This window comes from Elgaria multicarinata, chromosome 2 (assembly GCF_023053635.1).
Source record: "Elgaria multicarinata webbii isolate HBS135686 ecotype San Diego chromosome 2, rElgMul1.1.pri, whole genome shotgun sequence".
NCBI classification, from domain to species: domain Eukaryota; kingdom Metazoa; phylum Chordata; class Lepidosauria; order Squamata; family Anguidae; genus Elgaria; species Elgaria multicarinata.
The window spans coordinates 131,805,420-131,949,598 of record NC_086172.1 but is presented as its reverse complement, the minus strand read 5'-3'; the positions used below and the strand labels follow the sequence as shown (position 1 = coordinate 131,949,598).

General features: G+C 43.5%; 1 protein-coding gene across 1 annotated transcript; it reads left to right on the top strand.

The window, feature by feature from the left end:
- The first annotated feature begins 34,897 nt into the window (after positions 1–34,897).
- BAHD1 (bromo adjacent homology domain containing 1) lies at positions 34,898–107,902 on the top strand. Its single transcript, XM_063117727.1, has 7 exons — positions 34,898–35,056; positions 79,492–81,138; positions 93,378–93,739; positions 97,912–98,071; positions 100,235–100,311; positions 102,554–102,645; positions 104,619–107,902. Exons 2-7 carry the CDS (start codon positions 79,509–79,511, stop codon positions 104,806–104,808), a joined length of 2,511 nt encoding a protein of 836 aa, XP_062973797.1. The 5' UTR covers positions 34,898–35,056; positions 79,492–79,508; the 3' UTR covers positions 104,809–107,902.
- The last annotated feature ends 36,277 nt before the right edge of the window (positions 107,903–144,179 follow it).

Below are 144,179 nucleotides of genomic sequence, written 5' to 3'. Positions count from 1 at the left end.
GGCAACCGGCCCATGCATTTTGTATTACTCTGTGAGTTGGTTGCATATAAAATGCACAAATCAATGCAAGTGGGTTATGTGCACGGTGTTGGAAGTACAGTGAGGGGATCTACACAGCGTACTGAAGGCGCTTGTGTGCGCCTCCAGTGCGCCCCAAAAACGATTGTGTAGATCCTGCCCTGGAAGAGGCGGAGGAAGAGGCGGCTGGGGATCTGGCCACGTCCTTGCCGCCGCCGCCACCCACCTCCCCGCCAGCCTCCTGCTGCCGGAAGAAATGGTGCAAAGCCCAGCGGCCCTCATTCTCTCCCCTCCAGGTCCGAGGTGCCTGTCTCCTTTCGCCTTCAAAGAGCGAAGAAGGAGCGAAGGCCCGGGAGAGAGCCCTCCACCCTTCAGCGAGGACTGAGCCCTCTCGTCAAAGCAGGCGCGGTTAACACAGGGCTGAGGAAGGCTGCTGGTACAGAGGGCGTGAGCCAAACCTCCCCTCGGAGCCGGTCTCTGCCGGACCAGATCCTGGCTTCTGCGGATTTCTCCATAGAAGCAGCTTCTGCCGAGGGAGCGGGCTTCGGCTGCAAGGCACCTCCTCCTCCGTCTCTTCTGGCCAGGTAGGCAAGGATCTACACAATCGTTTTCGGGGCGCACTGGAGGCGCACACAAGCGCCTTCAGTACGCTGTGTAGATCCGCCCCATATCTCTTCTTAACTGCTGTATTGTTCCTCTAAGTACATCGTATGGCAGGAAAGTTTATCCCAAGACGTTACTGTCACAGCTGTGAGTACCAATGCAACTGAAAGGGCCCACCCGGTCCATTTGCTTGCCCCCCTCCCTGTGAAAGCAGATGTACAGGACGACTGAGAGCTCTGAAAAAATCAAGTGGAGAGGAGCAAGTTGAGGCAAAACGGCTTTCATTTGCACAGATACAGTGAATTAATGCGGGAAAAGGGGCCAGTAAGCATTTTCTTTGTGTACCTACAGACACTCTTTCATAAGAATTGCAGGTGTCAGAAGCGATGGCGTGCTTCTGTGGTGTTAAAGAGCCAGTTGTCTTCATATGGGCCTTTAGCTTTAGAGTTTTTAGAGCCAAAGGCAACCTGAAGTGCTAAAGAGTCTCATTAGAAGCGCCATCCGACGAGCGTTTTATTGCACGCTTGACGTTACTGGGCACTCACGGAGTTTGCCCAGGTCCCTCACATGATGTAGTCTGCCTCTCGCACCCTTCCACCCCTTCTGGCCTTCTTCTGCCACACACAAAAACCCTCATTAAGTCCGATTTTTTTTTAAAACTCAGAATTGCTGCTCTCTCCTGCTTTGTGCAGGAGAAGCAGCACCATTAGAACTAGGGGTGTGCTCCGCTCCATTTCAGATCCCTGAATCCAAAGCGGAGCGGGCCAACCTCGACCTCCTAAACCCGGTTCTGGAGCAGATCAGGAGAGGTCCGGATCGACCCGAAATGGTTCGGAACGGTCCAAATTGATTCAGACTGTTCCGAAGCTTCGGAGCCAGGGAAGGGAAGGGGGGGCTTACCTGCAGCAGCTTCGAGTGCAGCAGCTCTGCTGCCATCGCTGCACGCTGAATATCACCGCCGCCATCGAGTGCCGCTGATGTCTAAGGCCGGAAGTAGGCCACAGCCTATTTCTGGCCTTAGGCGTTGGCGGCAGTGGAAGCTGCTGCATAGACCGCAGCGGCGACTGCGGCGGAGCCAGGTAAGTGGGGGAGGGGGGCTTACCTGGCTCTGCCATCTGCTGCCACCACGGTCCGCGCAGCGATGGCGGCAGAGCCAGGGAGGGGGGCGGGGGGCTTACCTGGCTCTGCTGTCCGCCATCACCGCGGTCCGTGCGGTGGCGGATGGCGGAGCTAGGTAAGGGGACGAGAGGGGCTTGTTCAGACCATTTTGTCCCCTCTTCCCGACTTACCTGTCTCTGCCATCCGCCACGAAGGCAGGTAAGTGGGGGCAAAATGGCGTCCAAATATCGATCCAGACCTCCGGATCTCGCTGCGGTTCTGGAACAGGTCAGGGGGTGTCCAGATTGGGATCCAAAGCGGTTCGGGGGGGGGGGCGTGCACAGCCCTAATTAGAACAGCAGACTCAATGAGCCTCGTGCTTGTTCTGAACTTCCTCTTTTGAAAAGAGGAAGTAACTGAGGGACAAAAACACGAAGGTAGGGAGCGTGTTAACCCCTGGTGTGACAGAGCTTTAGATGTGAAATGTTTAAAGCAGTACTGGTTAGCAAGGTTGGCAGATTTCCCCTCCTTAAATGGCAAAAGCACCGTTTAGATCTATATTGATTTAGATTGATATCCTGGTTCTACCCCAAGGCCTGGTGAATATTGCTGAAGGGAGACCCCGCCTTACCTGTCCCCAGCTCCTTCATACCTACCTTTTTAATCCAGTTTTCATCCGTGGTTTCCCCCTCCATTTCCTTAGCGAGTCGAGCGCTGGGCATTTTCACGTCTGTGTGTTGTTGCGCTCTATCAGCTCATGTATCTTTTCACTTGTATTGCTATTCTGCTGGTGAAATATCCTGCCCCACTCCTGCAGTGTGTGTGTGTGTGTGTGTGTATAAATTTTGCATGCAAATACAATAGTATGGCAGCCTGAAACTGCACAATTATGGTAAAACAACACGTTATGCTTGCCCCTAAGATCATATTAGGGGCAAGTATAAACCACCAGAGAGCTTCGGCTGTGGGGCGGGATTTAAATGTAAATAACAATAACAATAATAATAATAATAATAATAATAATAATAATAATCAATATAAGTGAAGAGAAAGTATTACAACTAGTTTTTGGAGAAGTTTGCGATCAGCATTGGCATGGCAAGGGGAAGCCGACATTGTTCTGGTCAGGAAACCTAGACATGACTACTCAGGAGTAAGTACCATAGACTTGAATGGGATTGAGGCACGGGCACGGGCAGCTATGGCTTTGTTCGCCTTCTCCACGGGGTGTTCAGGCGGCCGCTCTCCCTCCCGCTTCACGGTTGAGCAGTTGAGTGGACAACCACCCTGCCCTCCTCTTTCGTCAACGACACCGTCCTTCAACATAAACGCCCCCAACAAAAAATGGGATGGTCCAATATAGCGCAAGGACAGCAATACATGGGACTAAGGAGCAGCTTTATTGCACACAGAGGGGAAAAACAGACTTTCTCCGCTCCAAAATAAGATGGAAAATGGAGGGGGAGAGGCGAGATGAGCTCAGGACAGGGATGACATCTACTGCATATCTCCAATCCTTTACATTCTGCCTTTGGAGTACAACCCTTTTCTCCCTCAGCATACCTTAGTGTATGTTCTAAAGATACACTGATGTGTAACACTGAGGAAGGGATGGCAAGGACAGGCAAGAGGAGGAGGAGGCTTAACCCTTTCCACCCCCCAACAGATTCCCCCCTGGGCTATTTTAATTATTATTATTATTATTATTATTATTATTATTATTATTATTATTATTTCTGTACCACCCCATAGCCAAAGCTCTCTGGGTGGTTTACAAAAAAATAAAATATTAAAAATCGATATACAAAATTTAAAACCATAAAATGTAAAACAGACAAAGACAACATACATTTTTTAAAAAAATGATGAGCTCTCAGCCAAACCCATTAATCACCTTAGCTGAGCTCCTAGTCCACAAATGATTGGTGGAGGGGGGAGTGACCTCAGTGGGGCATGTGGGAGGACTTAAGCTCCTCTCCCCATCACAGATTCTCTCCTGCAAGCTCCTCCCTTTGCTTTGCAAGATAACATCTAGTTCTGCCCTTATTAAAATTGGCAAAGCATTATCAAACCAGTTCCTCTGTGCAATTTTCAGACAACGACCAGGCTACATCTCAGTGATTCATATATTTTGCCTTTAAATTCACTAATGAAGCAGCCATGGCATCTTCTGCAAATTCCTTTCATCCACCCACCTTCTTAAATGCTTCTTAAACTAAAAAGCTGCTTGGCAGTTTTGTGAGAGTAGCTACTACTAAGAGGGAACTATTAGGGAGGGGGGAAGTCTGCTGAGGATGTGTCCCTTTGGATGCTAGATTGTCTGCATCTCCATATGGTAGGGTGACCATATGGAAAGGAGGACAGGGCTCCTATATCTTTAACAGTTGTATAGAAAAGGGAATTTCAGCAGGTGTCATGCAGCACCTGTTGAAATTCCCTCTTCATCACAACAGTTAAAGCTGCAGGAGCTATACTAGAGTGACCAGATACAAAAGAGGGTAGGACTCCTGCAGCTTTAACTGCTGTGATAAAAAGGGAATTTCGCTGGGTGCTGCATGCATACAAATGACACCTGCTGAAATTCCCTTTTCTATACAACTGTTAAAGATACAGGAGCCCTGTCCTCCTTTCCATATGGTCACCCTACATATGGTTATGCCCTTGGACACATTTGTTTTTCAAACCTCACCAATAAAGGTAATGCTGAAGTTCTCTTATTTATTTTTTTAAAGTCTAGCTATTGCTTTGCAGATGTGCTGTTACAGATCCTGATTGCTCACTACAATTTACTTTGCTCCGACTCTTGCATTTGTGCGGAGATATCTTAAAATGTTATACCGAACCAACACACAAATATCTCTGTGCCTGGGTGTAACTTCATTCTAAATGGTAGCGACAATAGAATAAATGCAAGAATTGATTTGCCTTCAGAAATTGCTTTCTTTCTCTGGAAAAAAAAGATCTATAGCTCCATCCAACGAGCGTTTTATTGCACACTCATTACCGGGCACTCACGGAGTTTGCTCAGGTCCCTCACATGATGTCGTCTGCCTCCCGTGCGCCTTCCACCCCTTCTGGCCTTCCTTGCGCGCCAAAAAAATCCCTCTTTATGTCCAATGCTTTTTTAAACTCAGAATCGCTGCTCTCTTCTGCTGTGTGCAGGAGAAGCAGCACCGTTAGAGCAGCAGACTCAATGGGCCTCACGCTCATTCTGTACTTCCTCTTTTGAAAGAGGAGGTAACTGAGGCACGAAAACACAAAGGTAGGGAGCATGGTAACCCCCAGTGTGTTGGATCTTACAGACTCTGTTCCCTTAAGCATAATCTGGCTACAAATAACTTCTGTGCTGAGGCAGCTTGGGTGGGGCAGAGCACTTCTGACAAATCTGTCTTTTGTATTTTTGTGGTCATCATTACTCTGCTATTTAAAAAAAGGGCAGAGGGATCAAATTTTTCCCCACTGTACCTAATTGTAGCTATTTGATGCTAGCCAGAGTTCTGGCCTAGATGATCCTTTGGTCTCTAATCCAGCAAAGCAGTTCATAAGATTATATAGCATTATAAGAAAAGGAATTGAGAATAAAATGGCCAGTATCGTACTGCCCTTATACAAATCGATGGTGCGACCACACTTAGAATACTGTGTACAATTCTGGTCACCACACCTAAAAAAGGATATTAAGAGCTGGAAAAAGTGCAGAAAAGGGCACCTAAAATGTTTAAGGGGCTGGAGCATCTCCCCTACGAGGGAAGGTTACATCAGCTGGGATTGTTTAGCTTGGTAAAAAGGAGGCTAAGGGGAGACATGATAGAGGTGTACAAAATTATGCATGGTGTGGAGAATGTAGATAGGGAGACATTTTTCTCCCTCTCTCAAAATACTAGAACCCGGGGTCATCCCATGAAGCTGGTTGGTGGGAGATCCAGGACAAATAAGAGGAAGTACTTCTTCACACAGCGCATAGTTAAATGATGGAATTCACTTCCACAAGATGTAGTGATGGCCATCAATCTGGATGGCTTTAAAAGGGGGTTGGATAAATTCCTGGAGGCGAAGGCTATCAGCGGCTACTAGCCCTGATGGTTGTGTGCTATCTCCAGTTTTCGAGGCAGTCAGCCCGTGTGCATCACTTGCTGGAGAACATGGGTGGGAGGGTGCTGTTGCACCATGTCCTGCTTGTTCATCCCTGGCTGACGGCTGGTTAGCCACTATGTGAACAGAGTGCTGTACTAGACGGACCCTTGGTCTGATCCAGCATGAAACTTCTTATGTTCTTATGTTCTTAAGAAGTTTGTGTGTTTTCAGAGGGATGCACATACTGATGCTTTGATTTTGGGAAGGCATTGCATGCGTAGCAGTCTGGCTGAAAATGAGACCTTTTGTCTCATTCGACAACATTGAAGTCCTCCTCCCCTGCTACCTACAGTTCATGCCACTAGATTCCAGACCAGGGTTTATAATGATTGCTGAATGGTTTGGTTTCTCTTTCAGAGTGTGTTTGCATTAACCCTATGCCTTCGGATGGTGGAATGAACGATGCGCTGCCAGATTCTTCTGGCCTGGAACGAACAGGTCAATTTATTTTACAAGTTGCAAGTCTGTGCAAAAAATCTGGGTTAAGTAGGGACACTGGGCATTGAAAACTACGAATGCATTTGTAGACGAAGGGAGGAAACTCCACTGTGGGCTTGGTTGCTTTTTTTCCTTCAGGGAAGGGAGGAACCTGCCAATTTATTCCTCACTTCACTTTGACAACTTTTGAAATTTACAAATCTAAAAGTCAAGATGACATAACCCTGGCTTCTTCTTTTAATGACAGACAGAAACTAGGACAGAAACTGGCTAATAAAAAAGTGCCAGTGCTGTGTCCCTGCCAGCCACGCCTCCACGACGCCATTGCTGCCAATTCCATACAAAGTGTGTGTTTGGGGGAGTTAAAACCACTGGAGGTAAAGCACCTTGGATTGCTCTTTTAGAGGTCTGACCAGTTCTGACTGAAACCAAGAGTGGATTTACCGCTCCACTGGCATCGGAGCCACCAGCTTCCCCTGGTTAAAGCAGAGCAAGTGGATGGTAGAAGCTGAATCTTACCCTTTCCTCACCCATGCCAACACATTTCCAATCATATTTCATGGAATCCTAGAATCATAGTTGGAAGGGGCCTATAATAGGGTGACCATATGAAAAGGAGGACAGGGCTCCTGGATCTTTAACAGTTGTACTGAAAGGGAAATTTCAGCAGGTGTCATTTGCATATATGGGGAACCTGGTGAAATTTCCTCTTCATCACAACAGTTAAAGCTGCAGGTGCCCTGCCTTCTTTTAAATCTGGTCACTCTAGTGTAGCTGCACCTTTAACTGTTGTGTTGAAGACAGAATTTCCCCAGGTTTTCTCCATATATACAAATGACACCTGCTGAAATTCCTTTTTCTATGCAACTGTTAAAGATACAGGAGCGCTGTCCTCCTTTTCATATGGTCACCCTATATAATGCCATCAAGTCCAACCCCCTGCTCAATGGAGGAATCCACCCTAAAGCATCCCTGACAGATGGCTGTCCAGCTGCCTCTTGAAGGCCTCCAGTGTAGGAGGGTCCACACATCCCTAGGTAACTGGTTCCATTGTCGTACTTCTCTAAAGCCTATTTTTCTCCTGACAAGGATTGCTTCCAGACTTGGAACTCCACTTGGGTAAAGCGCAGCTAAAACGGCCTTTTCAGGAGGCCATTGTGGTTGTGCACTTTCAGGCAATGCAGATCTAGTAGTACTAGTATATGCATGTGTGTGATTTAAACTGCATAGGAACTGCAGGCGGTTCATGATCCCACTTGTGCCTTAGAAAGCAGCCTATCATAGAGCTGCCAATGACCACCGCCAGCCGAGAGGCCCTGGATTACTCTTTCCCTGGAGTCCACTAAAGAAGTCTGAATGAGTGGCCCGAGCAGGGCTCTTAAGACCAGGCACAGTTGCATTTGGGGAACACACTCCAGATTGTCTAATGCAAGTTAATTGCCTTCTTACACACTTCAGCTGCTCTTTTCTGTAGATGATCAGGGTGGTCAAAAGGTGGGTTTCCTTGCCTGTTCTTCAGAAGTTTGCATGCAGAATAGCCATTCTAATTCCTTTCAATGGTGGTGAATCATCACCCTGGGGATAGCGGTTAATCCAGATCTATCTTGAGTGCAAGGGGTCTCTTTATATGTGCCTTTATGGTTGGAAACAATTTTTTTTTAAAAAAAAAAAGTCTGGCTCTTTAAATACATTTCATAAATAGATGATGATGATGATGATCTTGACCAGGATTTTTGGGCGCCCAGGCAATTATGAGCAAGATCAGCAATACTTGCCCTAGTCTGCTTAGAATTTCTGGTTCAGCCTTGGTTCATTTTGATTCCAATAGATGGGAAGCCTTGCCACTCCCCGCCCCCAATTAGAGTGGCTTTATGCAAAGAGGAAGAAGTTCCTTGTACCTTTAATAATTCTGTGCAGAAGAAGGAAATTCAGCAGGCATCTTTTTCCACAATGCTCCGTGAAAAGCTGTACTTGGTGAAATCCCTCTTCTGCACAACTCGGAACTCTTCTATGTGAGTACTAAAGGCTGAGGGGCCCTGTTTTCCTTTGCATCTGGTCACCATACCTTTCTCATACTCCAAAATAAGTTTGCCAGTTCAAGGGCTACTTTGATTCTAAAAGTAGCATAGCTTAGAATGGCCTTGGCGTTGACTTCACGTTTAAAATTAATTGCTCCTGTTGTATTTTTAGCCATATCCATAAGCCGGTTCACGTCTGGAAGCCAGTGATGGAGATGTACTGACAAACCGTTGATTATTAAACGAAATGGGTCGGTTGGAGCCTCGGTTGCACTTAATTGAAAGCTGCCAGCTGACTTGGGCGGCAGGCAGGGGAACCAGCTTCTTCTGCTCTTGTGTCTTTAACGGTAGTTTGATAGGCAGAAATCAGCCAGTGAAACTTTGCACCAGATGGAGACAAACATGACCAGCTGCTAATTTCTGTACATTAAAAAGGCACCTCCCTTTAAAAAAAAAAAAGCAGCTGATAAATTCAGAGAATTTTCCTTGGCTAACTGGATATTGAGAAACACATTGCTTGTATTCTCCGAACCTTTCCAATTTCTTCTGAGCTTCTCACAGAATTGGAGGCCAAGGCTAGACCTACTGGTCTAGCGCGAAGGAGGAGGGAGGATCTCACAAGATCTCCCCCTATATCTACACCTGGTGTGCGACGTCCTAGGAGGGAGAAGACATTGTGCCCAGAGTTTCTGTTACTTTTCTTAAAGGAGAAGGAGTGCAGGAGCACTCAATCGCAAAATGTAAGATTTTTTTTAAAAAAAACCAAACCTTCCCCCTGACCCCACCCTACCCTTGATGGGCACAGAGCTTCAGGTCCCAGCTCCTCACGGTTACTCACAAGGAGCCGGGACAACCCACGATGCCTGCCCACATGTCCTGTGGTCTCGGGATGTTCCCGAGACCGCGGAAAAAGTGGGGGGAAAGGCTATGCCAATAGCCAGGGGAAAGGGAGGGATCATCCCTCCTTGCTCCCGGGATCCCCTGTGCATCATGTGAACACACAGGGATGATCCTGGGGCGATCCCTGGGATATCGGCAGGTCTAGTCATAGCCATAGAGTTGGAAGGGTCCTAGGTCATCTAGATATAGTGGGTATTACGGAAACCTGGTGGAATGGAGAGGACCATATGGTCATCTCTGGATATAAACTCTATAGGAAGAAGCAATATAAACTCTATAGAAAGTCTCTCTGTATGTTAGAGAGGGCATAGTATTGCATAGACTAGAAAACCTAAAAGGGGCTGATTACTCCACTCAGAAGCATTCTGGTTGACTCCACACAGAAGCGCTCTGGTTGATAATACCGGGCTCCAAAAGTAATTTAGTACTAGGAACATGCTATCATCCCCTAGAACAGAATGCTCAGGGTGTTCTTGAGATGGAAAATGAAACCAGGGAGGCATCCAGATGAAGGAAGTAATGTAATAATAGGTGACTTCAATTGCCCCCCCACATTGACAGGATAAATGCATGTTCCAGTTACAATGAAGAGGTTGAATTTCTCTATGCCCTAAACAACTGTGCCCTAGAACAGTTGGTTATGGAAACAACCAGAGGGGAGGCAACCCTGGATTTAATCCTAAGTGGCGTCACCCAAGACCTGAGATATGAATGTTGTCGAACAAACAGGAAACAGTGACCACATTGCTATCAGATTTAATATATGTTTAAGTGGGAAATTGCCAAAGAAGTTCAACACAGTCACATTTGACTTCAAAAGAGAAAGCTTCTATAAAACAAGGGAACTGGTAAAAGGGAAGTTGAAAGGGGGAGTCAAGAGGACTAAATCCCTTCAAAATGTTTGGAGGTTACTCAAACCCACTACAAGAGAAGCTCAGCTCAAATGTATATCACAGGTTAGGAAAGGTAGTACCAAGTCCAAGAGGTCACCAGCATGGTTAACGAACAGTGTCAAGGCAGCTATTGTAGAAAAGAGGGCTCCCTTCAGAAAATGGAAGTCTTGCCCAAGTGAGGAAAACAAACGGGAGCACAAGCTTGCACAAAGTAGATGCAAACAGCCAATAAGAGGTGCAAAAAAAAGCATCTTAATTTTTAATTATAATTTTCAACAAAACAAAAATAAAACAATGAAAACTGCAAGTGCAACTATATGCTTTAAATGCATTTGTTTCAAATATTACAACATTCTAAAAAGGGGAAAAGGAATAAATTACACATAAACTTCAGTAAAAGCAGTCCAGATATCTAATATAAGTCCATTTGTCAGTGGCACTTATATACCACTCTTTCAAATATTGCTAGTGTTGTTAGATCTTCAATCCATTGCATTATAAGCAGTAAGCTTTTACCCTTCCAGTATTGCAATATCAGCCTTTTAGTTATCAAGAAGGTGCAAAAAAATAATAATCCATTTATACTGATCATATGTTACATTCCAAGAAACAGGTAAATAATTTAAGAGAACATGTAAAATTAGTAAATATTAAATAGCTTTCCAATATGAAGTTTATCCATATGATAACTTCCTCCCAAAAGGAGACAACTATTGGGCATTTCCAAAAGAAGCATTCATTGTATTATTTTTATTTACTTATTTATTTGTAACATTTATATGCCACTGAATATAATATAATCTCTCAGTTGTTCACAAAATAATTACAATTAACTGAGTTAGACAAACCTCAATTAAAGAGACAGTGGCCATGGCTAGACCAGGCCTATATTCTGGGATTGTCCCTGTGCATCCAAATGACACACGGGGGATCCCAGGAGCAGGCAGGGATGACCCCTCCATTTGCCTGGGATAATCCTTAGGTCTAGCTAAGGCCATTGTGGCATCCAATAAACCTGAAACAAAGAGTTTTGCTGAATAAGATGTAACCAGAGGTCCATAGACATATCAGATACTGACACCAAAATGGCAGTCCATAAATTAGACAAAATAAGACATTCCACTTCCCTGTTCCATTCCTGCTGAAGACTCCATGTATCATATTTATTCATGGATAATAACAATTTATAAACATGAATTATGGGTCCAAATACCTGCTCAGCTTAAAGTGTTTCCAATAGCAAAGGGGACTCTGAAGCAGTAAAAGTAGCGAGATAAAATCTAGCTTCTAACAAAGATTGCAATTGCAAATACTGCCACTCAGCTGTAGCAGGCAAATCAAATTTAACTCGTAAAGCTGAAATGGCAAAAACTTATCATCAACACCCAATAATTGATCCAGGGTAAAAAATAACTTTATCCATCCAGGTCTGCCACAAAAACACTTTCTTTCCAATTTTTAAATCTTGATTTCTCCATCAAACCAATTTAGCATGGGAAAATGGCTCAAACTGTAATTGATGTGACATTATAAGCCACGCATCTCGCCAAGATTGTGGGAGGAGCTCTGTCCGCCTTAATAACATGCTGAGAACCTAATGCCATTCATTTGAAGGAATTGGAAAAGGAATTGAAAATAAAACTGCCAATATCATACTGCCTGGATACAAATCTGTGTTGTGACCACACTTAGCATGCTGTGTACAGTTCTGGTCACTGCACCTAAAAAACGGTATTGTAGAGTTGGGAAAACTGTAGAAAAGGGCAGCTACAATGATCAAGGGGCCGGAGCAATTCACCTTTGAGGGAGGGTTGCAGCAGTTGGGATTGTTTAACTTAGAAAAAAGTTGAGTAAGGGAGGAAATGATAGAGGTGTACAAAATTATGCATGGTGTGGAGAACATGGATGAGGAGACATTTTTCTCCCTCTGTCATAATACTAGAACCCAGGGTCATCACTATGAAGCTGTTTGGTGGGAGACTGAGGACAGATAAAAGGAAGTACTTCACACAGCCCATAGTTAAGCTGTGGAATTTACTTCCACAAGATGTAGTGATGGCCACCAATTTGGATGGCTTTAAGAGGGGGTTAAACAAATTCATGGAGGAGAAGGCTATCAATGGTTACTAGTTCCGATGGCTGTATGCTACCTCTAGTATCAGAGGCAGTATGCCTGTGTACACCAGTTGCTGGAGAATATGGGTGGCCGGGTGGTGTTGCACTCATGTCCTGCTTGTGGGTTTCCCATGGGCAGCTAGTTGGCCACTTGTGAGCAGAATGCTGGACTAGATGGACCTTTGGTCTGATCCAACATTGCTCTTATGTTCATCCCACCCTCTGGAGCAAGTCTCTGTTGCTCCAGAGGGTGTAGTAGTCCAACTTAATATGGCAAAGACTGAGTTGCTTGTTTTTCCTCCTAAACCTTCTCCTCATCTCTCATTCTCTCTTACTGTCATTGATGTTACACTTACTCCAGTCAAGGAAGCTCGTAGTCTTCGCTTTATATTTGACTCCTCGCTCTCCTTTATTCCTCATATTGAGGCAGTTGCTAAATCCTGTGGTTTTTTCTGTATAGTATTGCCAGGATTTGATCATTTTTGTCTGTCTCTTCTGCCAAGACTCTTGTTCATGCATTGGTTATTTCTCGGTTGGACTACTGCAGCCTTCTTCTCACTGGCCTTCCTTCTTCTCACATCAGTTCGTTTGTTTCTGTTCACCACTCTGCTGCTAAAATCATCTTCTTGGCTCGCTGCTCTGACCATGTTACTCCACTTCTGAAATCTTTTCATTGGCTTCCAATTCACCTCAGAATCCAATATAAACTTCTCCTGTTGACCTACAAAGCTTTTCACAGTCTAGCTCCTTCCTATCTTTCCTCTCTCACCTCACACTATTGCCCCGCTCATGCTCTTCGCTCCTCAGATGCCATGTTTCTTACCTGCCCAAGGGTCTCTACTTCCCTTGCTCGGCTTCGTCCATTTTCTTCCGCTGCCCCTTACGCCTGGAACGCTCTTCCAGAACATTTGCGAACTACAAGTTCAATCGCAGTTTTTAAAGCTCAGCTAAAAACTTTTCTTTTTTCTAAAGCTTTTAAAACTTGATTTTGATCTGACTTTTATACTGTTAGTTTTACTCTACCCTGTGCCTGTTTGGTGCATTCTCTTCCCCTTCTTATTGTTTTATTATGATTTTATTGGAATGTAAGCCTATGCGGCATGGTTTTGCGCTTTATTGTTTTACTCTGTACAGCACCATGTACACTGATGGTGCTATATAAATAAATAAATAAATAAATAAATAATAAGTCTGCTTCCTGTCCTGCATGTCAGCCCTTCATCTATTTGAAGACCGCTATCGTGTCTCCCCCTGATCTTCTCATACCCAGTTTCTTTCAACCATTTCTCATAGAACTGGGTTTCCAGAGACCTTCCCATCCTGATTGCCCTCCTCTGTATGCACTCAGTTTTGTCAACATTCTCCTTAAAATGTGACACCCAGAATTGGACCCAGCAGAGCCATAGCTGAGTGGTAGAGCACATGCTTGGCGAGCAGAAGGTCAAAGGTTCAATCTTCGGCTTCTCTAAATAGGGTTAGGAAAGTCTGAAATCCTGAAAGCTGCTGCCAATCAGTGCAGACAATATTGGGCTATTATTATTATTATTTATTTATTTATTTATATAGCACCATCAATGTACATGGTGCTGTACAGAGTAAAACAGTAAATAGCAAGGCCCTGCCGCATAGGCTTACAATCTAATAAATTCATAGTAAAACAATAAGGAGGGGAAGAGAATGCCAACAGGCACAGGGTAGGGTAAGCAGGCACAGGGTAGGGTAAAACTAACAGTATAAAGTCCGAACAACATCAAGTTTTAAAAGCTTTAGGAAAAAGAAAAGTTTTTAGTTGAGCTTTAAAAGCTGCGATTGAACTTGTAGTTCTCAAATGTTCTGGAAGAGCGTTCCAGGCGTAAGGGGCAGCAGAAGAAAATGGACGAAGCCGAGCAAGGGAAGTAGAGGCCCTTGGGCAGGCGAGAAACATGGCATCAGAGGAGCGAAGAGCACGAGCGGGGCAATAGTGTGAGATGAGAGAGGAGAGATAGGAAGGAGCTAGACCGTGAAAAGCTTTGAAGGTTAACAGGAGAAGTTTATATTGGATTCTGAAGTGAATTGGAAGCCAATGAAGAGATTTCAGAAGCGGAGTAACATGGTCAGAGCGGCAAGCCAAGAAGATGATCTTTGCGGCACAGTGGTGAACAGAAACCAACGGACTGATGTGAGAAGAAGGAAGGCCAGAGAGAAGAAGGTTGCAGTAGTCCAACCGTGAAATAACCAGCGCATGAACAAGCGTCTTGGCAGAAGAGACAGACAAAAATGATCGAATCCTGGCAATATTATACAGGAAAAAAACGACAAGATTTAGCTACTGCCTCAATATGAGGAATAAAGGAGAGCGAGGAGTCAAATATAAAGCCAAGGCTACGAGCTTCCTTGACCGGAGTAAGCGTAACATCATTGACAGTAAGAGAGAATGAGAGATGAGGAGAAGGTTTAGGAGGAAAAACAAGCAATTCAGTCTTTGCCATATTAAGTTTCAAACGACGATGAAGCAGCCAAGCTGAGATATCTGAAAGACATGCCGAGATACGATCGTGAACATCAGGAGAAAGTTCCGGAGATGACAGATATAGTTGTGTATCATCGGCGTACAGATGATATTGGAGGCCATGAGATTGAATAAGCTTGCCCAAGGGCAACATGTATAAGGAAAACAACAACGGGCCAAGCACCGAGCCTTGCGGAACCCCTACTGAAAGGGGAAAGGAGGAAGACGAGCTGCCATTAGCCAACACGCTGAAAGAGCGACCCGCTAGATAGGAGGCAAACCAGTTATAGACAGAGCCACAAAATCCAAGGTCATGAAGGGAATCTAAGAGAAGATCATGATCAACCGTGTCAAAGGCTGCAGTTAGATCAAGGAGAATAAGAACGGAATAATGGCCTTTAGACTTGGCAGTAAGGAGATCATTGGTAATCTTAGTAAGGGCTGTTTCGGTGGAATGCAGAGGACGGAATCCAGATTGAAAAGGATCCAAAGCAGAGTTACTAGAAAGAAAGTCAAGACAGCGAGAGTAGACCGCACGCTCCAGGATCTTTGAAACAAACGGCAACAAAGAGACAGGTCGGTAGTTAGACAGAGATAGCCTATCAAGAGTAGGTTTCTTGAGAATGGGAGAGACTGTAGCATGTTTAAAAGCAGAAGGAAATGAACCAGAGGACAGAGAAAGATTAATAATATGAAGCAAGGAAGGGAGAATAGCAGGAATAAGATTAATAAAGACGTGATAAGGAATCGGATCACGAGAACAAGTGGAGGGCTTCGAAGAGCACAGTATTGTAGACAGTTCATCCGCTGAGACCGAAGGAAACGCAGAGAAATTTGCAGGAGGAACTGACAGATGAGGAACAGGAACTGGAAGAGGAGCAGAGCTGGCCAGATCAGAGCGGATAGTTTGGATTTTAGCATTGAAAAAAGAGGCAAAGTTATTAGCAGACAGAGAGGCGGGGAGAAATGGCAGATTAGGCTTCAGAAGAGAATTGAAGGACGCAAAGAGCCGCTGAGGATGCCTAGCATTTGACTGGATCAGCGTTGAGTAGTACTGCTGTTTGGCCAATGAAATGGCAGAAGAGAAAGAGGAGAGTACAAATTTGTAATGGACAAAGTCCGCCCAGTCCCTGGTCTTACGCCAAAGGCGTTCAGCTGCCCGGGAACAAGAGCGAAGGTAGCGGAGGGAAGAGGTGAGCCACGGTTGGGGTTGAGAAGGGCGAACTATCCGAGTTGTAGATGGGGCAAGATTATCAAGAGTTGAAGATAAGGAGGAATTAAAGAAGGAGACAGCTGAGTCCAAGGAGACAGCCGAAAAGACAGAAGGAAGGGAGGAGGCTAGAGACTGGGAAAAAGCCTCATAATTGATAGATTGCAAGTCACGACAAGAGCGAGAAGCGGGATGTGAAGGAGGAGGATTATGAGTAATATTGAAAGAAACTAGGTGATGATCTGACAACGGAAAGTGAGCAGTAGAAAAGTCCAACACAGAGCAATTCCGAGTGAGAACAAGATCCAGACAGTGTCCAAGAGAATGTGTGGGTGCATCAGACCAAAGTTTAAGATCATAAGAGGAAGATAATGAGCGAAATCGTAGAGCTGCAGCATCTTGAGGGTCATCCACATGAATATTGAAATCACCCAAAATAAGAGTAGGACAGTTATCAGAGAGGAAAAAGGACAGCCACGAATCAAAATCAGAGATAAATTTTGAGGACGAGCCTGGGGGGGCGGTACAGAACTGCAATCCGCAGTCGCAATGGAGCGAAGAGCCTCACCACATGTACCTCAAAGGAGGAGAAGCAATGTGAAGATGGAATGGAAAGAGGCTGGAACTGGCACAAACTAGATAATAAAAGACCCACACCACCACCCCGACCCTCTGGGCGACTAGTGTGAGAGAAAGAGAGTCCTCCAAGAGAGAGGGCAGCAGAGATGGCAGTATCATGGGCAGGAAGCCAGGTTTCAGTAAGAGCAAGGAGGTGGAGAGACCTAGAGATAAACAAGTCCTGGATGACAGGGGCCTTAGAAGCAACAGAGCGACAGTTCCATAAGGAACACGAAAAAGGCAGCTGAGAAGAGGGGAGACACTGAATAGGAACTAAGTTAGGAGAGACGAGATTAGAACGAGCCATAAGGAACAGATATGAGAAGAAAAGAATTGAGAGGAGACAATGAGAAGATCGTGTCCTGAATCAGAAAGTGGCAGCGACCGGAATGTGGCTGGGGTTTTTCCTCCGGAGTAGAAGTTCCGCCTGACCGGCTTCGCGCCCACGGCAGAGAGCCACAGGCCGAGAGCCCTTGTGCTCTTGCCCTTCGGCTCGCGCCTCCAGCAGACTGGAGGCTGAAGTACCTGAAAAAAGGGAGGAGCAGATGCTGAAATTCAAACAGACCAATCCCTGTTAGCTAGATCAGTGGTTCTTAACCGTTTTGGTGTCACACCTCCCTTGTGAAAAATCGTATGACCCACGCCTCCCATGTGTTAACGGCCCAAAATTTAGGCTTAGGCAGGACAAGTTTGCATTTTTTAGTTCTGTCTCTGGACTTAAAAATGTGTATTCAATAAAAAGCAATGAACACAAACACAAGCAATGAACAGTTTTGTGGAAATTTAGAGAGAGTATTTCTAATAACTACACACATAAAAGGATAATTTCAAAATAACGTCAATGTGATCGCTGTTGCCGTTTGTGCTCAGCAAGAGTAGTTATTCGAGGGACAATGTAAGGCAATGCTAGGCACATATCATCTCTGGCATCCAACCAATTTCTAGCTTTGGTTTTTATGCTGACAAGAGTTGAAAATCCAGATTCACACAGATAGGTGGTTGGAAATGGAATTAATGATGAAATAGCTTTCTTTGCCAAAACAGGATATGCAGCCATTTGAGAGCACCAAAATTCATCAAGATTTTGATTGAAGAAATTTTGCTAGACCAAGGCTTTGCTCTGGAACTCAATAAGGTCATCTTTTTGCATATCAGAATCATCCATAGAGTCAAAATTAAATGTGAAAGGATTTTGAACCCACAATAGATTTGGCTATTGGGCGGTATAGAAATGCAAAAAAACCCCAAAAAACTTTTTGCAATAAACAGGAAAAAAAGTGACTTAGAACAAAGCAATCACTTACCTTGAAAGATTTATTGTTCTTCACGAACGCTAACGCACGTGTAGCAGGTAACGATAACTACTATAACGCACGTGGTGTACAAATGAGCTACGTCGTAGCTCCCAAGATTAGTAGAAAGGAATAAGGTTGGGCCAAGCTGCGCTGCTATGTACTTGTAAAATAAACAATTTATAGTTGAGAGGCTACTCACACCTCCCATGGAGTCGGTCCAAACCTCCCCTGGGGAGGCGTACCCCACCAGTTAAGAACCCCTGGACTAGATGGACCAAGGCTCTGACTCAGTATAAGGCAGGTTCCTATGTTACACAATTCTCTAGAAGTGTTCTGACCAGCACAGAATAGAATGGAGCTCTTACTTGCAACCTGAACACAGCCTAAGATTGCATTCACTTTTTTTTTTAGCAGCTGCCTCACACTGCTATAGAAAAACTTTTCTACTCAAAAAGAAACCACCTGAGCCTCACCAGGAAGCACAGCTGGCAACATCCACTCTCCTCCTACTTAGCCTGTTAGCTTGCAGATCAAACGAAAAGGGAGGGATTCAACTGGTGTAGTTCTGAATTGCACTTTAAAGCTTCACAAGAGAAAGAGCCCAGGAAAGCCAATATCTATTAAAAAAAAGTTGTAGTCTCTATGCATTAGAGGTACGCAACATGGTGCCCATGGGCACCAGTATAACCTTGGATACCTTTCTTGCTGCCCATCAAAGGGACCTAAAAAACAACAACACCCAGAGAGCTTCAGCTATGGGGCAATATAGAAATAATAATAATAATAATGATAATAATAATAATAATGATAATAATAATAATAATAATAATAGTTTTATTACTGGCAGCTAGGATCACCTCAAAGCAAATGGAGGGTCTCTACCTGCTCCCATTTTCTTTCCCCATGAATTGCCCTGGACCTGATGCGGAGCTCAAAAACTTTTGAGGAAATGAAGATGGCAAGTGGCTGCAGGACAGTGCTTTCATCTGCAGCACACCCATTTTGTGGTGGTGCCTGGGAGTTTCTCCAATTGCCAAATATGCCCACTGGCCCGAAAAGGTTGTTCTACCCCTACCTACATGGCCAACCAATGCAGCAGACGGGGAGGGGAAAATAGTCCACAATATTATCAGCTTTGCACAGACTGGGTGAGTTAGTTGATACGTGATGTCCTTACCCAGTGGATTCCAGCTAGAAGCACAGAAGCAGTGAGTTGCCTGGAGAGGGAGTCTGCCAAGAAGGTTTCACTCCAAACAAAGCACACAAGATGTAGTAGTTGATCATTGAGCGTAAGGGAGTTCTTGGAATAAATCTATCTCTGCACTCCATTAATAGGTCTTGTGCTTCACCTCCTTTGGGAGGCAAGCTTCCTGTTTTAAGCATGTCACATCTTTCCTTAATTGCAGTGGCATAACTAGGCATTTGTGGCTGGCTCCCACTTCTATGCCCACCCACCAGAAATGAGCACCAGAGCCAGTTTAGAATGGCCATGGAAAATAACGGATACAGCAGCAGAAATCCAGTGTTTTCACATTTCTGATATGTATTGTGCAAGTAAATAAAATCTGCTGGCAGTTATGGTCCAGTGCCTTATGTCATGGGTTTTCTCCCCACACTCCAGTAGTATCAGTGGCTGAATGTGTTTATTGTGTTAAGCTAGAGGCATAGGGGCAATGAGAAGTCAAATCTGTTCCACTCTGCCAGGACTGCTACCCCTTTTACCACTTCAGTTTTAAAAAATTGTGTTCATGCATTTTTAGATCTTTGCACTGATGCCAGACCACGGGAAGGCTAGATCAGCGCTGGGGGGCTGGGGCTGGAGGGCGCATTCCCGGAAGTCTGGGAGCACATCCTCCAGCCCTTCCAGGGCCAATTCAGGCCTTCTCCTGGGCCAGCACAATCGTGCCGGCCCAGGAGAAGGCTAGATCAGCACTACGTGGGGGGAGCTGGAGGATGCATTCCCGGAAGTCTGGGAGCACATCCTCCAGCCCTTCCAGGGCCAATTCAGGCCTTCTCCTGGGCCGGCACAATCATGCCAGCCCAGGAGAAGGCTAGATCAGCACTACGTGGGGGGAGCTGGAGGATGCATTCCCGGAAGTCTGGGAACACATCCTCCAGCCCTCCCAGGGCCAATCCAGGAGAAGGCTAGATCAGCGCTGAGGGGAGGGTCTGGAGGATGCATTCCCAGAAGTCTGGGAACACGTCCTCCAGCCCTCCCAGGGCCAGTGCAGGCCTTCTCCTGCACTGGCACAATCACGCCAGCCCAGGAGATGGCTAGATCAGTGCTGGGGGCAGGGGCTGGAGGACGCATTCCCGGAAGTCCAGGCCTTTTCCCCAGTAAAGTGCTGGTTGCTCTGGAGATCCCCATTTTTCCAGAGGTCTCCGGGGTTTTCCAGGTCATCTGGTCACCCTAGCTAAATCAACTAGTTCTAACATTGCATGTTTCTTTGAAACTCAGTTTCATTGAACTGCCAGATTTTCCCTTTTTTCTTGTAAAAGTGAGTGACAAATTCTGGGTTGTAGTGAAACGTAGTCCTTCTTAGAGTAGACCAATTGTAATCAAGGGGATTTAAGTTTGACTGACGTTGGATACAACCCTCTTTGTAGCACTTCGCAGTCACATAGTATAAGCTGCAGTGATTGCTCAAGAAGGAGGTGTTTAGTCTCTATGGTGTCCTCCTGGATTGCAGAACGTGCTCTAACTCTCCCTGAACTGCCCCATCCTGTTCTTTCTGCTGCAGAGGTTGTTAGTGGGCGATTAAGGCCAGGCCTGCATTGTCTATGTGTGGTTGTGGTTGCTGGTAGGCAAGGCTATGATGCTCTTTACCCTATTGACCTATTTTAGCTGGGAAGAACAGACACTTTTGTTTTCCCTCTCCAGATCATCTAGGGTGACCATATGAAAAAGAGTTGCATAGAAAAGGGAATTTCAGCAGGTGTCATTTGTATGCATTCAGCACCTGGTGAAATTCCCTCTTCATCACAACAGTTAAAGCTGCAGGAGCCCTGCCCTCTTAACCAGATTAAAAAAAGGGCAGGGTTCCTGTGGCTTTAACTGTTGTAATGAAGAGGGGATTTCACCAGGTGCTTCATGTATACAAATGACACCTGCTGAAATTCCCTTTTCTATGCAACTGTTAAAGATACAGGAACCCTGTCCTTCTTTCCATATGGTCACCCTAGATAGCAAATGAAATGAAATGTGTGTCCTTTTTACATGGGAAGGACTAGAAATTTCAAATAGGAAAGTTTGTAGAAAATAGTTTGATGGCTGGTCAAAAAAAAAAAAAAATTCAGAGAAGTTAATCCAGGTGATTGTTTTACTGTTTCCCAGTGTTTGTCCTAAAACAAAAATATTGTAGAATATTGAGGGAAATGTGATAAAGATACTATGCATTCTTTTTTAAATGTCTTGCTAGAAAGTTGTTGATTGCTTCCTTACTGAAGCTGAACATGGGTGTTGCAAATGAGAACCATTGGGTGGGGGATAAATGGGATTCTTTCTACAGTGAATAGTGTTCACTGTTTTTAACCTTTGTAAACCACCCAGAGAGCTTCGGCTATGGAGCGGGATATAAATGTAATGTAATAAATAAATAAATAATACTGGTGCCCCCACCAGGCAAGGCACAATGGGTGGCTACTAAGGAAAAGGCCTTTTCAGTGGTGGCACCCCATCTTTTGAATACCATACCCAGAGATGCTTGCCTGACATCTACCTTGATCTCATTTCATGATCAGGCAAAGACCTCTGATTTCCCCAGGCCTTTTCATCTGTTTCAGGCAGTGGGGGAGGAGCATGCCTTCTGTTGTCACACTCTCTCACTTGAGTCCTCTGGAGCTGCTTGCTCCTGCATCTGGGTTGTAATATACTGTGACCTGAAGAATTGTGGGGTTGTTGATGAATGCATGATTCTACTTTCAGGTGGCAACAGAATTGTTGCCCTTGGTGGCTTCTGAATCCTTCTCAGTTCAAGGATCGGATCCTATCCAGTAGATAAGAGTAGAATTGCAGAGTGGGACTTAGAGGCATTATTCCATTCCAGCCCCCCCTTTTAATTAAAAACCTTGAATCCCGCTTTTTGGCAAGGAGACTCCAAAGCAAATGATCCCTGTAACATGGTGGGCAAGTGTTTTCCAAAACAAACCTTCGTAGAGATGGGTACTCCTTTCTTCAGATTGCCTACCACCAAAATCACTTGCTAGCTTGAATGAAACAGCAAGCACACTTGTATGAAAAGCAACTACAAAGTACCAGCACTCTATTGGATTCATAAAACATCAAATGTACAGTGAATAAATCCTGACCTTATTGCCCCACCCTTCCCCATGGATCTGCCTGCATTAAAAGTATGAACATGGAGTTTCTTAACTAAGGCTGCTTCCAGATGAGGCATGTATTGTGCAATCACACTGCTTCATTCACGGAATTGTACAGGAGGGGGGGGGTTAGACAGCACCCCCTGTTCTTCCCCTGCATCTTCAGCCTTTTTTCTTACTACAAAAAATCTGTTAAGGATACATGTTCTACAACTTCTAGCAATCCCCAGTCAGCCATACTGGCTGGGGAATGCTGGGAGTTGTAAGACTTTCCCCCCCACCCCGTCTATTTCATTTCATTTCTATACTGTGCAATAGCTGAAGCTCTCTGGGCGGTTCACAAAAACATGTATAGCATTGCACTTCAAGAACGAAAGATGGAATCACTGCACAAAACCTTTTAGTACCAGCAACCCTCTCGCTGGAATTTCCCAAATTTGCATCTCTCTGCACACTTATTGGATGTCACCCTGTTGAACATAGTAGGAGATACTTTCAAATAAATACATGTAGGATCAGGCTGCAGAAATGAGCCTGGTATTATTATATATCAACAACCACGATTAGCAATAAACTTAAAGTTTGTTTATATTTATCTACTGGCCTTTCCTGGTCCTAAATGTTATGCTTAACTGTGTAAGAGGAGAGGATCCCAATGATACAAGGTGGGAAACAAATGTTTTAATTGATTGATTAACAAATAAATAACAAGTTCCTGTATTTCACAGTGTGATTAAAAACGTAAGAAGAGCCATGCTGGACCCGGCCAAGGATTGATTTAGTCCAGGATTCTGTTCCCCCAGTGGCCAACCAGCTACATGTGGGAAGTCCACAAGTAGGACATGAGTGCAACAGCACCACCACCCCTGTCCATCTTTCCCAACAACTGGTATACTGAGCCATACTGATACTGCAAGTAGTATATCGCCACCATGACTAGTAGCCATTGATAAACTAAAGACACAGTTCTATGCATGTTTAAATGGAAAAAAAGTCCTACAGTATTCTCTAGCCAGCCGTGCTGGGAATTATAGGACATTTTTCTGCCTAAGCATGCATAGGATTGTGCTGTTATCCTCCATGAATTTGTCTATGTTCCTTTTAAAGCCATCCAAACAGATGGCCATCTCGACATCTTGCGCTAGCATATTGTATGGTTTACCTATGTGCTGCGTAAAGAAAGACTTCCTTTGATCTGTTCCGAATCTCCCAACATTCAGCTTCATAGTATGACCCCGGGCTCTGGTATTATGAGAGAATGAGTAAAATGTCTCCCTATTCACTTTCTCCACATCATTCTGAATTTTGTACACCTCTGTCATGTATCCTGTTACTTGCTAAACAGTCTCAAACGTAACTTTCCTCAATGGGAGGTAGTACTGACCTTGAAGATTCTGGTCGTCTTTTCTCCACTTTTTCCAGCTCTGTCTTCTTCTCCTTCTCCTTCGATGGAGTGGCCAGAACTGTACACAGTATTCCAACTGTGGTCTCACTATAGATTTGTTAAGGGCTGTATGATATTGGCAGTTTCATTTTTTATTCCTCTCCTAATTATGCCCAACATGGCATTTACCTCTTTCCAAAGAGTTATGTTTTTTTGTATATGTTTCAGTTGAAAATTCTGTCAAGTGTCATAACTTCATCAATATATATATATATATTTATATATATATATATATATATATATATATATATATATATTCTACATCTGGCTCATCCATTACAAGTATGTAAGTTGGAGACATGCATGTTGGTGGCAAGAGTGAGCTATGTATGAAAGTACAGCTTTTAATTTTTATTTTCTTGCAGGAAAAGTTGAAAAGAATAAGACGCTGTTATAAGCTGAATGCTGTTCAGGACATCCCTAATGCGTTGGTCTCTGTTTGTTCCCATCACCTTGGTTTGTGGCACAAAGTAAGCCAAATCAAGATCTAAGTAGTACTTGATCAGAAGAGATGATATTGCTAGCATCATGCTGATCTGTGGTGCTGAGCTGTGATATGGATCAAGGTGGAGGCTGGAGGGCAGAATTCATGCATGAACTCATCAGCACCACATCATGCTGTATTGCCCAATTCGTATTCCATGGAAGTCTCCTAAATACCGACAAGAATTGAACCCATGCACTCTTTCAGGAGCACAGTCCAAGGGAGATAAATAATTATGATGTTTCTGGAGATAAAAGTGAATACCTGAAAGCTTACACCATTCTCAGGCACTGTCCACTGGGAGAATGTTGTTGGATGCTTGCCTAATATATAGGGCTGTATAATTCAAGACAATCATAGTCCCGGATAGCTTCAATTTGGTTTCAGAATGTGAGCACAAATGGTCAGTTCCTTCCTGGGAAGATTAAGAAATGACTTTCCTCTATGAGGATGTTGGTGAATATGTTTCTTCCATGCTGAGACAAACTCGGATCAAGAGTGAGGTCCAGATGTCCTCCAGTAACACCAATAACCACATGTGACTTACAGGGATACTTCAGAAATGGCTCCCAAAGGGCAGTATCCAAGTCTACACTAGCACTAATGTACCTGTTGTTGCGCTAAAGTAAGTGACTCCAGTGCAACTCCATTAGCATTAGCTGGCATGATGGACTTCCTAAGAAAACAGCCCAAAGTCTCCCATGTTCAGCATATGGAGCTCCTGCTCAACTGCCTGTCCATCTGTCAGGCTCTCTAGTTGAATCCCCTGATCAATATATCCGTTCTGCCTCTTTTCCCATTGCTTTAAGCAACTGCCATGTTCTTGTTTGGTTTTTTCTTTTTCTGTTTTGCACATTGTGCAAGTGAAACGAACTAAAGCTGACCCCTGAATCCGGTTTGTTTTTGTTGTGTCCCTGATCAATACTCCTCTTCCTGTTTTTTTTTAATATATATATCTTTTGAGCTGAATGTGCACATGTCTGCCTATTTGCCATAGAAAACTCTTTATTTTTCTGCAAAAACAACAAAAAGTACTTCCAGAGGAGCCTTTTATTGTGCAACCAACCTGCCACATTCACGAAATTTTATAGGGCGGGAGGTGTACGTGCGTTGGGCGGGGGGTGTCCAGACGTTGTCGACTTTCATTTGTAACCCTCCTGTGGTTTTCCACAGCCTTTCCTGTCTTTTTTTCTACCACAAAAAAGAATTAAAGAGAGGAAGCTTGAGTAGCTGCACAATGTCTTGTGATTAGTAGTGCTTCGAGTTCTTTGTCTGGAAGGACTCAAAAGCTCTTACAGCACTTGCAACAGACTAATACAGCTATTCCTCTGATCTTATGTTTTGTGGGTCTGGAAAGGGTGGTCAGGGGACTGTCCAGCTCTGGCGCAAGCTCTCTTGCTGCCTGAGGCAAGAGAGAACATGAGTCGCTGCAGCGTTGTGTGCCCCTTTCCCCAACATGGGCACCCCCTTCCCCTTCCCTCTGCAGCTGATAGGTCAGCTCTATAGAAGAGCCAGAAGAAGCAACTGCGAGGCTCCCATGAGAGGCTCATAGCTGCTGCTTCTGGCTGCAGGCTCTCCATAGAGCTGATATAGCAGCAGAAAAGGTAAGAGCTTGATAAGAGGAACGGCGGGTGGGGAAGTTTGCCCTTCTGGCCACTCTCTCATTGCGGAAAATGTGATCGGAGAGCAATTCTTAAGAGCACCTGCTGGAGGCAATGACGGGCCCTCTTCGTGAGGGCAGGGGAAAATAGTGAAATTCCCTGCTTCTTCCACTCTGCTGCCTGATGCAGGCAGCTCACCCGTTTACATGGAAGGGCCAGCCCTGACCTGACCTTTCACAGCTTTGCAAGGTCAGGTCAGAGCGATCAGGACAGAGAGGTCTCAGGGATTCCCCCTCTCCTCTTTATTTGTACGTGAAATCAAAATTGTTTTATCTGAGTGGGTACAGAAGTGTAATTGCCCACATTCCACATTATTTTGTAAAAACAAAATAACTTGGTATCATATTCTGGGGAGGTGAAAGCCCATATCTATTTTAAAAAAACACCCACAAGGGTTTGAACTGAAATAACATGGGATAAAAAAAGAGGAGGAAAAATGAAATGAAGTCTGGCAAGGGTGTGCTGGTGCAGAGAAATTCCCTCTCCCTGCAAACTTGTCAAGCAATTGGTGGACTTCCCAGGCACAAGAGGTAAAGAGGAAGGTGTGCAGTGTTTTTTTTTAAAATACCACTGCATAGTTGTAAGGTTAGCCTATATACAGGGCCAGCCCTAAGATAAATTGCGCCCAGGGCTGGCTGTTGGTGCCCCCCCTCAGCTCAGCGCCCCAGGCCACCACCCAGCTCACCCACCCCTACGGCTGGGCCTGCCCCAACCTGATGCTCTCCAGATGTTTTGGACTACAACTTCTATCATCCATGACTGTTGGTCGTAACACCAGCTTGGGGAAGGCTGCCATACAACATGTACCCTGAGCTTTCCTGCTCCTATATCTGTGATGACACTGAAGGCTCTTTTGTGAGTTTCTTTGCATATGTGGGAACCACTCAGTGCATCTAAAACCAACACACACACACAAGAGTATTATTTATGAATGGTATTTGTACACATTGCAGGCATAAGGATCAGGCTCCTAGTTGAGTGTATTTAAGTAGTGAAAGACACATGCAGGGCTGGTTTGCATGCATTTTGTCTCTGGAATTATTCCACCACCAACAAAACAAAACACAAAAACCAGAAGTTGTCCTGAATTGATGTGAATACTGTTAAAGTGGATAGTGAGATTCAGGGGACCTTAAATCGGTCCCCAGAGGTGAAATCTAGGAGGCACGAGCTCTGCACTTTCCGTGTTGGCAACCGGGAAAGGGATCGCTGCCTGAATCTCAGTGCATGCGGAGCATTATGGCAGAAACTGGCATTGTTTGTTTTTCAATTTCATTCTATAAATCCGCTCCTTATCAGGCTCTCACTCCAGCTCCCCAGGAAAGCGTTAACCATTTCCCCTGGGGTGCGGAAATACCTTCTTCTCTGCAAAGAGTGAACTGGGGGTGGCAGGGATTGCGTAGTAACTTGATTATTAAGACTAGCAGTACTGCAATGCCTTTTTACTATCCCTTGGACCGACAATCATAAGACGCCGGGAAAGAGAGCCGCAGGGGCCTTGAAGTTGCCCATCAACACTTAGCACCTGGACAGCAGACTGAGCAGGCCCACGGGTCACCTGGTCACAGTCTGCCTCACTCTGGTGAGGTGTATTGTGTTGCTCTTTATAGTAATTATATCTAAATTGCAACTACACATATAAATCAGCGCGTGCAAATTTGTGTCCTCTTTTGTCCTCTCTCTCTGGAGGTGAGGTGCTGCCTTTCCTCTCTCTTTTAGCAACATGTAAGCGGCCGTCCTTATTTCCGTTCGTAGCCCTTTGGTCAATGAAGTGACTGAACAAGCATCTTCTGCTTTCTATCAACTAAGAGGAAAAACAAGACTCTCATGATAGAGTAGCAGTGTAGAAATCCCTGAAAATAAATGAATTACCGCAGCATTTTCAGTAAAACATGTAAGTCCCATTCGGACATAGCACATTTTATTTCTTTTGCTGAAGACCTAGAGAGCTGCTTCATGTTGATAGTATGCTAGTATGTCATTGATCTCTTTCAACTCTGCATAAGGCTGTGTGGTGTAGTGGCTAGAGTGTTGGACTGGGAGTCGGGAGATCCGGGTTCTAGTCCCCACTCAGCCATGGAAACCAACTGGGTGACTTTGGGCCAGACACAGTTTCTCAGCCAAACCTACCTCACAGGTTTGTTGTTGTGAGGATAGAAATGGAGAGGAGGAGGAGGATTATGTACGCCGCCTTGAGTTCCTTAGAGGAAAAAAGGTGGGATATAAATGCAATAATAAAAGAAAGAAAGAAAGAAAGAAAGAAAGAAAGACTGAAATTGGTTACTAGTTCCCAGTTCCTTATTCCTACATGAGCAGGCCTGAAAAAAGGAATTGGATTCTATACACTTCTACACTCCAAAATAAGCTTTAGGATATTCCAGTTATCATACATGGACATGACTGGGAGACACTCCTGCAAGGAGAACAATCATTGGGTTATATCCTATATTAGTCCTACTACACCCATTTAAATTAATTCGACTTAAGTTAGAATAAAATTAGATACAACCCATTCACTCCAAGCAAAAGTGTTTTTAATGATGAGCCCAGGCCACACTTTTGAGTACAAAGCTTATTTTGGAGTTTTATATAAAGTTCAGTTCCTTATTCAGGCTGCTCATGCAGCTCTATTTTGAGCTGCCCTACCCTTTTTGGAGAAAAGTGTAACAAATGCATCAGGCAATGAGACATGTCTAATCTATAAAATGTGAGGATTGTTGTGAGAATAAATGAGTACAAATGGGATAAAGACTTGAGACACTTTTTTCTATGTTGAAAAAGTGCTACAGAAATAATAGGAATCAGCCAACAGCTTCAGACTGTGACCCCGTTAGGATATAATGGCAGCATGCAGTGGCAATTTGTGGGTTAATTAACCCACAAATTGCAGGGATGTGCATTGTGTGTGAGCCATACATGAACCACTTCCAGTTTCTTGGTACAACCTACACATGTGGCATTCGTAGGTTGTTTCTGTGACATCCGAAAAGGGGTACTTGGGTTGTTCATGGGTTAACCCCAAATTAACCCAAGAATAAACCATGGGTTTAAACTGGGGTTGTTTAGCCCATGAACAACTCCATGTGCCCTGTCCAGATGTCATGGAAACAATCCTTGAATGCCACATTCATAGGTTGCTCCAGGAAACCAGAAGCAGCTCATGTGTCTCTGCAATTTGCCTGAGATCCAAACAGGGCCGGTGTGTAGAAGGCAGAATATGGAGGCCCCATAAACACAAACAGTTTGGGGTTGGAGGGCAGTAACACCAGTACAATGTGTGTGGAATTTCCATCATTTCAAGTGAGGCATGGTCTTGGGCAGTAGGCCAGTACAGGCTTCAAAAATGTCACCTAGTAGGTCATGTTGCTGGATTTGCCTCAGATTACTGACAAGCACGGATGTCTCCTGCTCATAGCACAGGTATGAGGATCCAGGTACAGCAAGGATGAATCTTTTGCAAGAGCCCACTAGAAAAAGGATGAAGGAAAAAACTCTGCTGGTTTTTTGGATGTTGTTTCGAAGTTTGATTTCAGATGATGACCAGTTCTTATTTGGAGGGGAAATGTGTACCAGAGTCATCCTGAGCTATCCTAGTGGTACCAGCCACTTAACTCCCTTCTATTTAGGATTTGTGTGTTCAGTTGGTATCCAAAGTCAGTTTCGATATGACCAGACATTTTATCAACCCACCAGAATATCTTTATGAAAACTACCTGTTCCCAGGACTTGGGAATGTGGTACAGGCATTGTACAGTCTATATGTGCAAAGTCAGGCCCCAGTTCTAATTGTATTGAGTTGTGTGAAACCACCAAAGATGAGCTTTCTGAATTGCTGTCTGGTTTACTCTAAACTGAAAGTGCAGGGAGCAGTGTTTGGAGGGGGGAAATGCAACATTGTCTGGCATTTTAAACAACACTTTTCAGACAATAGGCCCATTCAGAAGACACCTTAAACCATGGCTTTAACCATGGTGGTTAAGCCAGAAAGCCAGGCTGTATTCAGAAGACACCTTAAACCATGTCTTTAACCATGGTGAATAAGTCCTTTTGCTTTATTCACCATGGTTAAAGCCATGGTTTAAGGTGTATTCTGAACACAGCCCGGCTTTCTGGCTTAACCACCATGGTTAAAGCCCATGGAAGTGAGGCAGGTGGCTACCAGGAGGAGGGCCTTCTCTGCTGTGGCACCCCGGCTGTGGAATGAGCTCCCTAAGGAGGTTCGCTTGGCACCTACATAAGAATAAAGACCTTTTTATTCTCCCAGCATTTTAACAATCTATAAATACATTTTAACTTGGTGTTTTAAATTTGTAATTTTGCATTGCTGCTGTTTTTATCTGGTTGAGCTTTTATATTGTATTTTATATTATGGTTTTATATTGTTGTTTTATACTTTGAATGGTTTTAATTTTTGTGAACTGCCCAGAGAGCTCTGGCTATTGGGCGGTATAGAAATGTAATAAATAAATAAATAATAAATAAATGGTTTAAGGTGTCTTCTGAACGGGGCCAATACCTTGCTTGGAATCTGCCAATGCCACCCTTGCTGACCTGCTAGCCCATCTGGAAACGTCTTTCGGTGTAAATTGACAGCAAGATTGTTGATCCAGGATCGCTACCTTGGAATCCCTAGGAGTTGTAAACCAGCCCTCGGTGATACAGAAATTGTTTCCTTGCATCACCATTCAGCGGTCTTGTATCTTAAACAGTTGAACAGATAGCAATTTCACAAAGCTATTTTAAGAGGCAGAGGGAGTTGAGGGGAGGAGAAATGATGCATCTGTAAGAATTCTGAAGCAGAAGATGCCCTCGTTTAAAGAAATCATTCTTAAAGAATCCAGCAGTGTCAGCTGCTTCATTTTAAGATGAGTCAGAGAATGTGCTGTAATTTAAGAACACTTTCCTAAGAAACAAAGCAAAAATTACTTAGGAAAAACTAGCTTTGATGCTGCTGTAGACATATGAAATATAATTCCAGACAAGGACCTCACATTTTATGCATGTTTCCCTGCTAAACAAGTATTGCAAAGAACTGTTCTTCTCCCAGTTTGAGGACTGCAGCTTCAGTTTTCACCACCTTGTTCTAAGGATGTGCTCAAGATCACTTGATATGGATGGAATTACCTCCTTTCACTCTCCCAACATGTATTCACAATCAAGGCAATATATAATAGCAAACAGCAAGGAACCCATCAGATTTTCTGAACTCCTCCCCCTGTTATCATAAGTCACGTGCAGTACTGCCATTTACCGGATGGGGGGATTTTTGAAAATTGAAATATGAATACAGACTTCAACAATGTAATTTTGTTAGTATCTAAGAGATTATAATGACAATAATGTTACAGAATGACATCCCAAAAATGAGAATGAACTATAAGCACATCTTTCAGGAAATACTAGGCCTGTAGATATTAGAACCTTGGATAACTTACATGTAAAGTTGCAATGGCTGAATGCAGGGGGACATTTTTGGTCCCAAAGAACTATCATAGAAGTTGCCTTCTGCTTGATCATGTGAATGAACTAAGAAGCATATAAATTGAAGGATCAGTAGTAGTGGATGCATGAGAAACTAAAGATGAATACATTGCATTCAGGAAGTTCAATAACAGTTTTACAAGAAGAATCCAAGGCGGATGTAGATGTAGCTAACTTTAAGTTCTGTGATGTTAAAACTGAAGTTAAACTGAATAAATTGCTCATGCCTGTGAACCAGTATGATTGTTTACTATTATGCCATACATCTTAAGCCCAGATTTGCCCAACCACATTTATTTCAGTTCCTGGGGAAAACACTAGTAAAAGTGTATGTTTCCAAGTCTTCCACTGGTGTGCAGTCGATAGGGAATTCTAATCTATGTTAGTCTTTGTGAATATAAACCAGGGAACCTTAGTTAACTATTCCAAAATAATTAATGAGGAGTACAAAGGTATAAAGTTACGTATATAGCACTAAGGCTAGTACTGTGGAACTAGTGAATTACTGACTGATTTACTGTTCGTAGTTGTAGCCTGAAGAGCAATATGGATTGTGCATGTGTTCACATGGCCATTGTAATTATCAAGTAATGACCAAGCAATTATGCTGATTTTCTCTGTGAGTCCATGGACTTGTTCAGATGACACTTTGGGCAATGTGGCTAGGTTATGCTAACTACGGTTAAGGTGGTTATCGCTAACCACGCCTAGCGCTGCTGTCACATGACCACGGAACCATCCCCTGCTGTGTGGTTTGCCTAACCACACCTTAACCAGATACCTGTCCACTATTCCCCCATAAGATTGGTCCAGTCTGCATCCCAGCACCCCTGGGGCATGCACAGCCCTGAGCAGCCATTTCCTGGCTGTTGCTGACAGCCATGTTGAGGTTATGGCACCAGCAGGCATCCATTGCAAGACCCGCCACAGCTCCTGATGGCCATTACGAGAGCTGTGTGCTCTGGCCCCACCTTGTGATACATCCATCCTTGTGGCCCCAGCACAGGTGTGCTGTGTGTGTGGATTTCAGGTGAGAATGTGAAATGGCGGCTGACTTATTCAGAGCTGCTATGCAAATCTCGGCAATGGAGCTCCTGCTGGCTGAACAGAGAGGCCTGGCCAATTTCGGCTATTCTTGCCACAGAGCTCTGTGGTAGCCTTGATTTAACTATGGGGCCATACATATGACACGCTAACCCTGTTTCAACATATGGTTAGTGAAGGTGGTTAAACTGTGGTAATGTAGCAACCATGGTTAGGGAAAATGCCCTACACAAGACATGCTAAGCCTTCATGGTTAGCTCAAAATGCTTAACCACCATGGCTTAGCATGTCATTTGAACAGGGTCCATAACTGCTCTTCATCAGGTCAATCTATCACTCTTGAGGACTTGATCTACTTACATCAGAAACTTTTTCACCCAGCTAAGAAGTGTAGCATGTAGCTTGAGTATAGCAGTACAAGGAATTGAGACCACAACACAAGCCTGCCATCCTAGCACTTGAAGCTTGATTTTATGCTTGTTTACTTATAAGTAAATCTCACCATGGGATATCATAGAATCATAGAATAATAGAGCTGGAAGAGGCCTATAAGGCCATAGAGTCCAACCTCCTGCTCAATGCAGGAATCCACATTAATGCATATCTGACAGGTAGCTGTCCAGCTGCATCTTGAATGCCTCTAGTGTGGGAGAGTTCACTACCTTCCTAGGTAATTGGTTCCCTAGGTAGTTGGGGTATCTTCCCAAGTAAGTATTCATAGGATTGTAGCCCCAAATCCCACTTTAGTCACTTGGGTAAATCAGTCAATATGGTAAATATTGTTAGAATTTATGGTGGCAGAGAGGTTGTATGATTAAGTGGATAGTGTGTGGCAGTTGGACCCAGAATATTTCAATTGAACTCACAAAGGTTGTGATCCACAAACCATCTAAGGGGAGCCCATAGACTGCAGGAGATTATTCTGCAGTAAACAGGCTTGGCTGCTCACAACTGAGTGTCTTGCAGTCCTGAGCAAACAACTACCTCCATGTTGGTTGTCCATCAGTAAAACTGCAAAAACAAGAATAAACGTCAATCTGCTGTCTCTCATCGCATGCTTGATACTGTGTTTAGCATCGGTTCAAGATTCAGTGCAACGCAAACTTGTATTTGCATAACATACAGCTGAGGTGTACAGTTGCCCTGTGGTTGCAACTGTAGACAAGGGAAAGGACAGTCAGTTTCCCACCACACAGAGGAAGAAGAGCTACTAGGGCAATTTTTCCCCACAGCAAGATGATGATGACCATTTAGGGAAACCTTTCATGTTAATAAAACCCTAAATATCTGTATAAGCCTTTCCAAGCTTTATTGATTGAATGGGATGAAAATCAAATAATAGTGTGACCACATCCGTGACTACTCAGAAGATCCACTTAGTTCAATGGGACTTATCCCAGAGAAGTGTCTGTCGAATGGCAGGATCAGGAGTCTAAGTTCCCAACGCTGTCTAAACCTGACGAACCCCGGATTCTTTAGAATTCCACTTCCACCCGCCGCCACCCTTGGAGCTTCACAGGGAAGAAGAGTGGGTGGGTCGTCGGCAGAGGGACTCGGCCTGTTGTGGGCTGGATCTGCTGGAGGGTGACTGACAAGTGGAGTCGGTGACCTGAATAGGGAAGCTCTCCAGAGGGGCGTGCGGTACAACAAAGGGACTCGCGTGGAAGACGAAGGTGACCGGGGAACGGCCAGCTCGGTCGCGAGGTGAATGGCAGCGGGAAAGCGGATCGCGTGGGGACAGGAGGCGCGGGGAACCAGTTGGCAGAAGCGGAGCTGAATAAACTTCGCCGAGGCTTTTCTCCTGCGATGGGAACGAGGAGGAGGAAGATGCAGCACGTGGGGGCAGGAGCGTGGGTAAGCACGCGGGAGGAGAAAGAGGTGGTAGCGAAGGGGGAGGTAGGGGGGAAAGGCGGCAAGGCGTCCCCTCCCCACTCATGTCCAGGGGAGGCTGGGGGAAGCAGCAGATGGGGACTCCAGCGGGGGATGGGAGAGAGAGGCGCGCACACACACACGCACACAACGGGGCTGAGGAGACAGGTTAGGCGGTGGGGGCGGGGCGGGCGCAGAGGATGCTGCTGCTGGCGTGGGGACGCCCCTCCCCCGCGCTGGGCGGCCGTGGCCATGCCGTGTCCGCCGGGAGCCGCCTGCCTGCCTGCCTGCCTGCCTGCGCTGGGACCTGACTGGGGCGGGTGGCTGGTGCGGAGATTGGTTAGCGGGGGCGGGCAAGGTGCCGCGTGATTGGCGGGCGCGGCCGAGCGGACGGCGGTGGGGAGGGCGCTGATTGGCTGCCGACGAGGAAGCAGGAAGGGAGGACTGAGCGGAGCCGAGCAGGGGCTCGATGCTGCCGCTGCTGCTTTCGGGGAGTTAGAGCAGCTCGGCGGCGAGGAGGGAGACGACGACGACGACGGAGGCGACGCAGTAACAGCAGCATCGGAGGCGGCGGCGGGAGCAGAGCGAGAGGACACCAGCCTTCGCGCCACCGCGGGAGCAGCAGCCGCAGCCGCGGGAGCCGCCGACGCCGCGACCGCCCCCTCCGGCCTTGCGCGCGCGGGCCCCAGAAGGGGGCGCGCCTGCCTGCCTGCCTGCCGTCCCCATCCCGCAGCCGGGCGGCGACGCGGCGGGAGGCGGCGGCGGCGGCGGTGCTGACGCAGCAGCGTGGAGCCCGGGACTCGGGCGCCCCGGGGCGTTCCAGCCGCCGGATTCCAGCCCGGCCGGGGCCTCCGCCTGCCCTGGGTGGGCCCCGCTAAGCCAGGCGGCGGCGGCGGCGACGACGGAGCGGCCCGCGAGCGCCTCGGTGAGCGAGCGAGGGGGGAGGGAGTTCTCCAGCCCGTCAGGCTGTACCGGCCGGCGAGGCGATGGGGCTCCGCCCGCTGCCGGCCTCGGCAGCCCGCAAGGTGCCCTGCGACGGTGCTGGGAGGACGACAGCGTCCAGGAACTTGTCGGGCGCGGACGGGTGATGGGAACAGGTGCCGCCTCCGCCGGTTAACCGGGTGTGGAGAGGTGACTGGTGGCTGTGCGAAGGGGGCGCGGCTGTCGCGGGACACCCCTACGACGAGTCGGCTCGCTGGTTTCATCCGGGGGCCACCGGGAACTTTCTGCCGGGATCCGGCTCGTGCCGTCACGGGGGCCTGGAGAAAGGGCGGGCGGGCCGGGAGCCGAGCTCTGGGGTCCCCCAGGGGGGCGCCTCGGGCGCCCTCGCCCTCCGCCAGCGTAGCCGCGGTCGCCTCTCCTCGTGTCATGGTGGGTGGGTGGCTCGGCTGACTGGCTTGCTCGCTGCGATTCCAGCTGCAGCCGCTTCTCTGCTCTCTCTTTCTCCGGGGCTGGTGTCGCTGGGGGCCTGCTTTGGCCGTTGGGGGGCGGCGACCCCCCCCCCTTTCCGAAGGGCACCGTGGTCCTCGGGCAGATCCTCTGCCTGAGCTGAAGGACACTGCGCGCTGCGCCCATTCCACCCCGAGAGCCCCGAGGAAATGGCCCCCGGTGGCAGGTGGGCTGAGCCCTGTCTACGACGGCTCCCCGGTGGCCCACTTGGATCGTCGTGAGGGCCAGCCTGCTGCTTGGCTTCCTGGGATTAGCTTTAGGTCTAAAAGTTACGTAACTAAACCATTAACTTTTACAACAACAACACCCCACCCCCCCAAAAAAAATCCTTTTCCGAGCGATCTGGCGAAAGGCAGCGGCCGAATCTATGGGAGGCCACGTGAATGGCGCTTGTACTGGCTCTGTGGCTGTCTCTGCTGCCCCCCTCCCCTTCTCTTCAGACGGGTCGTCACACAGACCTATTTCCCACTTCTGAGAGGGCTGCCCTGTCTAGGGGAGACGCCTTTCTGGATAAACCAGACACGGAGACAGATGTCCTGTTTAAAACGGGCCGTAAGGGACAAAAGGCAAACAGAACACTCTCTATTCCTAGTTAGTGGTCTATTGGAACAGGAACTTGGAACCAAGCACCAGAGCAGAAGTGATCAAACCTTAGACTGTTAAAAAAAAAAAAAGTGGAGGGGAATGTGTGTGGAAAGAGGCTTTGAAAACTGTATCTTGATGGATTTTCTCTAGAAAGAGCAAGACACATAATAACTTGACAGTGACTCAAGATAAATGTTTCAGTGAGATAAAATAAAGCTACAGAATCACTGTCATGTTTGAAAGTAGTTTATAAAACATGAAGGTGGTTGTGGGGCGGGGGGGGGGGGGAGGATGATAGCAGGAAAGATCCAAGTAGAAGGCTGTATGATTTCTTTTCTCTAGGTAATAATTTTGCAGGTGGTAATAGTTTCAGGGGAGATGATGCATTCTCTGCTTGGTATTTCTCGCGTTGTTACAACGTGGATGTGTAATGCCTGCATAGGCCAACAATCGCATGCTCTTTTCAAAGTGCTTTAGTTATCAACTGTGGAATCTTCCTCCTTTCCAATTAATGTGCTTTAGGACAGTTCACAGGTTTATGCTTTTCCTGCTTTAAATGATCCCACATACCCCTCTAGTGCCTTTGGACCACCAAAGAAAAGGGGTACACTAGTGACACCTCCCTCACACCTTTTCAGTTTCACCAGATTGCACAGAAAAGATACTTGAATGAAATCGGTATCATTGCAACTGGGAAGGTGTCCCTTTATCCCTATATCTTTTCCGTACAGGGAGGAGAGGTTAAGATATGAAAGACCTGTTCCAAAATGTGTACAATGCAGTAAGTGGCATGTGTGACATTTGTTTTAGGGATTCTATTAGAAGTTCATGAGTGTTTTTTTTGGGGGGAAGTAATTGGGGAAAGTGTTCATTGAACCTTCTATTCAAATTGAAGCAAACAAATATTATAGGAGACACAGCTGTTTTGTGAAAAGTGTGTATAATTTTCGTTTTGCTTGTATGTCAGTCAATCCTGTATCTGAGCCAGAAATTTCACTAACTACTGTGTGAAACATCAGACATTCTGTTTCATTATGTAGACCACATGTTAACAGATCTGACTTGAGCTTATACAATCTGGAAACTGCTTGCATTGAAGAATACTGTTGGAGAAGTACTTACTGTATTTATCACTAAATTTCTGCTTTTCGACTTCCATGACATTTTGCCTATAGATCATATGGTAAAAGGAAAAATGCATTTCTTTCGGAAGTAACATCTAAGAGATCAGCTTGTTCCTTTCTGGATGTTTTTGAAAGGAGCAGGCACTAGTATTAATGAGATCAAGCAATTCTAGATAGATCATTCCTTTAGTTATTTAGATTTTGTGGCCTGGCTAATCCACAAAAGCATTTAACATTTCCTTATTGCAGAGATAGGCAACCTGGTGCTGTTCTGATGTTTTGGATGTCAGTTCCCATGAACTTGTAATCATTCACCATGCTGGCAGAAGATGATGGGCATTGTAGTCCAAAACATCTGGGGAACGCTACAGTGCCTACCCCGCCTTATTGGATGTTGTTCTTTCACAGTTGTTTGTGAAGGGTCTTTATTCCCCCTTTTATAACCAAAGGAGATAAGGTATGCTTGTCCAAGTTTGCTTTGCTAAACTATGTATTTAAGCCTAGATTTCACTGTCTGCCCATCCCCTGCACATTGTCCAATGTGCCTCTTACAGGGCACTGCAGGAATGCTAGCCGTGCTCTGCACATTGGAGTGAGAGACCTAGAATTCTAATTGAAAATAAATGGTACAATGCTAAAATCTCCTTGTGACGTTCCAATATGACTTTTATGGAGCACTTGTGGAATTCTGGCACTTGAAAAAATCTCTAGTAGCATACTAAATCAGAATATATGCTGGTCCAAGAATTTTGATTTGTTATTGTTTGTAATCTGATCTCATAGAAACTTCTCTTTAAGAATATATTCATTTATTTAAGATGTGTTTTAGTTCCATCGTCTGCATTTTATCCATCCAACGTTTTGTGACTAAATATGCACCCCCTTGCCACATTAGATCAGATAGCGTAATCACCATGGGCTAAACAAGCCACAGTGAATGCGAGCTGCCATTTGCCTAATCATTTACCCAGACACAGCTTTTCATGTCATCCGAACCCAGGTGGCATGGCTTGTTGGAGGGGGACACAAACCTCAAATAACCCTACAACAAGCCACGGGTTAATTGAGGGTTTCTTCCCCCTCCAGTAAGCTGTGCCTGAGCAGGTAATTAGGGAAATTGTGGCCAGCATGAACTGCCAATTCAAATAAGCCACCTTGGCTTATTATGATCGTGTGAACCAGGTCAATGATTGAGTTGCAGATTAAAAGGTGCTTGGCAAATCTATGCTTTTTTTTCCCATGGGAAAAATATCTCATCGTTGTAAGGAAATTTTCTAATGCTGATAACTCAACAGATTTTTTTTAGTATTAACAGTGCTATAGCTTCTGTACTAGGTACTGAAGTAGAATTGGCTATGCTTGCCTAGACTCTGTTATATGAACCTGGACAAAGGTGAAAGAAGACGATAGGGCTTTGAGATAGTAGTGAAGATGAGGCAGAGGAGCATTAACTGTAAACCTACCAAATGAAGTATGGTGAAAATTGCAGTAAAGTCAGAACTGTCCCTATCTCTCTGTCAAATCAGCTTCTCATGATGTCTGAGCTCTTGATATCGAATATGATGATTTCAGTGACAAGCAGACAAGAAATTCTGTAATTAATGTATTATTTATACCCTGATACATTGAATGAGTGTGAAATACTTGAACTTGTATAGTGTGCAGTGTTGAGTAAAAGATCGCAAGTATAACATGATAGGATCTGAGCTAGCAGTGACCGACCAAGAAAGAGATCTTGAGGTTGTGGTGGATAGCTCAATGAAAGTGTTGACCCAATGTATGGCTGCTGTAAAAAAGACAAACTCCGTATTAAGCATAATTGGAAACGAAATTGAGAATAAAACTGCCAATATCATAATGCCTTTATACAAATCTGTGGAGTGACCATACTTGGAGTACTGTGTACAGTTCTGGTCACCATACTTACAAACGATATTGTAGAGCTTGAAAAGGTACAGAAAAGGGAAACTAAAATGATTAAGGGGCTAGAACATCTCCCCTATTCGTGAAGATTACAATAGCTGGGATTGTTTGGCTTGAAAAAAGGAGGCTCAGGAATAGAGGTGTACAAAATTATATGCATGGTGTGGAGAATGTGGGTAGGGAAACATTTTTCTTCCTCTCTCAAAATGCTAGCATGCGGGGTCATCATAGGAAGCTGATTGGCAGGGGATTCCGGACAGATAAAAGGAAGTACTTCTTCAGACAGCACATAGTTAAACTATGGAATTCGCTACAACAAGATTTAGTAATTGCCACCAATTTGAATGGCTTTATAAGGGGACTAGATAAATTCCGGAGGAGAAGGCGATCAATAGCTACTAGTCTTGAAAGCTATGTGCTATCTCCAGTATCAGAGGCAGTAAGCCTAGTGCACCAGTTGATAGGGAACATGGGTAAGAAAGTGCTGTTGCACTCATGTCCTGGTGTGGGTTCCTGGTCAACAGCTGGTTGGCCACTGTGTGAATGGAATGCTGGACCTGTGGTCTAATCCAGCATGGCTCTTATGTTTCTTAATTAAATTTAAGCCACACTAAAGAATTGTGCTTTGTGCCAACCTGCTGTCCTCCAGATGTTTTGGACTTCCAACTTCCATCAGTTCCAGTCAGCATGGCCAATGGTCAGGAATGCTGGGAGTTGTAGTCCAAATCACCTGGTTGGAAAAGGCTGGTCTAGCACTTTACAACTTCCTACTTTAGTTTCGGAGCATAGGAAGATGCCTTATATACCATGGTCCATCTACTGTCTACTCTGATTAGCAGCTACTATCCAGTGATGGGGTGGAGGTCACTTTTACAGTTCAACTTGGAGAGGCCAGGGATTGAACCTAGGGCAAAGCATGAGCTCTTCCACTGAACTATGGCTCTTGCAATTACACACATTCTTTGCCTGTTTATGCCTGCCTCCACTTTCTGTGTCTCCCTTGTGTTGAATTATAGATGGTATGCTTTCTTGTACTTAACTTGTCGTGCACATTGATGGTGCTATATAAATAATGGCTAAGAAGCCAAATTCCACATAGGTGTTTTAGGCTAATATTTAGTGGATGGTGGCTGCTGAATAAATCTCTGAACTGGGCAAACATCTTTGGCGTTCCTTTTTTCTCTTGCATAAAGTTGATTTAAAAGTTGTTTGATTTGATATATGTCTTGGATAAAGGCATGGAGGAGCCAGCCTTGGGGCAAAAAAGTTAGTTTGATTTGGTCTCTCCCAGCCTCATGATTCTTTTTCTTTAGCTTTTGGTGCCACTTACACTGCACTTGAAACTTTTATTGAAATGGAAATAGATGACTGGGAACTCTCAGTCTTCAAACGCTGCATATTTCAATATTGTAACTTTGCTCCTAGCAATACATATATACGAAACAAAAGGCTGAAATAATTGGTCAACTTATAGGCAGACTTGCCTTATCAATTGGTACTACAAACAGCATAACAACCCCAATTAATATTTGTTAATTAAAGAAAACAGCCCACCTTTATAATCAAGTAGAGCAAATTGTGCTTTCTACAGAATGCATATTTTGCCTTCCCCAGCAACTTAGTAGCTGTAGTGATCCAGACAAAGAAATATTGTGGAGAGGCTACCATAGGAACAGATTGTAGTTTTCAGATAATCAATTGAATTAATTGAAAGTCATAACTATAGTCCTATGTGTAACTGTAATTCAAATATATTATGCTGAACAAAATAGAAAAAAGAAATAAAATTCCACAGTTAACATGTATGTTGCCTAAGAAGTGTTTCACCATGTGCTGTATGTGCATTTACAGAATGTAAATTCCATGGAATAAAACAGATTGTTCTGGTTTTCTCATATCACTTTTAGTGACTTGCATCCTTTGTGCATAATATTGGCAACTTTTTTTTAAAAAACGATCTTCCTATAATTGGTTAGGAAGCTGATTTTATAAATGCAGATAACAAAATGCTTAAATTGTTTGGGCTGGAGTTGTCCTGCTGTGTTGTTGAGCTTCAGAGGGCTCAGTGCAGGAACAGTGAAGATTTCTTCCTCCCAGCCCTCCTTCATCTCCAAGCTAGAGAGGAAGGGTAGGGTACCCAACATCTCAACCATTCACTGCCAAAACAAGTCCTAGCTTTTCCATCTAGGTCCAGAAGGGAAAGTTGTGGCTGGCCATTTGGGCACTGGGTAGCTGAGATGCTCAGAACACCTCAGTTGCACAGTGCCAAGGTGAGCTCCTGCTCATCTCCCCAAGATCTGAAATTTTTGAGCTGGAAAGGGGAATGGAGATTGTCGCTGACCTCCAGCAGGGCTATAGCATGAGGTCATGAATTAAAGGTGCAATTCTATGCACATCTTCGAGAAAAACCCACGTTGAACACAATAGGGCCACCTTCTCTAGCTGGATGATCTCCAGATGTTTTGGATTTAAAATTGTCATCTGCCCCATCCAGCACAGCCAATGGCCAGGAGTTCTCATCCAGAACATCTCGGGGGTACCATGTTAGGGAAGGCTATAATAGGACTTCTACTAAGCATGCATAGGATTGAACTGAAAGGGAGGGGCAGAATCTTGACAACCCAAAAAACTGGTGTAGCAACTAAAGTTGGCCAAAAATCGTGGAAGTATGATTAGTAGTAAAGAATAGCTGCTCCTTGCAGTTATTCTTTATCTTAATAATATCTTCCAGAATGTTGCAGATGTCCTGAGAGTTTTAACTTGTATTTCATACTTGTGCCTAGAAATGTTGTTTGGATGGTAACTGTTTTCAAAAGGGTGAGCGTGAATACCTACTGGAGAACTGTGTTGTCAAATTTCTTGGCGCTCCTGAAGTTCTCAAAGAAATAGGCTAATTTTCATTATTGCTCATCATACTTGCTAGCTGGTTTTACTTGCTCTGTAAAATATACTTTTGTATTGCGGTCAAACTGTATGAAACCTCATATAAGAAATTGTTGATCCTACTACTTGTGTTGTTATTTGATGCGTCTATACAAGGGCATTGTGCGGGGGCCCGTTTGTATATTCTGGCATGAAATGGTAGCATTAGTTAGTATTATTAGGGCTGTGGCCAGGTGATCAGGTAGTTACTGTTGGTTAGTGGGATGGCAAAACATCACATCTTTGGTCAATGTAGTGCTTGTGTTCAGGGGAAATGGTAAATTCCCAGCACTCAAAAAGGAGTATTTGACAGTCAGGGAAATGTGATATTTCCCCAAGCTGCAATTTGCAGTGGAATGTGCTTGCAAGCATCATGAGACGCTTACTGCCTAGTACTCATGGCATTATGCAGGACAGGCGTATTTTGCATTTTAAACTTTTTTTCAAGTTACCTTTACTAATTTAGGTGCTAAGTATCCCCGTGTATCATGAGGCGGCATTCATAGTTACCTGAAAAGCCTCTTCTGAAGGTTGGGGATCTAACCTTGGGAAAGGAGTATTAATGGGTATGGGGGGGACATAAGCTGCAGCAGACATGGTGGGGTTTGCCTTTCATGAGCAGAAGTGCCTTTCTGCTTGCACAAAGAACCCCATGGATGCCATCCAAGCAATTTTTCAAAACAACAAAATTGGACACCGCTCTCCTCTTGGCTGTGCTGTGCTATTTCATGGCCAGGTTCCCTGTTTAACCATAGTTCTTTCAAGACTTTGTCCGGCTCTTTCCAGTGCTTCAGGCAGACTTAAACCGTGGCAGACAGGCTATCATCCTCCAGCATGGCTCCCCTTCTTCAGTGCCATTAAGTGGTCTATTGCACCATTAGAGCTAGATGAGAGCTAATAAAATGGATCTTATTTCGTTATCTGAAAATGCCCTGAAACCAGTTTTCTGTGGGAAAGTGAATTGTGTATGTTGGTCTCACAAATGAGGCTGTGTTTGTGTGGTGTGCCTTAGAGGATTTGGAAAGTGTACTGCGTGATCTAGCCACCTGCCCTCCCCACAGCCTTTCTTGAAGTTGTTGCATGTAGATTTCTGAAAGCAGGCATTCTGAGAAATTGCCCATGCTGTCAGAAAGTGCTTTAAGGGTAATTCAAGAGTGTCCTACCCAATGAGGAGAGGAAGGTGGCTGCTAAGGAGAGGGCCTTTTCAGTGGTGGCACCTGGTTGTGGAAAGCCCTCCCTAGAGAGGCTCGCTGGCATGTACATTGTGGTCTTTTCAGCACTTTGTGTTCGTGTGTGGTTGCTGCTGGCTTTTATCTTGGTTCCTCTTTTGAATTTATTCCATTTTAAACTTATGGTTTTTATATTATGTTTCACTATGATATTGTATTTTATGATTTTAAGTTTTGTTTTGTGCACTGCCCAGAGAACTTTGGCTATTGGGCAGTATATAAATATAATAAGTAAATAAAATTCAACTGGACTCACCTCACTTAAGTTGGTACACAACTTGCTTTCCCCAGTCATAGCTTTACCTCTCATCTTTCCCCCTTTGAGATTTGAAAAGAGATTTTATGGACTTCTTGTGTGTAATTTATATTTATAACCATTGAAGAAAGTGTAATAAAGTGAAATACTACAGGGGCTTACATAATTTCTTCTTTAGCAAATCTATTTTGGGATGGGGGAATAAGAATGAAATAGTGGCAAAGAAGGGCCCCCTATCCAATTCACCTGATATTTACAAATGTTACCACTATTTACTCATATTAAATTATTTTGTGTAGTAACCTCATAGTATTGAAATATCTCCTTATATAAGCAAAAACAACAAAGAGTCTTGGTACACCTTAAAGACTAACAAATTTATTCTGGCATAAACTTTCGTGCACACTGTCCATTTTATCAGATGCATGAAGTGATAAGCTCAAATTGGCAGAGTGTGAGATGGGATGTAAACTGTGATCAGAGGGAATTGAAATGGAAAAAGTACAGATAGTGATAATTACCATAACAGCTTATATAAGCAGTTTCCCCATAATTTCAGCAAATAACAAAATTAAGAATAATGGGCAAGGGACAAAAATCCATATAAGCTAGTGATATGAAAACGATAATTCTAGACAATAATTTGCTTCACGTGACATGGCAGTCCACCATGGCTTAATTTGCCTGTGGGAGCTCTTATGTTGTCCTGGGCACCTGTGGGCGTCATTTTTGCATTACATCCAGCTTGCCATGTTGTGTGAACGTTGGCAGCAGGGGTTCTTTGAGGGTTAGACAACTGCGAAATAACCCAGGGATTTTTTTAGGTTTATTTGAGTGTTGTCTAGCCCTCAAACAACTCCTGCTCTCTGGGTTCGCACAAAACAGCAAGCTGGGTGCCCACAAGCACCCTGCAAAAATGGTGCCCGTGGGCACCTGGCACAATGTGACACCCCCCCCTTGGGTAAATTAAGCTATGATGGGCTGTCATGTTTATTTAAACATTTATATTCAAGGTGGCTAACAATGGGTTATTAAAATGCTTCAAATTTTAGCATTAACATACATAATGGCTTGGTTTGCTCAAAACACTAAGCCAGGATTCTGGAGAATCTTAGGCCACAGCTAGACCTAAGGTTTATCCTGGGATCATCCAGGGTTCGCCCCTGCTTGAGCACTGGATCCCCTGTGTGTCACCTAGATAAACAGGTTTGACCCCTGGACGATCCAGGGATAAACCTTAGGTCTAGCTATGGCCTCAGTTTGTCATTCATCAACAGCATGCTGGTGTGCACTACTGGATCACTTCTGCTTGGCTACTCGTGACAAATAAATATTAAAAAGCAAAGCAAAAAATTGATTCAAAATAGGAGTGTGCAAGCTGTGTTGTGAAGGAGGTCAGATCAATAATGCACTCTACAAGGTAGGAGGAATTCTGAAGTGTTTGGCCAGTTCTTGTGCTATTTGGGGCCAAGAGATCTTTTTAGAGAATTATAAGCAGTTTAAAAGAGGGATCACTGCTCTTGGTATATATACTCATTCTGCTGTTGTTTCTGGTCAAACAAGGTTTTGCATTTTAAAACCTGCACAATCTGTTTGATCAAAGGCAATAGTGAGTTAAAAGAAATGTGTGTGCATGGGAAGTGATGTCTGTCTCAAGCCACTTTCATTTCTTAAAAACAATTCCCTGACACCAGACAAAGTTTGGAGAAAAGGAAAATAATTGCTTTCACTTACAGTCCAGTCCTTTGCATATTTACTCCAAAATCCCACTGGGTACCATAGAAATTTTTTCGTATATGTGTGCATGGGATTGCTCACTAGAGAGTCTGAAACAAAAGTTGGTCATATTCTGTAGAGGCAATATAAGATATTGATCAATGGTTAGTCGCTCATTTTTTAAAAAAATAAAGTATTTTATTTTGGGTACTATCATGCCTTTTTGTGTTCTGTGACATTTGGTTGATGATCTTGAGTAGCAACACCAGTGAGGGCAAGAAATTGATATTATACAGGCAGCATTGAAAAGATGCATGCAGAGAACACAGTAGTACAATTTCCATGGAATCAGCATATGAACCTAATTCATATCTTAAATATTTTTGTGTAGAGCTAATAAATTAAATTGATAGCCTTGCAAAAGGATTTTTAAAAGTGCAATTATCAGTTCAACTCCAGACAGATGCAATGCCATCACGGGGAGAATTAAACGGCTGCAGGAGCAAAATATCTGGACGTCACAAAATCTATGTGCAAGATTATTCTTTCTATTCAGGAATTATTTGTTCTTCTACATTTTTTTTGTTTCCTTCATTCTCACTATAACACAACTAGTTGGTTATGTTATTGGGACAAAAGTATAAGTAGACCATGTGCCAGTTATGGTTTAGTGGGCAATGGGGAAGACTTTTTCTAATTGATTATCTTGGAAGGGGAAGTATTCTTACTAAAAGTCTTATGATTGATTCATACAGTAGAGACTTAGGCTTTCAAAACAAACAAAAACTCCAGAACTAATGAGTAACTGTTTATCTGGAAACAGCAAAACAAAAGAGGGATGTAATGTAAAAATATATTCTCATACCTTTGTATTGATTTTTTACTTTAGATCAATTAGAACCACATGTCCTTCTTCCATATAGTATTTGTATCCTATTACAATCCCTCCCATGGCTATCTCATAAGGTAACAGCATAATTGTTAAGAACATGTTAGTTCTGAATTGTTACTATTAGTCTCGGTTTTTAATGATAGATGTTTTAATTAGTCAGTTTTCAAATATGGGAGTCATTTGTACTTTCAGGAATGTGATCTTATTTAATATTTAATACAAAGGTGAACAAAAATGCAGTGGATGCATTTCCATGCATTTCAGTTTTTCCAGTTAATGCCTTATCTTTAATATGTGATAAATATCAATACTTTTTGCTCATTGAGTAAATCTTGTTTAAAGAGCAAATACTAATAGAAAGGTTATTAATATCTGTGTTTAAGTTTGTAATTGAATGTGGTAGTTTACAAGAAACTGGGGAAAGATATTTAGATATTATACAACAGCTGAGGAAGTTACATTATTAAAAACAAATAGTTCCAAATATCAGTTATCTGGTAGTCAAAAAGAAAACACTGTAAAGTAATGTACAGATAGCATCTGATAGATATATAATATTCCAGGCAATATTTTGGATTGGTAGGGGCAGATTTTAAGTATTATTGGTATTGTGAGATGTTTTCAGATTTTTGGATCCAAGCAGTTTCAGTAATTGACGGGCTGGTGAGATATCCCTTATGTATAGACCAATTCATTACTCTTTTTGGATATTTAGATGTTTAATCTGGCCTCTTAAATTGCTTTTAATGTGTTTAATGGTTTGAAATGATTTTACTGCTTTTTATGTTTTATGTGTACTGTTATATTTTGATTTGCTGTATACCGCCTTGGTAACACTTTTGGAAAGGAGATGAAAATATTATCAGCAAAGAGGATTATAAACTGATTGTTAACTTAATGGCAGCACAAATAGAGACAGTGAAATGGTAAATGCATCTACTATAGAAGACTGAGAAATGAATTTGGGGAAACAATTGAAATGGTTAAGGAAACAGTGAAATTGAGTGAAGGAAGACAAATAATTCTTTTTATGATAATTGGCTTAAGTGTATTGCAAGAATATAGGTAATGGATTTGATTGTGTTATCGTCATAACATTTGTTTGGTATGATTATAGTTATAATTTGTATGAAATACATAACATTACTTTCGTTATAAGATTAATACCTATAAACCAAACACTTCTCAAAAGGGTGAGGAACAGGAAGCTAACTTACAAAACTGCTAATAGTTCAAACTATTAAGTGTCCATACTACTTTAATAAAAAAAAATCCATTGGGGGGAAAATGCATGTAGATGTGGGGGAAGGATTGAAGCTCAGTTTAAACCAGACTTGACAAAGTGAAGCTGTCTGAGTAAAGATCCTTGATGCCTTTTAAACTTCCTTACTGAGTTATTTGAGAAGGACCAGGCAACAATTAAAGGAAGTAAAAGTTTGCTAAATGGTGATAGGTTGGAGACAAGAAAAGGTTTGATAAGGATATTGGCAACTGGGCAAAAGGGTTGCAGCCACTGGTATAAAGCAAGGCAATGATATATGGAAAAGTGAAGCAAATTCCTCCCATTTGTTGGTAAAGGAGAGATGATGATGATGATGATGATGATGATGATGATGATGATGGCTTTAAGAGAACAAGGATTACCAACATTACTAAGAATGAGTAGAAATCAGACCCTGCTGCAGCTGGAGGCATCTGTACAAAGTGTGACACTTCCAGCTTTCCTAGGGGATATAGAGATGTGTGTATAATCTTCTCATGGGTCAGGGGTTGGTTTATTATAACTCTCACCATGGGAGAGTTCTATAGTAGTTGGAGAAAACGTAAGTGCATAAGAGATGCTTTTTTCAATACAGTAGTTGAAGTACTGGGCTGCTGTGTAGTCTGCACTGCTAGCTAAGCAAGATACTTTGAAGCTTTCTGCATTTTTGTACTGCATCAGCTCTCCTGTTGGAGGTGTTAATATTAAGTGAAGAACTTTCTTGACCTTTGTTAGGGCAGCATGTGTACAGACACTAAAGCTGGATCTTTCCATGAGATTTCCTTGTACCAGAATCCCTGCACCAGAATTTCAACAAGTTAGAACAGAGCTTTTTATGGTAAAAATATGGTAAAAAATAGCTCCGGCTATTGGGCGGTATAGAAATGTAATAAATAAATAAATAAAATTATTTGAGACCCCTAAACCTGGCCCAAATACTGATTTGGGGGCAGTTTTTCATAAAATAACTACCACTAGGGTTATTTCTTAGTAGATTGGTATGTGCATGCATACAGTGTCCAAGCTCTGTGGGTGCACTGTCTGTAAAACTGCATATCATACACGTAGTTGATGTTGGGCTTTGATGATAAGCAATGGCAAAGTAGCCCTGTTTGCTCTTCAGTGGTGTGTGGGTTTGTTTGTGCTTGACAGTATATATTGCAAGACTTAGTTGGATGTGTCAGTGTGTGGTAAGAAATGGGGTAAGTGCATGCCACTTAATCTCTTGTTTGTCAAGACCTTGTGGTGTCCATGGGCAATTGCCAGGCCCTAGTATCCCAGCAGGACTTACCCTTACGCCTTAAAAAATCCACCCCCTCCTACTGGCAGCAGCCAACTCAAGGCCACTATCTTTTCTTCCGACATTATCCTGAAAGCTGAGTTTTAGGGTATTGCGGGAGGGGACATGGCAGCTGTCACATTTTTGTGGTGTCAACTGTATCCCCCCCATGATTCCCTGGAATGACTCAAGTTTCAGGGCATTGTCAGAAACAAAGATGGTGTCTGCAACTTGCCTGCTGTTCTCTGCCATTAAGATAAGCTGGTGGCGTGGGCACACATGGCAAATTGTTAAGGGCTTCTTCAACCCTGGAACCAGCCATGCTCATGTCTATTAAAACTTTTGGTCCCTTCCTCAGCGGACATATGCCCAGTTTCAGCATGAATCTGCTACTAAGTTGATATGTGCTGGCACCGAACAAGGGGTTGAAACATTTTATTAGCTCAAGTAAAATACAATTAAAATGTTAGACTGTTTAGAAAGACATGCCTTTTTTTTTTTAAGTGGTAGAATTATTTCACCCTTTAGATGGATAAAACATTTTGAAGTCTGTAAGGACCCTTACTCAGTTGGTGTGATTGAACCATTGCATTTTCCACTCAGTGTGGAAAAGCACTCTTCGCTCTTTTGGTTGAAAAGGAGCAGCTTCCAAACAGTTTCATGGAATTTTTACAATGAGAGGTGCAAACAGGACAAAATAAAAAATGGAGAGCAGTTCTTCTTAAACTATGTAAGAAGCAACTTTCAGGGAGCTGGTTTTCTTCATGCAGGACATGAACAGCCTTTTGTACACGATTGTCTCCAAGAATTTGGAATCAGGGGTGTCAACAACAGCTGAATCTCTCTGAGAGAATAACTTCCCTTATTCAACCCAGACCTTCATGGGGACAGAGTTGTCTAAGAAATTCTGTTTGTTTTTGTAGGAGATCTTAAAAGGACTATGGGCGTTGCTAGACGGGGCTGGAGCACGTGTTACATACCGCCGGCGGCCTTACAGGTCCATATGACGTTCACCAGGATCCGTGTCCATCCTGTGTTGAAACCTCTGTTGTCCCATGTTTTATGAATTGGCTTTAATCCCTGTTTTTCTTGTCGGCGCGTGCTAATTTGGATGCGGGCGGTGGTGGTGTGGGAAGAAATGAGGTCAGCACGGTTTCTGGCGAGTTCAGCAATGGTCAGGAAGAAGGCATGCTAAGGGGAGTGACCAGTGGCTTCGGCCAAACCTCATCCTCCATTTGCGCCCCGTGTGCAGCTGTGGCAGCGGCGCGGCGCCTTTTTTTTACACTAAACGGGTCCGCTTTCCGCACAAACAGACGACCGAAAAACTGTCTGGTGAGTGGTTGGGGGGGTGTTGTGGATGTGTGGGTTATGTGCAGCTTGGTACCTCTGTGTGGGTAACTTTTTGGGAAGGCGGGCATCCAACTTTAATGGGAAGTTGGTGGCCTGTCGCGGTGGACAGCCGCAGGTACCATCCTAATGCCGATGGTTTAGGCTGCGCGGATGATGTAAAGGCGAGTGGGGGAATGACAGGCATGGTAGAGGCAGGCAGGGCTGTGTGCCTATTGGTGTGGGTGCGCGGCAGCTGGGTGTAAGGGGGCAACAGGCAAGGGTGGGCGGCCATCTTCCATCGGCCACTCGGCAGCAGGCGGAAGGTCAGGGAAGCATCAGCCGAGGGGCATGTGCCCTGGGGCCCCTTTGCGCTGTGTCAATACACTCCCCTATCCTTCTGACTGCATTTGCTGGGTGAGTGGATGGGGTGTGTGTGGAGTGACGGTGGCAGGTTGCTGACACCAGTTTCGTACCTCCGCTGGTGCAGAAACTGACGAGCCCCCCTTTCTGCTTGGCCAGTGTGTAGGTATCAGGAATGGCTCCGCAGGGGAGGGCTGGCAGGGGGCAGGTGGTGGGGGGAGAAGCATAGCATACCATGCTAGAGGTCATCCTGCGTTTTCCTCGCAAGCTGCGTGGATCTGGTGGGGGGGAGTGCAACAAAAGCAGCAGCGGCACTTCAGCCGCCAACCACCGCGGATTGCGCTCTTTCGCACTTGCACAAATCGCGCCGCGGACAAACCCACCCCCCTTGGAAAATCAGGCCGGTGTGGCTCCGCATCCCCTGCTCGACCCGACAGCACCACAACCGGAACAAACTCCTGCAACCACCCCCCTCCAATACCGGGATAACCCACACAACGTGTGGGCCATGAGGCATCACACCTATGCAGGAAAACCCGCTTTCACCCCTCATCAAGCACGGAACACCTGTAGGTCTAGCAAGGCCCTATATTTGATGCCAGGGGAAATAATGTGATCTGTGTAACCTGTGCAGTGAAGATTCCTTGGGAAGATACGTTTAGGTCTTTAACTATAAAGACATCCTGTGCAGATTTACTTGTTCTTAGGTCCCCTTGTCCTCAGGATATCCTATCATACAGTGCAGCTTCCATGGTAGCCAGAGGACCAAATGTTTTTTGAGTTTTATTTATTTATTGCATTTCCATACCACTGAATAGCTGAAGCGTTTGCAAGCTTTCATGAACAACTTTCATGGTTGATAAAACTTAAGAGACTGACCAAATACTGGCAGTGGTACAGTAAACAATCAAATGGAGGTGACTTTTTTTGTCATATGCATTTTCTATACTTAATTCCTCTGATCATTAGATATATTAGAATAAGCACCTGTAGAATGAGAGGATTGTTAATGTTGTAGTGCTGCTGCTGCTGTAGTTCTTAGCAGTGTAAGTACAAATAGCGAAAACTTAACACTGGCGGTATTAATAAAAGTTAAAAATATGGCTGAGTATTCAAGACCTTTGTAGCCCTTGCTGTGTCTCTAAAATGTGGCAAAACCTGTTGTTGACCTATAGGGAATGTTGCTTGAGTGTGCTTTTTTCAGGGATGGGGTTTAGGGAGGGAGGCCATAGGCTGGAAAGAAAACTTCCCTTTCTAGTATGGTTTATTTATTTATTTACAGCATTTGTATACTGTTCCACATCTAAACAGGTTCCAGGGTGGTGAACAAGAGTTAAAATGATACAAAGATAATAATAATAATAATAATATAATACTATATCATAATTACTGATTTTAAAAACAGAGTGCTAGTTAAACCGTGGCTGTTGAACCAAGGAAAGCTTCCTGGAAAAGAGCTATTTTCAGGAGGCGCTGAAAGCCAGGGAGTTCCTTAGGAAAAGGGGGGGGGGGCAGCACATTGAGAGATGAAGGCTGCCACAAGTGGGAGAGGTGGCTGCCAGCCAACCTGTATTTGTAGGCTAATTGTGGAGGACCCTCGTGTGGAATGGAGACTTATTTACATGGGTTTATTTTTGTACTGTGATTTATTTTCTCCTCTGTTTAGTGAGGTTTATAGTTAAGTTTATTTGTACTATTTTATTATTTTCTACTATGTATTTATCTGGCAACACTATGGTTGTTGTAGTTTATAAATATTGTTGTATTTATTGCTGTTTGACATCTTGTAAATTGTATTTCTTGTTGTTCATTTGTTATGTTGTGAGCTGCTTTGGGCACAATTTTGTGGAAAGCAGCATACAAATAAAAAGATAGATAGATAGCTCTTCTCTGAGGTGGGCTCTGTGGCGTTATACCCCACAAGTCAGTTCCCTAATGTATGTCTAGGATTTGTAAGTCTATTGTGTTTAGAATGTTGACCTGAGTGGGTGGAGATTGAATATCTTAGGATGGGGGAGGAGGATATATAAGGGAATGACTGGGGTGATAAGGGGGTGTTTTTAAAGTACTTGAGTTCGAGGGAGAATTAGAAGATCAGGGTAAAGAGGGTTGTCTTTTGAGTGTAGTGTGCAGATAGTCAGTTGGTGTATATTAAACAATCCTGATAAGTTCAAGAGTGAAGGTGTGAGAGAAAGGAAAGCGTGTATGAGAAGAGAGAAAGGATTGGATGAGAGGTTTTAACAAAAGTCTGAAAAGTTTTATTATGAAACAAAGTTTGTGGACATTGAAATAAATTTTTATTCAGTTTGTTTTACTACCACAAAAATCCCACTTGTCTTCTTGGCATTTATCATCTGCAGTTATATACATATAACACCCATTCTGTCATTAATTCACCATCAGCACATATAATTCACAGTGCATTATTTTATTCCTGGATTATTCCTGTTTAACCCCTTTCTCCACATAGTTTGTAGGAAAGTGGTGTTTGTCCCTCACCTCAGGTTCATAAAGTGGTGGCACTTAGCTTGAGCAGGGAGTGTCCGCAGACAGACCTTATTATTATTATTATTATTATTATTATTATTATTATTATTATTAATTTATATAGCACCATCAATGTACATGGTGCTGTACAGAGTAAAACTGTAAATAGCAAGGCCCTGCCGCATAGGCTTACAATCTGTTGTAAAGAGCCTGTGTCATGGCACAGACTCCAGTCGGGAAAATAGGTCTATGTGGAACCACCAGGAACATGCCCTCAGTGACTGGGCACGTTGGTAAGGGAGAAGGTGCTCTCTCAGGTTTAGTGAAGCTTTTGTCTTAAGAGAATTAGATCTTCTCTGCAGTGTTAGAGATGCAAAAACTCTTCATCTGTGACTTCAAGGATTCAGTTTTGTGCACACTTAGTAATATCCAACTGAACTTTGTAGAATTTACTCTTGAATACATACATAGGATCAGATTGTGGCTGTAACTTACTCTTCAATCGTATTGGTTTAGGAGATATAGAACCCATTCTTTCTATTGTGTGACAAATCTGTATGCAACATTGGAATTTGGCCTGACAAATATACCTTATTTGGCAGGTGCAATATTGCGTACTCTACTTGGGACGGGATTTACAGCTTTGCTCATACACGCAAAACTTCTAAATGTTAATATTCCAGGAGTGAAATGCTGCTGTGTGATTGTTAGAACTTTCACGTTTTATAATAGGTGTGTAAATATGTGCTCTCTAGTGCAAATTGTGACATTTTTAGAAAAATTAAAAAAAAATCTCTAGAATGGCTTGCTCGATGCCACAATTTCCTTGTTTACTTAATGGAAGACACACTGGAGGGTATGATGTACCTGGAGTTAGTGAAAAGGAAAACAACTAGAGGTGGTGGCTAGCTGGAATAGCTACATGGAGGTTGTAGAAGTAATGATTCCACTTTTCCTTCATAGTTGGCAGATTTGACTGCAAGATGTCTTTTGCTCTTCATGGCTGCTTGGCCTGTAGTCAGGATAGAACTGCCTATCTTGGGATTTCTCTCATCTTTCCTCCAGCGAGGAAATTACTAATTACCAATTACTAATAAGGCAAAGACCCCTTCTTTCTCATGCTGGGATGGGTATATTCCAGTTAGGCTAGGAGCAGAAGCAGTAGGTTCTTTTGCAAATATAAGAGGCTTGCAAGTAGGAAGTGGGCTCTGCATGGCTTTCTGCTTGACAAACTGATGCTTTGAGCAAATTTTCACCACATGTCAATAGTGTGACAATCTGGGCTGGCAAGACGGGTGTTATTTGAAGGGTTTGGTTAATCTTTAATTAAAATACATTCATGAATTCTGCCATGGTTTCTTTTCAAGCCTTCTATTCAGGTGATACATTTTTAATGTATGTTCTAAACTGCTTTCAGCATAGTTTCATGGGGAAGTGGTATGCACATCTTATAAATATAAATGTATCAGTAGCGTAATCAGCGCCCAAATTGCACAGGGCTATTCTTGAATAATCCTGTTGAAAACCTTATCTGAGTTCTGTCTGTGTCATGTGGATCAGAAAGACGTCAAAAGTGAATCGGTAGAGGATGCAGTTGTGGCAATATTTGGTCCAGTAGCGTTTGACAGGTTTTCATGCCTGCTAGGATTAGTCTTTCATGCTTGCCAGTGGATGATGCTGACTTACATATGACAAAGTGGATTTATTTAGTGATGACTAATTTTGCATGTGTGTGAGGAAGCTAAATATTCACAAAAACTGGAAGAGCAATAGTGATGGTTACAATGTCCCTGTGTCAATGTGTGGGTGCTCATCTGCACTTGGTTTTGACAGGGCTTTATCATGAGACTCAGGGTAGTAGAAGTTCTTGTCTAGGATATAAATGACCTATATATCACAAATTATACACAGGCAAACCTAGGTTTTCCAAGGATGCTCAGTTCTCTTGACAACTGTGTCAGCCTGACTTCGATGTTCACATGTTTAGGTGTACAACTAAGATGTTTAAAGTACACACCTAAAATGGAATGGCTCCAATTATTCTTCTGCATTCACTTCCTGATTATTAAATGCCAGGAATCCTTCTGTTGTTTATGGAAAGTTATGACTAAGGTGTGGATTCACATGATGGAATGCTCCTTCGTTGGGGAGGGGAACATTCCTATACAAGTCAGCGAGAAGGCTAATTTTTCATGAGCAGGGGATATTTTTGCCTGGAGGAGCATTCAGTTGCATGAGCCCATATCTGCATTCTGAAGTAGTTTAGTCCAGACAGAGGTTTACCTCAGTAAGAACTAATTCTAAGTATTTTGCGGGGTAGGAGGGCAATATCCCTTTCCCTATTATTTGTCCTCCAGCAACAGCTGTTCAGGAGCATTCTGAACACAGAGGGAGATCCATTTATCAGGATAGATGTGACCTCCATGAATTTGTTTAATGTGCTATTAAATCCATTTAGGCCCGTCTTCCCCAACCTGATGCCTCCAGAAGTGTTGGACTACAATGCACATTGTCCCCAGCCATTGCCCATGTTTGCTGGGAGTTATAGTCCAACACATCTTGAGGGGCATTGACTGATTTAGGCCAATGCCCATCACCCCATTATGTAGTAATTCCATAGGTTAATTCTGTTTTGTGTGAAGAAATGCTTTTCTTTTGTCTGTCTTGAATCTCCTGACAATCATATATCTACTTTGAATCTCATTTGCCCTTTTGTTGTCTGCTCACTGAGTTTGGAGATCCTTTGGGAGACCGTTTCTGTCCGCTTGGGTTTTCACCATCCTGAATAAAGGATTTCATTTACAAATTTGGCTACCTCCATAGATCATCCCAACTTCAGATACATGTTAATTAAGTCGAATGTGTTAATTAAGTCCCCACTATTTCCCTTCATTTATTTATATCAAATGTGCAGAACTTATGTAAAGTTTGGTGGGGAGCTGAATAACCCCGCTTCGCCCAGTACTCTGCGGGCTCTATGATGTCAGGAGGGTGTGGCAGTGCCTATCTGATGTCATTTGCTTCCTACCCGAAGTTCCAGGTGGAGTTTCCACCTAGTGCTTAAGCCAGGGTCCAGGCTTGGCTGTGTGGGGGCTTTCCTAGTTAGGGAAATGCAGCAAACTTGAGCTAGCCAAATCCCAGAACAAAGGGAACATGGCTAATTCTGCCCCAGCTTTGCCCACCCTTTCCCCATCTGGAAGGAAGTGGGGGCAGGCAAAGCAGAGCTGGCCAAGTATAAAGAGTGAAGGAGACTCAGGCCTCATCTACACTAAGCGGGATATTGCGGTATGAAAGTGGTATATAAAAGGCAGGAGCCACACCAAGAAGGATATAGTGGTATGAAAGCAGTATATGGTATGTGCCAATGGGCCCCAAAAGTGGTCGGTGTGCTTCAATACCACTATAAAGCAGTAGTGTGGGTCCTGCCTTTTATATACTTCTTTCATACTACTTTCATAGTGGAATATCCTGCTTGGTGTAGATGAGGCCTATGTTGGCTTGGCTTTGGCTTTGCCCATCCTGGCTCCTTCCCCCATTTGGTGAACCAGCCCATTCCTCCAATGGAGGAGCAAAGGGGCCTCAACCAGTTTCTCTTCCTTACACACGGGGCTTCCCTTACTGGGAAAACTTGCAAGTAGTGAAGCAGCAGAGCAGAGGAATCCTCGTCGTTATTTCTGATCTGTGATGACTGATCAGTGGGGATTCCTTTCCCAGCCTGCTTTCTGTTCGTTCTATTAAGAATACTGGCTCCTGATCCATAAGAGGACCCATCTTATTTCATGCCTGCTAAGTTTATTTCTGTGAAGGCCTTTATCAAAACCTGTATTGCTCTTATTTACATGTACATTCCACACACAAAAATCTAAAATACCGTTGTTGAGGTAGGACCTTCTTTTATATCCCTTTGAGACAGAACAAAGGGGAAATGGGTGTTCATAGGGAGCAGAAGGGAGTAGGAGAAAGCTTGTTGCTTAGATAGGCAAAGATAATTTTATAGTAAGGTAGTTACTATATAGTAGGTACTATATTTTGATGGGGACCTGAATTTATTGCTGTTCTTTAATAGAACACTCTGTTAAGCACATTATATCATGCTCTTTGACTTTTTACTAAAGAACTCATAAAATTGTCTTTGTTCGAAGTCTTGCCTTCAAAAATAAATCCCTTTCTTTTTTCCTTTCCTGTTGCTATTTTTAGTAAACTGGAGGCATCCCTCACTTGTCATTTGAAATTGATTTTTTTTAGAAAATCTGTGGGTTTTACCTGAGGGTTTTGCATTTCTTTCCATTATCTTGGGTCAAGCCTATTTAATCAGTACTCCTCAGACCAAAAGGGGAGATCCTATTTTCCAAGTTGCACTTTTCCCAAAAGGAAAAAAAAATCTCCCTTAGCATCTTGTTGCTTCTGGTGATTTCATTTGTCTATTGAGTAAGAACTCTGTTTCTATTAAGGATTGCATAATAGAACACCTATGTCATTCTTAAGCACGCTTTGGTAGTAGTAACACTTCTATTTCTGTACTTACAAGTACAGAAAATTGAACTGAGCTGGTACTTCTGTGTGTACAAAAGTTATTTGGGACACAAATGACTAGTTACATGGATATCACAAGCATGAGATGTTTTGGAGGGAACAGATGTTGCACAGTCTGGAGAGAAAGGAAATAATTGAGTCATATGTAAAGCTTCTCTTTCCTTACTCTACTATGGAATCATCCCACTTATTTGCTGTGTCATATGTTAAGATAATTATGTATAAACTGGAATTGTTTGTAGTTGCCTTTTTATATTCTTTACAAGACTGAACTCTGCCTGACCATTAGTAGTAGTTCTTGCTACTTCTACTGTTCTTCTTGTATGTAGTCTGTTTTTAATGCATTGCCTTTTTTCTGTATTTGATCTTTGGCTAAGGTTGCTGTATTTTAATTTTATACAGAGCTAATTTCTGTCTCTACCACCTTCCCTCCTTTCATCCTGAAGAGCAATAGTATTCTACTTCTTTCACAAGTCCATCTTATCATCTAAACTTTGCCTACACTCCTCCCCCCCCCCCCGCCCTGGCGTTAATGTTTTCTCTCAATTGATGTTAGTTATTCACTGCTTAGGGATTTTGTGTGTTCTGCGTTTCACAGCATGAACATCCACCATATTTAGGATGGGAGCATAATGCAATGGTAGAGCTCTTACTTTGTTCCGAGGTTCAGTCTCTGGTGACTAACTTAAAAAATAAATTGAAAGGCTTTGGGTCGCAAGTTACAGAAAGACTTCTGCCTGAGGCCCAAGAGAGCCAATGCCAGTCCAACCTGGTGTTCTCTAGAATGCTTTGGACTTCATCTCCCATCAGCCAGCATAGCTGATAGTGACAAATGCTGGGAAGTCCAAAACACCCCAGAGGCCGGGGAAAGCTGGAGCAAATAGTAGTGGTCTAGATGGACAAACAGTCTGACCTAATATAAGGCAGCTTCTCATGTTCAACCTTTATTGTATGAAAAATTATTTTACCGCAATCTATTTAACATACCATGGTTGTCACCATTTCCCCCTAAAACAAAAGTTTTGAATTGTTTTTTGTGGTTCCTGCTAAATCAAAGAAACATACAAAGAATTCAAACAGCAGCAAAATGTTTATTTTGTGACTTTTCTCAGAGGGTTCTGTATCTTTCTGCTCGCATCCATTACTCTCTTGTGCAACCCCTGCCCCAACACTAATTTAAGGTTTTGTAGAATGAAAGCTAACTTCACAGATAATAAACTTGTGCCATATTAGAGCTTCTCTAAGTGATACGGCATCTGACAGATGCCGATGTATCCGACCTGGTCTCTCTTGTGCCACCTGGATTGTTGCTGAAGAGATGGCCCCCTCCTTGCCTCCTGTGCAGTTCTGGAATGCGATGGAGCGCTTAGCACTTAAACCTTTAAGTGCTAATTGCTTAGTAATGAAATATTTAATCACCAGGCAATTAACTTTTATGAGGAGGTGGCTAGTGGAAACTGTCTATTCTGATGGAGGTGTTTAATAACTTGTTGAAAACTAAGGTTCTCATAGCCTGTCCGATTCTGGCCAGTGTATTCAAATAAGAGAATCTTGCAAACTAATTAGAATGTGGAAAACTTTACATTTGTTGGTGGTATTGCTAGGGATTAATTTTAGAATGACTGATTTGCTGGTTCCCATTTCCGTACAGTATGTTGATTTGTACACCTAGGTCCTAGGTGAAGCAGCAGCCTTGGCACTGGACCAATACATTTTTACTTTTTCTGGTTTCTGAATTCCTTGTGTAAAAACCAGTGATGTGGGTGGAATTCCCCCCCCCCAATGTTTTATTTTTCTGTGAACATACCTCTGTTTCTAAAATTTCTTTGTTCTATAAATTTACAATATTTATATAACGCTCCCCATTCAAAATTTTGGAGTGGTGTAAAAGATAAAATAAAAACAATGAGAACAAATTAAAATAGATTTTTTAAAGAAGCAAAATGCAAAGTGAACTGTGGCTGGTCATCAAGGGAAGGTTTCCTGGAACAACAACGTTTTCAGGAGGCGCCAAAAGGAATACAAAGTAGGTGCCTGCCTGACCTCCAGAAGCAAGGAATTCCATGGGAGGGGGGCTACCATGCTGAAGGCTCTTCCCCTGGTGGACTCCAGTCAGAGGTTGGGTCTATGTGGAACCACTAATACAATAGTAGGCAAGCTTGGCAGTTTCAACATTGCAATTCATGTTTTTCAGGTGATTATCCCTAGGAGATGTGTGTATGTGAGAGAGGGCGCATATGCTTTGTTGATGTGTAAAGTTGGCGGGCGGGGGGGGGGGGGGCTACTAATACACATAATCAAACCAAAAATCAAGTTATGAATTCATCTGAATGTCTGTGAACGTCAAATCAACACCAAAGCTAAAATTCTTATTTCATGTCAGACTGCAAGTGAAATCAAAACTAAAAGTGGTAAATTTTTGTTTCGCTTTCAGCAAATTCGCAAAACAGGATCTCTTCTCATTTCATGAGGAGGGGAAATTGGAAGTGTTGGCATTAAACCTGTTAGTTTTCGTTTTTGTTTTTGTTTTTTACTGCAAGCTGTAAAAAAACAACAACCTTTGTTTTGGTGGGCAACAGAGTATATCTCTTCCTGCATGTGGAAAGGTTACTGAAAGAAACAAATGTTCAGCATTGCCATAAGGGTCATATGCATTCCACGAATAGCAGCTCCTTGTGAATAGAACTGGAAGGCTTTCGGCTACATCAAGACAGAGGCTAACGGATTAATACACTGCTAAGCTTGTTTCTGTTTCTCAAAATCTCTTGCTTCTTAGGAATCGGTCACAAGCACAATGAGTGAAGATGAAGTGTTTTAAATTGACCTTGCTGATAAACTTATTGGTCTGTATCCAACATTGCCCCTCCACTGATTATGTTGCACCAGCAGGACACACTGCTGGCACAACAGGGAGCTAGCGTTTTCTAGAGAACAAGGAAACAAGTCAAAAAGCTTATTTCTGGAATGGGACAGGACAGCGAAGTGGCCTTCTGCAAGCTCCACTGACTTAGCAAAAGAGTATGCAGTCCAGCTGGTTCTAAATCAGATTTGCCCAATCTGAAATGGAGCTAATAACTATTGGAAGTGATTCTACAGATAATGACAGTGAAACTGGAGGTGCCCTGATGACCTCAGTGGAAGTTTAACTCTGTTGAAGTAGAAGCATTGACAGCCATGGGATATCAAGCAAAGTTCTTTGAGATGTGCTAAAATTAGTGTGTCCGCAGTTTTCAGTGACTTCGTTTTTCCATCCCCGCCCCTTAACTTTAAACAAATAATTAAAACAAATAAGGGAAGTGTATGCTGCTGCCTTTATATTTTTACCACTAATCCAATAAAACTAATGTCCACATAAGCTTTGAATTTGTTTGGATATAAAATTTAAATTACATTAAGTGTGCTTCCCCCCCCTTAATATTTCAAATACTTAAGACTGTCAGGATATAACATTGACAATGGAATGGTTTTTTTAGTTTTGTTTACTAAATATGACCAACACGCTACATCAGATCATGCTCCATTTAGTACTGGGGGCTCCAGTATGGTGCCTATGGGCGCCAGTGAACCCAGGTACACTTCTCTTGGTGCCCACCCGGCCCCAGGTCCCTCCTGACTTTTATTAATGTGTTCTAATTAATTAATTTAAAGCAAAGTGCTGCCTTCGAGCACCATCTTTATTTAGGTTCAAAAGAATGGTTTGATGCTCAGCTCCCATCTCTGTCATGTACTTAAGATCTTAGAAAAGTTGCCTTTTCTTTAGTCCTGCCATTTGTCTTTTAGGAAATGAGTATTTTCTGACCCACCATGGCAGATATTTTATGAATGGGCAAGTCTCCCCCCACACACACATGGCCGCCATTTCATGAGAGTACCCACAACATTCTCTCAAAATCCCAAATGTGCCCGCTGACCTAAAATGGTTGGGGATCCTGATTTAGGGCGTTGGAAATTTTTCCAGTTCAGTGTTTTCTGGAAAATCATCTTACTGGTAAAACCTTGTGAGAGGTTTTCTGTTGGCCACATTCAGTTGATCAGCGGGGGAAACAATGCAGTATGTGTTGTTTTCCCCATGCATGCTGGTTGTGTGACCAGCATTTCCCTAATTAACTGTGCTATGTTGCAAGTTGCCATGTTGTCCGAACCCAGTGCGCAGCAGGGTGGCTACCCATCCGCCCCACAACCCATACTGCAAGCCATGGCTTGTTGGGTGGCTAAGAGTCACCTCTGACATGCACTAGGTTCAGATAATGCAGCAACCCATGACGTGGCACAGGTAATTACGGAAATGCCAGATGCCTGAGGTGAGGATACTATGTTGTTTCTCCTGCTGATTGTCCAAACCCAGTCTATAAATCTAAGGAAAGTTAGGGACAATCCCCCCATCCATCTCTCCAGCTCCAAAACTTTGTAGCTGTGGGAGATGGAGCAGGGGGTTGTTTTTGTGCTTGCTGGCAGAAGTATTCGGACTTCCTCATCTACCTGTAACCAGAACATCCAACCACTGCAACTTGAGACTCAGACTACAAATTACGGAAATCTCATAATGTGTTGCTGAATGTTAGCTTTTTATTTACTCTAGTGTAAGCGCGCATGTGACCCTGCTTTGGATTGAAACCATCACACACCAGAAAGGAAAGATTAAACCTACCACCCACTATTTTTTAATGAAGTTATTTCTTCCCCTCTCCCCGCCACCATCATGGAGTGAGGTTAAAAAGTGAGAGAAGACCTTCATTGAGGCCTGTGGCAACTTTTTTCTTTTTCTCTTTTCCTCTTTTGGGAGCAAACAGTAGGGATGGGGGAGAGCAAAGGTTTCATCCTCCTTTCCCGATGCGTGGTGGGCCCAGTCCAAATCAGGGCCTCACATGCTTAACACTAGAATGAATAAAAAGCACACGTTCTGCTATACGGTCAAGGAAACTCGTAGCCTTGGCTTTATATTTGATTCCTCGCTCTCCTTTATTCCTCATATCGAGGCAGTAGCTAAATCTTGTCGTTTCTTCCTGTATAATATTGCCAGGATTCGACCATTTTTGTCTGTCTCTTCTGCCAAGACTCTCGTTCACGCACTGGTTATCTCTCGGTTGGACTACTGCAACCTCCTCCTCTCTGGCCTCCCCTCATCTCACATCAGTCCGCTGGTCTCTGTCCACCACTCTGCCGCTAAGATCATCTTCCTGGCCCGCCGCTCTGACCATGTCACTCCGCTTCTGAAATCTCTTCATTGGCTCCCAATTCATTCCAGAATCCAATATAAACTTCTCCTGTTGACCTTCAAAGCTTTTCACGGTCTAGCTCCTGCCTATCTCTCCTCTCTCATCTCACACTATTGCCCCGCTCGTGCTCTTCGCTCCTCTGATGCCATGCTTCTTGCCTGCCCAAGGGTCTCTACTTCCCTTGCTCGGCTTCGCCCATTTTCCTCTGCTGCCCCTCATGCCTGGAATGCTCTTCCAGAACACCTGAGAACTACCAACTCAATCACAGCTTTTAAAACACAGCTAAAAACTTTTCTTTTCCCTATAGCTTTTATACTTTGAGTTTGTTCTGACTCTATACTGTTAGCTTCACCCTTCCCGGTGCCTGTTTACACTTCCCTGTGCCTGTTTGCATTCTCTTTCTCTCCTCATTGTTTACTACAACTTTATTAGATTGTAAGCCTATGCGGCAGGGTCTTGCTACTTACTGTGTTATCTGTACAGCACCATGTACATCGATGGTGCTATATAAATAAATAATAATAATAATAATAATAATAATAATAATAATAATTCATATAATGTGTTGTTTGGCTCTTAATAGGCAGGGGCAAGTGATTGCCTCTATCATTGCATTGAACATTTGACGTTCTGTGCTAGAGAGAGAGAAAGAGGCTGGGGGTCTTCTTGTTGTTCCTTGCCATGGATTTATGAAATCTTGCCAAGGTGAATGGAAATATAGACCCCCTTCTAATGTTGCAGTGTGATCATGCTAGTTGTCTTTACAGTGATTCGCCATAGTATGACTCTTTATGGGAAATTTGTTGATGATGCTGAGAGATGGATTTTGCTATTTCTTGTATTTGTATGGTGACTAGCAATAAAACCAAAAGCTAGGATCCATTCAGAGTTAGTCTGCAATTCTGTGTACGCCCAGGTAGTTCACGTCCACTGAAGTCACAGGTGCCAGGTAAGGTAACACTTAAAATATTTGGAGATACATCTTCAATGTTTTCTATCTATAGTGCTACACTATTTTAGATTCATTCTGAAATGCCGAACTTGCTGGATTCAGGGAAATAACGTGAAGTGGCAGGATTTCCCTTTCGTTGAGTTTCACGTCATGAGGTGAAACATAACACTATGTGGAACAGCAAAATATCCTTGAGCTGAATTTCTAGCAGGCTCTGTAAAGCAGCCAAAAAGTCCAAAGAAAATCCCATGGGTGTTGTTGATTAACAATTAAGAAATTCCCCTTTGCCCTACACCTTGTACCTCAAGAGGGGAAAATCTGTGATGGGGTCAGCGTCTAAGTTTTTTAAGGACATCCATTTCACTGTGCTTTACAAGAACCAGGACAATGTTTGGGTAAGATAAATCTAAATGCGTGTTAAGGGCGCTCGCCCCCCTCCCCCCCAGCATGTATGAGTGTGTTGGTGGCTTCTTCAGCGTACAGTACAATTCTGGCTAAGAAGACCCTGTGGGGAGTGTATTATATTTTCAGACAGTGGCATGGGGTGAGTGCTGGATTATCCAATAGGCACAGATTTCCTGTTTGCATACATATATGAGAACAATAGAAATTCAACAAGATCTGATGGATAGATGTCTGTTAATCCCCTTGCTCTAGAGGTCATTTCATCACTGCACATAGACCTATCCACAAGAAAAACCTTCATTGAATGTGATGTATGCTGCTTGCCACCTACCTATCTCAATAATACATTTATCCATTATAGGATAGAAAGACTGTATGCAGAATTTGTCATTGACATTCAAACCTGAATCAGAAAGAAAGAAAGTTCCTGTACATTTAAATGAAAAGGCATGAATGTGGGGAAATATCTGGGGACTCTGGATAATTGTTTTGGGTTCTCTGTGGATATTTTGGAGGCTAGAATCTTCTCAGGGATGGGACCTATACAATGTAAATATTTATAGATATTTTGGGCTCCTATGATTAGAAGAGGGCCTAGAGCCTAGAAAGACTTTAAACCGGCCCTGCATGGAGTAGCTGCCCTAAGACATTTCAGGTGATCAGATGAAAGTAATAGAATGAGTGGAGAAGCAAAGCAAATGCTAGCTGCGTTAATAGTCAACTCCACAGATGAGTATTTAGGGGGTATCCCTCACGACCTGGTAATAGTGGACGTTTTGTAAGCTTTAGCCCTTTATTGGCTTTCAGACTTTCTCTGGGGAAGGCTTCTGTATTGACTTGAATGCTGAGGACCCCCTGCTAAATTTGTCATGGAAATTCTGTGTTTTTAAAGAAGGTTCTTGGTCATGTTCAAGGGTACACAGTCACTTTGCACAGAGCTCTGGCAAGGCTTATTGGGCATCTGTATCACTCACAAAAGTCAGCATGAACTGACTGCACCCTTAAACGTACTCCACATTTCCCTGTGAACTGTGCATTGCAAGGGAAAGATCAGTCCTGGTAGGCAAGTTGTTCAGAGAAACCGCTCATTGTCTTCTCGCTGAGAAATGTCTCACTAAAAAATATCCCCAGAACACAAATTGAAAACCACATGCTTAACCAATGAAAAAGGGAGATATTTGGCTTCCCTCTGAACCCTTAAGTGAAATAAAAAAATGTAGCTTTCAAATGAAAGGGCAAGACTGAATTGATAATTTTTGCACCCACCCAGGTTGCTGTGAAATATCTCTTACTGAAGAGATGCCAAGATCAATAGTTCAGAGTGACTGAATTAAAAACAACAACACAAAAATGAGCCACTAGATGGAGGAGGAGAATCTGCCCTTTGATAATACCTATGGAAAGGCTAAACAATATGTATTAATATTTATGAATGTTAGTGTTTGTCACTGAAGTTTGGTTTTGGATGTAACCTCTCAGTGTTTCACTATTCATGTAGTTAAGAGCAATGGCAGGCCCTCCATCATGTGACACCTGTGATGCTTGATCAAGTTTAGTCATCTGTTTTTAGCAGAGAGAATGTCACTCGCAACTTGGATAAAACAGATCCATCAGACTGTCTAGTGATTGTTCTTACAGTTTTTGCTCCCAAGGTGTGGTAGACATGCTGCTGCTCTTATAGTAACTTGTCTGGTTTTTCTGGGCGGTTACAGGTAAAGTTGTGTTCCACTGTATCTGTTTTGGATGCATATAAAGTGTAATAGGCAAATGGTTGCTTTGATTTTCTCTCTCTCTCTCTCATTCATTTCCCCAGAATTCTGTGCCCTGGTTTTGTAACACATTTGAATTCCTGGAGCCCGATGCAGGCATTCAGCCTGTCCACTTGAGGGCTAAAATTGGAGCAGGGATGTGGGTATGCATGCCCTGCCCCCATTGACCCTGATCTTCCCATGTTGAGGAGGAAGCTCTGAAGAAGATTTCTACTTCTGTCATTCCTTTGTTTACTAACCTGCTTTTGACTCAGCTATTCTGACTTTGCTACCACCAGTGTTGGCTCTGATAACTTCCTCTTGGAGACGGAGTTCAGTAAAAGAAAGCCGAGATGCTCCTTAGTCATTGCCAGGGACATGTGCATTCTGTGATCCCTCTTATTGCCAAAAATCTAAATTCTGTGCCCAGAATATAAACTTACTGCTGCCTCAAATTCATACTTCCCAAGGATGCCGCAAGGACTTGGATCACTAGAAAAATATGGGCATAACTGTGTAGTAACTGTGGCAAAAATATAGAACTGTGCAAGTCATTGAAATGTTACCTTTATTGATGTCTAGATGCAGGTACAGCCCTGGTGTTTTTCTTGAGCATTGCCCTTGCCTCTCTAAGCTGTTCTCCAAGCCACTCAAGGGTGTGAACTTGAGCTCCTCAGTATCCACATCACTGACTGGAGCTACTTTTCTGGTCTCCCTCCTCTCAGGCTCTTGCTTCAAGCATCCTCTTTATAGGCTCTCTGTGCGTTTGTCTTAAAAGAGCCTGCTTGTTTTAAAACTTGTGTACCACTTTTTCACTTCCATTTCAAAAGTGGTTCACAAAGTACAAAAGCCAAAACACACAAACACAATAAACATCCAGAAAGCAAGGCAAACAGTAAAGTCAAAAAGAAACAGCACATCAGCAAAATCCATATAAGGGCCAGGAACAATTGTCATAAATTTCCAAAGGCCGGCTAAAACAAAACTGTGTGTGTCTGCTTTCAGAACTCGTATGGGCAAACGCAATCCCTGAGGGGTACAAAGAAGAAACAAGTGGCTTTTTAGACTCCTAGTAGCCACTTAGGAGCAAATGAGGGTGGGGGAAGTGTGATGGGGGCGGGTATGGAGGCACAGAGAAAAACTGGCGGTTCCACTTGGCCAGAGGCTGCATGCAGATAGCTTACCATATGGGCCAGCCTTCATGCACTTAGATTTAAAGCACCCACTGCAGCACTGTTTGTTGTGTGAATTGTCCCCCCAAGTGACATCTTCAGGAAACCGAGGAGATATAAGTTGAGCTTAGTCCCAGCCATAAATATTGAGAGCCCCTCTCCTTCTCGTTCAGACCATGAAAATCTAAATCAGGAGAGGCCAACCAAAATTGAGAGGGGGACCTGATCACACACACACCGGCCTTCCACGGGCCTAATGATGTCTGGGTGTGGCCACATATACCTATATCATTTGGTGCCTGGCAGAAACACAACCGAAGGATGATCCTCCCCGTATATCCGCCAGGAACTGGCTTTGCTGCGTGTGGGTCTTTTCCCATTGGGGAGAGGATGTGGGGCAGGTGAAGTGTCAGGGACTGAGCCAGCAGCTGGAGAAGCTTTCCACCAATTGCCACCTCAGGAAGGCAGCTTCATCAACGATCAATAGATAGGAATGAGATCAAAGATAACAGCAGGGTTTTCTCCGTGAGGAACCCAGGGAGGCTTCATGGGCCAAATGGGCAACTTCTGCGGGCTGGATTAGGTTTGTGGGCCAGAGGTTGCCTTCCTCTATTCTAATTCAGCGTCGCTGTCCTAGGCTGCTCTGGCAGTCTCTGCACAGCAAAATCCATTTAAATGATCATGTCTTAATCCCATAAAACATTGGCTTGAGCTGGCTGTTGAGTACAGAGGTGGGGAACTAGTGAAAGCAGATCCAAACAGGCAATAGCAGTGAGTTCTGTGGAAGTCCCTCTTTTAGTAGAGTCACAGCTGTAAAATGACAACAATCATACAAATGGAACTCGCAACAAAATGTTGCAGTATGGAGTACTCCTATTCAGCCATGCCTTCTTTAGGCATACTCTCTTCCATTCTCGCACCCCACCCAAACACAGCATTCTGTGGCCACAAGGGGTCTAGTGGAGCCAGTGTGCACTTCCTTATTAGCAGGGACACCGACATCATCTCCCATCCCCCTCAGAATTTCCTGTTCCCTCTGAGTTGAGCTGCAATCCTCTCAGCAGCTGGTGGGAAATGGATCTTCCCAGCAACAATATATTATTCCCTGTATTGGGGCGGGGGCTTTGTGTTGAATGGGAAATTAAGACTCAATAACTTTACAAAAGACCCTGCTGCCAGTAGAGTTGAAAACTGCTAGAACTGGTTTGTTGATATTGCCGAATTTGTGGGCTCTACTTGGGGCATTTCATGATGAGCTCCTGCACTTCAAAATTTACCACTAGACCACTGGGGGCTTCTGTGTATGCTTGATCTTTTCAGTTGGGGTAATTTCCCCCCTTAGGCCCCCCCCCCCAGAAGATGTTTTCTACTTTTGCAAACTTTGGGGTTCCCTCTTATTTCTCAATAGCCCTTTTTGGACCATATGGCTATTATGGCTCAGCACCTGAGTCTGCTGTTAATATATACAGTATGTTATGATTTCTATCCTGCTGTAATAATTTATATTTATTTATTTATTACATTTATATACCGCCCCATAGCCGAAGCTCTCTGGGTGGTTTACAGAAGTTAAAAACAGTAAACATTAAAAAATATACAAAATTTAAAAAGCATCAGAAACATAAAGACAACAACAGTATCCATTTAAAAACAACAGTTCTGGGGTCCGTTAAAAAACAAACTTATCGTTGTTAAATGCTGTTAAATGCCTGGGAGAAGAGAAAAGTCTTGACTTGGTACCTGAAAGATAACAGTATTATCTTTCATTATTATTAATATATTTATTTCTTACCCACCTCTCCCTCTGGATCGAAGCGGAGAACAACATTGGATACAAAAATACTATAAAATACAAAAAACTGATTAAAAACATATAAAACTATTACATTATTAAAATAACAGCCAGATATCTTAAAATTTGACTGGGTAGGCCTGCCAGAAGAGATCACTCTTTATGGCTTTCTTAAATTCGGAAAGACTTAAGTTTGTGAATCTCTCCTGGCAGGCCATTCCACAGTCTGGGAGCAGCAGAAGAGCACTACCGTCTTTAGGACTTCCAACTCTAGGAAGGGGCACTACCGGCATATTAGCTGATGCTCATAGTAGGCACTCCTGGCTATTGCATTTATCTGGGCTGTCATTTGGGGCAACGGATCCAGGAGCACCACCAAGCTGCGAACGCAGTCTTTCAGGGGGAGTGTAACCCCATCCAGAACTGGTTGAAACACCTCCAAACCCAGGTTGGGGCCTTTGACAGTAAGCACCTCCGTCTTGTCTGGATTCAGCTTCGGTTTGTTTTTTCCTCATCCAGCCCATTTCCAGGAAAAATATCCAGAGTAGTGTACAACTTTTTAAAACACACCATATAATATAATCAATAAAAGTACAAATACAGCAATTAATTTCTAAAAGCAATAATAAAGAACATAGTATCACAAACTCTTAAAAGCAAAAGCAAAATCCTATCAGCAGCAAGGGCAAAAGGTGCCATTTATTAAAAGTGGCAGCAATAAAGCTGGGGGCTGCATTTTAAAAGCCTGTCAAAATAAGTATCTTCACTTTCTGGTGAAAGAGAGGCATGGGAGACTGACAGATTTCAGTGGGGAGAGCACGGCCACTAGAAAGGCCCTATCTCATTTCCTGAATCCTCTCAATTGCCACCAAGAGCCAGGCTTCTGTCACTGATCTTAGTTCCCAGGCAGGCCTGCATGGGAGCAAGTGGCCCCTAAGGTCCCATGCGAAGCACAGAAATTGGTTTTGGGCACAGAACCAAGTAATTGAAGAATCTCTGCTCATTCCACCTCTTTCTGAGATACGTTTCTGGCTATTAAGGAAGCAAATGTAGGCTTGTCTTCTGTGTAACTCAGATGTGTCTGCAGTGAAGGGATGAATAGGATTTCTACTGGCCAGTTAGAAGGGCTTCAGGCTCCTGAATAGCTCTTTGCTCCGTTCTGTGATTAGCAGGAACAGTATATATTATGCACAATTCACTTAACTTGCTTAATTTCCACTGTTGTGGATCCAGACCAAGTTAGTAGCATATAGTTCCCATTGCAATCAACGAGGCTTAAATCAAGACTAACTTGTTCCATTGATTTCAATGGGGCCTAATTTCAACTGGCTTTGAGTCTGGATCCAACCCATACTTTTAGAATTTGGGTTAAGCTTGACTTGGAAATTAAAAATATAGAATATACCCCCAATTTGTTAGACATCTGCTTTTGGACTGTTCTCCTGCCCTGTAGAACTTGCTACTCTTCAAATCCTCTATTCACCTGTTCTTCCTGCCTTCTGGAATCCTATTTTTCCTTCTGCGTTGAATTCATGCACTCACGGTTCTGTAATAAAAGTGAATAATGTGTTTAGCACCAGATTACAAATCTGCATATTTTGCATGACTTTGTACACAATTTACATATTTTCATGAACATGACAGATGTTGAAGTATAGTTGGTAGACATATGGCATTTATCCTAAAATATTATTCTGAAATTGTTGTCCTTAAGTGTGAGCAATGTTGAATCAGCTGTTACATCTTCCCTCTTCAGGCAATTCAGAACTCAGAAAAAGAGATTTCGACTATCAGGCACACCAGCTTGGTTCTTTTTCCCCCTTTCCCCCCACATTTTACATCAACTTCAAACTATGAGACTTCTGTTTTACAATGCAGATATAGGCTATTCATGCATAAGGAGGGGAAATCATGAGTTAATTAACAACTAATCATGAGTTAATTAACTTAGTTTTTGTGAACCGCCCAGGGAGCTTCGGCTGTTGGGCGGTATAAAAATGCAATAAATAAATAAATAAATAAATAATAGGTTAACTCTGGGTTGTTTAACTCATGAACAACCCCAAATGTGTGGGTTCACTCATGACGAAGCAGCCTACAATCGGGTCAATTGGAGGTTGCATATTCAAATTGTAAGTGGCTTGCACTTGGCACACAACCAGGTTAATTAATCCACAATTTGCTGCCATTAGGTATGAACTGGTTCAGTATTTCTTATGTAGCATTTTTTCAACATACATGGTAATTGTTCAGAGTTCCTTAGTATTTCTAAAATTAAAAAAGCGTGTAACTTCCCAGAAATTGAAAGGGGGAAGCAAAGTTGTATGTTGAACAATTGAATAAATTCAATTTTTGCCACAGGAACAAGTAAAAAACAACACAAATCTTAAAACTGCACCTGCAGCATGAGCAGGAATATTTAACTTTTAATCGAGATGTTTGAATGTAGTAATGAGAAGTGAAACTTGAGTACTCTAAGGCGGAATAGGGGGGAAAAAACCAGCTATGATTCAAAGGAAGACTTTATTGAAAGAAAGAAAGAAAGAAAGAAAGAAAGAAAGAAAGCCAAAGAAGAGCATTGTCATCTTGCATTAGAGGCCATCAGGTTCATCATTTCACCTTTAATTTGGCATGAAAGAAATGAAGTTTTCAAGAGCCCTTGCTAGATTTTGGAAGATGTTACGTCTCTCCCTCTCTCTTTCCCTTTCTCTAGACTTATACAAGCCAAAAGAGAAACATATTTATGAAAACTGGCTTGATCTTTGAACCTCTTTTAATGCAAAGCATTTCCCACATTTGTATTTCTGGATTTATATATTATATATTATATTAATTCTTGAGGGGAAATGATGGCGGTTTCTTCTGGGCACTATTTGTGCACCTCATATTTCCCATGAAAAATGTGGGTGCCTCTTGGTAGCCTGACTATACTGTGGATGCTAAAAGAAATGACTTGAACTAAACTCTGGCAGGGTCTTGTGGAAGTCTTGGGGCACCGATATTAGAAGCTGCCTTCTACCCAGCCAGGCTCTTTGTCCGTCTGGCCCCATTTTGTCTACTCTGGCTCTCTAGGACCCCAAGCAGAGAAAGGTCTTCTCCATCACCTGCTTACCTGTTCCTTTGAACTGGAGATGTCAGGGATTGGGATCGGGACTTTCTGCATGCAGAGCACACGCTCTACCGCTGAGCCATGATTTCTCCCCAAGAGAACAGGTTCATATTTACTCAATCCCATGGAAATCCAGTTATGTTCATCGTTGTCCCTTTCTTGCTTCGGTGCGGTTTTAGCTGAATATTATTAAACGGCCATGACAGTTTTCTTCTCATTGGAATAAAGCTTGGTGATTATTTTATAGCGCCAATGAAAATATGCCATTGTCCTTGTCAGTCATGTACTCCTACAAAAGGCTGCTTACTTGGTCAAATATTAAGACTAGCAAGCAGTGCAATACTCCAAAGGATTAAAATACATGCAATTAAAAGTGAGTTCCAAGGGAAAGGCCAAACCTCCAGTTTCTTAAGTAGTGACCCTGCAACTACTACCTACATTTGAATGTGCTTGCCTTGTGGACTTGAAATCAAACACTTCCAGCAAAGACAAGCCCTAGGTTTGATAACGGTATAGTGCATCCCTGTAATTTACTGTGGAGCGTGATTGCTTGACAGCAGTATAATTGCTAGGATGGGGTAGGCACCCACAGAGATTCAAGGTACCCATATGTTTGCAGCTACAGTTTTCAACAAGAATGGAAACAGCTGCTTACTCCACATATTTCTTGCATTTTGTGTTGGACTGAAAAAGTTCACCAGCAGGTATGGCTGCGGTTATGTAGCTCCTCTTGGAACAGTTTCATAGAGCTGAGCAGTTTTGTGCTCGATATATCTCAGTGAAGAAAGTGCCAGTTTCAGAAGTGTTCCTTATTCATAGCTGTACTGTGCAAGTGAGGCAAAGCAGTGCTTATTCAAAAGTTATGTGCAATTAACGTGGAAGTCTAGGAACCGCCTTTTGGGGATTTTCATTTTAGACTGGGGGGTGGCGAGGTTACATTTCTTTCCATTTTCAATTGTTAGTTTTAAAATTGACTTTTGTACAGTCTGCACGGAGGAAATGAGAGAGCTCTGGTTTTGAGACAAAAGTTAAGATTTCAGATCTGTTGGAATATTCCGAAGTGGGAACTGTGCTTGGTTGATTCTCAGGTGCTCCTGTGACTAGAGCCCCCAACACATTTGTCTTGGAATGTACCTTGACCCCTTACTCCAGGGCAGTCTTTCTCAACCTGGTGCCATCCAGAAATATTGGCTGTGCTGGCTGTGGATATGAAACTTGTTGTCCAGCACATCTGGAATGCACCAGGTTGGGCAAGGCTGCTCTAAGGGCTTCATGTAACTTTGATGTATATGCCATGCTCTTGCATCATCAGCAATTGCACGCTGAGATTGCCAGATTGAAACAAGGTTTGTGTGAAAGTAGAATTTTGACATGTGCTAGGAGAAGCTGCCTCATCTAAAGCACTCCCTAAAGGCATGGAAGACCTGGCCCAATTTAATCTGACAAGTTTACTCATTGGGCCTGTATTTATCTGCATGGTTACGTCTATATTAATTATATGTAAATTGGTTTTAAACTTAGCTGTCACAGTTTCCTCAAATAAGCCTGGGAATTAGAGATATTGCCACTGTCACTCCCTCGTAACAGGCATACAAATGCACAGTTGGGTTTATAATGTACAGTATTGTCGTGAAGATGCCAGCAATTCATTTTAGCTGTTTTCCTCAAATTACAGTTGCCAGTGGGGACTGTGTAGGTGGGTGACATGACACCTTTACTCTCTTGTTTATAGTGTAGGAGGGCAGAGGCCATGTCTGTAGTGTAACTAGATGCTAAAACCTTGATGTGATGTGGAGGGGTTTTTGTACAAGCCTGCTGTACCCAGGCCACTAGTTTGCAATACATGGAAATCATTCAAGTTAGGGCATACCTATATGATCATAATAATATTGACTGGGAGCAGTACTCAGGAATAATAGTATTGGCACAGCCCATTGAAACATCCAAACCAGCATCCCCCCCAATTATTACTTGGTGTTGTAATAGCCTGACATTCTCCAATATGACTCCACCTCCAGAAATTTCAGGCTATGCAACATCACTGCTTTACATTTTGGGGGGACTTTGATGTAGAATATATAGCCTGAAGTTGTACGTTAGACCCAAAATTATTAATTGTTCTTCTTCGTGGTCTCTGTACATCACACATATGGGTTCTGCGTCTGCGTGGAGCCTCACATCAGAAACTTCCATAGCTGATGAAAAATGCTTTTGTTGGGAACTCTCCCCTACCATTGTACAGCAGGTTCCCACTCATGCCCTTGCTGGGAACTTAGTCCATGAGAAATATCTTGTAGATAGTGCTGAGGAGCTGTTTGTTTGTTGTGTGTTTTTTCTTACCCCCTTTTGTTCATTTTTCTTAATGGTTTTTTAAAAAACCTTTTCAGTTTGTTTCTCTGGTTCACCTCAAGTAGTGAAGTGGCGCATGACCTTGAAGGCCCCATTTACAAAGTGTGTCCATTGTGGCAGTAAATTACAATCACCCTGGTGGTCACACTTTATGCCTTTTGTGCCTAGGTGGAGTTCATGTTGTAGAGACTTGCAAATTTTGTATGTCTTTTTCCAAACAAACGAGGTGTAATAAGAGCCAACAGACCTAAAGTGATTCTGTGCAATGTGACTTGCAAGCTGTTGATTCTAGCCAAGCCAAGGACCTCCATGGCAGCACCAGAAAATCCAGGCCCATCCTACTCTGGGGCGGTTGTAAGCAGCGAAGAAAATTTACAAGAAGTCCCCAAACCCCAAGGCATCAGTAGCGGCTTTGCCTAAAAAGAAAAAGGTGAAGGACTGCTCATAATGTGTCAGACCAGGTGATTCCACTGGTTCTTCCATTGTTGGACTCCTTTGTTTAAACCACAATGGAGGCACCTCTTCCTCCTCTAGTAACAGAGCCACTCTCTATCGCCTCGGAAGGAGAAATTCGGGACCTATCTCCCCGTTGAATCTCTGACCCTGAACTCAGAACTGGCGCGTGTTTGTCTTGCTTGGAAGCATTCATTTCTGTTTTTTCTTAACCACAGTTAAGCATTATGCCCAAACTGGGACAAGTTTGAACCAATCTTGACTGTGGCTAGTTCAGACAAGACAACTGTAAACCATAGAAGCTGCGTTGTTTCAAGTAACCAAAGTTAATATTAACCATTGTTTAAGGTTCTGATGAAGTGACCTGGTTTGCATACCTGGTAACAGCAATTCCTGGATTGTTTAATATCTAGAAGGAGTGAGCAAGTGTGCTTCTGCTTTCAATTAACAACCAGGAATGTTCCTGGGTTGTTACCGTGACTTCTGAATCCAGAAACTCTGAGTTGTTTAGGGTTAAACAACCTAGAGTTAACCTAACAACAATTAAAAGAAGCAATGAGCATGTGGAAAGCAGCACATTTGTTTGCTGCCTTTCGACCCCAACAATCCATGTTTAAACAACCCATGGGTTGTCGATATGTGCTAATTGGGCCAATGCTAAACTTTGGTTAATTGAAATTGAAAGCAAACAAAAGCTTACAGTCTCATCACAGCTGTGCCAGAGGAGGCAAAGGGACAGTGCATGAGCTCCAGGCTTGTGCACACAACAATAAACCATTGTTTCATCATTATGTCCAAACCGAGCCAATATTTGCAGAGTTGGAGAAATTAAATCATCTATTAATTTTAGAATTCAGCCTAATGTTGGAAGTTTATGGTATATAAGAAATGTAAGTAGGCCTGACAGAATAGATTCATATCTGGATTGATAAAAATCAATGATTTTTAAAATTTAAATCAGATTTTTGAAATTTCCTTAAAACAAAAGAGCCTAGGTCAAAGATATCATGATGAATACTAATATACAAATTCTAATCTATATTATTAGAATATTATTAATAATAAGATTCTAATTATTATTATTATTAATATAATCTTTTTTTGTATCCCCCCTTTTGCCCAATGCTGGGCCTCAAGGCGGCTTTACAAAATTAAAACATACAGAAATATGAATATGTTAACAGCAGTTTATGGAGATGGGAGGTAACCTGATCAGTCCTATTCTGCACTGCAGGTGGTGTACAGAGGTGCAGGCTCTCTCAAGGCTTTGCCTCTCTCTAAGCGCAGAGAGATCAATGAATAGAGAATTTGGGGAGATGGAGTAGATCTGAACAAGGAAGAGGAGCCTGGATACAAATGCAAGGGATAGGGGAGGGGAATAGAAAGTGAAACCAAAAGTGAACAGAACATATTCATGCTGTCCTGACTGCTGAGGAAATGTGTGCTGCATGTATCCTCCACTGTAGAAGGAAAATACCTAGCATAGCAGCAGCAGGCTGTAAAAGAGACCCAATTTGGGGAGATCTTGTTTCTATACCTGCTGTGGTTGAAATTGGCTATTTAAAAAAAGAAAAAAACTTTGTTGTTGTTTATTCGTTCAGTCGCTTCCGACTCTTCGTGACTTCATGGACCAGCCCACGCCAGCTTTCTGTCTGGCGTGGGCTGGTACATGAAGTCACAAAGAGTCGGAAGCGACTGAACGAATAAACAACAACAAAGTTTTTTCTTTTTTTAAATAGCCAATTTCAACCACAGTAGGTATAGAAACAAGATCTCCCCAAATTGGGTCTCTTTTACAGCCTGCTGCTGCTATGCTAGGTATTTTCCTTCTACAGTGGAGGATACATGCAGCACACATTTCCTCAGGAGTCTGGACAGCATGAATATGTTCCGTTCACTAAACTGAAATAGTTAACCATTCAAAAATCTATGTGCATGTTTTGTTAATGTTTGTTTGTTCGTTCTTCTGGTTAGTTTTCTCCTTCAACAACCTTTTTAGCACAATTTAAAAACCTGTTTGATTGTGGTTATTCTGACACATCATGACAAAGTTATCATGATTAATGCAACAGTTGGAGCTGGTTCATCACTTGAATGACTTCACAAGTTCTTTCTACTTTAGTACTAAAATGACCAAATTATCATTCCATTTTTTGATGAAAATTAATCTGAAAACAATTCAGAATAATTGCTCAGTGTATATCCACCTTCTAATGAAACTTATTAAGGTTATTTTTTTTTAATCTACTAAAAATGATGATTGAATAGAATCTTCCTCACTAGTGATTTCTACTGTCATTAAAATTGAAAAAGTGTGTTCTTCAGCGAAGCAATTTAAATCATGATTTAAATCAATTTGATTCAAATCAAATCAGCCCTGATTCTCGTCATATTTTTTAAAATAATTTTATTTCACCTTCTGTTCAATGCTTGTGGTTTAGGAAATTTTGGTGCAAGTCATGTAAAGGTTTTTTCACTCCCTCAAAAATTGAAAGACTTTTACTACGATTCAAATACCTGAAATGTAAGTCATTAGAATAGTGATGGTATGTCAACATAAGTACTCTTAGCAGAAGGAGTTGTCTTTGCCCTATGTTTGTAAATCTTGTTGACCATCCTGGAAGTTATTTTCAGATGTGATCTCTAGTAATAAAAAAGAGGCTTGGCAGCAACTTAATACTTCCAAGTCTAAATGCAGGAAGGCACCTTGTCACTGGCCTAACCCTAGAGGTTATTTCAAATAGTTCTGCAAGGAGGAAAGAGGGAAGGAATAGATTTGTTTCGGTTGAAGTCGACTCCCTCAGGGCAGCCTAAATATGGTATTGATTTCTTCAGTCACTAGTTTGGGTTGTTTTCTCCTAGACAGAGGCCTTTTCCTTTCACAGGGACAAGGAGCTGTAAGATAATAGAAACTGACACTCAGTGGCCCCTGTAGTAGTTGAAGATTATCCATTCATTGGAAGGCAAAATAAAAGTTTGGACTTCATTGTTCCTGTTCTACCTCTTTGAAAAAGGAAAAGGGCTCCATGTCACCTTTCAGTTGATAAGGGTGAATGCTTCAATTGGTTGACATAGGACCAAATTACACATTGGAAAAAGCTGCGGTATGTGTGTGTCCTGTTCTCCTTAACCAAGAGCAACTTTTGGCGCGAAAGACCATCTTTGGGAAATTCCCATGCTCCCGGTGTGTGTGTGTGTGTGTGTGTGTGTGTGTGTGTGTGTGTGTAGCTGCATCTTTTCCACTGTAGAGTAAAAAGGGATGCAGGTGTGATTTTGGGAGACCCCTCCTGCTTGCTACTCGTGAATATTTTCATAAGAAAGGCAGAAATATTTATATGTGTGCACTCTTCCTATCTGATATGGTACCCACATTTTGTATGCTGGTATTGGGACTGGAGTACAAAACGTATGGTAACCAGCAGCCCTTAAATAATGCTGCATTAATGTGAACACTACTTATGTAAATTGGAGGCTGCTGGAGCAACGAGTCTCCACCTGTATAACAGCCGTTGTCTTACTGCTCATGCCCTTTTTTCCAGGGGGTACTATGCGTTTCTCTGGGGGTTTTCTCAAATGGATCGCAAGCCTGCAGAGGCAGAAAAATGGTTTGGAATAAATGAGGTAATTGGGTAAATTCTAGCCCTTAGAGCTGCATAGGTGCCTGATCTTTCCTGCCAAATACTCATCCAAGATGCCATTTAACGTTGCGATGGTGGTGGGCTTTCCTACTCACAAATATGCCCATGAATTTTTACTACCCTGCCTGACCCCACGCACCTAGGTTAGTAACATGCAATCTGAAAGCAGGGCTGGGAGAGAACCAGTCTTTGTTCATGCCTGGTTGCCTGGAAGTAATTCTTTCTTTACCACATATAATCAGATGAGGCAGCTATTTTCAGTCTTCCCTCGTTGCTCCTGTATGGCTCCTGCTTGTATTATTTGACTCCCCTGGACAAGGTGCTATATATTTTTGTCTCTGCCATTCCTGCACTCAGTGCAACTCTTTCTGACACCAGGGTGTGGTCTCCTATAGCCAGGGCTTTCAGCAAGGCCTGTCATGTTTCCCCTAGTGTTCATCCGGCACAAGTCACCGTTTCTCTCTTCCCTTCTAATTCTTTTTATACAAATTAAAGCTCAAATGTATTATGAACACGTTTTAGAGCATTTTAAACAGCATTTATTAAACATGAATTAAAACGACTCACTCCAGGATACCAATTCCCAAATACCAGATTAAAATTTTAAAGTAGATTGCCATAAAAATAGCTGCTTCTGTTGATGAACTATGGGATTATTAACGTATTATGACACAGAAGGGGGAAATGAGGCTGTTTAGTACTGTACATAAGCATATAGTATTGTATACTAAAAATCAATTAGGGGGGAAAAAAACACCCAGTTTTCCTATCCCTTCCCACAAAAGTGGTTTTCCTAGTTCTGTGGGGAAATCCTGCAAGTGAATAATTCTGATTGGAAACAATGAAGACATGCTTTTAATATAGTGATATCATCTTACATACTGTTCACTAGCTGGCATTCTTAGGGTCGCATGTGGCTGAGGAAAAGAAGGGAGATTTAGTCGTGGGATGCTGGGCCTTTAGCCTTCCCAGCCATTATCAAGCTCTTTCGTTTGAAATAAAGCTGTGTTTCATATATTTGGCACCCTGATTTGGTTAAAAAGCTATTCCTTGGCCCCAAAGAATCCATGTTTTGTAGAGGGCACCCACTTCCCAAGTATTCCCCCGGCATCTGCTGGCGTATTGTGAGAGGAAGCATTCCGCTACCAGTGATATTAAGACATTTTCCTCTTTGTTCTCAGGGGTGGACATTGATCCTATGACGCATGCCCGGAAGAAACGGCTCTTACTTCTGAAACACTCAGCTGGTTCTGCTGGCCAAGCTTTGTCACCGATTGACGGTGAGAGAATGGATAGGACTGAGGCGGAGGAGAGCGAGCAAGGAAATGGCACGGAGGGGCCGAACTGCCAGGGTAGATTTGCAAGCGTGAATAAAAGCAGGAATTCGCAGGAACTCAGAAAGACGTACCCATTGAGGAAACGTCTCAGCTCCTCTGTGGATAAAAAAACGTGCTCGGTGCTCCTCACTAGACTGGAGGATGTCGCCGGATCACTGTCACCGGAGTCTCAGAGCGGGATGAAAAGAGGTCTCTCCAGTTGTATAGATGACTTCAGGCCGGCCTGCTTTCCAGAACAAGTTCCTCTGGTGGGAGCAGGGAAACCAGATTCTTCCATGGGGAAATGCACAATATCGTGTCCAGTAGCTGAGAAGGAGGGGCACAATGCCTTTTTCTCAGAACCCAGGAAGCGGAGGCTAGCTTCCCTGAATGCCGAGGCAGTGAACAACCTACTTTTTGAACGGGACGATGGCTTATTATCCAGCAGGCGTTTTCGAAAAGATTCCCCCAAAGTCAGTGGAGTTTGTTGCACTAATAGCTTATGTTGCAAAGCTGAGGTTGGTTGGGCCTTGGTGGAAAAGCAGAGTTCTAAAACAGTGAAGGGAAAGAACCAAGATAGATCAGGTCTGAAGTGTGTTCCTTACAACCAGTTCTTGGATGATGTCTTTGAAGGGAAAAGGCGGGAGGATAGTGGGATTTCATATCACCCTGCTCCAAAGAGATTGGCCAGTCTCAACGCTGCAGCATTTCTGAAACTGACCCATGAAAAAGACCAACCGCTGAAGCCGAGGAGTAAATCAACTGGAGAAAGCAAGTCTGAAAACCACAGTTCCAAATCAAAGCTCAAGTGGGCCAAAGCCAATGGGAAGAATTGTGTTAAATCCAAAAAGGAAACGTCCACTATAAAAATAGAGGGTCAGCATAGCTGGCAGGGGGTCCCTGAGAGTGCGTTTGGAAAAGTAGTCCATCAGGATTCTCCTCGAATCTATCGGAAACCGGAAGCTGTCAATTATGAACCATTACCTAACTCTTGTGAAGGCACAGAGGGTTTCTATCACAGACTGCCTTTGCTAATGGGTGGGCAAGCTTCCATGAAGCCTGAATATGGAAGGCCTGGGGAGAAATCTCCTACTCCCAAGCAGGAATTTCATCAGCCTTCCTTCCCAGTACCTCAGTTCCATCCTTTGCCCGTGCCGGGAAATCATCCAGATTGTGGCTGTCTCTACGAATCGTCGGACTTGACTCCATTGAATGGATTATATGTTTATTATGGCCAAAGTGGATACAATACTTACACTCATTGCTCCGTTTACCCGAAGGATGACCTGTCACAGGCAACGGGTTGTGAGGGGCTTTTGGTATCTCCAGGATCATTACCGTCAGACCCCTCGTTTCAGCCATTTCACTGGTGTAACTCTCCGTATTGTTGTGGGAAAGGACCGGCAATGAACAGTTACAGCCTATGTGGAGTTATGCATGTACCGGAAAGCAGAATCGGTAGTGTGCATACAGGACGGAACAGCTACCCTTATAAGATGCCTTTTGCAGCAGGTAAGTCTTAACGTTTACGATTTCTCTTACCCTCTCTTGCTTTTTCTTTTTTTTCAAACTTGGCTGTTAATGCTAGCAGTACTGGAGGCTTTAATGAACAAACTAGTTTTATGGTTGCCAGCACTGAATGTAGCCAGTTGAGAGCACATCAACTTTGTCTGAATGATTGGATGCTGGGATACTGTGCTCACCTTGGGCATCTTTGCACCTGAAGTGAGAAGTCAGAAGGATACTCCTCCCCTGCTTGTTTTTATTCATCCACATAGATAGATGTTGTGAGTTGGCAGTGGCACACACACACACACACCGCCCCTTGGAACCTGGTGGCCAAGGTGACTGCTTCACCTCGTTTTCTAGGAAGGCCTGCCTTGCTGTAATACCTATTGACTATTCTTGGTTGTGTATAGCAGCCCAGTTTCTCCTACCAGAGGTCTTGAGCTGTGTACATGTGGGATATAGCCTGGCAGTTTCACACAGGGGAATATTTCCTATGAGAACATCCCCATTTGATGCTAGTGTGCATTGGCCATGAGAAATGAAAGGCTTGCATACTTGCCAGCTGCCTGTCCAGCGTGAGCACCTGGCCTCAGTTTCTGTCAAAATATTTCACTTGTAAAGAGAAACGGAGTAAATTGAAGTGCTGGTAATGTCTATTGATGGCCTATCTTTTTGAAGTGGTAACCCCAAATCTAGTGTTTGGTTTGTGCTTGGTTTCCCCAAAAGTGCACCTAATTCCATATAAGCGGAGCGTAAGGATGTGAATGGAGGGGTGCAAGAGGTGGGGATCATGTAGGAAACAGCAGCTGCCTGGCCTTCCTATAGCTTTCACATGGCAGCACCGATAACATTATACAATGCAGGAAGAAGAGAGTACTGTGGGTGTGTAAGAAGAGCTTGCGGTGTTCAGCCCTTTCAAGCAAATCAGCTGATTGAAATCATTCCTACAGTGTAAATGCCTATTAATACTAAACTGGCACCCACAATATATAGACTTTTAGAAGGAAGGCTGCTGTCTTTAGGTTAGACGTAGATGTTCAGCATTTCAGGCATCCATCCAGCTCCCTCAAAGCCACCAGTTGAGGGAATTCTGTCCACATATCTCATGCCATGGTTCTACTGCTGGCTCAGGCTGCACTCTGCAAGCCACTGTACAATACAGTGGGAAAGAACATCCCCGTTCACTTCAGGGGCATAACTCTGCAGCCAGCGCATTGCAGACTGCAACCATAGCCAGGAAACTGATGTGATAGTTGACTACACTTTCAAGTTACACTCGTTGCCTTTTTAAAAATGTTCATTGGAAAGGCTTGAGTTGTCTAGTTGTCACAATGAAGATCCCTTTTCTCTGGGGGCCTGAACTTTCTGTATCAGATTTCTGGTGGAAGGCCTACTATTGGCAAGTGCTTCTATTGCTCTTGCCAGCACAGAAACACCACTTAAATGCACTTCCAAGTGGAAGTATGTTGACAATATATTGGTGCTTTTGTCCTTCCAGCATATGATCTTTTCAGCTTTATAAATTGGCCTATCTGAATAGCTAGAAAGAGGCAACAGAAATCTTTTTCAAGGGATTAGTTTGTTTTTTGTCCGTTCATGATTTGTGAGCTGGATAGGCATCTAGGACCCCTGGCACTTTTCCCTCTATCCCTGCCCAGGTCTGATGCCTACCAATTTGCTTCTGACCCTGAGGAACTTTGAAATATATTCCCAGCACATTACACCTCCCAGTGGTGCCAATTTTCTGGAGTGTTTGTAAATAGAGTTCTCACCAAAGCCAGATAATATCAGAACCATGAGGCTGAGCCCATGCTGCAGCCAGACAGTAATCCTGCACAGTCCCTCAGTGGTCTGCACGGTTTCCCCTTCCCATATTGCTGAGGAGCGCAGACACACAAATACTGTCGATGGACTTGCTACGTAAGACTGGCCGACGGCTGCTTGGCCACTGTGTGAACAGAGTGCTGGACTAGATGGACCTTCAGTCTGACACAGCAGGGCACTTCTTAGGTTCTTCAGATGCTGTGTTCCTCGTAGTGATGTGAGGTTTCTTAGCAAATTTACTGGTGCCCTATGGCAGATGTGTGCAACACATAGCTTGCAGGCGTCACCGATGGGTGGTTTTGCCCACCAGCACTAAATTTGCAGCAACAACAACAAAGTGTTGATTCTGCAAAGAAAGAAAGTGCTTGCTCCCTAAGGTGATGCCCCCACTGCTGCAGTGGCAATTTCAACAGCAGGGTGGCTTGTGGCTCCCAGTAAGTGGAGAATGTGGCCCCCCAACCCTGGAAGTCACCTGTCCCTGCCCTAGAGAGTGGTCCAATTTGGCATGTTCATTTTACCTGTATTTAGTAAACAACAATGCTAAAAGGAAGCTAAAACTTCACACAGCACATAGTCAAATTGTGTAATTTGCTACCACAAGTTGCAGTGATGGCCACCAGTTTCAATGACTTTAAACAGTGATTAGTCAAATTCATGGAGGCTAAGGCTATCAATGGCTCCTAGCCCTGATGGCTATATGCTCCCTCCAGTATTGGAGACAGTAAGCCTATGTTCACCAGTTGCTGGGTAAGACAAGCAGGAGGATGCTATTACACTCAAGTCCAATACATTGGCCACTGTGAGAACAGAATGCTGGACTAGATGGACCCTTGGTCTGATCCATCATGGCTCTTCCTATGTTATTAAAGCTAACCAAAAAAAGTGCCAATGTTAATTTTTTTAAAAAAAATAATCTCACAAATATTTGTGGGAAAGGATTAAAGCAAATGGTATGATTTAAATGTTATATTATGTAGATGTGTTGTTGTTGCAATACTTGTAAACATTTAAAGACAGTAACATGTACTTCTACATGGTTTAAATTTGAGAAGAGGAAAATGTTTTAGCAACTCACAGAAAGGTGCATGTTCTCGCCTGCAACTTTGATACTGCCAAGCTTGCTTAGTATTGTATTTGCAATTAGCACCCATTCATTGTTACCAATGGACTTATAAAATGGAAAAATTTCTGGGGGAAATTGAAGCACTGAAAAAATGTCCAGAACGCTTTCTGTTTTGGGAAGTATTCAGCAACACATAACTCCTTACTTGTTTTCTTTACAATACAATATACCCCATGTCTTCTCCTTTTCATGTATGCATTCCTTAGATATTAAGCTATTTTAGAAAAATGACATGATTCATTGCTTATTATTAGACAACGAAGCTCATGATCATGTCAAGCTGCACTAGAATTGCGCTCACTCATATCATACATATATCGCAAGCGTTGTATTTTAATTAAGCATTTTCCCCTCATAACAAATGGCTTGCAAACAGAGGGAGGAAATAACCAGAAAGTTAATGAAAAAGGCATGAAAATAAGGACACAGATGTTACTTGCCCAGCTGTCTGCACTTTCTTAATATAGCCTAAAAACAAGGAAACAATTTCCCCCCCAAATTTTCCTTTCCTAGATTCTTCCTCCTCCTGGGTCGTAGGGTGGACACTGACTGGTAGCGGCTCTGTAGAGTTTTTAGGCAGAAGTTTTTTCAGCCTTACCTGGAGATTGAACCTGGGACCACTGAGCCATGGGCCCTTCTTGGTTGCAAGGAGCAATTTACAATCATGGCTGGGATCTAAAGATTTTTGTCAGTCTCGCCCAGTGCTTCCCTGTGCACATTAGGGATTGTGCAATTTTCTTCTGAGAGAGGCTTGTAGGGCATCAGCTGTCACTGCAGAAGATCCTCAGAATTTGGACAGGATGTGTTGAGGACAGGATGCTCAAAAGCCTCGGTATGGTCCTTAGAGCCGAATACTTTTCTAGGAAAATGTTGAGTAAAAGAGATACCCAATTCTGTACTGCCCAGTTATTCTTGTTAGCTCCTCACTCGGTTTCCTCTGTAACTTCTTCCCCCTCTCCTCAGCTAAAATTGCTCTTGGTTGAATTACACTTCCTTTGTAGGAAAGTTCCACACACCTTTTACAGCATGGCTGCTAATTTCATGCTCTTGTAGATTTCTGAAAAACCAGGGTAGCCAATTTTAAATCAAAATCTTCCATTTATTATTAGATACTAAATAAAAGTGGATGCTAATTGGTTGTTGTAGCCAATACACACACACACACACACACACGCATACACACATACACACACACATATATATATAACTACAAAAACTGGATAGAGCCTTTTTACAGCTTCAAAGTATGGTATGCATTCCTTAGATATTAAGCTATTTTAGAAAAATGACATGATTCATTGCTTATTATTAGACAACAAAGCTCATGATCATGTCAAGCTGCACTAGAATTGCGCTCACTCATATCATACATATATCGCAAGCGTTGTATTTTAATTAAGCATTTTCCCCTCATAACTCCCTTGTCCTGCCCCACCTCCTCCCTGTGAAAATATAGATAATCTTGACCAGAAGCAAAGGCTGGTGATAGTTACTGGGCAAATCATGTTCTCTGTGAGATGGAACATAAATGTCCATGTTCTTCCATTGGTAGGGAGCCAGAAATATTTACCACCAGAATATTGACTCTGAACTATAGAGGTTAAGAAGCTGCATTTTACTGAGTGATTCTATTGGCCCATCTAGCTCAGTATTGTCCACACCAGCCAGTGTTCCCCAATCTGGTGTCTGGCTTTGCCAGCTGACCAAAACTGAATTATGCTGACAGCCGTACATCTCATGCAGATAACCCCAGTAATAAACCCGGCCAGGCCAGGGAAGGAGGGAGGGAGGGTGATGCCGGACAAACAAAGCTGGATGCCGGGCTTCAGATTTCACTAAATCTACAAAGCAAATTCACAGGGGCAGAGAAGAGTCCTTTTCCAGTCCAGGGTCCAAAATCCAAGGAAGCCCAGGTTACAGATGAGGGTTTAGAAACATCTGGGAAGAGCTGGTGTGTCGATTGGACATTGCACTTCAGTACTGGGCTGTGAATTCCAGCTGCATTTAACTCCAGCATCCTGGAACAGCTGCTGGTAATTAGTCCCCAGTCTTCTGGCAGGCTTTTTGTTTTAAACCGGCCAACACTCATCTCTGCTGCTCTTTCACATTAAGCCTCCTTTGCTCTGCAGGGGTCAGCAGAGCTTGGTCCTCCAAATCCGACAGAGGGGCTGCGGCAGGGCATAGATCCTTATCCAGCGGTGAGGGCTGTGGAGCTGTTTCTCTGCTAGATCCCTCACCCGGATCTCCCACTTGTCATTCCTCTACAGCCTCAGAAGAATCCGAGGGAGCATGACATCTGGTCCCCTCCAGATGTGATGGACTACTACTCCCAGAATGGGAGTTGCAGTCCAACACATCTGGAGGGCACCAGGTTGGGGAAGGCTGTGGTACACTTATTCACAGTAGTTCTTCAGGGTTTGACAGAGGAATCTTTCCGAGCCCTGCCTGGAGATGCCACAGATTGAATCGGAGATCTTTCGCTTGCAAAGCACTGTATTCTACCACTGTATTACATCCTTCCCACAGAGCACAAAGCGAGCAGGTAATTACTAGGTGTGAAATAGGTGTAAAAGGTGTCCCAAATGGATCAGTGTGTGATATTTACCGTGACTTACTAGTCCCTGGTCCCCTCTCTCAGGCTGCAATAGAAGTACATTGAACTATTGTGCAGTATGTCTGATGAAAATGTTTTCCTTACACTTGGTTCTTTACAAAGAAAAGCATACGTAATCTTTGTAAACCACCCAGAGAGCTCTGGCTATGGGACGGTATATAAATGTAATAATAATAATAATAATAATAATAATAATAATAAGAAGAAGAAGAAGAAGAAGAAGAAGAAGAAGAAGAAGAAGAAGAAGAAGAAGCTCCTCGTAGGATTAGTTTTAAGAGATTAAGTTACACTTTCATTTTAAACCAATTTGGTCAAATATATCAAGAGGCTGGTTCGTATAGGGCATCTTCACATATGATCTGTTTCAAGTAGAGTTTCTGGTGTCTGCATAGCTGCACTCCAACTATCTATGTTCTGGATCATTTGCTTGCAGTGTGTAAAATGTTGATCCCAACTATTAAAAAGACTTCTCACGCTTGCTGTGCTAGGAAATTCCACACTGGTGTGTCTAGTATAAAAGCTGCAGGACTGTAAAATTCTATATCTGTAATAACTGTTATTTACAGAATTAGTCAATAAAGAAGCATAATTTCCTCTACCCAGGATGGCAGTTGCCTCTGTGGACATTGCTTTCTGGCTGTTCACAGTTATGCTGTGAAAACAGTTTTTAAGATACGCAGGAAAGGATAACTAATCCAATTAAACTGCAGGAAGATTTTAGGTAGGTGGATGAAATCTTTAAACTAGGACTATGGGATAAGAAGGGCATTATGATTTCCTCCAGTACCAGGATGGTGTTGCAATTTAAAATGAAGCATATGAATAAAGTTGGTGCTTTGTGTAAAATAGATGAATAAACAGTGCAACTTTTCCTTTCCTGGTTGATTTTCCTTCATAAACTTTGCCTTGCACTAAATGGTTAATTATTGCATAACCCATTTAGGTAATTGGAAGAAAGACTGTCAGCTTGCCCATTGGCACAGACTCTGTACAAAGTGGTAGTTCTCCAAGACAGATTGCTCAGGGTTTCAGGCGGTTGGGTGGTTGCTGTTTAATATACAGAACTGGGCAAGGGTGTTTACTGTTTTGAGTAATGAATGTGAAACTTTTAATCTAATCATTGAACACCTTGCTTAGAAACAGGATATCATCATGGCTATCATAAAATCAACTCATCCATTGGCCATTGAAGCCCTGCCCTCAGCTATTATTATTTTTTATTTATTTATTTATTTATTTATTACATTTTTATACCGCCCAATAGCCGAAGCTCTCTGGGCTGTTCACAAAAATTAAAACCATCATAAAACAACCAACAAGTTAAAAACACAAATACAAAATACAATATAAAAAGCACAACCAGGATAAAACCACGCAGCAAAATTGATATAAGGTTAAAATACAGAGTTAAAACAGTATAAGTTAAATTTAAGTTAAAATTAAGTGTTAAAATACTGAGTGAATAAAAAGGTCTTCAGCTGGCGACGAAAGGAGTACAGTGTAGGCGCCAGGCGGACCTCTCTGGGGAGCTCATTCCACAACCGGGGTGCCACAGTGGAGAAAGCCCTCCTCCTAGTAGCCACCTGCCTCACTTCCTTTGGCAGGGGCTCACGGAGAAGGGCCCCTGTAGATGATCTTAAGGTCCGGGTAGGTACATATGGGAGGAGGCGTTCCTTCAAATAACCTGGCCCCAAACCGTTTAGGGCTTTAAATGTCAATACCAGTACTTTGAATTGGGCCCGGACCTGGACTGGCAGCCAATGAAGTTGTAAAAGGACTGGCGTAATGTGATCTCGCCAGCCAGTCCCTGTTAGTAAACGGGCTGCCCTGTTTTGTACCAGCTGAAGCTTCCGGACCGTTTTCAAAGGCAGCCCCACGTATAACGCATTGCAGTAATCCAAACGAGAGGTTATCAGAGCATGGATAACTGTAGCTAGGCTATCACTGTCCAGATAAGGGCGCAGTTGGTATTTTTCACTTGACTGTCTCTTCCACAGCATCACAGCAGGCACAAACCTTACAAGATAGGGGAGGCCTAGCAGAACCACATGGATAGTTGCTGAGGAAGAATCCATGCACCACCAGAGAGGTAGAAAACTGCAGCTTACCAAGCCATTTCTGGCCACCTGCTAGACACCCCCTGCCCCGCAATTGCTACAAACAAATTGCGGCAGTACTGCCTGGGGTTTCCCTTGCCAGCTTTACCAAGGGAATCCCTTCCTTATCTCTCCTGAGGCATAAGAAAAGGGCTACTTTCATAGGGCTAGCAAGAAAACCTTTTCCTTAGTTAGAGAAGGGGTTTCCCTTGCTAGCACTAGCAAGGGAAACCTCCTCCTTACCTCCAAGGTGTATTTGTGGGTGGGTGTGCAAAATGCTGGGCGCCTCTGGTCCATTACTTCTGAGTTAGATCAGAAGCAAGTGCTAGATAATTGCAGTTGTGATACCCTCACTTCTTCTTCGTGGTCTCTGTGCATCACACAGTTATGGGACTCTGCGCAGACACAGAGCGCATAAGTGTGTGAATGCATAGATGAACACTTGAAGAACTACGGTTACAGGTAAGCAACCTGCATTTTCCCTTCCTTCGGAAGAAATCTTTCCAGTGTGCAACTTGCTCCAGGTTATAACAGGCATCTGGGTGGCTCTCACACCCCACAAACCCCTTGAGTATCAGGGGCTAGCCGTAAAGCATGCTTCAGGGTGGGAGAGCTGAAGACCTAGTGGCAAGACGGAAGCTCCTTTCAGCCATTCTCCCTGGCCCTGGCCCTGAGACTTGCTAGCCAGCCAGTTGAGTTGATAATCAGATGGAGGAATACCTGCTAAGTTCTCCAATAGTATTAATTGCATTTGTTCCATATTGGAGCGTGGGAGTGGCAAGTGGACTGAATCTTCCACAGACTGTAAAAAATGTGATATATTTATGTTATGCCTACTTGTGAGCTTGCCTTTAGAATGACGGAAGAAGACTGATGTCCTTTAGGGGGTCTTTCTATTTTTTAAGAGTTGCGTGGAAGAAGTCTTCTATAGATCAGATGCATCAGTGTGATTTTTTTGTGAGTCTTGTAAGGGGTGGGAGGGACCAGAACCACTTTTTAATAGCTGAGCAATCACTGATGTAAAAGCTCAATTTGAGGCACTCGAAATCTTGCTTTGTACAGCAGGGAGCATGGTAAAGCATGCAGAGAGCTGCCAATTAGCCTTATAATTAACTTTTTTAAAAATAGTAATAATGAGAATTGCTGTGACAGATCAGATAATCTACCTGGGCATTATGTTTCTGACACTGGCAGCCAGATGCCCCAAACAGGTGAAGAAAGTGCTGGCAGTCCCTTGATTGTCACAGTATCAGATAGTGGAGGTTGCACTCCTGGCTATTATTCTAAGTATCTGTACCCATATTCACCTAATGCTTTTTTCAAAAGCCATTTTTCTTATCACTTCAGCCATCACAATATTTTGTGGGAGTTATTTTTGAAGCTTGTTGTATGCAACAGGTGAAGTATTTTCCTTGATATCTTAAACTTGCTTCCTACCAGTTTCATTGTTTTATCCAGAGTGAATCCTCCCTCCCTCCCCCCCACCCACCCACCCCCACACACAGAGTCTCTTTCTCCATACCATCCACAACCTCTTTTTCCTCCTCTTCTCCCACCCACCTCCCACCCCTTCTGCTCTAGTTAAAATGCTTGAAACATTGCAGCTAATGGAGATTAATTTCTCCTAGGTCAGGGGGTGGGCAATTTGTGGTCCTCCATAGGTTTTGGCCTACAACTCCCATCAGGCCTAGCCAGCATAGCCAATAGTAAAGAATGATGGGAGGACAAAATAACTGGAGGGCCATAAGTCACCCACCTCTGTTCTAGCTGAAAGTTTAAATTTTCCTGGCTTGTTCTTTTTAGCGGCTGCAGTAATGGGCTGTGCAAGAAACTAGAATTTAGCCATAATCTCTCTGCATGCTGAGATCTAACTAGAAGGAGACTAGGTTAGAAAGAAACTACCTTGAACTGTGAGCCTTCTAAGTGGTTATTTTATTTTTATTTTTTGTATGGCCCAGCCTTCCCCAACCTGGTGCTGGCTATATGCTACTTCCAGTATCAGAGGCAGTACGTCTATGTACACCAGCTGCTGTTGCACTCATGACCTGCTTGTGGGTTTACTGTGGTTGGCCACTGTATGAACAGAGTCCTGGGACAGATTGACCCTTGGTCTGATCCTCTGTGTGAGTAGGGTCCCTGATTGGGCAGTGCCCTCTTTGAGTATAGATGCTCTCCATAACTCCAAATATGCAGAGAAGCTTTCCTCACGAATGTCCGACAAATGGTGGAAAAGGCAGTATGTGGGATTAGCCCACAATGTCCCAAGGACCCCCTCTTTACATACACTCAACATGCAGAGGCTTTTGAGATACAGGAAATGTTCCTCTCAGGGATTAAGAGCGTTTCCTGTTTGCCCACCACAAGCCCCTTCTTGGTTATGGGAGTTATGTGCTGTTCTTTTAGCATAGTGAGGGAGAGGTAGTTGCAATTCAAGAAGCCCTGGAAAAAAATGATTGCACCTATAATAATCAGGCCATTAAAAGAAATCTTGTCATATTTATTAGCTGCCCATGTTTTTACAGCTGTGGCATTCGCAGGTCAGCAATCCCGCTTGATTGCTAATGCTCCTATCTCTAAGAAGGGAAGATCGTTTCAAAGCTGCTTTTTCTACAGCTTGCATAGGGGAAGGCAGAGGGCAGCAGTTTCCCACAACAAAAAGCCTCAGCCATGCTTTGGTCTTTAGATCGAAATCAGCCGCCGTATTGGTTCTTTGGTTCTGCCAGGATTTCTGAGATGCTGGGTATGCAGGGACCTGCTTTGATTGATTGATTGATTGCATTTTTATACCGCCCAATAGCCAAAGCTCTTTGGGCAGTTCACAAAAATTAAAGCCATTCAAAGTATAAAACAACAGTATAAAAACTTGATATAAAATACAATATAAAAGCACAACCAGGATAAAATCAGCAGCAGTGCGGAAATACAATATTAAAATACAAATTTAAAATAGCAAAGTTAAAATTAATTTATAGACTGTTAAAATACTGAGAGAATAAAAAGGTCTTCACCTGGTGTCTGAAAGAATATAGTTCGCCAGGCGAACCTTCTTAGGGAGCTCATTCCACAGCCGGGGTGCCACAGCAGAGAAGGCCCTCCTCCTGGTAGCCACCTGCCTCACTTCCTTTGGCAAGGGGCTCACAGAGAAAAAAGCCTGAGGATGACCTTAGGGTCTGGGCAGGTACATCCTTCAGATAGCCTGGCCCCAAGCTGTTTAGGGCTTTAAACGTTAATACCAGCACTTTGAATCGGGCCCAGACCTGGACTAGCAGCCAATGAAGCTGGAAGAGGATTGGCATGATGTGGTCTCATTTGTCACAAGCTTCTATTCCGGTGAACTTCCTTACTTTTCAGATAAATTCTGTGTCGACTGTTGTAATCTGCTCTATGCAACGTGCTCATGTAGTCTTGTTTTCAAATTTGGGGTTCCCTTCTTGCTCAGTTGGCCAGGTGTGAAACCCTTTTTCCTGTGTTTGTTCTTGGCATTCAAAATGTTATTTACACCAAAATGTTTAACATCACTCCTAAGGGCCTGGGGTTCATTTTAGACTTGGCCTCTGTATGTTCTTGAAAATTATGGCAACTATTTCTCTTATGATGTAAGCTACGCACTGTTCTTTACTTGGAAATCTTAATTTAAGCGGAGAAGGCATTTATGTTTATGCTTTAGCAACTACTGGAGCCCTTTAAAGAATGAAGCCTTTAACTTTCATTTAGAACAGTTCAATTATTCTCCTGATCTTGTTTTTCCTGTGTGCATGCATAGCATCAGGAAGAAATGTGGAAATCTTAATACTGTCCCATTGGCTAGGAAAGAAGTTAGGAAAGAATTTTGGCACCTGTGTAACAGGTACCACAATCATGTTCTACATGCCCAAAATATTGGGTTTCTGTTCACAGATGGCAAACAGAAGAGAGTGTTCTCAGTGAAAGGTTACTAAATTGTACTGATCTTACTCATCTTCTGGTTGGAGGAGATTTCTTGTGGCCTGTGTGGAGAGGTTGAGAGCTTTTTTTTAAATCAAACTCTTAAATATAAGTCAAGAATTCCCTCTGGGACTTGTGGAACATGGGCAGTAACACTGTATGGGCCACGGAGAGCAATATCCATCACCACTGATATGTACAGGAGTCTTACCACTGGGAGACTTGCTTTGGTTTCTGAAAACTCCTTCTACATTTTCTTTCCCCCCTACTCATCAGTTGTATTATGGGAGCTAAAAACTTGCTCCTGAGCTGGGCAGGGGAGGGGATTTCAAGGGAAATTGTCTTAATTCCTGAGGTTGAACAAAAGTTCTCATGGATGTGGTACATGATGGCCACATAGTTTGGATACTAAAAAGACTATGTAAATAGTGGTGGCAAGCACATATGTCATAAAGACAAGATGTTATTCTTATGGGTTCCCTAGTAATAGTATTGTTCTAAGAATGATGCTAGGTTTGGGGTAGTAATATTTGTGCTTGGTCATTGTTAAATGGTGCTTTCAAGTCCTCCTCTCATGAATACCCCAATAATCCTGCGAAGTTGAGTCTTCCGCTGAAAAACAGTGTTTGAAACCATGCCTTGCTTTTTCACCTCTTTGTAGACAGCTGCAAGTCCCTGGACCAGCTGAGCCTCACCATCCCTGTGGCAGGGCACCCTGTTTCACCTGCCCACCCACTCTCAGGATGTCCGGTACCCAGTGTGCCACCCGCTGCAGAGCCTGTTCCTCACTTGCAGACGCCCAACTCAGAGCCCCAGACTATGGCCCGCGAATGCCCACAGAGCTCCAAGCCACCCAGCGGCTCTAAATCTGGCCTCCGTAATACCACGAGCTGTTTACACGTGTCTGACAGCAAAACAGTTGGGGGTCACTCTCATCCAAAGCAGCAGCGCATCAACCGGAGGAGGGCCACAAACGGCTGGATACCCATTGGAGCAGCTTCCGAAAAGGCGGTCTATGTGGTGGTAAGCATTCTGCAAATGACTACACTTCTGTCAGTAGGCAGGGCCAAGAATCAAGTTTGTCATTAACAGTAAAGAAAGCAAAGGAAGATGAGGATGCAAAACAATCTAGGTTTAGCCTGGCTTGTTTAGAAAAAAACATGTTTGGCTTTATGCTAGAACACACCCATCCACTTCTGCCCGTGTGCCAGAGAAATCCTCTTGCTCAGTAATTGCTGGGTAACCTTAGCTATTCAGAACCTCATCAGCAAGAATGCCAACAGAATTCTTGTAGCAGCCCTGCAACTAGGATTGCGATGCCAAGGGGCCAATCTTAGGAGTTTGCCTTTGGCTCTGGGTGGGGCCCTGGGGAAAACATAGCACTGCCTGAATGTTTGTAATGATTTAATTGAGAGAACTATTGGGACAGCTCAGTATAAGATATTTCAGGGACCTAAAAATTGAAAGTTTTAGAAATAAAACATTTGGAATAAGAAAATCAGACTAAAACTAAAAGGGGAAATCTGGAACTTGCATTATGTTTATTGGAGGAATAAATATCGGGAGGAAGCGGAAAGAGAAGTGGCCATAGCTCAGTTGTAGAAGGTCCCAAATTCATATAGAAAGTACCAGGTTCAGTTCCCGGTGTCTCCAGGTAGGGCTGGAGAAACTCCTACTTGAAACCATGGACAGCTCCTGCCAGTCATTGGCCCCGTTCAGACGACATTCAGTGCTTTGCATTTAGCTTAACCATGATCAGCTGTTTTTAATGCTAACCGCATGTGGAACACTAGCAGACAACGTTGTTAACCATTTTGTGATTAAGTTTTCCTTAACCACATGCTAATCACAAGCAGTTAGATGAGCACCTGAGTCCTCCGCCCCGTATCCCAGCAGTCCGTGCGCTAAGACACCCAGCAGTTGCACCTGCCATTTCATTTAACATCATAACTGGGCTTCAACATGGTAAGAGAAAGGGTAGATCAATATGGGAGTAAAAAAGGTGTATATCCAGAAGGCTTCCCTTTAAACAACTTGTACCGCACAAAACCTGGTGCCAATTAAGCGAAATGGCGTCCACAGTGCCTGTTACAACTAAGCATCAGGCTGGAGCAGTGATCAAACCCATAAGCTAGAGCTGCCGGGGCAATTTCGGCCACTCTGTACTGGAAGCTATATTATTTCGGCCCATTAACCACAGGTGCATGTCAGGCAACACCTTAAACCAAATTTTGTGCTGCTAACCATGCTGCATAATGTGGGTAGTGAGGCTGACCACAATGTGCTTAACAGGTGTGCATGGTTAGGGAAAACACATGTCAGACGACACTGTTAACCATACTGCTTAACAATGGTTAATGGCATGGTTAACAGTATCGTCTGAACATGGCCATTGTTGATTATACTGGACTAGATAGCCCATTGGTCTGACTTGATATGAGGCAGCGTCCTACATTCCTGTGGAACACGCTTTGCCTCCCCTTAAGGTCAGACCTGCCTTGTGCTACATAGGCTTGAAGAAAAGTTACAACAGCTGGGACTGTTGTCCTTAGAGAAAAAAGCAAGTACAGTTAGACATTACAGAATATTACAAAATTATGTGTGGTGTAGAGAAAATGGATAGGGAGAAGTTTTTCTTAATACTAGAACCCGGGGTCATCCCATGAAGCTGAACAGTGGGAGATTTGGGACAGGTAAAAGGAAGTACTATTTCACACAGTGTGAAGTTTAAGTATGGAATTTGCTGTGACAGGCTGCAGCGATGGCCATGAACTTGAATTGATTTAAAAGGGGGTTAGACAAATTCATGGACAGTAGAGCTATCAGTGGCTCTTAGTCCTGATGGCTGTATGCTGCCTCCAGTATCAGTGGCAGTATGCCTGTGTACACCAATGGTTGAGGAACACAAGTGAGAGGGTGCTGTTGCACTCATGTCCTATTTGTGGGTTTCTCACAAGTAGCTGATTGACCACTGTGGGAGCAGAATGCTGGACTAGATAGAACCTGGGACTGTTCCAGCACAGCTCTTCTTAGGTTCACATTCCAAAAATATTTTCTTGAAACTCTAGCTTTCTTATCAAGGTAGTTGTTACAAGGGGGACAGGGCAGGGCAGGAAGTGGACACTACTAACCCCCTCCTCTATTTTCCTGTGGTCTTTTGCAACTAGCCTTTTTCTCTCAACTGAAAAAGGGTTGAGCTAATAAGATGTGTTTGGTGCCAGAGACCTCTAGTTGACAATTTAATGCTCTTTAATGGTACCTCATAATCGGCCGCCTGAGGCAGGTCACCTTACTCTGCCTAGCAATAAGGCTGGCTCCATAGAACAAGGGCATTCTAGTGTGGCATACTTTTCATCTCCAGTGTGCTTCCTACTACAAGAGCATTTCCCCACCGTTTTCACCAAATTGGGTCCCTGCAACCTTCATGCAAATCAGATTCTATTTAATCCTACACCTTTGGCGTGGGAGGAACTCGTTACAACAGATGACATCAAGGCAAATTTGAGTTCTTTGTGGACAGTTTGATGGTACAGAATTGGAATTCTAATAGTGTTAATGGAGATTAAATTGCCATAGGAAAAAAGTGGCACACATGAGACTTTTTCACAAGGGTTTGAACAGATTTTGCAGTGAAATCCATCCAATGCGGAAGAAGGGATACCTGCTTCCATTAAAAAAATACTTGAGGTTCAAGTAGTATGAATCAGTACTCTTAAAAATAATTGTAGCTGCTTTTCGGAACATAGTGTGTTTGCCTTGCAGTACCAGAGCATGAATGGGGGTTGGAAGTGTACCCAAACCCTTGAATGGTGATGTCTTATAGGGGAGAGATTTGTTTGTTGGTCAGATCTCTCATCCACTATGCTCTATGTATATTAGCTTAGTGGCTGATGTGGTGGTGTTACATTTGCAAGTTCTTATCATGTATTGCTTCATTATTTTATTATGGGGAAATGCAGCTGCATTATTAAATATCCTTTAATAATTTGATCTATGTTGCATTCAGACTAAGAGTTACTGTCACTGAAATGAACCTTGGACAGATTTAGGGTAGTTTTAAACTAAGTTCATCACAGGATTTGGTCCTTAGACTGCAGCACCCTTCTTAAGCTCAGAATTAGTTACTTTGAGAGGGAGGGAGAGAAAGAAAGATTTACCTTGCAAATAGGCATGACTTTTACAAATCTCTCTTCACCTGCACATGTCCCATGAGGTTTCATGGATCTTTCAGTTTGACTTGATTGTGGCCATAATATTTTAAACATTTTTTAAAAGTGATTTTCAAAGGAATTCCTAAGGAAAATACTTTTTTTTTCGTGGTGACACATGGAGTGTATTAGACATGTACAGTAGCAGTGAAAAATTGCCATTGTCCCAGGTAATTCTACATTTCTTCTTCAAATTTATAGGGGTGGACAGTTAAATGCTTACTATGCATAGCTAGAGTTGGTATCAGTTTTTCTATATTGAAACTTGCAAACTTAAATCACATATTTGTACACAGATCCTCACCACTTGGGAGGATGTTTTGTAGTAATATAATACAAGATGGCTATTTCAAGATGTGGGAAGGTGCACCACATAATATTATTTTTGTCTTGTTAATATGTATGTCGTTATGTAGATGCAGGGATTTGCCTTTCAGTGCTTATATCGGCAGTTGGTCATGCATGTTTCCATACACATCTGTACTTGCAACTTGTGTATTGACAAAAATATAAAGTGGGCTTTTATGTTTCAACATCTTTTCAGCAAAAAGCATCCCAGTAGAAGTGGGCTGCAATGTCTTGCTTTCTATTCTGGTAAGGTTAAGAATGGGTTTTTAATGGGGACATTAACCCTGCAGTCTTGCACAGAGTCAGACACTAAAGCAGCCCGCCTTTTACAGAGCCTTCTTCCTTTAAAGCGAATGTGAAGAAACTGAAGTGGCTTCTTCTTCTTTTTTTCCCTGGGTTTAATCATTGCCTTTCATCTGAGCAGCGTGTTTTGCTTCTGAAATTAACCCGCTGGGAAGAGCAAAGCATCCTGCCGTTTTCGTACGCTACAGCTCCTCCATGAGTTCTCTGGCACACCCATTTTGGCAGAAGGCTTTCTACTTGGTGTAGGTGGATTAAAGGAAGCTGGTGTCTGTTTCTCAGCATTGTTTTTCCAGCTTCACTTCTTTTCTTGGCGCTCTCTCTTGTCAATATTTGTAGAATGAACCAGAGCCAGCTGTTCGTAAGAGCTACCAGGCGGTGGAGAGAGATGGAGAGATCATCCGGGTCCGAGACACAGTCCTCCTGAAATCAGGACCACGAAAGAAGTCTATGCCTTATGTGGCAAAGATATCTGCCCTGTGGGAAGACCCCAAAACAGGTATTGGACAGACAAGATGACTATATGGCAATCTCCGGTCTAGACCGTCAGGGAGAAATGGCAAGAAATGTGACAGATGGCTTGTTTAAAAATTCAAAAGCTAGCTCATATTTGTTCATTAAAAACTGCAGACTTGGAAAGGAATGGAAGGGTCATCCCACTCAGCTTGCCCTCTGCTCCTCTACCCAAGCCTCCCTATTTTATTAACAGTATCATTCAAATTGTAAGAAATCGGAAGGGACCAAAGGCTCACCATGTCAAAAGGCTCAAGCCAGGGGGAAATGTCTTGCTGATCCCCCATGTGAAACTAAATTATCCAGCAAGGCAAACCAGCAACCTGCAGATCTATTGCTTATTTTTTTCAAAAATTGGAGCCTTCCACTCCTTCCAAAGCAATGCCAGATGAGAATGCCCCAGAGGCTTCTGCAATATTTCAGAGATTTCTGGGATATTTTATTTTGTACATGACATTACAGGATCAGAAGAGACATCTAGCACGGTCATAGCAGTGCATCAGGCACCTCTTCTGACCCCACAGGCACCTTGCATGGAATGACAGGATGCCCCATAAGTTGCTGCCATAACAACACAGATGCCTGTAGGCTAGGATTCCTCAACCTGTTGCCCTCAGGTATTTTGGACTTCAACTCCCATCACTTTTAAAACTCCCCTCGCCCGCAATTGTCTTGGTATTAACTGCAGAAGCCTCTCAGGTGGCTTTTCTTTTTCTTTTTAACACTGAACCATCCTCTCTTTTATGCTGGGAGGGTTCTGCAGCCAAGGCACATGGGGTCAGAGAAGCAACCCAGCACTGCCATCACCCTGGCTGAAGAAATTGGCCATCCCTGAATTAGATCCTTTCTTATTTCAGAGATATTTTTTTCCTGATTGGTGGCCATCTCTGTGTCACAGAGGGAGGAGAGAAAACTATAGCATAATCTCTTTTGAAACATTTCACGATCATCGATGAGCTCACTTCGTTTCTCATATTGTTCTCAGGAACTGCAACTTCTGATTGTTGGCTCCTAGCCCGCGCTTGTAGATGTTTCCCCTGAAAACACTTGTACCGATTTGCTGATTCTAACATCTTAGCAACAGCTGCTCCCACGTGATTTCGTAACAGCCAGAATGTCATGAACCTCTAATTAGGCTAATGTTCTTCATAGTTTTCTGTCTGGGAAATGGTATAAAGCCCTGAACTTCTGCCTGCCTCATAGTCTTCCTAGTAGCTGCTAGCAGTGCTGTAGTGCAGGTGGAATAAGAAGTAAAAGTAATTTGGGCTAGTGATTGTTGTCCCACTATCAATCTATTATTGTGTTTGGGGGTGAAATTTCTTCTCTTGCTGAAGATGGCTCAAGACTTCAGTTAAATTTCAAGTGCTCCTATATAAAGGGTATAAGAAGCATCCAAAGTATGTGGTGCCAAAGGAGGAATCCTCTGAAGTTCTCCTTGAGTTTATACAGCTTGTTGATAAGATGGCAGTTCTGGAATTTCAGCCTTTTCTAGTCTTGTTTGAACCCACAACCTATTGCTCTTCATTGCAACAATTAAGCCAGCTACCATCAACCTCTTTCCACAAGTACTCTGTGATAATCAGAGTAATGCGAGCTGCATAAACAAGCTGGTTGAAGGTGTATTGTAAAGCTGAGCTGACTTGAACTCAAGCCATTCAACCCTGGATTTGACTTCCTCTTCATAGCCAGTAATTTTAAGAGTGAAGACATGCTAAGTGAGGCCACTTTGGAAGTGCTTTCCCTGAAACCAGTCAAATTGTACCCATTCGTCTCCAGGGTTGATGTCTCACGAACTTTGTTCTGCAAATTTGAAGCAGGAGCCACCTGTTCATGGTGCTGATTGGATGATCCCACGATGTGGTCAAGAAATGTTCCCCAAATCCCTGGAGCAGTTCTGTGTATTTTTTTAAAGCAGGCAGAGCTTCTAAAGCAGGCAGAGAGGGGGAAATTAGAAGACTGGTGTGACATTCATTTAGCTGCACATCTGTTGTTTCCGTTGTGATGTTGGGTTCACCCTGCAGCTGAGAGAGGTGCTGTGAGCTCTCTCTCTCTCTCTCTCTCTCTCTCTCTCTCTCTCTCTCTCTGTTGTCTTCCTCTGCTTCCACTGTTGTGTTAGATGTCTGTAGAAACTTACCTTGTCTTCTTCCAGGGGAACTGATGATGAGCCTCCTGTGGTATTACAGGCCGGAGCACACTCAGGGAGGCCGCAATCCGAGCATGCATCAGGTAAGCTGTGAGCATCTCTGTGATGGTTAGGATGCTTAGGATCACTGTACAGCCACTTCCATGTAGGATGAAAAGCAATTAAACATACCTGTTGTACATAGAAGGTTCACATTAGCCAGACCACTTTTTTCTGTATGTATAATCAACTTGGTTTCTCTAAGTAAAGACTTGCAGCATTTCAGAGGTTGGCATGTAATCTGAATAGCTCTCTGTGGCCTTGCCCCAAACATTCATGGTTTTACAATCTGAAAACATGCTGGGTTGTATCCAATGCTGTCCATCCACTAGCAAAAAATCACTGGATCCCCCCAAATGTACTCTGGATGGTTTGGGGAACTTCCAAGTAGATGGGGTGGGGAGCATGAAGAATGGAAGATATTGAGGAGAAATCCTATAGCACAATTTTCTCTAGAGATGTTAAAGCCTAGAAAAAATGGGCGGGGTGGGCAACAACCCAGAAATGTTTTCCAGAAATCCTTGGATAAACCTTTTTTCCGTGTTGTTTCTGGTATCTCTCCCTGCCCCTTTGCCCAATTTGATCCAAACCTTCACATCTCTAGTTCACATTATGTTGGATGGGGCCTGGTGTTAGCCCTATAGATCTTTTGCCAGGGTTTGTGGTAATTGTTCACATTCTAAAATAGTCTCTCCTCTTCCCCCCCCCCCCCATTTTTAAGGTTCAAACAGTATGTAAAATATCAGACCTAAAAATATACAATCTTTGTAGTAGACTTGGTGGTTAAAATCTTTAAGGACTTGGTGTTTTGTTAAAGCATATACCTGTTATATTACTGCTTTCCCAGATGATTGTATTTATTGCACTATAAATACACAGGTGTCGTTCTGTTATGGAAGATCGAAATGTCTTTCCTCGCAGTTAATGTCATTTGAGGGGGAAATTGCATCTTCCAGCACCAACAAAAATTACTCTCTCATCACATCTCCCCTAGCCCAACTGGCAGTTCCTTTTATTAAACTAGTTCTAGCTACATAATCCGTCTGACAGGATGAGCCAATCCGGCCTGGTTGCCTCAGTTCTAAAAGTTCTAGACTGACACAGGAGGGGGGGGGAAGGTTGATGCCACTTTTTCAGTTTAAAATTATACTTTGGCAAGGTAGAGTTTGTGAAGATATGGGAGGCATTTCATGGGAAGAGTCCCACAAAGTTATCAAGGGGCAAGTGCAGCACGAGAGGATCTCAAAACAGTAAATATCAAAAGTAGTACTCCTGTCATCTCTTTTTAAATATGTTAATAGGTTGTTTTAAAATATCTCATAGGTGAGTGAGAATAAGTCCTGATATGTATGGCAACCCTGAATTGTTTGTTTCTAGCCTGTCTTATTTTTCTCCATACTGAAGAGCTAGGACCGTTTGGAAATTATCACTCAGGCTTATAAAACTCTGTAACATAATTTATAGAAAACATTTTATGATATAGTTGGGGTTTTATAATGCTTATAAAATAGTATGAAAAACTATACTTAGACTGGGAAGCATAATACTTCATGAGTTATTCTACCTAATTTCTGGCTATATTCAAGATTAATGGAAGCTGTACACACTTACTAGCAGTTAAGCCCCTTCGAACTAAGTGGGACATATTTGCAAGTAACCATGAATTGGATCAGATGGTTAAGCCCCCAAATAGTTAAATGAAGACCTTAAACTATGAATTTCCCAGGACGATCTAAAAAGATAATGGCTGCATTCGGACAACATGATAGTCAACAGTGGGGGTGATAATCAGCTGCCATTTTGACCGCTCTTGCCTTGTGACTCTGTAACTGACGAAATAGCAAATGGTGGCAGAGGAGATAACCAACAGTGCCTTCCACACAACATGATAACCAACAGTGGTTCAAATAGCCAACTCCGTTGGTTATTTGTGTTGGTTATTTTGGCCAAATAACCAACCGTTGGTTAAACAACACGCAACACGATAACCTGCAGTGGGCTAAATAACCAATTGTTGACTATTTAAACTGGGTTGCCTGAACCCAGTCAGTCACTAATTACTAAATAGACTGTAGTTGAAATACTCCACAAATTTGCCCCATATCAATTTGCCTCCTGGATAACGCATTCCTTGGCAGTGTTGTATTCAAAGCTGCTGACTAAGGAGAATGTAAGCGTGAAGATGCTTGTCTTAACCGATCACGGACAAAAGTATGTCTAGGATAACTATTCCTGTGCAGGTCGTGGTGTCAAACATTAAGATCTCCATTGTCTTCCTGCTTGCAGAATGAGATCTTTGCATCCCGACATCAGGATGAAAACAGTGTTGCCTGTATTGAGGAGAAGTGCTATGTTCTGACCTTTGCAGAGTACTGCAGGTAGGTGGTGCTCTTCACTTGGTTTTGCTCTTGTCTTCGGTTCCATCGACATAGTTCCAAGGAATGCCGTGTGCCGTGCTTATCCACATGCTTGTTTATAGCCTGCTTGGATATATCTACTGATGGGTTTGCTCTGTCTCTGCTTGGCAGTAGTCGTGGTTTTCTGTGCATCTCAGCCATTTTCAATGGATTGTTCTTGGTACACATAAAAGGCAGCATAATGTCAAAAATATACTGCTTGTACTGATTTCCTCCCTGAGTATTTTTGCTTTTAAAACTGCCCGCTCTTTGTACATCTGCTTGCCCACTCCCCTTTTGGTGAATTTTGCACCGTTTAGAAAGACTGCGGCTTAAGAATAACTTTGAAATACTGTACGATTTATAATCAACCCTTCATCAAAATCACACACTCTCTTAAGGCCAGAAAGACACAATAATCACACTTTTCTCCAACAGAGACGTTTGAAGCTTACAATCTTTCTAGAAGGAATGTTTAATGGAATGTTTGTATTTGTGTGTTAAGTGTGTCTAAATTCATATTATCATAAATTCGCATTATCAAAGGCTGCCTTGTTTGTCCAAGCTGTGGATAGCAAGCTGTCTTCTGAGTGGGTAATTTTGCAGCCATCCGATTTTTCTTTTCTTAAATGGTTTGCCTTCATTGTTTAAAAAATGTTTTTTGAGGCAGCTCTAATCTAGTTTGTTGTGCTAGAGTGGCTGTCATATAAGGGAAAGAAGTGGCCAGTACATTGACTGGCGTCTCTTGGTGTCTTCTCACAGCTGTGAATTCAGCCTAGGTCTGCAGCAGGATGGAATTGAGAGGGCGCATCTCTATGTGAAGACCAAACTACCCATTTTCTACACTAGACCTTCTTTAAAACTTCTGTAGAAATCAGGAGTGGCTAACCTGTGGCCCGCAAGATCCTGTTGGACTGTAACTCTCACCATCCTTCACCTTGGGCTATGTTGACTAGAGCTGATGAGAGTTTATTTATTTATTATTTATTTATTACATTTTTATACCGCCCAATAGCCAAAGCTCTCTGGGCGGTTCACAAAAATTGAGTTGCAATACAATAACATCTGGAGGGCCGCAGGTTCCGCACACATGATTTACATAGTTGTGCATTTCTCTGTAGAAAGGCAGTATAATTGAATATATTGGTGTAAACTGGTTTACACACATTACATAGACTCGGCATTAAAAGAGGAGAGGAGCTCCAGCTGGCCATTCCTAATCTAGTTACTGTGCTTTCAGTTGGAGACCGAATCTCACCCTTCTATCCCTTGTCAACAGCATATCTGTCTGCACCCACAGTTGTTCCTTGGATTTTGGAGTAAGGATGCTGGGGAGGGTCAGTAGGACAACATGCTGCCCTCTCTCCTACCCCCCTCCCCACCCCCGTGTGTGTTTTCTTGGGTGGCATATCACTACATTATGCATCCACGTGGCCTGACTCTTAGTTTTCCTCCCTTGGGTTTATCAAAAAAGCAGCAACTCTAGAACCTTGTGTGGGTGGGTGGGTTGCCTTTTCTAATTGGGCAAGCTGTAATAGAATTTTTTCTTCAAGTTAAGAAGGTTCACAGTAGTTTTCCCCAATCTGGCACCCCTAACAGATGTGTTGGACTACAATTCTGGGAATTACAATCCAACTCATCTGGAGGGCACCAGATTGGGGAAGGCTGCAGTAGAATTTCTGACTCCCAGAATAGCACGGTTTGCACAATCACAGCAGCTGAAACAAGCCACTGTGGCTTGTTGCAGCCATTATGTGTGCCGGCCGGATTTCCCTAATTACCTGCACCAGCTCAGCTTACCACGTCGTCCAAACCTGGGTGGCATGGCTTGTCTGGGGTGGGCAACAATCTTCAAATAACCCAACAACAGCCTGTGTGCCAATCATTTGCTGTGGCCAACGATGGATGCCTGAGAAGCCCAAATGCACTACCGTGGTTATCTAACTCTTTTGCAGATTTTGTGCCTTGGCAAAGCGTCGCGTTGAGGGCATCCCAGGCAAGAAAACAGTGATGGTTCCTCCATCAGAAGAGTATTCCACCCCTGCCCATCGCAACGTGCCAGAGGACACGGATCCGGAGTTGGTTTTCCTCTGCCGTCACGTGTACGACTTCAGACATGGACGCATCCTGAAGAACCCACAGTAACGGAGCCCTGCAACTGTGGGGTTGACAAGTGGCGACGGAGAGCCAAGGGCAGGCTGGCCTCATGGTCCGTGGACACGCCTCCTCTCGTGGAGCCCGGCCCACAGGCACAGAACAGAACGCCTAAGCACTCTATCCTCTGCATTTGGGAGCAGCTTTCCTGTTAAGGCAGATGTTCAAAGCACAGCACTTCTTATAAAGAGCATAAACGAAAATATATATCTATAGAGAAATCCGTGTGTGTATATAGATATAGGTACTCGCTTCTGTAGATCTATATCTATATATGTACAACGAGCTTCATATATTGGGGGAGGGGGGACGGGGAGGATGGTCCAGGGGATAAAAGCCAGTAAACAGATGAATCCAGAGCCAGTCTTGGTGGGGTGGTTAGAACACACAGAAGGGAAACTTCAGTGCAGGAGTGAGTCAAGCTGCGATAGGCCCCTGAACCCGTGACTTCATATGAAGGGTAAGGTAAGGGCAGCAGCCCTTTTGATTGGTATAATCCTTAGGCTGGAGGCAAGATCCTGTTTTGGAGACTGTGGTGTACTTCTCACGTGCTGAATATGTTTCTTTATGTAAGGGCAGAAGGACCACACTCAAGGTTGTTTATTTCCTACGGCTGCCCAGTCAGATTAGGGCTTCCCTGGCTGGCTGTGGGCTTCATCTCCAAAGCGGGAAGTGGGAAAGGTGTAATAGGATTACCTCACGCCATTGTGAAAAGCTGCATCTCTTCTTGCGGCTGTGGTCCTAAACCAATCGCTTAGCAGTACATTCCACTGAAATCGGTGGGACCTACTTCCAAGTGAATATAGGTAAGATTAGGATATAAGAAAACAGGGCCCAGCCTTAAGGATCGCCCTTGTTGCGGGGTGGCCGCCTGGAAAGCTGCCAGCGCATGAGGTTCGAGTGACAGCTGCTACAATACTGAACTCTTCCCGCCACACGTCTGGAGAGGCATCTCTTCTGCTGGTAGAAGTAGTTTGCATTCTTTCCCATCCCAATTCCATTTTCTTTGCTCTCATTTATGAAGCCAGAGTCAGGCCATGACCGTGTGTACTGCTTACGCTGCATCCTTTTTAAAACAGGCATCTTAACCTGACCGGTTTAACCTGGTGTGCTCTTGCCTGCCTACCTCTCTTCTCTCCCAGCCTCCCCAAATTTCTAGCACTGTCCATCTGAGCATGCCCGCCAAGGTGAGACTCTTGGGCTCCTAAAAGGAACTGACCAATGAGAGGTTTGCATTTTGAGAAACTGCTACCTGATTCCTACAGATACTTCTGCCTCTTGCCTTACATGTATAGCTCTTAGAAATACTTTAGTTTAGCTTTAACACAAAGCTATTTCAGTTAATTCTAAAGCAAACCAAAGGACAGCATAAGAAGAGTCCACTGAATCAGTCACACAAAGCTGGGATTCCATTTGTAGATTGCACTAATTCTAAAGAATGAGAATCAACACTGTATCAGTCCGTGTACCTGCTGACAGCCAGAGTCGCTCACCTGAACTAGGGACCTGCGATTTGGGGGTGGGGTCCGAACTAGTGTTAAATGATATAGAAGTGTTCCTACGGCTTTAATATTGTCGTCTTTTCAAGTAGAAGTAGCACTACCTGTACTTGCCCACAGGCTAGAATCAAGATTATGGCCACCTGTGCTCTACGCCTGCCTGGCCTGGCCCGGAGAAAGTAGACCTGCCATGTTCAGTTCTTTGTGCGTTAAAGCAAGCGGTATCTACAGATCTGCTCTACATACCAAAGAGGGGAAAGTGACAGGAAGAGAGAAGTTGAAAAAGCTGAAGCTCCTGGTGGTAGCTCCTGGTCACAAGGGGAGGATTCCTGCTGTACTCTAGTGGGAGACTATTTATTCCTGCTGTTAGGGGAAACCTCCTGTCCTAATTCTGAGCAAAGATCCATGGTTTATCCAAGCTTGCGAATGCGGAAGTAATGGCTGTATTTGCCATCGCTTGAGCGCACGGAGAGGGGCTCTTGGAGTTACTAGTGCTACAAGACACATCTTGTTATAGCACAGACATGGAACAGCAGCTTCCCCTGGCTTTTCACTCAAGCTACTGCGAGCATCACCAAAGGGGGAAGCTCTGATTTGATGGAAGGGTAGAACTGGCATCACTCTTTGCTACCTAGTGGCAAGCAGAAGTGGTTTGGGAGCAATATTGTAGGTTCTGTAGCTACTGCCTGTTCTTCCATTTGCCTGGTTGAGGAGGGAATTGGAGAGAGAGAGAGAGAAGCAACTGGAATAGGGAATGTTCCCACATTGAGATGTGTTAGGAGTTGGGTAGTCTGATCTATGCAGAGTCAGATTTGGGATTCCTTTTTGCTGTGATTGGGGGGATGGGGTGGGGAAGAAACCATGTTGCTGAGGATCCCCTTTTACTAAAAGAGATATGTTGCTCATGATGTGGTGACAGGAATCCTCAAAACATTTAATTCAGACTCAAATTCAGGGTGCTCCTTCCCTGTTGAGAGAGGTTTTGAAACTTGGCTTCAGAAACCAGAGTAACTTCCTGAAAACCTGATTTCTGCTGCTGCTGCTTCCTCTTCCACCTTTCTTCTGCCTCCTCTCCAGGCAGGGAAAAAAAAACTTGTCCAAAAGTAAAGAAAGTATATCTGCCCAGGTTCTGGGATAGGCTAGGAGCTCCCTTTCTGGAGAGGAGAAACCCTATCCTTTTCTTGCTTCTGATATTGTCAGAATCTACTTCAGGCCAAGAATATTGTTTAAAGACTTGTGTGGTTGTTTTATGCTGTTTTGCAGACAGCATGTAAATGATTTGAAATGTCTTATCTGAAATGAAAATATTTCATGCTTTTTTAATCTATTAGATATGGAAATATTTTTGAAACTGAAAATGCAGTCAGTAGAATTTAAATTGAAAATGTAATACATGTAAAATATATTTTAGTTGATAATTTTGTAAAATGCACTTTTTTGTGTCTCTTCCCTTGTTTCCCAGATCTGTATTTCAGTGTTTACAGATGGAATGAGAACATTCCCTATACCCTCCTTCTGTGAAAAAGATATATTAGAAGTAATTCTTAAAAATAAATTTGAGAAATTGTATTGATTTAGAAAACAAAGCTGCAATTGTCTTATAGTTTTTATTACCAGCGTATACTGTGTTGCAGGGGACTGCTTAGGAACAGTGAAAGCCATGTGAACATAAGAAGTCCCACGCTGGATCAGACCAAGGGTCCATCTAGTCCAGCACTCCGTTCACACAGCTGTTGACCAGGGACCAACAAAGCAGGACATGGTGCAACAGCACTCTCCCACCCATGTTCCCCAGCAACTGGTGCACACAGGCTTCCTGCCTCGGATACTGGAGATAGCACACAACCATCAGGGCTAATAGCCATTGATAGCCTTCTCTTCCAGGAATTTACCCACCCACCCCTTTCAAAGCCATCCAAATTGGTGGCCATCACTACTTCCTGTGGAAGTGAGTTCCATAATTTAACTATGCGCTGTGTGAAGACATATTTCCTTTTTTCTGTCCTGAATCTCCCACCAATCAGCTTCATGGGATGACCCCGGGTTCTAGTATTATTGGAAAGGGAGAAAAATGTCTCCCTCTCCCCATTCTCCACACATGCATAATTTTGTACACCTCTATCATGTCTCCCCTTAGCCTCTTTTTTTCCAAGCTAAACAATCCCAGCTGTTGTAACCTTCCCTCATAAGGGAGTTGTTTAGTTGCCCTTTTCTGCACTTTTTCCAGCTTTATAATATTCTTCTTTAGGTGTGGTGACCAGAACAGTCCACAGTATTCTAAGTGTGGTTGCACCATAGATTTGTATAAAGGCAGTATTCTGGCAATTTTAGCCTCAATCCCTTTTCTTGTACTGCCTAACATGGAGTTTGCCTTCTTTGCAGCGGCCACACACTGGATGGACATTTTCATCAAGCTGTCCACCACAACCCCAAGATCTCTTTCTTGTTCTGTCACCTCCAGCTCAGATCCCATCGGGTTATACTTGAGTTGGGTTGGTTTTTTTTACCCCAACTTGCATCACTTTACACTTGCTTACATTGAACTGCATTTGCCATTTGGAGGCCCACTCTCCCAGCTTGGAGAGATCCCTTTGGAGCTCTTCACAATCTCTCTGTGTTTTAACAACCTTAAATAATTTGGTGTCATCAGCAAACGTGGCCACTTCACTGGTCACTCTGAATTCCAGATCATTTATGAACAAGTTGAAAAGAACTGGTCCCAATACAGATCCCTGTGGGACCCCACTATTTACTTCCCTCCATCGGGAAAATGTACCATTTATTCCTACTCTCTGCTTTCTGTTCTTTAACGACTTTACTAATCCATAAGAGGACATACATATTTTATTAATTAAATTAATATCCCGCCTTGCCCATAAGTCAGCTCACAAAGGTACACAAACAAGACAATGTGAAATCCAGCCAATTCCTAAATTTGTATGAAATCTAGCGTAACAACATTATATAAAAAGTTGTTGGAGTGCATTTTGAAGCCTTTTAAAAATAATTCTAGGCTACTCTCCTAAAACCATAGACACAAGCCAGTAGCTACACGTAGAAAGAGCCTTGAGCGAGGTGGGTGCTGCAGCAGAGGAGGCCGTTTCTTAGGACTCCCAATCAGATTCAGAATGTTTGGAGAGCCTTGGAACAGAGCCTTCCCTGATTACTTGAGCATGCAAGGGGAGAGTTCATGTTGCGATCACAGAGTTTCTAATTGGGACTTAAGGAGTGAACATCACTATATTAGTAAAGTATGTCCGCATGTAGATAACCATTGGATCTAAATGGGCAGAGGGTGAGGAGAACAATAGAGTGGTTTGCATTTGTGTAGTGTGCATCATTGGAAAATATCCCTGGCAGTCGAGGTCACTCTACCCCTCACTGAATGATGGAAACAGCCCCTTCCCAGAGCAAAAGGTTACTGAAGGAGGTAAGTGGTCTCAATCCAATGTTCACACATTTCTTTCAAAACCTTCACAGGTTCCAGCTTGTTGCAAATAATCCTTTTAACCTACAAATCCCAGATCTTAACAAGGTCAATAAAATACACTAAAATATGAGGTATTGCACTGAAAAAAGATGAGCTCTGGGAGTTTAGCGCTGTTGTAGACTTTTGTGGGATGGCTCTGGCGGAGGTACTTGCTTATCGATAAAGCAGAAATATTCCTACCTTTTGCCCTAGAGCACACTGTGGAGATGTATGAAATGGGAATGGTGAGATACTTTGCACGTTACAATTGCTGCACTGCTGCTGCTTCTGGCCTCTACTTTTTCATGAGTTGACGGACTGGCCAGCTATTCTCCTGGTGTGACCCTTCCTTAATGGAGGCCGGCCTTTTGTTACAGAGAGTTACAGTTACACAGCCTTTTCAAGTACTACCAGAAACATTCCTGTGTGAAACTGAACACTGGGGCAAATGCTTCCCTATGCAGTTTTCCATCTTGAATGTAAGCAGAATGCATTTTTTTTATTATTATTCTCAAAGGCTACTTATCTTGGCGAGTTAAAAGTCGGGCTGGTCAAGAACGTGCAGTTATCTGGTAAGTAAGTGCCATCTGGTGGCAAATCAGCCTACTTCCCAAATTGCCAAAGTACTTACACGTTGGAGGAGGTGGTGAACGGGCCGGGTGTTACTATTCCTCGTAAGGGGAGTTAACTCTCCAAGCCCACCCAGGTTTATGACAGTTCAATGCAAGAACCATGCAAATATGCTCTGGGTAGACCTGCAGTTGGCTGATGGGCAAGGAAATTACCACTGAGTCAGGTCTGCACAATTTATTACCCACTAGTCAGAATACCATCCATTTCTGGATGGTGACCCGGCAGGGGCATAAGAACTTTTCTGCCTTTGCCACTCTGCATGGGACCTGTAAAGGCCAATTTACAAGTACCATATAAAGTATAATATAGTACAGTCTTCCCCAACCCAGTGCCTGCTAGATGTGTTGGACTATAACCCCCAGCATCTCCAGCCACACTGGCTATAAGTTGTCGTCCAACACATCTGTCAGGGATGCTTTAAGGTGGATTCCTGCATCGAGCAGGAGGTTGGGCTCGATGGCCTTATAGGCCCCTTCCAACTCTACTGTTCTATGATTCTATGACATCTAGAGGGCACCAGATTGGGGAAGGCTAGTGAAGTAGATTGAGACTGAGTGTGGGCTATGAAGACTTGGTTCAAATTCCTACTCGGCCATGAAGCTCACTGGGTGAGCTTCAGTCTTCCCATCTGACCTACCTTGTAGGGTCAGTCTTCCCATCTGACCTACCTTGTAGGGTGGTTGTGAAGATCGTGAAATAGCACAATTTTGCTATAATGAAAAGAAAATAAGAGTAAGGTTTCTTCCCATTTCTCCCCCTCCCTGGGGAGCAAAAGTTGGCAAAATTGTCGCATTTTGAACCTAAGCAGGCCTGGTCAGTGCTGGCAGGGGAGACCACCTGAGAACCAAATGTAGCCACCTTACGTTCCACAATGGAATAAAAGTGGGATCTAAATGTAATAAATTAAATAAATAAAAATAAGGTGCCATTAGTCACTAATTCAACACCCACCTGAGCAAGAAATCAATAAAATGGGCTGAACCTGCAAATAGAAAACTTCTACCTTAGCTCTGACTAGGACCGCGGAGCTGAGCAGCAGCACGCTCTGGCCACATCCATTGGCCAGGGGTATATGGGCCACTCTAGTAAGGTTCTCACAGATGGTTTGGATGTAGGTACGTGCTTCCACTCACCTCTCTCAGCATAAAGAATTGAGGCTTTTCTTTGTATAACACTCAGCCTTCCCCAACCTGGTGCCCTCCCGATGTATTGGATTACACCCATCATCCCCTCCCAGCATAGGTATTGGTTGGAGAAGACTGAGGTGAAGTGGGCTTGGGGAATGGGGCCGAAGTCCATGAGGTCGAGCATTTTATGCCAAGAGCCAATATCATGCAAACTGAAAAACAAGCACTGCCTTCTTTCTCTATGCTGGTATGGATTTCCTCCTCTACATTATTTGACTGGAACGGACTCGTAGAATCATCTTGAGGCAAAGACATCATCAGGAAGAGGTTAACTTTGTTTTGTGCTGCACGTTTGTGTAATGGTCAACTCTTTGGGCACGGTTCAGGGATATTTCGATACCCAATTTATAAAATGTTTTTCTGGCTGCTTGTTCCAGGAATGTTTGGATGGTTAGATCTATTCACACTGTCTTCAAGTGGCTTGATCTACTCACCCCAAACATTCAAATGTTATCTGAGTGACAGGGAATCATCTCCTGGAGAGCCTGCAGCCATGCAGCTCCTTCGAGGGTGTGGCTTCTGGGCATCAAGCTTGGAATCTGGCTTTTCTCTTTCCAAATCAAAGTATTAATTAGAAACAGTAAAATGTGCGTACTAGGCTTCAACAGTTTGGCTATATATTTTTTTAAATGCCATCCACACTTCAGGCAGTACCCAATGCGTTACTCCCACTAATGTAGTTTCCGAAAAACCCATTGCACTAGAAGTCACTTACACTGGCGGAACATCATTTACATGAGCAGGAGTGTCACATTGGATGCTACCCACAAGTATTTCTTGATTTTTGTTTTGAACAGAAACAGTGCAATCGGATGCATGTCTACTCAGAAGTAAGTCCCACTTTCAGTTAGGCTTACTTTCAGGTAAGGTGTAGGATTGCAGCCTTCAAGTGTTGCTATTATTGAACGTACATTCTTTGGGAAGTGAAAGATTTCAAAGAACGCTCTTCTGCCCTAAGAAATGGGACTATGTCCTCCATCTCCAAACTTGTCCCCTCCATATGCGTTGGGCTTCAACTCACATAATTCCCAGCCAGCATGACCTAACATAATCATCTCTTAAGAGAGGATAGCATCCTACCTGTTTTTGGGACAGACTGTACAATAGGCCCCAAAAGTCATGTCAGTGGGCCTTTTCTGGCCTGCGGAGCTGTAAAGAGAGCAAAAGGCATGAAATATTTGGTTACATCTTGCTGCCAGTTTTAATATAGCTAATTGTAACTGACAGTAATTGCACCAGAAATTATCCCAATCGAGTGTTGAGGATAATTGTGGCTGTCATATTAAAATGATAGAATACCAATCCAATTAAACGATTTTCCTGTAGCTTTGGGTCCATTAAAGTGATTGTACTGATAAATGAGACATGGACAAAGTGGTTGTATATGAATGTAAATTTTGTTTGATGAAGCATCGTAGAAGGAAGCTCTAAAAGAGATGAGGATGTGTGTTTTAATGCGTGTGGGAATATGGTGGTCTATTTAAAAGCCAGAATGGTCCAGCAGATAATGTGCTGTATTTGGAACCTGCATTCAAACTCACTATTTAATCAACATCATGAACTAATTGTGTGGCCTCTGGCAACTGACTTCACTTGAGCTCCCCCGTTTTTAGGAAAGAACAAATTGTGACCTCTACCTTGGAAGGGCTTTACGTTGTGAGGATGTAGAGTAGGATACTGGCAACTTGCGATCTACACAGTGCCGCTTTCACTGCTGATACTCCCAAACCCCACAGTGTTGCAGTTGCGAAGCAACTATCACTACGATGCATAGGCAGGATTGAACATGGAATATCCTGCCCCCAAACTTCACAGGATCAGTTACATGGAAGTAACGCACAGTAAACAGCGACTAACGACAGGGCTCTGAAAGTATTTTTTTCTTCTTCTGCTCAAATTGGTAGCCGTGAAAGGATGCCTCCGCACACCTATGCAGGTTTGAATCAACAGGCTTCCCCCCTCACTCAAGTGCTCATAAAGTGAAATGGAGGCGTTACTTCTGAGTAGATATGCAAACATCCACCCTCACACCCGTCTGTCCCTCATGATGGCGGCTGCTCCCCTAGGCCCAAGTTAACTAGGAAAGCCTTAAGTAAGTAAAGGAAGTGAGGCAGGTGGCTACTAGGAGGAGGGCTTTCTCTGCTGTGGCACCCACTGTGGAATGAGATCCCCAGAGAGGTTTGCTTGGCACCTACAGTGTACTCCTTTCATCGCCATCTGAAGACCGTTTTATTTTCTCAGTATTTTAACACTTAATTTAACTTAAATTTAAACTTTGCTGTTTTAATTCCATATTTTAACCTATATCAATTTTTTGCTGTGTGGTTTTAATCCTGGTTGTGCTTTTAATATTGTATTTTGTATTTGTGCTTTTAAATCGTTGGTTGTTTTTATGCTCTTCGTGGTTCTAATTCTTGTGAACTGCCCAGAGAGCTTCGGTTATTGGGCGGTATACAAATGTAATAAATAAATAAATAAATAAATAAATAATAACCTATATTGAAATTGCACAACTACACAATTGCAGAAGTGTGAGACAGTGCAGCAGTAAAAAGTGGAAAGGCAGCAAATGAACCCACATTCGCAACAGCACAGTTTCAAAACAGCAGGGCTGGCTCCCCTCTCCACTCCTGTACTTGGTGAAGTGCAATGGAAGGCAATGGGTTACTTCCGGGTAGCCATATTTAGCCCTCTGCTCTCACCACAATCCCACCCCATACAACTTTCCCTTTGGCCAATCAGTGCCAAAGCCCACCAGCCCACGCCAAAGCCACGTGAGGTCACACGGACTCCCACACGGCACTGAATGATGGGGAAATCCATCACAAAATGAATTTGGAAAAAACAGATTTAAGGCAAGAAAAGCTGCGCTAGATACGGAGAGGGCCGTGCATCATCTCACATGATCAACTTGAGAGTGGAGTAAAACCGGAGTAAAAGCTCCGTGTAGATGTCCCCCGGGTCCCCCTACCTTTGGACGTGCCGTTAGTAGGAACGGAGGGCACTTTCAGTTGTGATAATGGAGCTCTTTGCTTTGGGAGGCTTTCTGTGTCTGGTGTCTGAAGACCACTTTTCTCGCTTTGCTTACAGGCTTGAACAATTCCTCTGCTGCTGTTTCCATTTTTCATTAATTTGATGTACTGTGTCCATTGGTTTGTTTTTACTCTGATTATTGTTAGCCACACTGGGAGTCCCTTGTGGGACTGAAAGACTTGACTAGGCAAGGAGATTGACAGGAGTGTTTATATTATCGATATAAATATAAATAAAAACATACCAGGGCTGTTGTTAGAAGACCCCTGTCAATCTCCTTGCCTAGCCAAGTAAGCCACCAGTTTAGAAAACACTTGAAAATGGTGATGTTCCCCTGCATTTGGTATCAAAGGTTGTTTTCACTCTTTCTATGAGCAACACCATGTTTACAAATGGATAATTATTTCAGCCTATTATTCTTCAAAGCTTCCTGTACAAATCCAGGCATTTGGCTTTAGGGGAAAGAGAATAAAACTTGAAAAACCTTGCCTTTTTTTCTTTTCACATGTAATTGTAGCATCATCACCATGACTAAAGCAAATCTTCTGCTTGAAGTAAACATCCTCACATAATAATGGAAAACATGTTCTACCAATGACAAGACCAAACATTTCAAAACGCCTCGCAAGATACTAGCAGGATCTTGGCATTTTGCCTTATGGATGGCACCCGCAAATGGCCTGATATTGCTCCCTCCCCCGAAAAATCCAAAATAGAAATTTCCAGATTAATTGCCTAAAATATATGAGGATTGAAGAGTTACATCCTTCCTGTGTTGTGGAAAATTTCAAGAATCTTATGAGCCCTCCCAGTTTAGATGAAGAAACAGGGATCTTAGCTAAAATGGAACAAGTCTTAAATATAAAGTACTTCAAACTGTATTGAATCATTCTATTTTGTGTGTGTGTGTTGCCATAGTTCTGGATTCTGGAAACCTTCGCTGAGGCTACCATTTACGTTTTTTAAAAAATCATGGGTGTTAGTTCCATTCACACGCTTAATCTCATGTTTAGTTTGGTTCTTATGCATGGTTAGGATCAAGGTGTTAAACTCTTAAGCAGCTCCCTGCACTGCTAGGGCCTCAGCCATTGACAAACGTTAAGCCCAGTTTTTCAGAGCTTTAGGGCTGATGCAGGAAGGCTAGTTTAAAAGCCAACAGAAATTTTAAAGAGTTTTTATGAAACTAACTACATAAGAGGAGCCCTGCTGGATCAGCCCGAAGGCGTATTAAGTCCAGCACACTATTTCCCCTCAGTGGTCAACCAGATGCTTATGGAATGCCCACAAACAAGACATGATACTACCTCTGATTGGGTTCTAGTAAAACAGATGAATTAAACTCTTCATCTCCATAATAAGTACACACTTTGTCAGGCAGTGTGACCAGAGGACAAAGGTTGTGATGAATGGTTTAGAGTCTGTGCACCTTGGATCAAACTGAAAAATTGAGCTTTGGAAAAACTGGCCATCAGATTTTAAGATCCCAGAATTCAAGTCTAAGACCTGTAACTGGTTGGGGGGGGGGTGTTTCCGGAGCTGCACATGTATACATGTCAGTATGCAGTGTTTGGAAGATTTAAACCTCCACTCCATGTCTGCTGAGTGTGAGTGGTTGTAATGAACGTCTCTCCTATTTCATTTCATTTCTTATATTTCTATACCACCCTATAGCCAAATCTCTGGGTGGTTCTCACTCACACACACACACACACACACCGTTAAACTAAATTATACCAAGTACACAACAGCATTTATGTAAAAATATATAAACAGACAGCACACACAGAGATAACTTATATTGAAAAACAATGTTTAAACAACCAGCCAAAGAGGATCCAGGACCTCATTCTTGCATTGTATTTGTTCCATTGTAATGATTTGTTTGTTGTCAATTGCCCGAGAGAAGAGGGCATCCCCCATCGATCTCCACTACTGTTTTGCTGCTGTTACTCCTGGTGGGAATAAAGGACACTCAGTAATGGGATCATTGGGGGTTGGGAGAGGCTTTCACTTGTCCCATCCTCCAGTGACCAACTGTCAGGATTTCCCTGGATTTGTCCTGGTTTTTGTTCTATCCTGGGTATTGGGGGATTTTCAGTAATTTTCTATAATGTCCTGGAATTACACACTTTCCCTTTGAAGGCTGCCTTTAGCATAGCGGGGGTGGGTGGGGGGATGATTTGCTTTCTGGAGGGATGTCATTCTCCCCCACTGCTCCAATTGGGACCTTAAAGCGGAAAGTGTATAATTCCCAGACATTATAGAAAAAGGCCAGATTGGAGCAGTGGAGTGGGGGTGGGGATTGACATGTTTTCTCCTCCAATTGGGCATTTAAGTCTGCAATTGAGGTAGAGGTGGGGAAAACACGCCATTAGCATGGCAAGGGAGAATGACACACCTCCAGAAGTGCTCTTTCTCACCTCCCCAGTGAAGGGGGCAGGAATGACATGCTTTCCCCTTTTAACCTTTGTAAACCACCCAGAGAGCTTCGGCTATGGGGCGGTATATAAATGTAATAAATAAATTATGCTCCAATTGGGGCCTTTAAGGTGGTGGTGGTGGGGAAATGACATGCTTTCTGGCGGCCCCAGAAAGCCGCTTTCCCACCCCATCCCCACTGGGTGTCCTCTTTTTTGGTTTCCCAAATATGGTCACCCTACCAGTGAGCCCCAGTGAAATTGCTGTCCTGGAGTTGGCTGACAGCATTATTAGAACAACATTTTCCCCACCCTACCCTAGCCCAGTCCAGCTAATCAACTGGGTTGCAGGGGAAAGTAATTGGGGGTTATACTAGTTTCCCAGACTTCATCTGGAAAGGCTGTGGGGTACAGGTTTAACACCCCTGATTTAGGGTCATTGAATGTTAAAATCAACACTTTGAACTCAGCCTGGAATTGTATCGGCAGCCAGTGCAATTGGTGAAAAATTGGTATAACCTGTTCAGATTTTCTGGGGCCCACCATTGTCCTGTTGGCTGTAATTTGCACCAACTAAAACTTCCAGACAGTTTTCAAAGGTAACCCCACTTGGCACATTACAGTAGCCAAGTGGTGAATTATAGTTACAGATATCAAATGATGCTTACAATGGAGAAAACATTATTAGATTGTGGAGCATGTTGCTTTAGCAATGAAGTGGCTTATTCCTTTCTGGTCCCTAGTGAAACCATTAATCCTTTTTGAAGAGAACAGGATATTTAATAAAGGAAACAATTTTTACTACATTTAAAAATGCTGCCCAATGAAAGTACAATTTATCCCTTGGTTTCATGCTTTAATACCACCAGGATAAAAACCATCTGCTAGAGAGAGGCCAGTTAAACTGTAACTCTAGAGACAGCACTATAAAATACATACAAGCTACATTTGAGTTTCAAAATAATTATAAAATGTAAATTCTTTTAAAGCTGTCCTGTCTGAATTCTTTTGTTCCTTAGTCAGTTTAATATGTGGTTGCTAGCCTGGTGCAGGATGGAAAGACAGAGAAGACAAGCAGGGGGACATGAAAACTGAAGGGATATTATTTGTATTCACCTTTTCTACATAAATTAGTGTAAAGCTCATGTCAGCATGGATGCAAGAAGTCTGAGGACAAAACATACTGTTCCTTGACTTCTGCTATGTCAGACCTCCAGAAGCTGTATAGAAGTTGCTTTCCTTCAATGCAACCAAGGTCTTTTGGCCCTTGTTTCTTAATGCCCGTTGCTGAACAACATTCGTGTCTTCCCTTTGGGCCTTAGGTCTGTCTCTTTCCCTCTTCCCTCACGTTTTAAAACCCATCTGTTCCTAGGGCTGCTTCTTTTCCTCCTCTACTGCCACCTCAGAGCGTTCGCCGCCACCTCTGTTTCAAAGATAGGTTTGTTGCAAATGAGGAATGTAGTATTATATAAAAATAAAACTTTTATTGCCTCAAACAAACATAGCTTCTAACTAACTTCTCCCCAGCCCTGACTGACTCCTGAGAGTGCTGAGTCACTGACTGCTGTGTCACCTCCTGATTGGGCGAGTATTCCTTCAATCAAAGTCTGTGTGTCCCTGACTTCCTCTTCCATCTAACTTCCTGTGTGTCTCACTTAGTTCTACCTATTGATACATCTTTCCTTTTTTATTTTAACTAACAATACATTACAACTCCCATTTACCCCCCAAAAAAGTTAAACATAGTCTTGTAGATGGTGTGGCTTCTGTACCAGGCGACCTGCTTGAGTTCTTACTTGTTTTGCTATAGGAGATGTAGTTTCTCTGGGGTGATAAGCGGTATCATGGGAATCCCTAGGATGTGAGGACATTTCAACTATCTCCCCAGTCTCTCTGGCAGGGGATTCCGAATGACCTCTTGCCTGGAGGCCAGACTGTGAAGTGGGTGCTCTTTCCTCCTGGAATTGCTGTTCTTGGTTGTGGTTCTGCACACCTGCATTTGATACTAGTTGGCTGCTCCTCCGCAGATGTCTACGGTTTCTTCTGAAGACTTGACCCTCTGGTGTCACCACCTCAAATGACCGTGTGTTCACTTGCCTTTGTACTTCTGCCTTTCGCCATTCCTTGTTCTCTTGCCCTGCTGGCTGAATCCAGACTTGCTCACCACTGTGTAGATCAGGTAGATCTTTGGCCGACTTATTATAATAATGGGCCTGTCTAGATTTTTGTTCTGCTATAGAGTCAGCTCGTCTGTTATGGATTTCTGGCTGCAGCAAATTTCCTCGCATTGGAAGTAAGGTCTTAGTTCTTCGACCCATGAGACTCTGAGCTGGACTCGCATCCAAGCCTTGTGATGGGGTGTTCCTGTGGTCTAAGACAGCTAGAAATGGATCTGTCCCAGCTTTCTTGGCTTTGACCAAAATACGCTTTGCTGTCTTGACAGCTGACTCAGCTTTCCCATTGCTCTGGGGATAGGCCGGTGACGATGTCTGATGATCAAATTCCCACTGTGCTCTGAAGGCCCTAAATTCTTCAGACACAAACTGAGGGCCATTGTCTGAAAATAAAACATCGGGTATTCCATAACGGGCAAAGTGTCCTTTAAGCTTTCTGATAATTTTTCGAGATAGGGTATCTAGCAAGGAGTCTATCTCCCAGAAATTGGAATAGTAGTCCACTGTTATGAGGTAGTCTTTGTCTTGCAACTTAAATAAGTCTACTCCTACCTTTTCCCAAGGCCTCCTTGGAATCTCATGAGGGTGGAGTGTTTCTTTTTGCTGTGTCACCTAGAGAATTGCAGATCTCACATTGTGCCATGTAAGTTTTCAGCTGATCATTCATGCCAGGCCAATATACGCATTCTCTCGCTCTCCTCAGACAGCTCTCAATTCCCATATGTGAGGAGTGTATACTTTTCATTATGTCCAAGCGCATTGCCTCTGGGATGATAGCTCTGTTTGCCCTAAAGAGAATTCCATCTTGCACACTGAGCTCCTCTCTCATTGAGAAATAGGGTGTAGCTTCCACTGGTAGCTGATGTTTGGTCTCTGGCCAACCATCCAGGACAATGCGTTTAACTATCTGTAAGTTGGTATCCTGCTCTATGCCTTCCTGTATTGCTTGTAGGCGTGGCCGTGAAAGGGGTAGATATTGCAGCATATTTATTGACTCTATGTCCTTTTCAACTGAACCATCTTCACTGGGCTCTGAGAGATATGCTCTGCTTAATGTGTCTGCCATTACCAGGTGCTTGCCTGGATGATATTGGATCTGTACATCATACTTTTGCAATCTCATCAACATCCTTTGAAGCCTCTTTGGGGCACTCAATAATGGTTTCCGCACAATGGTTTCCAGTGGCTTGTGGTCAGATTGGACATGTACTGTCTGTCCAAAAGTGAGCTGGTGGAAGCGTTCCATCCCAAAAAGGACAGCTAACAGTTCTTTTTCAATTTGTGCATAACCTCTCTCTGTTTCTGACAGTGCTCTACTGGCAAAAGCAATTGGTTGTTGTTTTTGTAAAAGGGCCGCTCCAAGCCCCTTTTGTGAGGCATCACATTGTAGGACTAGCTGTTCTCCTGGGCTGTAGTTCTTCAGTACAGGGGTCTTGGATATAGTATCCTTAATTTTATGAAATGCTTGCTGATGACTCTCTGACCATTCCCATTCTACTTCTTTGTGTGTCAACTGTCTGAGTGGCTCACAGTCAGCTGCTAACCCTTTACAAAACTTCGCCAGGTAGTTTACCATGCCTAAGAATCGTTGCACATCTTTCACATCCTCGGGTCGTGGCATCTCTCGGATTGCCTTAACTTTTCCAGGGTCCACCTTCAACCCATCTGCAGTCAGCAGGTGGCCAATGTAAGGTACTTCTTTCAGTCTTAATCTGGCCTTATCCTGATTCAATTTGATGTTCCTCTCTCTGCACCTCTCCAGAAAATGGCACAACTTTTTGTCATGATCCCTTGTTGCTTCTATTATCGTATCTCCTGCGATTATCTTCAGGCCTGGGATGTTCTCTAGCTCTTGATTCAACCTGCGTTGAAACACTTCTGGGGCAGGGCTGATGCCCATTGGCATTCGTAACCAGCGGTATCTGCCAAAAGGGGTTGCAAATGTTGTCAGGTAGCTAGATTCCTTATCCAGTTCTATGTGCCAAAATCCATTTTTCACATCAAACACTGAAAAAACCTTGGCTCGTGATAGGTCACATAGAACATCGTCAATGGTTGGCAGGGGATAATGACTGCGTTTTAATGCCTTATTTAAAGGTTTAGGGTCAATACAAATACGGAGTTTTCCAGAGGGTTTCCGTACAATGACCAAGCTGCTGATCCATTCTGTGCTAGTCTCTACTGGAGCAATTATGCCTTTGCTTTGAAGGCTTGCTAGTTCCTTCTTCAGTGGTTCTGCCAGTGCCATAGGAACTCTCCTTTTAGGGATCTTTACTGGTTCTACTGAAGGATCTACCTCAAGTTTCAATTTCCCTGCCAAATGTCCTTCCCCTTCAAAAACATCCCCAAAATCTTTCAGTATTTTCTCCATAGTCCAAATCCTGGACTGGTTCTGCTCACTGGCTTGTACTGCATTCAGGATGTTCTTATGTTGCACGTGAATCAGTTGCATAGCTTGGACTGCTTTGCTTCCTAGCAGTGGTCTGTGGGCATTCCCTTCCACGATGATGAACTCTAAACGATAGAGTCGATTATTCTTTGGATTGCGAATCTTTAGCCTGCACTTCCCCACAGGTTTCAGGGTACTGCTATTGTACATAATGAGCAGTTGGCCACATGGTTCCAGATCTGTTTTCTTGTCTATTAGAGATAATGGCAGCACATTGCAGGTGGCTCCACAATCCAGTTGGAAACGAACTGGGTGTTTGTTCAACAACATAGTGGCAAACAATGCGGTGGGGTAGGTTACCTTCTTCCCTGTATTCCCCACTATGTGGACATCATGATTCACTGGACCCAAAGTGAGGCTTAAAACATCCTCACAGTTTTCAGACTCATCGCTTTCATTCTGTATTGTTCTCACAGCCAGCCTATTAGGTTTCTTCTCACTCTTGCACTGACTTTGGAAATGGTTGGGTTTGCCACAACCTTTACACTTCTGTCCATATGCTGGGCACCTTTCTTTTCTCTTTTCGTGTTGTTTCCCACAGAACATACACTGTATTTTAGGCAGTCATCTCTGAGACTGCCGGCCCTGCTCATTATACTGACTTGACTGGTGTTGGACTGCATGCACCTGCACCTCATGGGTGCCTTCTAATGTCCTAAGCCTCTCTTTAGTAGTTTCAGCTGCCCTAGCAATCTCCAAACAACGAGTCAGTGTTAAATCTGGCTCCCGCAACAGCCTCTCACGGAGATGTTGGTCTGTGGTCCCACAGACAATTCTGTCTCTGATGAGGGAGTCTGTGATAGCCCCAAAATTACAGGTTGTTGCCAAAGTCCTTAGTGCAGTAACATAAGCATCCAGTCTCTCTTCAGACCCCTGCTGCCTCATAAAGAATTGATATCATTCCATTGTTTCATTTTGTTTAGGTATGCAGTAATCATCCAGCCCTTTTACTAGCTGTTGCAGAGTAGAAGTTGTACTAAACCCAAGAGTTTTGCATATCTCTCACCCCTTTTCTCCAATCAGATAATATAATAACTTTACCTTTTGCTTTTCTTCCTCTTTTGTGAAGGCAAGATCCAGGTACAATTCAAACTCCTCTTTCCAGTTCTGCCAAGCTTGAGCCAGATTAGGCCCAGTGAAATCCAGTGATTGGGGGGGGGGGCCTTTCAAACCTCGCTCCATAATCCAAAATCTCAAGCTGTTTTTTGTTGTTGTTGTAAATGGGTCCTGTTAGACTTCTGACACCATGTTTCAAAGATAGGTTTGTTGCAAATGAGGAATGCAGTATTATATAAAAATAAAACTTTTATTGCCTCAAACAAACATAGCTTCTAACTAACTTCTCTCCAGCCCTACTGACTCCTGAGAGTGCTGAGTCACTGACTGCTGTGTCACCTCCTGATTGGGCGAGTATTCCTTCAATCAAAGTCTGTGTCCCTGACTTCCTCTTCCATCTAACTTCCTGTGTGTCTCACTTAGTTCTACCTATTGATACAACCTCCACCATCCTTGCTGCCAATATGGCCACTGTGAGAGCAGCCTCAACCCCCAAGGCCCTCCATCCATCTCTGCCTTTGTGATTTTAAAATTCATTACAACTAGGCTTGCCATATTCTGAATCCACAAAACTGGGACAATTTTTTTTGTGGGGTGGGGGGCCTAGGTTTTTTTTTTAAAAAACTGAGCAATATGTAAAGGTCTGGGGAAAGCCCAATTTTTGCAAAGCCCAATTTTTCAATTAAAACATCAACTACTGTAAATTCACTGCAACTTACTTCCAAGTAACAGATTTGAGGCTTGCAACCCAAATCTAAGGAGGTAGATTTTTAAGGGCGTTTTTTGGGGGGAGTGACTTTCCTTTCCTTTCTCCCCTCTCTCCTCTCCTCTCCTCTCCTTCACCCCCTCATTCCCCACTCGCTCCCTCCCTCCTGTCCCCCCACAAAACTCTCTTCCTTCCCCCACAAATAACCCAGCAGCTCCGCCCCGTGCTTATCCTAAAGGTCTGAGCACAACCAGCGAAGCTCACCAAACTCCTTTGCTTTGCATGGGACTCAGGCTACCTGTGGAGAGCATGTGCGCCTTTCCTCACTGCTGTTCCTTTTCTACGCAGCCGCAATAAGGTGAGTCAAGGTGAGTGACTCAGATGAGCCTGTGGAGGAGCGGTGATGCTCTGGAAAAAGCACTGGACTGATGCATCTTTTTCTGTGCTGCTGTACAGAACAGGCTCAAGGTACCATTTTGGAGGTCAGAATTTCTCCGGTCAGCTGGACTAGGGTGACCATATGACCGGATTTGCCCGGATTTGTCCGGGGTTTTGATGGCAAAGCCGTGAGGGGGGAGGGGAAATCTGGATTTTTTTTAAAAAAAGAGCAGCTCTAATGGGAATTAACAAAAATGCTTATAACTGTCATTTTTTAAGATAAAGACATGAAATTTGGCACAATGGTAGCTCTTAGGAAGGGCTTTAGTCATACCAAATCTGAAACAGATCCGTTCATCCATTGATTTTTTTGGAATTTTTTAAAAATTGATGTTTTAAAATTATTATTTTTAAAATCGTCATTTTTAAAGTTAAGGAGATGAAACTTTGTACCATGATAGGATTTAGGTAGAGCTTTAGCCACACCAAATTTGAAAGAGATCTGTTCATCCATTGATCTTTTAGGATTTTTTTTAAAAAATGAGGTTTTAAAATTATTATTTTTTAAATTGTCATTTTTAAAGATAAAGACCTGAAAGTTGGCACCATGAAAGCTTTTAGGTAGAGCTTTAGCCGTACCAAATTTGAAACAGATCTGGGGGCAGCAGCAAACCCTGTTAACAACAACAGCAGCTTGCAATGAGTGAAGATACAGTCAGAAAAGATATTTGAGGGAAGGGGAGAATGTAACACACAGAGTATAGCAAAAGCTTCAAAGTATAGCAAAACCTACAAAAGTAGGAGTGAGTGAAGTTAATTTCAGATACACTGAATCTCTCACTTGTTCTTTATTTCAGTTATTTTAACATTAAGATGTTATGTAGAATAGATTTGTCTTAAATGTGTGCTGTAAAATCAGATGTGACCAAGGCTATGTTCGGGTGGGCACACCCCCTTGGTACTGGACATGCCCCCTTGGGGCGACCATGTTGTCCTCCTTTTTGGTTTCCAAAATATGGTCACCCTAAGCTGGACCAGATATCCGGGACCAGCCAGCTGGGACATTTCAGAATTTCCTGGAAATCAGGACATTCCCGGTTTACCGGGACACATGGCAACCCTAATTACAACATAGGCATCAGTCATTAAAACATAATATCATTTGTTTATCAGTCGTTAAAGTACATAAGCTAGAATCAGATCCAGTAGGCCTTTCCAGTGGAGTCGGTATTAATTAATAATGGGGCAGTATCCAATGATGAACAGATTCTTTTGCGGCCTTCTGCTTCCACTGCACAAGCTTCCCCCACCACTTGCACAACAGTGGTTTAGTGCTTCTGGACAGAAATGCTCATTTTTGGAATGGGGCAGGTCACATAAGGGAGCTCTGCTGACCTGTCCCAACACAGCAGCGAGTGTTTCTACTCACTTTCGGGCTTCCTCTAGGAAGGCCACAATCTCCATTGTGTAAGCAGTGGGTCCTGATGTGCAATGGAATCAGCAGGACCCACCATTTGTGGAAGGGCATTGGTGTGTGCGGGAGGGGAATTGGCTGGGGGGGGGGGAAACGACTTGTTGGATACTACTGAATATAACCAGCAGCCAAATCCTCAAGAGTGCCGAGAGCAGGAAATGTCTACGATGCAAGGAACAGAGAAGGAGGACAGAAATGCAGTAAGCCGCAGCAGATGTAGGGAAGCTAGGAAATGGATGGAAAAGACATCATTAAGGTGGACACGGGGGAACGAGGTATGCCTCTCTCTTCATCAATGGTACATACAGTAGCTGAAAAAATGTTGTCTGTGTTGATTGTGGGATAAGTAATTGTTTGTTTTGCTGACAATCTAAAAGATCAGATACCTTATGAAGAGCCCTTATGACGCTTTGTCCTAGTACTTTCTCTTGTACTAGCAACCTATTAGAGCTGCCATACCCAACCTGGTGTCCTGCAGCTGCCTAGAGAATTGTGGGAGTTGTAGTTCAACCAGACTCGCCTTAGTATATTTTGGTACATGACTCCCCAGGTAAAGGTAGAAGTGGAGATCAAAAGCAGGAAAAGAACAGCACATTGCTATGACCCGCCTTTCATTTTCACGTATTATGCAAAGCTTCCATTTCCTTTCAGAGAAAGCACTTGGCCTGGTGACACTAAACCAAAAGAGCCGTGTATGCTTCCCACCCACCGGGAAGGAAAAGCAGCAGGGCTCTGTTGCTAATAGGAACCTATGGCATATTTTCATGTTTGGGGGCAATTATGTTCAATACAGAAGTAATTGCTACAGGATGAGAGCAATTTAGCAATTAAAACACTATATTTAGCCACTGGGATGTTAGGACAGAGTGCCTCGCTTTTCCTACAGAGAGGCGACAATTTGCCTTTAATGAAGGATGACCCCCTAAAATTCCCTTTCCTTCCCTATGTATGCTGGAGCACGGCTAAATAAGCTGGGTCTAATAACAAGGTGTTGTGCAATTAAAGACTGTGAAAGAGGGATTATGTGGTGCATTAGTGCCACTCATGGTACCACATTACCCATTTCCATGCACACAAATAAACATACTGGGAGGGGGGGGGAGGTGTTCTTGATTACTTAGGTGGATAAAGCAAAAAACTGTTCTATATGTGCATCAGCTTCACCAACATAGGCAGCAGAAGCCTGCTTCAGACTGATTGAATTCCCTGTCTCATCCATGGACAATTTTTATTTTAGACACCTGATAGGCTTCTAAACCAGTAAACAATCGTATTATTATTACTACTACCAATAGTAATAATACAGTTACTGCCAGAGAAATTTTACCCAGCTTCTTCGGTAAATTGTACCCAGGAGTCCAGAGCCTAGGCCTAGTGGTGGGAAATCCGTTCATAATCAAATATTCAAGCATATTGTATCCTGATATTATTAAATTCCCTTAACTGGAGAATTTATTTGAAATTGTATATACATGTTGTTTTGTTTAAAACTTTTTTCTTTTCTTTTGTGTATTGCAAATCATCATTAAAAGCTAGCTAATCAGCAAGATTTTGGTAATTATCTGAAAGAGTGGAAAAACATGGATGAAAACCTTTGAGTATGTTATTTATTATTATTATTATTATTATTATTATTATTATTATTTATATAGCACCAACAATGTACTTGGTGGTGTATTTGGTGCTGTACAGTATGTACAAATAAAACAGCAACAGTATCCTGCTCTGAATCCTATGTTCAGAGCGTGCACTTTTAATCCCGGTCAGCCTCCCCTTACTAGGACTAGGTGATTCTGACCAGTTGCATCCAGACAGGCTTGAACCCATGTCTACTTCCTTTTGATAAATTAATCACTGCTCATAGCTATAGCCAGAGGTGGCACAAGATGTCCCACTGCCTGAGAGGACACATGATGCACTGTCCCACTGTCCTCCCTGTCCCCCCGTCCCTCAGTGTCTTGCTGTGAGGGGGTCCTTCCTCAGAGCAAGGCGTTGTGTCGAGGAGGCCATGGAGATCATCTGTGCTTCTGCACCAGTGGGGTTCTCCGAAGAGCTTGCCCGCCTGATGCCCAATGCTGAGCAAGGCAAGGCATCGGACAGGTGGCCGCTCTGGTGAGCCATGCCAGCCACTTTCCTGCTGCAGCATTTGCGGAGTGGGGAGGCTAGTGGGGCTCCCGCCCAGCCTGACATCTCGCTCTGAGGTGTCTTCAGAGTGTGGTTTTGGCCAGGGAGGCAGCGGCAGGAGATGCTGGTGGTCTCTCTTAGTGTGAGGGAGTGGGGAGATCCATAATCCCTCTTGGTTCACCTTGCCTCATGGGTGGGCTGGCCCTAGCAAAGGCTCTTTACATTTGTCACTTGCTCTCCTCCCCTCCCCTCCCCTCCCCTTGGTCTCTCTGTTCTGTTAGGCTCATTTATTGACTCACATGGAAGTGAAAGGAGGGAATAATGGAAGTTAATATACCCTGTTGCCCCCCCCCTCCCCACCCATACTTTCAATAGCTTTCCTTCCTTTAACCATCGTCAGGATAATTTCCTCTTCCATGTTATCTCCCCCCACCCCACCTCCTCAATGTTTCTTTCCTCTTGAGAACCACTCCTGAATAGCTGCAGCCTTGAGAAGTGTCCACTCATCAACCTTGTTATTCCATTATGAACCCTTGCCCTTTTAAAATGCTATAATATTGTTAAAACATTAAACAAAACTCTGAGTTACAAATATCAAGTGCCGATAAAATATAATTTGCACACAACAGAAATGCTACCTTTTAAGAAAGATATTTGGATCTCCTGCAACAACTCTGCATTTATTTACTTTTATTTACTGTAATAATTCCATAAACACCCAGTAGAATATGGATTAAGACCTATTAAAACAAAGGCATGGCTTCTTCCTTTTCCCGCCTGAGCATAATCAACTATTACTAACAAACAGGAAGGAAGGTGAAACGAAACTAAAGCGACTGCTTTTCTCCTAAGGGGCCATGTCAAAATTACTAAACTGTATAGTTATGGGACAGCACCAAATCCCCAAATGCCAACAACAGATAGTCTTCAAGATGTAGTGCTGTTGTTTTTAATATGGAGCGTTTTGGGGGTTTGTTTTTGTTTTAGAATGTTGAAAAATTATTTAGAGGCTGACCACTATCTCTTCCCCCAAGTATCAAGTTAATACAATGATGCTAGTACTGTCTAGAGATTTTATTATATTAAGAGGCACAATTTCCAGAGGGGTAGTTGTGTTAGTCTGCTGCAGCAAAAACAAAAAAGTCTTGTAATAACTTAGGTCGTTTCTACACCTGCCTTTTCCCCCCAGGATCGTCTCGGGATCATCCCTGTGCATCCAAATGCCACACAGGGGATCCTGGGAGCAGGCAGGGACGACCCCTCCATTTGCCTGGGATAATTCTTAGGTGTATTTAAGGGCCTTAAAGACCAACACATTTATTCTGGAATATATATTTCTGTCAGAATAAATGTGTTAGTTTTAAGGTACCAGAAGAGTTTTTGTTATTGTCTGGAAAGGACCCCAATGTGATATTAATACTGTAATATGGCTTAACATGTAAAAAGGATTTTCTATCAATTTTCCTGCTATCTTCTGCCATCCTAACGAAACTTCTATCTTCTGTGAGGGTTTTCACAGTTCTCAAGATTTCATTCCACCCCCACCCTGGGTTTCCTGTTCCCTTAGCTTCTGCTCTTTTTCTTATGTTCCATGTCTCAGAAGCCTGTTTGCCTCAGAACATGAGACAGTCAATTATATTTACCTTTATTCTACATGTTCAATGCTGAGCCCATCATCATCATCATCATCATCATCATCATCTGCCTGAATTCCAGGCAAATTGCATTCATTATATTACAAGATTATCCCATTAACAGAAAAAGTGTGTGTGTGTGTGTGTGTGTGTGTGTGTGTGTGTGTGTGTGTGTATATATATATATATATATATATATATATATATATATATATATATGAATATGAGCAGGACATGAGTAGGTGATATCTGTCAATATTGGAGAAATGGAGAGCTTGTTAATTTGTTGCTCCTTCTGTTGTATTTTCTGTTTTTAGGCCATCTTATTGTTGCAGTATTTAATTTCATTTTCAAAGGGGAAAAGGCCATGAAATATTATTCATATCTTAACAAGACTCTCCCTGTGAAAGAAATTCCTCCGTAGATTTGAAAAATGTGCCTGTTTCGTACAAGGACAAAGGCAGACATTGGGGCGAGGAGTAGCTTTTTCCAGCGAAACACGAGCATTCCCGCATTCTGAAGTTCAGAGGAAGTGGCACTCTAAAAATAATCTTTGAGGAAGTACGCTTCCTCGAAATATTTATTATTCTTGGAAACTTGACCCAATTGCAGGGCAGAGGGTAATGTTCAGCATGCCTTACTTTAAGAAATGGAGAAGGGGAAATGGGGTGAAAAGTACCATAATCCCTATTATTCAAGAGCCAGTCTGCATAGTGCTAGATTGGGACTGGGGATATTGCAGAGCTGGCCCTACCGTTAGGCAGAAAGTAGGTCTGGATCTACTGATAGATCTCTGGGTGAACAAATACAATAAATAATATGCCATTGTTTAGCCTCCACACACAAGAGTTAAGAGTGTGGTGGGGGTGAGGGCACTCAAGCACTTCCCCCCAAATCCCTGCATGCTTAGCTCCTCTGTAGATCATGGTGGGCTGGACACCAAGAAGTGCCTTCAGATGAAACCTCCCCCCATATATGAAAAATCCACCTTCTTTCCTGAAAAAGAAAAAGGCTCCATTTATATCCATTGAGTCTTCCCCCCCCCTTTTCATCCCCCACATCCCACAGGTGTGGGTGAAGGTTTGACCCTCCCCTCTAGTGTGCAGTGATCCCAATGTGAATTGGGGCCTTGTGTGCATACACTAGAGTAAAAGAGAAAAAGAAAAAGAAAAAGCCTCAGCTACACCCTACATGATTATCATAACATGCAGTTTGGCTCATAATATAATGAGATTTGGATTGGTCTGAATGGAGGTGCCTTCCAGCTCAATGATTCTTGACTCTAAGATGTCCGTGAATGGATTGACTGTCGGGGAGGCTGAAAGAGGCCACTGATGTAGTGGAGCCAGGGCTCACAGGGATGTAGCGCTGGCATTTCTTTATTAGCAGGGATGCTGATGTCATCAGCCACCCCCCCCACCCCCCACTCAGAATTCCCTGTTTCCTCTGAGCTGAGCTGCAATTCTCACATCGGCCAGAGGGGGTGGGTGGGAGAATGGATTTTCTCAGCAACAACATATTGTTCCCTGTTGTAATGTAAAGTATCTTGGAGTATTAACTAGGGGTGTGCACGGACCCCCCGCTCCGCTTCACTTGCAGATCCGCCATTTTCGGAGTGGGCCGCTTCGCCCCGCCCCCGCTCCGCCCACTTCTGCTCCGCTCCTTTTGGAGCTCCGGATCCGGATCGGAGCTCCGTTTTTTCCCCATAGGGTTGCATTGAAAGCTAAAAAATTATACAACATTTTTTCTGTTCAAGTTAGAAACCTCAAACTTGGCACCATGAAAGCTTATCCACGTGTCCACACGCACGCCAAGTTTCAAGCAAATCCCATCATCCCCTGATTTTTGGCGAATTTTTGAAAATTGGGCACCCCATTCAGACCCCTTGGGATAGCTCCGTCAATTTGCACGTTAGAAACCTCAAACTCGGCACCAGGACAGCTTATCCATGTGTCCACATGGACGCCCAGACTCAAGGCAGTCCCATCATCCCCTGATTTTTGGCGCGGCTCTAACCTCTAACGCACCACCCATAACCCTAATTCACACCCCTTTCGATAGCTCCGTCAATTTGCACGTTAGAAACCTCAAACTCGGCACCATGATAGCTTATCCATGTGTCCATGTATAAGAATATAATAATATGTTTAAGAATATTACTAAATGTAGGGAAATGGGACAAGAAGTGTGTGTATGCTTTCCCCAAAATGCTCAATCTGTGGCTGTTGCACTACACAAAAGCAGTGCACGCGATCAGGCTTTAAGAGAGGGGAGGGGGGAAACGAACCAAACAAACAAACACACACTCCAAAATTTAAAAATAAAGTTTATATTAAATCAAATTAAGGGAAAAACACAGAGCAAACTAAGCAAAAAGTCAGAAAGAAGCAAACAAACACGCGCGCCAAGCTAAAATCCTAATCTATCTCCAAAGTACACAGCAGCAGCTAACGAACGCTAAACCCACAAGACGCTGAGAGCTCAAAGATCTCAGGATGACTCTACCTTAGTCCCCCCCCCTCGAACGCTGGGATTGGAGGATGCTTCATGAAGAGATCAATTCTCATCAGGATTGGGAGTTGAATGTGCCTGTCATCGCTTCAAAAATAAAAAAAAAACCCAAACCGTTTGTTGACTCGATTTTTAAAAAATTCTAGCACGCGACCCGCACGACGTAGAGAGGTGAGAGTAGTCTCAAAATGACCCCCATCCACGACTCTCTGTGCACAAGAATTTTCAGAACGATAGCTTAACCCCCCCCAGTTATCCCTGATTCTTTCCCGCAATGCAATCCTATGGGCAAAAAGCCGAAAACCGCCGTTTGAGCCGCGCTGTCCCTGTTTGTTGACCCGATTTGTAAAAAATTCTAGCACGCGACCCGCACAACGCAGAGAGGTGAGAGTAGTCTCAAAATGACCCCCATCCACGACTCTTTGTGCACAAGAATTTTCAGAACGATAGCTTAACCCCCCCCCCAGTTATCCCCGATTCTTTCCCGCAATGCAATCCTATGGGCGAAAAGCCGAAAACCGCCGTTTGAGCCGCGCTGTCCCTGTTTGTTGACCCGATTTTTTAAAAAATATAGCACGCGACCCGCACGACGCAGAGAGGTGAGAGTAGTCTCAAAATGACCCCCATCCACGACTCTCTGTGCACAAGAATTTCCAGAACGATAGCTTCAAAAACAACTCAGTTATCCGTGATTATTTCCCGCAATGCAATCCTATGGCGAAATGTTTTCAAGATGGCGATCGGAGCACTCCACCTGAAAGAGGAGCTCCGAAAAATGGCCGCTTCTCTTCGCCTTGCTTCTAGGGGTCCGCGGTCCGCTTCTACTCCGCCTCTGGGTAAGGCGGAGCAGGCCAATCTGCTACTGCTTCTCCGCTCCTAATCGGAGCGGAGCACATGCCTAGTATTAACCTTATGAAAGACCTGCTCCAGGTGAAAACTGCTAGAACTGATTTCTTTACCAGGGTCAACTAGGGGTGTCTGTGATTTCCAAGTCTGGCTCATTTTGGGCCCGACGGATCCCTGCATGGCTCAGCTTGCATTCACAAGTCCAGCCGTGGGCTTTTTGCAGATTCCGGGAACTTTTTTCAGGGTTTCCACCCACCTAAAATCAATATTTGTGCAAATTGAAGCCACAATTTGTGTAACTTGCGTAAATTGCAGCTGTAATTTGCATAATCTGCACAAATGTCAATTTAAGAAAAAACGCACACCAAATACTGAAAATCTGCGAGCTGGTCCAACTCAGCTTGCACAGCTCTCTGGAGCATCACCTACCCCATGCCTCACACTGAGGACCCCTTGGAGAAGGTAGACGCTTTGGGAAGCACCACCTACCACTCAGAAAAGAGAGTGGCCAGCGCCCAGCTTTCCGAAAGCCTAGCCCAAATGCCTCACTGTGAGGGGTCCTTCCTTAGAGTGAGGCATGGCAGGGATGTTGTGGTGGAGATCACCTGAGCTGTGCGGGCTGTACAGCATTCCTGGGGGTGGAATCTGTCACCTTTTGGGATCTTCTGGCTGAGGCGGGACCTTTGACCCATTTCATGGAAGACATCATGGCCTTGTCAGGGGACGTGAGGGATCCTTTTCAGGGAGAGGCGCTAGTGGGAAGATAGCCCTGGAGAGCATCTGTGTTGGACTTCAACTCCCAGCATCCCTGGCTGGGGATGCTGGGAGTGAGTTGTAGTCCAAAATATATGGAGGGCACTAGGTTGGGAAAGGCTGTTCTGTTAGTACATCCATCCTAATTACTTCAGTGATATTAAAGCCACAAGCATATCCTTCATGCTGGTAACATATGTGTTGCATGCTTTAAATCACCTGGCATTCAATGGGGCAGGTGTGTCCACCCCCATCCCCAAGCAATTCTATATTACCCTCAGTTCCTGTACCAAATTTTAGACAAGACATTTAAAAATGTCTGATAAGAACACCATTCAAATTATTTTATTTTAAACTTGAAAGAAATAGCGATATATATTGACATCACTGTGACTGCAATCCTATACTCTCTTACCTGGGAGTAAATCCCATTGAAACTGGGACTTAGGCATCTCATTAGACATGTATAGGACTGCACTGCAAATTACAATTGGCATCTCATGTGTAACGTGTATGAAATAAGAAAAGCTGCATGTTTATATGTAATGCGATGCATGTGCTCCATAACTGTGAACCATTTAGTTTAAAATGCTATATTAGGCGCATGGTTGTTGTTGTTGTTTTACCCCCTATTTGATTTCTTAGTGTTTCTACTTTCTGAACTCTTGAATAGCCATATGGCTAGAGTCGTCTTAGTATCCCACATGCACAGTACTGGGATCTGAAAGCAAGGGATATTAACAAACAAATCCCAGTGAATGACTCACTGGCCTTATATTAGTTCCAGGAGGTAATCAGACCATATTGATGCATCTGTGAGAAAAGGTCATATAGACAAGGGATCCTGTTTCATTATTCCAAGGAACCCTACTTGATTTCTTAGCAATGTTATCTGTTGCCTTAAGTTCACTTATCTGATCTTCCACGAAAGCGCCAGCAGAATTCCTCTCCATCAGCACAGGAGCTTACTTGCCCTATCATAACACTTGGGGTTTAGGATTTCTTATGACAGGCAAATGCTCTTATGGTAAACTCACAAAGAGATTTCTCCTGATTCAAGCGTTGCTAATTCTGCAAAATGCAGCTACAACTTCGGTGGAGATGAGGGGAATTTAAGATAGTTAAATATAATTGCATCGGAAGGACTAAATCTCTTTCATGTAGGCCATTTTGTGAATCCCATGTGTACTTTGGTAGCATAAACAACAAATATGTGTGCCTCTTTCTGCCTTGAGTACACATATAGCTCCGTCACACCTACACGTTTGCCCTGGTTTGCCCACGAATTATCCGCCTTCGTTTCCATAGTGTATGAAAGCCTGAGCTCTTACACCTTTGTGCTTTTACATTTCATTCATCTTTACGCCTCTCCTCTCCTGCGCACCAGCGTATTGCTGTTGTTCCGTTGAGATGCACTCTCAGATCTCCTTTGTACCTCCCTCTACAGTGCATTGGTTTTACCCTACCCTGTGCCTGCTTACCCTACCCTGTGCCTGTTGGCATTCTCTTCCCCTCCTTATTGTTTTACTATGACTTTATTAGATTGTAAGCCTATGCGGCAGGGCCTTGCTATTTACTGTTTTACTCTGTACAGCACCATGTACATTGATGGTGCTATATAAATAAATAAATAATAATAATAATAATAATAATAATTGGTTGGTGGTAGCTGGACACCTCACCCTCCCTAGTAATCGACAGGGGCACTCCTGGTCTCCTAGGAAGTAGCTTCTCTTGTTACTGAACTCACTTCGGGAAAACTCTGTCTCTCTCCTATGTACTTTCGTGGTTATTCCCTGTTGAGGTTTTTAATGTTAAGCACATATATATGTGCATTTTGCCTTTTGGTATCAGCCTCTTTTGCCCAGTGTATAATAGTTCTGCTAAAGTTGTACTGTTTGCTGTTTAATCTTTGCCTATCTGGCTAGCTCAGTCTGAGCAGGGGCCAGGGGGTGGGTCAGGCAATTTCAAAAATATCACTATCATCAACCTCCTCCTCCTGCTGGTATGATCTTATTGCTTCTTCTTTTTCTAATGTCTCTTCCTTTATTAAAAAAAAACTGTTTCTTGCTGCTGCTGGTTGCTCATCTTTTGGGGGGTTGTGACTGAATAGGGAATGCATTTCAGTCTGTGCTTGTGTTATGTAAACAATTGTGTACACAACAAAACATGTTGTGTAAACAATTATTTGGGCTTGTGTGTGTGTGATTTACAGATTGAGAAATTCTTGTGTGTGTGTGTGTCATAGAATCACCTTCCAAAAAAGACACCAGTTCTGAACACATGTTCAAACTGTTTGGTCGCACGGTGTTCAGCCTAAAAGTCCATCTGCCTTCCTTAAAAGAAAGTAGCCATGATTGCACCAATTATATCTGTGAGAATACATGCTATCGATAACCAGAAACCTGAAATCATTATTATAATGACAATATTCCATGAAAGGCTGTACTAATGGCACATCCAGAACCTGATGTCTTAACTTGGAACCATATTGTATTATTCGTCTTCTAATACTATGAGACGTTTTTCTAAGTTTTTAGTGCGTCTATATCCAAGCTGTGGTGTAATGGCTCACCATATGCCCATGTTTGTGTAAAATTGTCATGACAGCATAGGATAAATGGGACCATGTTAAAGAACATATTGTTACACTCCTGCACTCCAGTCCTGAGAGGAATGAACTTGTAGGGACTTCAGTGTTTACACAGACCTCACTATCCTAGAAAGGAGGGCACTAGGTACTTGTGGTGTTTCTTTAATGAAGGTTTATTTACTCTGGGTTTAGGTTCAAGGCCTACAACAACAACCCAACACAAAGTCAACTCTGCTTCCTCTCCACTGCCCAGCAGATCTTTTCCTGCAAAACAAAAGATGCTCTCCTCTTGTCCCAGGTTCAGCCTTAGGATGCTTTTAAGATTTTTTTTAGGAAGTTTTAACAATGCATACTATGTTTTTAATCAGTATTTTATGTATTTTATACTTACTGTTGTTCCCCGCCTCGATCAGGATGGAGAGGAGGGTAAGAATTATTATTATTATTATTATTATTATTATTATTATTATAATTATTTCATATTCATTTCCTCCTACCCCCTCAGGCCTTGTAGAACAAAAGGATTACCCATTTAGAAATTAATTACAGTGTGTGCACATGTGGGGTGGGATGTGAAGGAATCCTCAAGACACACTGAGTTGTAAGGGTTCCCTGGAGGTCATATAGACTGACCATAACAATATGAGTGTCTTCTCAGGCCTCTTCACAGGATCCCCAGGAGTGACAGCAGTGAGGGGGCAGCGTGGTGGAAGGGAGCCTCTTTCAGCCCAAGGCCAAATTCCATTTCAGTAAACTCTCCGGGGTGGGTGGGGGGAGAGACATAATCTGGGGGATTGGGAAAGCAAAAGGCCAAGGCCAAAGGGGCAGGGACAAAAATACAAAAAATACCAGCATGTTTTACTTAAGATTTTTACTGCCAGTATCTAACCCTTCACAGGGGCATTTCAACTAGGGATGTGCTCCGCTCCGATTAGAAACGGAGAATCAGAAGCAAATTGGCCTGCTCCGCCTTGCCCAGAGGCGGAGTAGAAGCGGACCGGGGACCTGTAGAAGCACGGCGAAGAGAAGCAGCCATACACGGAGTGCTTCTCTTTTCGCAGACCAATCCGATCGCCATTTTGGAAAATTTCGCCCATAGGATTGCATTGCGGAAAAGAATAAGGGATAACTGTGTTGTTTTTTAAGCTATCTTTCTGAAACTTCTTGTGCTTAGAGAGTCGTGGCTGGGGGTCATTTTGAGCCTACTCTCAGCTCTCTGTGTGCTGCGGTTCGCTTGCTAGAATTTTTAGAAAAATCAGGTAAAACAGCGGGGAAATGTACCTTTTTCGAAGGGCTGAGGGGCAGAGTCAACTCCCGGTCATGATCAAATGATCCCAAAGTTGGAGGAGGGGATAGGCAAAACGGGTAACTTGGGATTCTGGGAACTTCTCTTTCTTAGTCTGAACGGACTTTTCCCAGTGTTTTTTAAAACAGTAGCCCCACCAAATGCACAAACACAACCTGAAATCATATACTAAGCCAATAATAAGAGATAGAAAAAGCACAGCACTGCTACCCACCCTAACTCTGGGGAACAACTGAATAGATGTGGTGCAAGGGGATGAGCTCCCCTAGGGCAAGGACGTGCCCTGTGCAATCTCCTGTCCTTGGAGGGCCATCAGAGCCCTCCAAAGGTAAATCATTGGAGTGAATGCCTATCATGAGTTGAAGTAATCGTTTGCTTCTTAAAGACTGGTACCTAGACAGGACCAGTCAAATTGGCAGATTATTCTCCCTCCTCTTGGGCAAGTCCACTCCCCTCTTACTGGTAAAAGACAGATATAGCCTTTTTTTAAAAATTCTTCTTGTTGTTTATTCAGCAACACTGCTGCTTTTAATTCCACCCCTCCTTTATTTATTTATTTATTTATTTATTTATTCCATTTTATATGCATTACTGGCTTTGAAACTATCCTTGGCTCACTTCCTTGTGCCCCCAGAAAAGTCTGCTGCCTGCCTGCCTTCCCTCCCTCCTCCCCTGCCCACCTCGCAGGGATGGTTTTTGTGTGTCATGCTTTGACTCAGGGGAGAAGTCCTTCCTGTGCTCAAGTTCCAAATCAATTTTTCAAGTGTGGAAGAAGATTCATATTTAGGTTTATCTCTATTCCCCAATTCATGGCATGTTGGGATTTCCTTTGAAATGGGCCCATTGAGCTGTCTGCAGATACTGGGGTGTCCGACTTTCATAAATTCCCCAAAAATCCAAGGATGATGGGATTGGCTTGAAACTTGGCATACATGGGGACACATGGGTAAGCTGTCATGGGACCGAAGGTGAGGTTTCTGACGTGCAAATTGATGTAGTTGTAAAATGGGACTTGATTTGGGGTGAGTTAAAAGGTTTAAGCCCCACCAAAAATCAGGGGATGATGGGATTGCCTTGAGTCTTGGCGTACATCCCTGGATAAGCTATCATGGTGCCGAGTTTGAGGTTTCTAATGTGCAAATTGACGGAGCTATCGAAAGGGGTGTGAATGGGGTGCCCGATTTTCAAAAAATCCCCAAAAATCAGGGGATGATGGGATTGGCTTGAAGCTTGGCGTGCGTGTGTGTACGTCCATGAGGTGTCATGGTGCCAAACTTGAGGTTTCTAACTTTAACAGAAAAAAGTTGTATACTTTTTTAGCTTTCAATGCAAGCCTATGGGGGGGGGGGGGGGAAACGGAGCTCCGATCCAGATCTGGAGCTCCGCAGCGGAGCGGAGCGGAGTGGACATAGGCAGAGCTGGGGCGGAGCAGAGCGGCCCGATCCGCAAATCGCAGATCTGGAAGAGAAGCGGAGTGGGAGCTCCATGCACACCCCTAATTTTAACCTATTACAATGGTGGGGAAATTGCACAAAAGGCAGGAAACCACCAAAATATTGCGGGGGTAGGTGAAGGGGGCTTGGCCATGTGGCAGGAGCCAGAGATTGGCACTCTTGAAAGGCCAGATTTGGCCCTATGTTCCTGAAATTCCCCAGCCCTAAGCTAATGGGCCCCTTCCTGTTTTGGTGCCCATTAGCTTAGGGCACCAAAACAGGATGTACCTGTGATGTACCTGTGATATAGTCTCACTCCGGGGCATTGTGGGTATTTTTAAATGGTGGCTGTTGTGTGTGTGTGGTGGGGGCAAATATCAGCACAGCAGTGGGCCCCGGCAACTGGCCAAGGATGCCGTAGGTTAACACCAGGCCTCCTTCCAGCTTTGGCTTCTGGCCTATTGTGACATCAGTCAGTGGGTAAAGAGGTCTTGCTAACTTGTCAACTGCTAGCTTCAGAGGAGGGCAACAGGGCTTCTGAGGTGATGGCATTGAGAGCCAGTGGCCTAGTGGTCAGAGTGTTGGTCTGGGACTCAGGAGACCCTACTCAGTCATGAGGTTGACTGGGTGACTTTCGGGTAGTTGGTGATACTCAGCCTAATCTACCTCACATGGTTGTTGTGAGGATAAAAATGGAGAGGAGGAGGATTATGAAACCGCCTTGGGATCTTGGCAGGGGGAAAGGCAGGATATAAATATAATAAATAAATATAATAAATACAGCTTAATCTGTGGTTGAGGAGGGCTCATTGCAGTCAACTTTTGCAGCCCTGACATGTGAGCCTGTTTGTGACATCACAGGAGTGGCTCAGCCCATGGCTGGGGAGGATGTGCTCACTTGGTGGCATCTTCAGAAGAGGGCAGCCTCACGGTCTCACAGGCCTCACGCAAGCAGCAATAGCCACAAGTCGCCTGGGTGCCCCTACCTCTGTCATCGCCATGAGAGAGACATAAGAAGAGTTGAAGAAAGGCATGTGTGCAAAGAGAGAGAGAGAGAAGGGGAGACTTGGACAAACATATCACCCAAGATGAGGTATGAGGGATGGGGTGTATTGCATTTACTCCCAGAAAAAGTGGGTTTATTTTTAATTATTTATGGAGAAAGTTGATTTATTTGTTTATGGAAAGCTGGCTTAGGATCAGTCTAACTTAAGGAGCATCTTCTCCCATATGTTCCCACCTGACTCTTAAGATCATCTTTGGGGGCTCTTTTCTGAGTGACGCCACACTCAGGAGTTGGGTGGATAACTCTGCCCTTCAGGCCAGTGGAGGCTGATGGCTCCGATTTCCGTGGGGCTGTCAATCCATTCTGGGAGTTATTATGAACTTTGAAGGAGCTATCCAAGATGCTGGTCTAAATTGGGGCTAGGGTTCAGCACCTTGGAGAGCTCATTAAGAATTCTGGTTGATTCTGACTGGAAACCCAAAATGGATTCACAGCCCCATCAAAATCGGAGCCACCAGCCTCCACTGCTTTTCTCCCCTGGCTTCAAACTATGTGGACTGCAAAGCTATGTGTTGGTTAGGAAAATCTGCCATCTAGTAGCTGAAGATACCCAACCGGTAGGACACAATGAAACTAATGAAAATGAATTGATGCATTTTCATACTGTTTCATTATTACAAGCAGGACTGGCATCTCTTTATATCACTAAAGAGAGAGTGCTTTCCTTTTTCTACCTACAGAGGGAATGTCTTTAAAATATTGCCATATACTGTCTTTATGATCAGCACCCATGACAGTTAGAGGTGACAGCGCAATAGTCTGATTGAGGGAGCAAACCTATAGGTGAGGATAGGACTGCAGCCTTAATGGGAGAATACAGGCAGAGGCATACAGGACAACTTTGGTCATCTTTTTTTCTTCCAGTGTTTCTGGAAACCTGATTCCTGGAGACCCTTGACTGACCCTTCCCCACATCCCAGGCTGGCATGAGCATGGCAGCTGAATCCCAGAACTCGCCCATGGGATGCCCATCTCGACTGTTCATGGAAGGGAAGCAACGCCCCACATCTCCCTCCAAGAAAGGCCGGGGACAGCGATTCTTAAACTCATCCCCAGGCTTATCTTTGGGTTCCTTTCTCTACACGTCTGTCAAGAGATCTCCTGCAATTCCAATACACCTCCCCTCGCAGAAGATGGTGGGACAAAGAAGAAGGATCCTAGGATTTCTTCCCTTTCAAGGAGGATTCCTCAAAGCTGTTTCACTGTTCCAGGGACCCAGAAGCCAGGGCCATTGACAAGAGCCCTGCAACACATCAAGCGAACTCGTGTAGTAAAAGGCACACCAGACAAGGAGACTGCCACCCACCCATCGTCCTCACTGCCTCTGGTGTCTTGCTCTCCCCATCCCTGCAGACCCCTTTTCCTGGGCCTCCTGCTGAGCAAGGACAGCTTGTTCCAGCCCAGACGGAAGGGGTGAGGACTCTCACACCTGAGCACCAGATTTTATTGGCTCCAAACCAGGCTTTGTGAGCTCAAGTGGGCCGACATCGAGCTGAAAAACAACATTCAAAACCAATGGAAGGCTAACGAAGCTGCCAATGTTGCCCCTGAACCACCTTGGGGAAGATGTCATGTTAGTTCCCCAGAGAAGGTTGGTGGATGTCCAAGCAGCTCCCTATTTTGTGAGCCAGAGCCCTCTCTTTAGTGGCTATATGGTCTTCCTTGCTGAGATGATACGGGTGTTTGAAGGATCCTCAGAAGGCAGAAAAAGACAATTCCTGCATCAGCTGTCTTCACTGAGGGACGGGTTCCACCTTAGAGTATGCCAGGGCTTTCTGGCTCTGCATCTAAGATTGGAATGAGGATGCCCTCCTTGATCCATTCCAGAAGGGTCTAGTAGATCCTCTTTAAGATGAATTTGCTCAGCTGGACATACCTACAAAGTTGCCAGACCTGATTAATTGTTGTCTCCAGAAAAGGGCTTGTTCCCCACTGGGCGGTTCTCTGGACTATGGTACTAAAGTGCCAAGTGCCTGTACCACCCAAGAAATTGATTATGGGAGCCTAAACCCATGCAGCTTCGTGGGGCACAGGCTCCTCTCTCAGCCCAGGAGAAGGGCCACCACCGCCAACTCCACTTGTGTTTGTATTGTGGCCAATTGGGACACTCTGCTGCAGTGTGTCCAGGGAAAATCTTGGGTAACTGGACGATGGGAAAATCCATGGGATCCACTGTGATGTGCCCCACAGCAATTTGCCCTACATCACAGAGGCACCAACCTGCCAACAAAAGGCCCATCTTTGCTAACCATTCAGTTTGTCTCTCCAGCAAGGAAGCATTTTGCGGTTCTGAAAGCCCCTCCTGTCCTTCTTGAAGCCATTGATGGATGCCCATTGACACATGGCCCCATCCAACATGGAACTCAGGATATAGGGACCAAAATCCAGAACCAGGGGCAATGGCTGTCCTTTAATGAGGTCACCTCGTGCCATTTCCCAATTGTATTGGGGACTGCCTGGCTTGCTCAACACAATCCTTTTATACATTAGACTGATTCAGTTCAATCTACTGTTGAAATACCTCTTTCCAGGGTCACGTGATCCAGTCAGCAGCAACTGTCTCCCCTGAGTTAGAACCACAACTTCCCAACATGTATGCTCACCATTAAGATGTATTCAGACTGGTGGAAGAAGAAAGCCTGCCCCTCATCAACCCTCTGTCTGCCCCACTGACCTTGTCCCAGGACTTTGCATCCCTGTGGGCCAGCTGCATTCCCTATCAGGGCAACTTGAACTGGCAGCCCTCGTGGAATTGGGCTAAAAATCTAAAGCACGGTTTCCTTTGATCTTGCACCTCACCTGCCATGGTACCTGTTTGATTCATCAAAAGACAATCTCCCTACAGATCCCGCCCCCCTGAGGCATGGCCGCCTGACGTTTGGTTCGAGGGCTCTGTGGAGCTTTCAGCATAACAGTGATTTACTGAGTCTGGAAAGATATTTCTGGACTTTTATCCCTTCGGAATATAAGAGGGTCGAGCAAGAGGAATTTTTGTGTGCGGAATGATGACCTAATTCAGTTTGTTTATCTGTCGGAAGGTGGGGACAGGCTTTGGGTTGCCAGTGCGCAAGAGAAACATCCCTCAAGTAATCTACTGGAACTTCTAAAGGTACAGGGCAGCAAGCCTATAACTTTTAGTTTAGACTTAATTGGAAAATAATAGTGACATTTGAAGCGGTTCATTGCAGATGGTGATTAATAGCCTGATAAGAGAATGGACGGAGAGCAGAGAAAGAAACCGAAAGTAGATTTACAAGCTAATTTGAATTGTACAAACTGTATAAAAGTTAACTGAATTGAAGATTTGATACCTTTGCAGTGAAGCTGATTTATTGAAAACTCCAGTCCAGGCATTTTAAGGAAAAAAAGGATTGGATTAAAAAAAACCAAAAAAACAAAAACAAAGCTAAAACCTAAAATCAAGATGGCGGCGAAGTGAAGATGTTTTTCTGTTTGTGTTGATCTTTGATCCAAGCGCCATCTGCTGTCCATTTGAGAAATGACTAACTTTTGATCAGTACTTTACCATATATATGCCTTTCCTGCTGTTGTTGGTGCAAAGAAACGCTTAAATTGATGTCTGAATTTTTTTGGAGGAAGTGTAAAATGCGTAAAGGGACAAGAGCCAAAAAAGATACACCAGCTCCAGTACAAGAGTCTGGAAGTGACACTATGGCGTCTGCAGGCAAAAAGAAAATGGAGGAACAGCTACCCAGCGATGTTTTGCAGGGCGCTCGAAGAGGCTCTTGGAATTCTCTGAAGGCAATGAAAGAAGACCAGTATCAGAAGATATATGATCTGCTAGAACGGAAGATGAATGAGATTGGTGACAAGATACAGGCTTCTGAAGTGAAATTGGAATCGAAAATAGAGCATGATGAAAAAGATGAACTGAAGGTTCAAACTCAGACTATGAAAGTGGAACTAGCACAGGAAATCAGAAACATAGAAAGTGCCGTGCAGAAGGTGCAAGAAGAGGTCAAGATGTTACAACAAGAGTGGAAACATTGGAGATGAAGACAAACACGACAACTTCAGCCTTGGAGCGCGAGCAGGACCGCTAGGCCTGGGTGGAGCTCCAATCAAAAGACAAAATTCTGCGATTTCATTCAGTAACTCAGCAAATTCAGGATGCAGAACCAAGAAGGGTGATAGTGAAAATTATTGCTGAAGCAGTACAGGAAGATGGACTACGTCGAAGATGAAATATATAAGAGTTTATAGAGTGAACTCAGCATATGCAAAAACAAGAGGATGGCCAGGAGATGTTTTGGTCCACTTCATCAGAAAGACGATGAGAGATAAAATCCTCCAGTGCCACTATGAAAATAAAATAAACATTCACGGAAAAGGTTATTTTACTGATGGAAGTACCAGTGGCAATCCTTCGTAAACGTAAAGACGATGCTTTTCTAATTAAGGTTCTTAACGAGAAAAAGATACGATTCAAATGGGAATTTCCAGAAGGAGTGATACTTGCCTACAAGGAGGAGAGATTTAAGTTGAACTCTGTACAAAAAGCAAGAAATTTTGCGGAAAAGCTTAAAGGAGAGCAGGATAATGACGCTTATGGAGGGGAAGGACCAGGCAAAGACAAACAAAACAATGGATCTTAAGCTCT

What these genes read in the sequence shown, in the direction of transcription:
- BAHD1 (XM_063117727.1), top strand. Translation starts at nt 79,509, where the DNA reads ATGACGCATGCCCGGAAGAAACGGCTCTTACTTCTGAAACACTCAGCT. An exon ending in AAAAGGCGGTCTATGTGGTG is followed by an intron (nt 93,740 to 97,911) that starts GTAAGCATTCTG and finishes CAATATTTGTAG; the next exon opens with AATGAACCAGAGCCAGCTGT. An exon ending in GTGGGAAGACCCCAAAACAG is followed by an intron (nt 98,072 to 100,234) that starts GTATTGGACAGA and finishes GTCTTCTTCCAG; the next exon opens with GGGAACTGATGATGAGCCTC.